This window comes from Cornus florida, unplaced genomic scaffold, assembly GCF_030987335.1.
Source record: "Cornus florida cultivar Cherokee Brave unplaced genomic scaffold, ASM3098733v1 CherokeeBrave_3.0.0_Hap2_Chr05, whole genome shotgun sequence".
Taxonomy (NCBI): domain Eukaryota; kingdom Viridiplantae; phylum Streptophyta; class Magnoliopsida; order Cornales; family Cornaceae; genus Cornus; species Cornus florida.
The window spans coordinates 92,660,148-92,804,326 of record NW_026775575.1 but is presented as its reverse complement, the minus strand read 5'-3'; the positions used below and the strand labels follow the sequence as shown (position 1 = coordinate 92,804,326).

Below are 144,179 nucleotides of genomic sequence, written 5' to 3'. Positions count from 1 at the left end.
GGAGCTTCTTCGAGTGCCCCCACTCAGCAGTCTGTTTATCAGGCAGGTGGTTCTCAGGGGCAGAGGAACCAGGGTCGCGTGTTTGTACTCACTCCAGCCGAGCCATTATCCAGTCCTTTAGTTGTCAGGGGTATGTTTCTTGTGTCCCATTTTTGGGCTTATGTACTGTTTGATTCTGGTGCTTCCTATTCATTCATTGCTTCATCATTTGCACGGGCATCAATCAGTTAGACAGACCGCTTTATGTTGACAAGCTTATCGGGGGTTCAGTTGCTCTTAGTAGAGTTTGTAAGAGTTATTCCATCACGATTGCCGAACGTGTTCTTAAGTTCGATCTCATCCTTCTTGAGATGACGAGATTTGACGTCATTCTTGGGATGGACTGGTTGTCATCTTTTAGAGCTGTCATTGATTGTTTCAGGGGTAGAGTTTCAGTGTGTACCCCAGATAGGGATTGTTTCTGTTTTGTGGGAGATCGGTATGATCCTCTCACTCATTCATTCTATGGTGTTAGGAGTTAGGAGAGGCAGACGTTCTTCTTGGCTAGCCTTTTTGCCGATGATGATGTGGAGTTTTGTGGGGTTGATTATCCAGCGGTTGTGCGCGATTTTCTGGATGTGTTTCCGGAGGACTTGATTGAGTTGCCTCCACACCGAGATGTGGAATTTGCTATTGATTTGATGCCTGGTACCGCGCCAATCTCTATGGCACAGTATCGTATGACACCAATTGAATTAGAAGAATTGAAGAAACAGCTTAACGAATTGAGGATGAAAGGTTTCATCCAACCGAGTGTGTCACCGTGGGGTGCACCGGTCTTGTTCGCTAAAAAGAAAGATGGTTCTTTGAGGTTGTGTATTGATTACCGAAAGTTGAATCATGCCACCATCCAAAACAAGTATCCTTTGCCAATGATAGATAATTTGTTTGATCAGTTGAGGGGAGCCAGTTATTTTTCGAAGATTGACTTGAGGTCAGGATATTCTAAAGACTGCTTTCCGTACGCGGTATGAATATTATGAGTTTCTTGTCATGCCTTTTGGTCTGACTAACGCACCAGCTGTATTCATGGAACTAATGAACCGCGTCGTCTACCATTATTTGGATCAATTTGTGGTAGTTTTTGTGGATGATATTCTTGTGTATTCACGGACCTGGGAGGAGCACGAGGTCCATTTGAGTATAGTGTTGCAGATTCTACGGGAGCATCGTTTGTACGCCAAGTATGAAAAGTGTGAGTTTTGGCTACAAGAGGTGAAATTTTTAGGACATGTTGTCTTGGAAGGTGGGGTTTCAGTTGATCCTTCAAAGATATAGGTAGTTTTAACTTGGGAGCAACCTAAGAATGTCTTTAAGATCCGGAGTTTCCTTGGCCTAGTGGGTTATTATTGGAGATTTGTGAAGGATTTTTCTTATTTGGCAGCTCCTATGACCAGATTAACCCGGAAAGGGATCAAGTTTGCATGGAATGAGGCCTGTGAGTCATCCTTTTAAGAGTTAAAAACAAGATTGACTACGGCTCCAGTGTTGGTGATACCCGAGCCTGGCTTGGGTTATGTGATCTATTGTGACGCCTCACGTGATGGTTTGGGTTGTGTACTGATGCAGGATGGTAGAGCAGTGGCTTATGGGTCTTGATAGTTGAAAACTCACGAGCTTAACTACCCTACTCATGACTTGGAGCTAGCGGCAGTCGTGTTTGCCTTGAAGTGTTGAAGACACTATTTGTATGGTGAAAGATTTGAGGTGTTCTTGGACCACAAGAGTCTTAAGTACCTTTTCTCCCAAAAGGACTTGAACAATAGATAGAGGCAATGGGTTGAATTCTTAGAAGACTATAACTTTGATTTGCAGTATAATCCTGGCAAGGCAAATGTGGTAGCTGATGCTTTAAGCTGAAAATCTCATGGGACTTTGGCTAGTTTAGCTATTCGAAAGTGGAAGATGCTTGAAGATTTGGCTGAAATGGGATTATACGCTTTGATGATGATGATAATGGAAGTGAGTCAGCATTCTTGTTTAGTCTCGTGGCTCAGCCTACTCTTGTCAGACGGGTGATTGAGTCACAGAGATAGGATTCGGATTTGGATGTCATTTACATTTTGATCTCCAGTGGTGAGACCGTGAATGATTGGACCTTACATGCAGATAGAGGTCTACGGTGTAACGACCCTAAATGATGCCAAAATTTTAAAAAAAATTTGGCATGACCTCCGCTAAAAATCGTCCTACAATAACCTGTTTAAATGCATTTTTAATCTGTCCTAACACAATAAACATATAATACATTCCATGGTGGTACAACCACATACTATATCATCCAAGTATCATAATTACAGTCTCAAAATACAAGATTAATATCGAATGTCCATGCTTTACAAGCCTATAGGTATAATTAAAATATTATAAGTTCATAAGTCATCGTACAAAATATATTATGCTTAGTCTTACAAAATAGTGAAACCCAAATACAAAAATAACCAAATAAGCTCCTAATCCATACTAAGTCTGTGGTAGAATGTCATCCGCCACTTCTTTCCCGTTTCTTGAAAAAAATGTTAAATAATAGGGTGAGCAAAATTGCTCAGTAGGTGGTGCCTAAGACACACCTCTTGTGTCCCAGTGAATCCAAACAAAGAATAAGACAATAGGAATTCGGGGTCATGCAAAGCCGGGAAAAACACAATATCACTTCTAAGTTCAAAGCAAATAAATCTCGTGCCATGAATGCAATGTTATGCATGTCACTCCCCATTTTCAGAAAAACATCATCACTTCACAAACTGTTAATATAACCTGCCTTTTGGTGACTCCGCAGCGACACGAGAGAAGGATTGACTACTGTCCCTGACCTTTGGTACCTCCGCAGTGTCATTTGGGGCCCAGATAGCTCAACCACGCTAGGGCAATCTCCCTAGTTCCCTCTAGGCTATATTAACACACCGGCCCTTTGGTGACTTTGCGGCGACTAGGTTTTTCTCAAAAACCATTTCATCAAATTCTCCCCAAAATCCCCTTTTAATTTCATTTCAAAAGACTTTCCCTTTTCTTTCATGCCCAATGCTTGTGTGCATATATGGAAATGGAGAGAATTTTTAACACACAATTAACATGCTTTCACATAAAATTTCTAACAAATTATTAAGCATTATTGGCATGGAAAACTAACACATTAAGCATGTTTTTATTTTATTTTATTTTATTTTACTTTATCATTATTTTAATTATTATTATTATTATTATTGTTATTATTATTATTATTATTATTATTATTATTATTTTTCATACAATTCACTTAACTACACATTATAATTCAATTAAATACACCTTCTCACATATTTCATATACAATCAAGGCACTTTAAGGAACAATTATCACAATTTAGCATGCTAGAATACTAATAGGATACTAATCAAGAGAAATTAATTCACAAAGGCATAATCATCACAATTTAGCATGCTAGGACACTAATAAAGAATAATTAATTCACAAAGGAACAAGATTGTAAGAATTAGAGACTCCTACCTCACTTTTAACCAAAACCCCCAATTTCTTCACCTCAAACCCTAGGATTTCGAATCTCATATAGTGCACAAATCAAGGAATTGCTCGTATCAACGTGTTGATCTCGTCATGGGCTTCGAATAGCCGTAAACGGCTCTTAAAAACACCAAGAAATGAGGAAGAAATCAAGAGTGGAAGCTTGTGTGATAAAAGAAAAGAAAAAGAAAAACAAAGAAGGAGAGGAAGCTGCGAGAGAAATGAGAGATAAGAAAAATGGGTCTGCATCCCATTAACCACATGTGCCTTAAAATAAGGTGGGCCCCACAGCTAACATAAAAAAAAATCTTTTAACATATATATATAAGATACAGACATTACATTCTTCCCAACTTTAAAAGATTTCGACCCTAAAATCAAGCCATACCTGAGGGAGAAAACAACTCTAGATACTTGGAGCGAACCTCCTGTTCAAGTTCCTAAGTAGCCTCCTCGACTCTGTGGTGTCTCCAAAGAACTTTTACCATTGGTATCGTCTTGTAACTCAACACCTTCTACTATGTGTCAAGGATCTGAACTGGTCCCTCTTCATAGGAAACATCCTCATCAATGTCCACATCAACCCAACTCAAAATATGAGATGGATCCGGCTCATACTTTTGTAGCATCGATACATGGAAAACATTGTGGACCCTGTCCAACTGTGATGGTAAAACAAGTCTGTAGGCAACCTCTCAAACACGGTCCAAAATCTCAAAAGGTCCTATAAATCGTGGCGACAACTTGCCAATCTTCTCGAATCTCATCAAACCCTTCTGTGGAGAAACCCGAAGAAAAACGTGGTTTCTCACCTTAAAGGATAACTGTTGTCTCCGCTTATCCGCATAACTCTTCTGTCGGCTCTGAGCTGTAAGGAACCTCTGTCTGATCAGCTTAATCTTCTCGGTAGTCTCGAGTACTATGTCAGGTCCTAAGGTAGCTGTCTCACTCACCTCAGTCCAACAAACAGGTGACCTACAAAGTTTACCATACAACACCTCAAATGGAGCCATCTGAATGCTCGCTTGATAACTGCTGTTGTAAGCAAACTTAATAAGCGGAAGGTGATCCTCCCAACTACCTCCCAGATCAAGCACATATGCCCGAAGCATATCTTCCAAGATCTGGATAATACTCTTCGACTTGCCATCTGTCTGTGGATAAAATACTGTATTAAGATGCAAAACTGAACCAAACGCTGCTTGAAGTCCTTCCTAGAACTTCGAAGTGAATTTGACATCCCTATCTGAGACAATGGTTACTGGAACTCCATGTAACCTTGTAATCTCTTTCACATAAAGTTAACCAAGCTTCTCTGTATCATCTGTTGCCTTAATAGGCAAAAAGTGAGCCGTCTTGGTCAACCTGTCAATGATGACCCATACGGCTTCATTGCCCCTCCGTGCTCTTGGAAGACCTGTCACAAAATCCATAGGAATATGTTCCCATTTCTACTGCGTTACAAGTAATGGTTGCAACAAACCAGCCGGTCTCTGACGCTCGGCCTTCACCTACTGACAGGTAAGGCACTTAGCCACAAACTGAGCAACATCTTTCTTCATCCCGTTGCAGCAATACTGACGTCTCAAATTGTGATACATTTTGGTACCACCTGGATGAACGGGAGGTGTGAAACTTCCGTAAGACGTCCTTACGACAAACCATGGGAACCACTAATAAACCTATGTACCGTAGACCCCCATCTGCATGCAAGGTCCAATCTTTCACTGTCTCACCACCAGAGATTAAGGCGTGAATGGCATCAAAATCAGGGTCCTGTCTCTGTGACTCAATCGCTCGTACAACAAGAGTAGGCTGAGCCACAAGACTAAACAAGAATACTGGCTCACTGTCAACATCGTCATCAAAATAATACAATCCCATCTCTGCCAAATCCTTAAGCATCTTCCACTTTCGAATAGCTAAACAGGCCAGAGTCCTACGAGATTTTCGGCTTAAGGCATCTGTTACCACATTTGCCATGCCCGGATGATACTGCAAGTCAAAATTGTAGTCCTCCAAGAACTCAACCCATCTTCTCTGTCTGTTGTTCAAATCCTTTTGGGACAAAAGGTACTTAAGACTTTTATGATCCGAGTACACCTCGAATCTCTCACCATACAAGTAATGTCTCCAACACTTCAAGGCAAATATAACTGTCGCTAACTCCAAATCATGAGTAGGGTAGTTAAGCTCGTGAGTCTTCAACTGTCGAGACCCATAATCCACTACTCTATCATCCTGCATCAGCACACATCCAAAACCATCATGTGAAGCATCACAATAAATCATATTACCCAAGCCACGCTCAGGTATCACCAACATTGGATTTGCAGTCAATTTTGTCTTCAACTCCTGAAACGATGACTCACAGGCTTCATTCCAGACAAACTTGATCCCTTTCTGGGTTAAACGGGTCATAGGGGCTGCCAAACGGGAGAAATCCTTCATAAATCTCCGATAGTAACCCGCTAGGCCAAGGAAACTCCGGATCTCAAAAACATTCTTGGGTTGCTCCCAATTCAAAACTGCTTCAACCTTTGATAGATCTACTAACACTCCACCTTCTGAATCAACATGCCCCAAAAATTTCACTTCCTGTAGCCAAAATTCACATTTCTCATATTTGGCATACAATTGGTGCTCCTGCAAAATCTGTAAAACAATACTCAAATGGGCCTCGTGCTCCTCCCGAGATCGTGAATACATGAGAATATCATCCACGAAAACTACCACAAACTGGTCCAAGTAATCGTGAAAGACACGGTTCATCAAGTCCATGAATGTCGCTGGCGCATTAGTCAAGCCAAAAGACATAACAAGGAACTCATAGTGTCCATACCGTGTACGGAACGCTGTCTTTGGGATATCCTCATCCCTAACTCGTAACTGATAGTAGCCTGACCTCAAGTCAATCTTTGAAAAACAACTGGCTCCTTTCAACTGATCAAACAAATCATCTATCCTTGGTAAATGATACTTATTCCTGATGGTGGCACGATTCAACTTTCGGTAATCAATGCACAACCTCAAAGAACCATCTTTCTTCTTAGCAAACAAGATCACTGTGCCCCACGGTGACACACTCGGTCGGATGAAACCTTTCATCCTCAAATCATCAAGTTGCTTCTTTAATTCTTCCAATTCAACTGGTGCCATATGATATGGTGCCATAGAAATCAGTGCGGTACTTGGCATTAACTCAATAGTAAACTTCACTTCTTGATATGGAGGCAACTCTGTCAAATCCTCTGGAAACACATCCAGAAAATCATGAACAACTACAGGATAATCTTCTTCCACAACATCATCTTCCACGGCTATAAGGCTAGCCAAGAAGTAATCACCACGACTCCGTCCACGAACTCCATAAAATGATGAAATGTGGAAATCACTCCGATCTCCCACGAAAAAGAAACAGTCTCCCTCGGGAGTGCAAACTGTAACCTTTCCTCTTTAACAGTTGATTGTAGCATGAAATGAAGCTAACCAATCCATCCTGAGAATGACATCAAAGCTAGTCATATCAAGGAGGATAAGGTCAAACACAAAAGTCCGCCCGGCTATCACAATGGAACAATCCCGCACAACTCGGCTCAGTGACACTGAAACCCTAACTAGTGTATCAACACACAATGCCCGATCTATGAAACTAACTTCTAATCCCGATGCAAGTGCAAATGATGATGAAATAAAAGAATGAGATGTATCAGAGTTAAACAAAACATGGGCCCAAGAACCAAACACTGGAAATACACCTCGGAGAACTGAAGATCCAGGAGAAGTATCAGTCGGTGCAAGTGCAAAAACACGTCCCTGTGGTACCTGAGAACTGCCAACCTGAACACCTGACTGATGCACTGACATAGTAGGAGTATCCCTCCTAGCTGGTCGTGAACCCTGAGAAGACATGGCAGGCTGTGGTGGTGGCAGTGGTCTAAAACCTGATTGAACCGTAGCCGACTGTGAGGGCCTCTGCTGTGACCCACTGCCACTAGTGGTACCTGCTCCCTGACCCGGATAGTCTCGAATCGAGTGGCCCTGCTGGCCACACTCATGACAAACCCTCGGAGCTGAAGAAACTGAAGACGATCTCATGGGACAATTGGACTTGTAATGTCCAGGCTGTTGGCACTGATAGCAAACAACTGCACTCCTATCAGATCTAGCTGGCATAGGAATGGTAGGAGCGGATTATGCAGACTGCTGCCCCTGAAACTAAAATGAACCACCCCTGTTCCTTTTCCCTGAAGGTCCCTCTGCAGTTGGTCCTACATTCCTCTTTTGTCTCCACTGTTCCCTTCTTGTATCTTTATCTTTGGCCTCAGCTTCTAGCATCAATGCTCTTTCCACTACCTCAGAATAAACCTTGATGCCCTATGCTATTAACAACGGCCTCATTTTATAGTCAAGTCCGAAGATAAATTTCCGAACCTTATTAATTTCATTACTCACCATCTCTGGAGCAAAGCGGGAAAGAGACGTGAACTTGTTCTCATATTCTGTCACTGACATATTGCCTTGGATAAGGCCAATAAACTGATTCTTTAACTCCCACCTATTGGAGACAGGGAAATACTTCTTATAGAACAACTCCTTGAATCTATCCCAACTCGTCTCTTTAATGTTATATTGATTTGTGATCAATTTCCACCAAAACTTGGCATCCTTTGTGAACTTGTAAGTGGCTAGGATGATTTTCAAGTGATCCTCTGTTACATCCATAGAAGTCAATTGAGTTTCAACTTGCTCCATGTAATCATCCGCTACTATAGGATTTGCACTACCTTCAAACATTACCGGCATCAACTGAGAAAACCCTTTAATAATCTTGAGATGCTTCTGTGCTGGCGTCTTCTCCACTTGCATTACAGGTTGTGGTATCATCTGTGGCTGAGTAGCAATGGTGGCCCTCAAGGCCTTCTGCAACAAGCGATTCAGTACTAGTTCTGCCAGACTTTCACTCTTTTTAACGGGTGCTTCCACATTATCCCTCCTTGTAAGAACAACTCTTGGGGCAATTAAATCCGGAAGAAGTGTGTCCTTATCAACTGGCTCCGCCGGATTGGAGCTCGAGCTCTCGCTAACATCACCCCTTGTTGGCCTAGGGCCAACTTTCCTTAGTTCTTCACGCCATGACATCGTTCTATAAAACAAAAAAAATGGTTCAATAACGATAACACTAAGGCCCAACCGTGAACAACTCAACATAAAAGGATGTTATACTAACACTTAGTATGCAAGACTATGCAATGAACACATTAATATAAACATATAAGCACGTAAGCATGTAAACAAGTAAACAGTTAAGCATACTTTTGCACATAGCAAAATACTTTAATAATTAATCACATAAACTATGCAAATGACTTCCCACGCAACCCCTATGTAGGCCTCTACTCGTCGTCCTAATGGTTTTCGAACCAAGGCTCTAATACCAAATTTGTAGCGACCTTAAATGATGCCAAAATTTAAAAAAAATTTCGGCATGACTTCCGCTAAAAATCGTCCTACAACAACCTGTTTAAATGTATTTTTAACCTGTCCCAACACAACTCGGGCGGGCCCAGCCCGAAATTTTGTGGGCTTGGGTAATGTGTTTTTAGTTTTGGTTTGGGCCTGGGCTGTATATTTTGAGCCCGAATTCAATTTTGTTTGGGCTTGGGTTGATATTGATGAAGCCCGAAGCCCAACCCGAGCCTAAAAATATTATATATATTTATAACAATAGTTAGATCACAAGATTATGGTAGCCAAATTGGTAGTGTTCTTAAGATTTATACTAAAAATTTCATGTTCAAGTCCTGGGTGTAGCATAAATTGATTTATTTTTTACACACAAATTCTTCTGAGGCGGGTTTGGTGCGGGCTCGGGCTAAACTAATTATGTATGGATTGGGCTTGGGCATTTCAGCTCGGGCTTAAGACGGGCTCGGGCTGGGCTTGGGCAGAAGATTTTCTATATGGGCCTAGCCCGAGATGAGTGCCAAGCCCACCCAACCCGCCCGAGTTGCAGCCCTACATATAATATATTCCATGGTGGTACAATCACATACTATATCATTCAGGTATCATAATTACAGTCCTAAAATACAAGATTAATATCGAATGTCCATGCTTTACAATCCCATAGGTATAATTAAAATATTAAAAGTCCATAAGTCATCGTACAAAATACATTATGCTTAGTCTTGCAAAATAGTGAGACCCAAATACAAAAGCAACCATATAAGCTCCTAATCCATACTAAGTGTAATACCCCGATATTTTAAAGGATTTATTAATTAGGATTAATTACTTTTATTTGATTTTGAAATGATTTATTTGATTCAATTGGAATTAATTGCTTTTATTTTATTTTTAAATGATTTGTTTTATTTAATGAAGTGTTATGGTCAATTGTCTTATTTTTATTAAATTATGTTTCGTGATTATATTTGATGAATTGATGTGTTGGTTGCTTTATGAGAATGTCATGATTGTGTTATTTTAAGTTGCTTATTTGACTACGTATGATTTTTTTTATGCTAGTGTGATTTTATTGTGAATTAATTGTAATTAGTTATTTTAATTTACGTGTTTATTTAATTATTTAAATTAATTGGATTTGGGCTTAAGGAAAGTTGGACCAAAGGATATGGTCTTGGGCTTGAAGGAGGCCTTATTGGGTTAATTAATAAAGGTCTATGGTTATTTAATTATTTAAATGATCATTGTTGTATTAATTATAAAAATATAATTAATTAATAATTGTTATGGAAAGATATATATAGAGATATATATTTATGGATATATATAGGTTTATATGATTTAATTAACTAATGATTAATTATGGAGGATAAATATATATATATATGTGTAATATAATATATGTTTATATATATTATATTATTTAAAGATTTTTATTTCAATTCATAGTCATAGTTGGAATAGGATTTATTTTTTAATATGTATAAAATATACACATAAGGTTTAGGGTTAAAGAGTTTACACATTAGAAAAATAAGAGAGACAGAGAGAAGAGAATGTTGATAAAGAGGAGTCTGGATCGGAGAAAGAGATGCCAGAATTGGAAGAGACAATCAAAGTTTGAAGCGTCGGTTTCGTTTCGAAACATTCAGACAAGTTCTTTTCTAACTCTCCTCTTAGGACCTATAAATTTATCACCTTGAGTATCAAGGTTTTAATTAAATTATAAATTTAAATCATGGTTAGAATGGATTAATAAAAAATATTAAGTTAATTGTATTTTATTAAATCAGGATTAAATCGTAGTATTAAAAGCATGTTTTATTATAATTATGATTATTTTAGAATTGTTGGTTTTTAATTATATATATAGGTTGTATATATTTATAAATTAATTATTATGCTTGATCTATGATCTAATAGGGTTATTTATAGTTTCTGGAATTTCTGGAATTTTTATGGAATTTTCTGCAAATTTTTTGGTATTTTTCTAAATTTTTAAGAATTTATTTGATTTGATTTTCCTTTATTTTGTTGGAAAATTTATATATACATATACTGGTTATATATATGCAATGGAGGTCTGTGTGCCGACGCATGAAACATGGGTTAATAATCAAGTGTGAGCGAGTATAGAAGACGGGGTGCACGCGGATTCTGGGCCACTGATGCATTGAGGTGATGATGAAAATACTCCAGTGTATCACGGGACACATTAATATGGTGCGCGAAAGATTTGGAGGCCTGAGATGCGCTGATGGGGAGCGGCTGATCCGGTGTAGGTGCACTCATGCAATAGTGAGGAGAGTAGCCAATCAAAGTGCGCCACATCAGCCAAAAAAAGGAACAGGTGTGTGGCAGCACGTGTAACGCGCGTGGTGGTGCATAATGAAACCTGCCAGATAGGTGTGGCGCGTGGAAGTGCGTGAGAGGTGTTTAGGAGCGTGTGGTGGCGCGTGGGGGTGCGTGAGGCACTATTTAGGGTCCTATTAAGGTCCTTTGAGGTCCGGTGAATTTCCAAAATTGGTTTTAAGCCAGTTAGGGTTGAAAACAATCACTAGAGGAGGTGTTCTTGGTATTCGGAAAGCCATAGAGTGTTACTACAATGATTAGTAGTATTTATTTTGCGTAAATATAATAATTTATTATATTGTTTTGAAATGTGGTGTGTATATATATATATATGTGTGTGCGTGTATACATGGATTTGATTAAATTATGATTAATATGGAAGGAATGATATATATATATATATATATATATATATATATATATATATATATATATATATGAATATATATGATTTAAATAATTAAGGATTATTAGGGAAATATTATACACATATATATTATATAATATGGGTGTATATATAGGTATGTTAATTAAGATTATTAGTATTATTATTCTTATTTAATATATCTGGATAGGTTAGTTTTTAAATTAATAATATGCGTATAATATACATGAGATGGCTATGTATGATTTAGCATATGGTTAAGTTTAAAGTTGATTCATGATTAAGGTGTAGGCATAGATGAATTGCCAAAGGGTTAAATATATTACCTAAATATTTGTATGATTAGAATACATACATGTGAAGTATAGATGAGTTGTTAATTAAAAGTATAAATCAATATACTTGTGGAGGCATGGTTGAATTGCCAATGTATAAATAAACATACTTAAGGAGGCATGGTTGAGTTGCCGATATATAAATAAATATATTTATAATGGCATGACTGATTTGCTAAAGTTTGATTATATTGTTGTGTTTTACATGATTAAAATATATCATCTATGATTACTGTTTGTGTAAGTTGGATTAGGATTAGATATTCTTAAATTAGAATAGTCTACTATTTACAGGTTAGTGTATTATTTTATACATATTAATAAAATAATACCGGTGGTGACATGGATGATTTGTCAAAGCATAGATATTTGGCTGTGTGATTTAAATACTTAAAATCATTATTGGTTTTGGAATTAAATATAATGTTCTTTTAATTATATTATATTGTTTAAATTATTAAATTGCTATCTAGGATGTTATTAAGGTTAGACGAGTTTCTTTAAAAAGAAATTGTGGATTGGACTAGGTATGATTATTAGTTAATCATTGATAATGGTTTTGGAATTAATGCACCTAGTTATAGTTGTTATTGTTATATGTATATATACATATATATTATAAAATGCTAAGGTTAAAAACTTTATTAGGTTTGGTTTTGATCAGAGATGATCTATTTATTGGTTTTCAGAGGTCTGGCAGAGAGAACTTGCTCGTAGGGTTTAACCCACGATTTATTTTTCAGGTTATTAGAGGTTCCAGTCTCGAGGTTGAGGGTTCGCAGCTGGGAGACTGTTATTCATCTATTCATCTTGTATATTTTTAAGTAGTATTTGATTATTGGATAATGTTTTAAGGGGTCCTTGAGTTATGGGATTCCCGAGTTGTAATTGTTGGAGAATCATTAATTAATTTTTATTTATTAGTTTTTCTTCAGCGTATTATTTATTCTTTTATTTCATTTTGTACTTTGTGCTTGTTGAAATATTTTAATTATTTTGATATCCCTTAATTTTGTGCGCGGACTTGATCAACCCGTATCTCGAAATTAGGGGGTATCACACTAAGTCTGTGGTAGAATGTCATCGGTCACTTCTTTCCCATTTCCTGAAAAAAAATGTTAAATAATAGGGTAAGCAAAATTGCTCAGTAGATGGTGCCTAAGACACATCTTTTGTGTCCCCGTGTATCTAAACAAAGAATAGGACAATAGGAATTTGGTCATGCAAAGCCGGGAAAAACACAATATCACTTCTTAGTTCAAAGCAAATAAATCTCGTGCCATGAATGCAATGTTATGCATGTCACTCCCATTTTCAGAAAAACATCATCACTTCACAAACTGTTAATATAACCCGCCCTTTTGTGACTCTGCAGCGACAAGAGAAAAGGATTGGCTACTGTCCCTGACCTTTGGTAATGGGAATTTAAATTTAATTTATATGCATTTTGTTTTATTAATGGGAATTTGACTTATGTGTGTAATTGCGTAATTGTTTAATTGTGGTTTTATGTAAATTAATTATTTATTTGTTTTGAATGATTTGTTGAATTTTAATTATTTATTTGTTTTGAATGATTTGTTGAATTCTAATTATTTATTTGTTTGACTTTATTTATTTGTTTTAATTGTAATTATTTATTTGCTTGACTTTATTTGTTTGTTTTAATGGTATTTATTTAAATTCTAATTACAGTTGTGCTGTAGGGTGGACGTCATTGTTTAGTCATTGGTTTAATGTATCGTTTAAGTTATAATTAAGTTTAGGGTTTATTTTATAATTAGGTTAGCCGACTTATACTTGGGATGAAGTTAGGATTAGGGTTTTTCTAAACTTAATTATAACCCTGGAACTGACGAACACCTGAAAGATAAGAGACTGGATCAAGCCCACATGCAAGTCCTATTCTACTACAATCCATATAGTAATTCGATACGCAGATACATCCTAGATAGCCCAACAATATCTAGAGTAGTCCATATGTATATATAGTACACACTATAGGACGCTCGTTAGTCTAATATGTCTGTCTCAGCCTGAGTAGAGATACCATGTAAATCGCACATAATGTGGTCATGTGTACCTAGATCTACCAAGGAACAACACCAATATCCAGTTATCCATCCTAGGCAATATACGTGCCCTAATCATGGTCCTGAGACTCAAGCTCCTACCATGGCACCATATAATAAATATATAAAGTCCGTACTCCTCCTAATACAAAATACCATCCATCTGTGTAGTGGTTTGATATATGTATAATCATCCGTCCTGAAACCACATTAAGTCATTCAACTATTTTGTTGACATAACACAAGTAGGTGATGGACTTAACCTATATGGTTAATTTATACTTTAATCCAAGTTAGGTAGGGCTTAGTGTTTGAACTAGTCTATACCTAGTATGTCACCATCCCATACCGGTACATACAATCCTCTGGTTAACAAAATTGACAAAACAGTAATAAATACTTATCAACCATACTCCAGAATTAGCATAAATATAGTCTTACTTGTGTATGACAAATTATGCATCCAATATAAGATTTAGAAATCCTGTTCCAGTCTTTTATATAAATGAAGTAAGTCTATATATTTAATTCCTCCAAATAGTACCATAATTGATGCAAACAAGCAGTAGAAATAAACATCAATTAATTCCATCTAAGCATACTTATATTTTCCAGATAAATAACTATATGTTTATAACACAACTGAGACATGTTTAATGATTTTAAATCATGCAAAGTACCCAAATTGTTTTGGAAAAACAGTAAGAACAGTAATCCAATTTCAATTCCTTCATCCAAAGTTCCACAAACAGGTTTATTATTGAACCTTATATTATTGCATGCTTCCTAAGAGTTTTTACAAGTCTGTAACAAGTATATATCCCATTCACAGCCACTAGAACCTTTTAAACCAACTTCCACTGTCCAACCCAAGCCCAGAACACGAAAAATCAAGAAAAATAGGTTAGAGCTGCCTCCTAAAACAAAGGAGCCGGCTCCCCCCTTGGTGGAGCCGCCTCCACTTCATGTGGAGCCAGCTCTACCCCTTGTAGAGCCGGCTCTACAAGCTCTAGAGCCGGCTCCCTCTTTTGGTGAGTCGGTTCTCCTCTTTTGAGAGCCGTATCCCCTAACCTGTTCGTCTTCTTCGCCTCAGGCGAAGTTCAGAGTCACTGTACAGTTTTTATAACTTATTTTAGGGTTCTATTAATGTCCTAGAATTAATTATAGGTTTACATCCAATCCCAAATACGCCAAGGTTAAGCAGGATTAAAAACCAATGGAAACAGATTCTTAAGCGAGAACAACTTTCAACACAAAAACAGATTTATGCAACGATTTAAAAGTTGATTCAAACATGCTTATAAGATTAATATTAACTTCATTTTAATCTGTTTTTAATACTTGATTAATCCCTGGAGTCTAACTAGGCATGTATAGAACACGAATTAAAGGGAAGGAATAGAACAGAGACTTGCCTTGAGTTTCAGTTTTGAAACTCTAAACCACCGTCTCTAAAGCTTTCGTCCACGTCCAAGACTCCTGTTTAACACCTCCGATGTCCTTGGTTCAACCCAGAAGCACTTCGTCCAGTTATCCTTGAACCTTTCTGGAAATCTCTCAAAGTTCTCTCTGTCTCACCGTAGTGAATAGGGTTTTGTGTGTAACCTTAAACCAACGTATAATACTGTATTTATAGGCTTTAGCACAACCCTAATTCTAATACAGAACCAACCCTAAGTCGGCTAAATCCCTCATATGATTAATTAAAACAAAAACAAAACCCTACATCTAATATACATAACAACCAAAACACGGAACAACAATTAATTTTAAAAAAACAATGTATTTAAATAACCACATAAGCACATAATTAAACCAGTCACAAATTAAACAAAATGCCAGTTAAATAAAATAAACAAAAAAAACAAATAAAAAAAACACACAATTCAATGAAAAATAAACAAATAAACAATTTAACAAATAATTTAAGAAAAACGCACTTAAATAATTAAATTAAATGTCAGGACTGTCCTTTTAAAATTAGGGGCATTACATTCTTCCCCCCTAACAAAAGGAATTCCGTTCTTGAAATTCGCTCTTACCTTCTTCCCATAATTCAGGAAACTGCGAGCGAATGACATCCTCCCATTCCTAAATGGACTCAGCCTCATTGTGATGACCGCACTGAACACGCACCAAAGGAATAACCTTATTACGAAGGATTTGATCCCTACGGTCAATGATACGATATGGTGGCACCAAATACGTTACACCCGGTAGCAACTCAATCTCCCCTACATCGATATGCTGATACCGATCCTCATCTCGCAGAAATTTTCGCAACATGGAAACATGAAAGACGTTGTGAACGCGATCCAAATTATCCGGAAGTGCCAACCGATAAGCGACAGCTCCAACGCGATCCGTAATCATGAATGGACCGACAAACTGTGGTGACAATTTCCCTTTCTTCCCAAAGCGCATTATACCCTTCATAGGCGACACTTTGAGTAGAACCTGATCCCCAACCTGAAACTCCAAAACACATGTGCGACGATCGGCATAACTCTTTTGCCTACTCTGGGCAGTGCGCATGCGATCCTTAATAAGAGCAATCTTCTCAGAAGTATCCTTGATGAACTTAAGACCCAAGAGTCTGCTCTCACCAACCTCCATCCAACAAAAAGGCGATCGACACGGTCAGCCGTATAACGCCTCAAATGGTGTCATCCCAATAGTCTTCTGAAAACTATTATTATAAGCAAACTCCATAAGCATTAAGTAATCCTCCTAGTGGCCATTGAAATCAAGCACACACGACCGAAACATATCCTCCATAATCTGATTAACCCTCTCAGTCTGTCCATTAGTCTGAGGATGATAAGTAGTGCTAAGATGTAATTCTGTACCAAAGCCTACTAAAATCTCTTCCAGAACCCTGACACAAAGTTCGAATCCCTGTCTGATATAATAGACAACGGAATTTCATGCAGCTTTACAATCTCTGAAATGTAAAGTCTCGCCAACTACTCCGAAGTGAAGTCAGTGCGATAGGCAATAAATGAGCTGATTTCGTCAATTTGTCCACGATGACCCAAATGGAATTGTGATCCTTGAAAGAAATGGGCAATCCCTCCACAAAATCCATAGAAATGCTCTCCCATTTCCACTCCGGTATTGGTAGTGGCTGTAGAGTCCCTGACGGCCTCTGATGATCAATCTTGAGCATCTGACAAGTACTACATCAAGAAACAAAAATAACAATGTCCCTCTTCATACCTACCCACCAAAATTGCCGCTTCATATCCTGAACATCTTGTCACCTCTTGGATGAACAGAAAACTCAGAATGATGAGTCTCAGTCATCACGTCCTTCCTCAAATCATCAGTAGAAGGTACCACTAACCGTCTTTTGTACCACAAACCTCCATCAGTCCCAACATGGAAGAATGGAACCTCTACGGAAGCTATCTCTATAATTTTGTCAATACACTGCTGATCTGTGAGTTGTGTTTGCAGAATCTTGCGAATGATGAAAGGTGTAACCATCGAGCAAGCCATAAGAGCATCCGACAACTCATCAACCTTCTTCAATGCATTCCACTCAGCAGTGAATAGAACGGAAAAACTACCTACAGGTCGGCGACTGAGTGCATCCGCCACCATATTCGCTTTCCCTGGATGGTACTGTATAGAAAAGTGATAGTCTTTTACAAACTCCAACCACCTGCGCTGTCTCATATTCAGCTCCCGCTAAGTGAACAAATATTGCAGACTCTTGTGATCGCTAAATAATCTGAAAGACTCACCCAACAGATAATGCCTCCAAATACGTAAAGCAAAGACCACAACTGCCAACTCCAAATTATGTGTTGGATAATTAAGCTCATGAGGTTTAAACTTCCAAGATCCATACGAAATCGGTCACTCCTCCTGCATCAAAACACATCTAAGACCCTACAATGAAGCATTTGTGTACACAAGATACTCTATCCCACTCTGTGGGGTAGACAAAACTAGTGCAAAAGTCAACTTAGTCTTCAGCTCATCAAAAGCTTTCTGACAATGTTTATCCCACACGAACCGTACACCCTTCTTAGTCAAATGAGTGAGTGGTCCCGCTAACTTAGAGAACCCCGAGATGAATCTTCGATAATAGACTGCCAAACCGAGCAAACTCCGAATCTCGATAGGTGAGGTAGGCTGTCCCGACTCGATCACTGCTGAAACTTTGGCTGAATCTACTGTTATTCCCCTTTTTGACACCACGTGACCCAAAAACTTCACTTCCTGCTGCCAAAATTCATATTTCTCGAACTTGGCATATAATTAGTGCTCACGAAGCGTCTGCATGACTATCCGAAGATGTCTAGCATGATCGTCTTCTGACCTAGAATAGATTAAGATATCATCAATGAAATAATGACAAACTGATCCAAATAAGCCCTGAAGACTCAGTTCATCAGGTCCATGAAAACTGCTGGTACGTCAGTAGTCCCAAACGGCATGACACGGAACTCATAAGATCCATATCTCGTAAGAAATGCTGTCTTAGGAACATCCTGCTCCCTAACCCTTAACTGATGATATCCAGAACGCAGATCAATCTTGGAGAAGTATGTGGCTCCTCTTAACTGATCAAACAAGTCATCAATCCTAGGTAAATCATACTTATTATGAATCATAACCTTGTTTAACTCCCTGTAATCTATACACAGTTGAAGTGAACCATCCTTCTTCTTCACAAACAAAACCGGTGCTCCCCAGGGTGAAGTACTTCTGCGAATAAAACCCCAGCTGAGTAGGTGCTGAATCTGATCCCTCAGCTCTCGCATCTCCACTGGTGCCATCTTATACGGTGCCCTAGCAATAGGCGTAGTGCCTAGAGCTAAGTCAATTACACAGTTGATCTCGTGATTAGGCGGCAACCCTAGAATCTCCTAAAAACATCCAGAAAATCTTATACAATTGGCATGTTATCCAATGATGCAGTAGTCCCCTCCTCCGTTTCCTCCTCCATATGAAACAAGTAAGTGCTACCGCCTCCCTTAGATCGAGGCATAGCTATAACGTACATATCCTGACCAGGTATGGTAAATATAATAGACCTATCAAAACAATTAATTTGGGCATGGTAGTGAGATAACCAATCTATCCCAAGTATTACGTCATAAGTGTGCATGTCCAGGACCAATAGATTGGCTAGAAATCTGAGTTTACCAATATCTAGTGTCACAGGCCCATCACTCTCATGTAGAATGGCTGTGTCGCCCAATGGTGTAGAAATACCCTGAGGTCTAGTGCATACCCTCGTTCTCATCCCATATAAAGTAACAAAAATTCTAGCTATAAATGAGTGCGTAGCACCCGTATCAAATAAAACACGTCCATGCAAACCATGAATAGGAAACTTACCCTCAATAGCCTAAGGTTCCTGAACATCATGTGGCATGGTGTTGTACACCCTGCCATAGTGCAAATGCTGCAGTGCCTGTCCCTGAGTCTGCGGCAGTATCGGTAAAGCTGGATATGTCTGTCCCTGAATCCGTGGAACCTATGGAGCTGGTAAAGGCATTGGCGCCCTCTACCCCTGCTACACATGATGTCCGTGTCCTTGTCCCTGCCCTGCCTTAGGACACTGCCTCGAGGTATGACCATACTCCCCACAAGTGTAGCAACTACCCTGGAAAGTTCCAAATGGCCTCCTCTCTCCGTTAGCCGGTGGCTGACCCTGTCTTGCCTGTGGTCCCCCATTCTGCTGCCTCTGAATAGGTGCCCCATTTCAGTGAGCATCTGAACCACCCTGTGCTTCTTCTAAGGCTGTTGTCCCTGGAACTTGCCCTTATCACTCTGTCGGTGTCCATTGTTGTCCCCTTTCTCAGCTGACTGATTAGCAGAGTTTCTATCACCCCACTTCTCACCCCAAGCTTGTCTGAAATCCACGGTCAATTGATACTATTGCAAAGTGGCGTCCACCACCTGTGTATAGGTAGTGTAGGCTGGACTCCCTGTGATAGCCCACTTAATAGACCACATCAATCCTTTGACAAAACTATTACGCTTCTTTTCCACTGTATCCACCTCCTATGGAGCAAAAAGAGACAAGCGTGTGAATTGCTTCTCATACTCTGCCACTGTCATGTTCCCTTGTTCCAGATTGAGGAACTCTGTCTTTATAGCTGCCCTAACTGCATAAGGGAAGTACTTCTCAACAAAGCGAGTACTGAACTGATCATAAGTTAATGTCATCCTTTCCTCTGTTTTGGTAACTGACTCCCACCACTGCACTGCATCCCCAACTAGTTTGAAGGTAGCAAGCATCTGCTTCTGAACCTCCGTGCACTGAACCAAGCGAAGATGATGCTCAATGTCCTGTTTTTACTGGTGAACTGCTTTTACATCGGTAGAGCCTGTGAACTTAAGTGGGCTCCCCTTTGTAAAAGAACTCCTAGCCTTCTCCCAAGTATCAGTCTGAACAACCGGTGCTGGTACAGGTGCCTGTTGAATCTATGGTTGATTCTGGAGTGCAACTGTTACCCCAGCTTCTATAGACTGAGCAACGAGGTCATTGATATGAGTAGGAAACTCTGGATCTCTGACCTGATCCGGAGTCTGCTGAACTTTTTCCCGCTCGTCATGAAACTGACCATCAACATCCTGAAACTTAGGTATTTGTTGCTCATCCTCCATTTGCTGACGTCGTAGGAACTCTTGCTGCCTACGTGCCTCCTCCTTTCGCCAATGATGGTTTCGTCTGGTTCTTGCGTTAACCATGCTGTTAACACATAAAATTAGACATCAGTACGATGTACTAGGACCGTAAATAATACAATGAATCCTACACTTAAACTCTAATCAAGAGATAACGCTACGCGGAAGTCTTAATACGAAACACCCTAAAGACACTTGAACCTGGAGTTCTCTGATACCAACTGTGATAACCCTCGGATCCGAGACACGGGTTGATCAGGCTAAGGCCCAAACCCGAGGGAATATCAAACAATCAATATGTAACCGAACACAGAATACAAAGTGAAATAAGAAATAAAAATAATAAACTGAAGGAATGCTAATTTAAAATCCTCAAAATATAATTATTAAAATCTGATATTCCAAAACACCATAAGTTTAACAACTCAGGAATCCATCCAGTGGACCCCTTATTAAAATTCGAATAGAAACCAAAACATCCGAAATAGAATCTAAAGCTAAACATAGAAAAGATTCCTACGTAGTCGGAGGAATGAATGTCTATATCTGCACTGCACGACCAAGCTCTAACCCTGGAACTGATGAACACCTGAAAAATAAAAGAGTGGGTCAGGCCCACATGCAAGTCCTATTCTACTATAATCCCTATAGTAATCCGATACGCAGATACATCCTAGATAGCCCAACAATATCTAGAGTAGTCCATATGTATATATAGTACACACTATAGGACGCTCGCTAGTCTAATAGGTCAGTCTCAGCCTAAGTAGAGATACCATGTACATCGCACATAATGTGGTCATGTGTACCTAGACCTACCAGGGAACAACGCCTATGTCCAGTTATCCATCCTAGGTGATATACGCGCCCTAACCATGGTCCTGAGACTCAAGCTCATATCATGGCACCATATAATAAATATATAAAGTCCGTATTCCTCTTAATACAAAATACCATCCATCTGTGTAGTGGTCTGATATATGTATAATCATCCGTCTTGAAACCACATTAAGTCATTCAACTATTTTGTTGACATAACACAAGTAGTTAATGGACTTAACCTATATGGTTAATCCATACCTTAATTCAAATTAGGTAGGACTTAGTATTTGAACTAGTCCATACCTAGTATGTCACCATCCCATACCGGTACATACAATCCTCCGGTTAACAAAATTGACAAAACAGTAATAGATACTTATCAACCATACTCCAGAATTAGCATAAATATAGTCTAACATGTGCATGACAAATTATGCATCCAATATAAGATTTAGAAATCCTGTTCCAGTCTTTTATATAAATGAAGTAAGTCTACACATTTAATTCCTTCAAATAGTACCATAATTGATGCAAACAAGCAGTAGAAATAAACATCAATTAGTTCCATCTAAGCATACTTAAATTTTCCAGATAAATAACTATATGCTTATAACACAACTGAGACATGTTTAATGATTTTAAATCATGCAAAGTATCCAAATTCTTTTTGAAAAACAGTAACAATAGTAATCCAATTTCAATTTCTTCATCTAAAGTTCCACAAACAGGTTTATTGTTGAACCTTATATTATTGCATGCTTCGACATAATAAATTCAACATACCTCCCAAGAGTTTTTACAAGTCTGTAACAAGTATATATCCTATTCACTGTCACCTTTTAAACCAACCTTCACTGTCCAACCAAAGCCCAGAACACGAAAATTCAAGAAAAATAGGGTAGAGCTGCCTCCTAAAACAAAGGAGCAGGCTCCCCCCTTGGTGGAGCCACCTCCACCTCATGTGGAGCCGGCTCTACCCCTTATAGAGACGGCTCTACAAGCCCTAGAGTCGGCTCCCTCTTTTGGTGAGCCGGCTCTCCTCTTTTGAGAGTTGTATCCCCTAACCTGTTCGTCTTCTTCGCCTCCGGCGAAGTTCTGAGTCACTGTACAGTTTTTATAACTTATTTCAGGGTTCTATTGATGTCCTAGAATTAATTATAGGTATAGATCCAATCCCAAATACACCAAGGTTAAACAGGATTAAAAACCAATGCAAACAGATTCTTAAGCGAGAACAACCTTCAACACAAAAACAGATTTATGAAACGATTTAAAAGTTAATTCAAACATGCTTACAAGATTAATATTAACTTCAATTTAATCTATTTTTAATACTTGATTAATCCCTGGAGTCTAACTAGGCATGCACAGAACACGAATTAAAGGGAAGGAATAGAACAGAGACTTGCCTTGAGTTTCAGTTTTGAAACTCTAAACCACCGTCTCCAAAGCTTTCGTCCACATCTGAGACTCCTGTTCTACACCTCTGGTGTCCTTGGTTTAACCTAGAAGCACTCCATCCAGTTATCCTTGAAGCTCTCTGGAAATCTCTCAAAGTTCTCTCTATCTCACCGTAGTGAATAGGGTTTTGTGTGTAACCCTAAACCAACGTATAATACTGTATTTATAGGCTTTAACACAACCCTAATTCTAATACAGAACCAACCCTAAGTCGGCTAAATCCCTCATATGATTAATTAAAACAAAAACAAAACCCTACATCTAAAATACATAGCAATCAAAACACGGAACAACAGTTAATTTTAAAAAACAATGTATTTAAATAACCACATAAGCACATAATTAAACCAGTCACAAATTAAACAAAATGCCAGTTAAATAAAATAAATAAATAAATAAAAACAAATAAATAAAACACACCATTCAATGAAAAATAAACAAATAAACAATTTAACAAATAATTTAAGAAAAATGCACTTAAATAATTAAATTAAATGCAAGGACTGTCCTTTTAAAATTAGGGGTATTACATATAATTAGTTGGGATGGTCTAGAACTTAAATCAGAGGGTTAGGAGTTTTAACAGTGGCAATCGGAAAGGCAGAAAGTGTTCGGAATTGGAGAAGACGAAGGCTGGGAAAGTAGAGAAGGCTCCACCTTTCAATGGAGAAGACTCCATTGAAGTGGAGCAGGTTCCACTTTCTTGTGGAGGTGGCTCTAGGTAGTTTAGAACCTACTCCAGTTTTTTTTAGAGCTGGCTCTGTGGTTTGATGTATTACAGAAGCTGGGTTACACCTTGTTTGGTTCAAACTGTGTTTTCTCCACTGTGTTTGGGTTAATGTGATGGTTTTAATCATTAATTCATGGAGTATTAAAGCCCTAGGATGCATTATTTTATTTATACGTTAATGTTTTAAACCATAGGAAAATCCAAAGCAAGTCACAAGCTGTTTACGGACTTAACGGACCGGGAGGATTTAATTGTGCAAACTGTGTTTAGCAATTAAAAAGAGTTGGAACATGGATTCCAAACATTATACCATGATATATTAGAGCCCCTTTAATAAATTAAGGTCTTAGTACTCGTGGATTTAACCGTAGGAAAGTGTACAACGGTGCAGGCGATTAACGGATGGAATGAGTTTAATTGCCTAATTTAATTTTAGCAATTTAACGGAATATGTTTATATTTCTAACTCTTGTTTTGGTTGCATGCTAGGATCATTTAATTAACAAGGTTGGTCTATGCATAATTGGATGTTAATGGTTGAAATACTAAATTCTTTTTTGCAATGCATGGATTTAAGCTTGAAATTTTAAATGCTGTAATATTAAGCATTACACTGCAATTATTTGGATTAGGGTTTGGATTTAAATTGCTGAACTAGTACTATTGGATGTGGCCTGGAATTAGTTGGAGAATTATATACATATTTTCTGTCAATTAACTGGATGGATGCTGGATTTTAGCTTGATAATTTATTAAATTTTGTCTCGTTAGTACATGGATGGATTCTGGATTTTTAGTTAATGAACTATTCAAATTCTGTATTTATCAACTATTTGGATTATGTGGATTTTATATGATGAACTGCTTAAAAATGTTGCATCATTTACGGATTATTTGCATAACATGCACCGGTATGGGACGGTGGCGTACGGGGGGACGGATTAGATTAAAACGCTAATCCCTACCCATTCATACATAAGGAATGGATTAACTAAAATAGTTAAATCCTATATGGATGCATGTCCTGTCAACTAAACGGTTGAACGACATAATGGATTTATGCTTTATCTTTTTGCATTAGGAAGGAATTTATATATATACTTATGGTACCATAATACGAGCTTGAGTCTCCTGATTACGGTTAGGGTGCGTATATCGCTTGGATGGATAACTGGACCTAATGACGTTCCCTGGTAGGTCGAGGTGTACATGACGACGCTACGGCATTTTGCTTGATACCTTCTACTCAGGTGTGATGACTATAGGTTAGTAAGTATCCTATAGTATGTATGTATATATATATATATATACTATTTTTAGATATTGCCGAGCTATCTAGGATGTATCTGCGTATTGGGTTTATGTACGGATTGTAGTAGATTGGAACTTGCATGTGAGCCTGACCCATTCCTATTTTTTCCAAGTGTTCGCCAGTACCACGCTTAGGGCTTCATTGTGTTGATGTAGATACAGAGACTCACTCTTCCGACTACATAGGATTTTCTTTCCTTTTTAGTTTTGGATTTAAATTCTGTAATTTTAATTATCGTTTGGGATTATTAGGGGTCCACTAGATGGATTCCCGAGTTGTACGGATTGGAAGGATTTAAATGATATTAATTTATTATTTAAAGTTTGAGGATTTTTATTTTAGATTTCTTTTAGCGTATTGTTATTTAATTCTTAATTCAGTTTTATTCTTGCTTGTTTACATATTGATTGTCTGGTATCCCTCGGATCTGTGCTCGGACTTGATCACCCGTGGCTCTAGAATCGAGGGGTATCACACCTCCGCAGCATCATTTGGGGCCCAGATAGCTCAACCACGCTAGGGCAATCTCCCTAGTTCCCTCTATGCTATATTAACACATCAGCCCTTTGGTGACTCCGCGGCGACCGAGTTTTTCTCAAAAACCATTTCATAAAATTCTCCCCAAAATCCCCTTTTAATTTCATTTCAAAATACTTTCCCTTTTCTTTTATGCCCAATGCTTGTGTGCATATATGGAAATGGAGAGAATTTTTAACACACAATTAACATGCTTTCACATAAAATTTCTAACAAATTATTAAGCATTATTGGCATGGAAAACTAACACATTAAGCATGTTTTTTATTTTATTTTATTTTATTATTATTATTATTATTATTATTATTTTTCATATAATTCACTTAGCTACACATTATAATGCAATTAAATACACTTTCTCACATATTTCATATATACAATCAAGGCACTTTAAGGAACAATTATCACGATTTAGCATGCTAGAATACTAATAGGATACTAATCAAGAGAAATTAATTCACAAAGGCACAATCATCACAATTTAGCATGCTAGGACACTAATCAAGAACAATTAATTCACAAAGGAACAAGATTGTAGGAATTAGAGACTCCTACCTCACTTTTAGGCAAAAGCCCTAATTTCTTCACCTCAAACCCTAGGATTTCAAATCTCCTATAGTGCACCAATCAAGGAATTGCTCCTATCAACGTGTTGATCTCGTCGTGGGCTTTGAATAGCCGCAAACGGCTCTTAAAAACACCAAGAAATGAGGAAGAAATCAAGAATGGAAGCTTGTGTGAAAAAGAAAAGAAAAAGGAAAACAGAGAAGGAGAGGAAGCTGCGAGAGAAATGAGAGATAAGAAAAACGAGTCTGCATCCCATTAACCACATGTGCCTTAAAATAAGGTCGGCCCCACAGCTAACATAAAAAAAATCTTTTAACTTGTATATATATATATATAAGATACAGACATTACATACGGTTCAGGGGTTTGTTGGTTGTTCCCACAGTTTGTCGTGAGGACGTCTTGCGGGAGTTTCACACTTCTCGCTTTGCAGTTCATCCGAATGGTACCAAAATGTATCACAATCTGAGACGTCAGTATTGGTGGAATGGAATGAAGAAGGACGTTGCACAATTTGTGGCCAAGTGCCTTACCTGTCAGCAGGTGAAGGCCGAGCACCAGAGACCAGCTGATTTATTACAGCCATTGTTGGTAGCGTAATGGAAATGGGAGGAGATTGCAATGGATTTTGTGACAGGTCTTCTTAGGTCACGGAGGGGAAATGAAGTCATATGGGCCATTATTGATAGATTGACCAAGACATCTCACTTCTTGTCTATTAAGACAACAGATAACGCAGAGGTACTTGGTGCACTTTATGTGAAAGAGATTATAAGATTGCACGAAGTTCTAGTGGCTATTGTTTCAAATAGGGATGCCAAGTTCACCTCGAAGTTCTGGGAAGGACTTCAAGCAGCGTTTGGCTCAGCGTTGTACCTTAGTACGACATTCCATCCATAGACGGACGGCCAGCCAAAGCGTACCATTCAGATCTTGGAGGATATGCTTCGGGCCTGTGTATTTGACTTGGGGTGGTAGTTGGAAGGATCACCTTCCACTTATTGAGTTTACCTACAACAACAGTTATCAGGCGAGTATTCAGATAGCTCTATTTGAGGCATTGTATGGCAGACCTTGTAGGTCTCCTATTTGTTGGACTGAGGTGGGCGAGACAACCGCTTTAGGATCGGACATTGTACTCGAGACTACCGAGAAGATTAAGCTGATCAGGCATTGATTGCTTACAGCTCAGAGCCGACAGAAGAGTTATGTAGATAGGCAGAGACGACCACTATCCTTTGAGGTGGGAGATCACGTTTTTCTTTGGGTTTCTCCACGGAAAGGGTTGATGAGGTTCGGGAAGAGTGGCAAGTTGTCACCACAATTCATTGGACCTTTTGAGATCTTGGACTGCGTATGAGAGATTGCCTACAGACTAGCATTGCCAACGCAGATGGATAGGGTCCATAATGTTTTCTATGTATCGATGCTATGGAAGTATGAGCCGGATCCGTCTCACATTTTGAGTTGGGTTGATATGGACATTAATGAGGATGTTTCCTATGAGGAGGGATCAGTTCAGATCCTTGACACACAACAGAAGGTGTTTAGGAAAAAGACGATACCATTGGTAAAGGTTCTTTGGAAGCATCACAGAGTTGAGGAGGCTACTTGGGAGCTCGAACAGGAGGTTCGCTCCAAGTATCTAGAGTTGTTTTCTCCCTCAGGTATGGCTTCATTTTGGGGATGAAATATTTTAAAGTTAGGGAGAGTGTAATAGTTATGATTATATATATATATATATATATATTAAAGTTGAAAGATTTTTTTTTTATAGTAAGTGGACTCCACCAACAAATTAAACATCCCAAAAGGCTATTACACAGACCCAATTATTTTCTCTCTCACTCTGCTGTGTCTATTATTCCCCTTGGCAGTTTTTCTTTTTTCTTTCTTTTTGCAATTTCAAGCTTTGATCTAGCTTTACTCCTTTGGATTTTGGTAGAACCTTGTGAAGTAAAGTCGGAGAGTGTGCTTGTCGAGGCCTTCAATTTGATAGGAGCCAAACATCATTTGGCCAAGCCTTGGGATTCTGAAATTAGGGCTTGGATTTGGGGATTTTGGGGGTTTTCACTTCCATTGAGGTAGGGGTGTTCTAATCTACAACTTCTTGGGGTTTTTTTTTTATTTTTTTATTTATTTATTTTTTTTAATGAATTTTCCCCTTAAATTTGATCATAAGCATGCTAATTTTGATTACCTAGTTTGTGGTTGTTGTAAGTATGATTACTTAAAATGATAAGTGTGTTCCATATGTTATTCATAAATTCATATATATGACTAAATTCATTACGGTGGATGAGCATGCCCAGTGTTGACATATTGTATGCCCCATGATTATTTATTTATTGCTTTGAAAAGAAAAAAAAAAAAAAAATTGATGCTATGGTTATAAATAAATAAATAAATGAAATAAATGAATGTTTAGAAATTCTTATTAAATTATGATGATGATGTAAATGGAATGTGTGAAAGCCTATAGTTGAATTGATGATTAGAAGCATGAAGCATTCATGCATCCATCGGGAAGAGAAAAGGGAAAAATGTTTTCAAAACAAAGGAAATAAATTTTTGGAAAAGTATTTCTAAAAGTGTTTGCGAAAACCGGACGCCTAGGAGGCACCTAGTGGTCCGTGATAATGGTGTAGTCTAAAAAGGAATGTAGTTGAGTTAAATAAGCCGGATGCGACACCTTGGAGGTGCCTTGTGGTCGTGAATAGTTAACCAACCTTCCTTTCGTGAAGCCATGGAGGTGCCTTGGGTCGGACTACACTAATGGTTTGGTTGTTGAAACGGAATTGTTTCGAAAATAGGGAGTGACATTTGTATAACATTGCACTTCATGACTTTGTGGTAAACTTGTGATTGGTTGATATTTGTTACATACTTGTTATTGTGGTTGAGAATGTGTGTTTCCCTATGGCATAATCCCGTTCACTTTTTTATCTATTCGTGGTATGGATTCACGGGGACATAAGAAGTGTGTCTTAGACACTTCTCACTGGGCTTATACTCACCCCATTATTTTTAACATTTTTCAGGATATGGAAAAGAGGTGGCGGACGAAGATCCACCACGAGTTTAAATGAGCTTGGGGATCTATTCTATTTTTGCTATCTTTTGTATTAGAACTCTAATATTTTGTAAATGTAATATTAACTATCCTGTGAAACTTTAGTTTAATTTGTATAATGTTTTAAGCTATGGACTATTAAATTTTAGCTACATTTTATGAGTGTAACTTGATGTAACTAAAGTGTACTCCTTGTTTGGATGAGGTGGAGGAATGGGACATTTTATATGTATGTAACCATCTTGGGAATGTAATATAATATCTGTATTGTGCGTTAGGACAGAATATGTTATTTTTAAGGCCCAGTGAGGTCATTGCATTTTTTTTTTCTTTTATTTTTATTTTATTTTTTCAATAGATTGTAGAGGGAATTTTTCTGCGGAGGACATGCCGAAATTTTTATAGATTTTATCATTATCATTTTGGTATCTTTTCGGGTCGTTACATATATATTATATAATTGTAAATTTGTAAAGCATGTAGGGATATTGTAGTCTTTTTATTTAATTCTTTAGGTTGTATTGCTTTTTAATAAAGTCAAAGGGTATATAAGTCAATTTATATAATGTCAGAGTTCTGCATATGACGGTTGGGGTGTGAGTGAAAGACGGAACAAACGTTTATAGGTTGAGTGATAGTTACTTTAATGTAATATTTGGCCAAACCTAAGGGGTGTCAGTGAAATTATCTCAAAAAAATATTATATATTTTTTTTTTATCGATTCTCCTACACATATTGTCATACAAAATGTCGCAGTTGTATTCAATCAGAAGAAAAATGAAAAGAATAAACTGCTGCTTTGTTTTAACTCTTATTTGTTTTCAAGTTTAGATTTTGTTAATACCTAAACATATGTTTTATGTCTCTATTAACCATTCTATTAGCTGTCAAAATATATATTATATTTCAAGTTTAGATGTAACGACCCTAACAAATGCCAAAATTTTAAAAAAAAAATTTGGCATGACTTCCGCTAAAAATCATCCTACAACAACCTGTGTAAAAGTATTTTTAACCTGTACCAACACAATAAACATCTAATACATTCCATGGTGGTACAACCACATACTATATCATCCAAGTATCATAATTACAGTCCCAAAATACAAGATTAAGATCAAATGTCTATGCTTTACAAGCCCATAGGTATAATTATAATATTCAAAGTCCATAAGTCATCGTACAAAATACATTATGCTTAGTCTTACAAAAATAGAGTGACCCAAGTACAAAAACAACAAAATAAGCTCCTAATCCATTCTAAGTCTGTGGTAGAATCTCATCCGCCACTTCTTTCCCGTTTCCTGTAAAATAATGTTAAATAAAAGGGGTGAGCAAAATTGCTCAGTAGGTGGTGCCTAAGACACACCTCTTGTGTCCCCGTGAATCCAAACAAGGAATAGGACAATAGGAATTTGGGGTCATGCAAAGCCAGGAAAACAAAATATCAATTCTAAGTTCAAAGCAAATAAATCTTGTGCCATGAATGCAATGTTACGCATGTCACTCCCCATTTTCAGAAAAATATCATCACTTCACAAACTGTTAATATAACCCGCCCTTTGGTGACTCTGCAGCGACACGAGATAAGGATTGGCTACTGTCCCTGACTATTGGTATCTCCGCAGCGTCATTTGGGGCCCAGATAACTCAACCACGCTAGGGCAATCTCCCTAGTTCCTTCTAGGCTATATTAACACACCGGCCTTTTGGTCACTCCGCGACGACCGGGTTTTTCTCAAAAAACCATTTTATCAAATTCTCCCCAAAATCCCCTTTCAATTTTATTTCAAAACACTTTTCCTTTTTTTCATACCTAATGCATATGTGCATATATGGAAATGGAGAGAATTTTTAACACACAATTAACAAGCTTTCATATAAATTTCTAACAAATTAATCGGCATGGAAAACTAACACATTAAGCATGTTTATTTTATTTTATTTTATTTTATTATTCTTATTATTTTTTTTCATACAATTCAATTAAATACACATTATAATTCAATTAAATACACCTTCTCACATATTTCATATATACAATCAAGTCACTTTAAGGAACAATTATCACAATATAGCATGCTAGAATACTAATAGGGTACTAATCAAGAAAAATTAATTCACAAAGGAACAATCATCACAATTTAGCATGCTAGGACACTAATCAAGAACAATTAATTCACAAAGGAACAAGATTGTAGGAATTAGAGACCCCTACCTCCATGTTATGCAAAAAACCCCCAATATGCACCACAAACCCTCAAAATGGGTCAAGATTTTCAGACTCTCTAGGTTGCTCAAACTAAAATTGCTGGTACACACGTGTAAAGCTCGCCGTGCTCTCCGTTTTGCCGCAAACGGCACTTAAAATTGTTAAGAAATGATGAATTAATCAGAGGTTGAAGTTGCAAAGGAAAAAGAAAAAGAAAAAGGCAGCGAGAGAGAGAACACTGGCCAAGAGAGAGAGAGAGAGAGAGAGAGAACGCTGATTGGAAAACAAAAAAAATGGGTCTGTATAACCCTTTGTCACATCTGGTAGTAAATAATAGGAGTGGGTCTCACCAATAAAATACATATATATATAAATCACTCAAACATTACATTCTCCCCAACTTTAAAAGATTTCGTCCCCGAAATCAAGACATACCTAAGGAGAAAACAACGCTGGGTACTTGGAGCGAACCTCCTGTTCAAGCCCCCAAGTAGCCTACTCGACTCTATGGTGTCTCTAAAGAACTTTTACCATTGGTATCGTCTTGTTCCTCAACATCTTCTGCTGTGTGTCAAGGATCTGAACTGGTCCCTCCTCGTAGGAAACATCCTCATCAATGTCTACATCAACCTAACTCAAAATGTGAGATGGATCCGGCTTGTACTTCCGTAACATCGATACATGGAAGACATTGTGAACCCTGTCCAACTGTGGTGGCAAAGCAAGTCTGTAGGCAACCTCTCCTACTCGGTCCAAAATCTCAAATGGTTCAATGAATCGTGGCAATAACTTGCCACTTTTCCCAAACCTCATCAATCCTTTCTGTGGAGAAACCTGTAGAAAAACATAATCTCCCACCTCAAAAGATAACGGTTGTCTCCGCTTATCTGCATAGCTCTTCTGTCGACTCTGAGCTATTAGTAACCTCTGTCTAATAAGCTTAATCTTCTTAGTAGTCTCGAGTACTATGTCGGGTCCTAAGGCGGCTGTCTCGCTTACCTCAGTCCAACAAACAGGAGCCTACAAGGTCTACCATACAACGCCTCAAATGGAGCCATCTGGATACTCGCTTGATAACTGTTGTTGTAAGCAAACTCAATAAGCGGAAGGTGATCCTCCCAACTACCTTCCAAATCAAGTACACATGCTCGAAGCATATCCTCCAAAATCTGGATAGTATGTTTCGACTTGCTATCTGTTTGTGGATGGAATGCCGTACTAGGATGCAACGTTGAACCAAACGCTACTTGAAGTCCTTCCCAAAACTTCAAAGTGAACTTGGTATCCCTATCTGAGACAATAGTTACTGGAACTCCATGTAACCTTACAATCTCCTTCACATAAAGTACACCAAGCTTCTCTGCATCGTCTATTGCCTTAATAGGCAAAAAGTGAGCCGTCTTAGTCAATCTGTCAACGATGACCCATACAGCTTCATTGCCCCTTCGTGACCTTGGAAGACCCGTCACAAATCCATAGTAATATGTTCCCATTTCCACTACCCTACAGGTAATGATTGCAACAAACCAGCTGGTCTCTGATGCTCGGCCTTTACCTACTGACAGGTAAGGCACTTAGCCACAAACTGAGCAACATCTTTCTTCATCCCATTCTACCAATACTGATGTCTCAAATTGTGATACATCTTGGTACCACTTGTGTGACGACCCTGGTTTTTAGGCCAGCGTGTCCTGTGATGAACCGTAAGGATGATCCGATAACGGATCCGAATGCGGAAACGAAAACAGAAAACAAGACTCTAAGAAGTCAAAGTGACCTTCCATGAGGTCGTGGAACTCAACAAGAACTGATGCGGAAGTAAAAGATCGAAAATATGACAAATAAGCCCCCAGGGGCAAAATAATCATTTCTGAAAACTGTAGATTCGGGTGCCACCGAGCACACCACTGGAAGGACAACGAAAAACTAATCAAGATGGACTCAAGAATCGCATGATTCGGAGTCCGGACGAAGGAGAAACGGCATGACGAAGAAAAACGAGCACTTAAGGCAAAAAGGGTAAACTGGTAATTATTCAGGAAGAACCGGGTGCAACCGAGCACACCGTTGGAAAGACAGCAAAAAATTTGTCAAGTTCAAAAAAAAATTTACTTGAATCGGAGTCCGGACGAAGGAGAAAAGCCCAAAAGAAGAATTGACGTCGCGGCGGCCCGACGAGGGGCCATGGCGCACACGGTGCCCATGCGCGAGCCCACCGGCGTGCATGCCGGCGCCCAAAGACATGGCATGGTGGCAGCCCTTGGCTGCTGCTACATTTTTTTTTATCTGCCCAGAACTGAGGCTTGAAACGGAGGTCAAGACGAGCTTTTCTGGAAAAACACGAAGAAGAAACCCCACCTAAAATTGAGTTTTCTACCCGACAGCGCGGAGGGAATCGAAAAAAACTCATTGTAAAATCTCGAAAATGCCCCTAGATCAGAACTGAACAAGAGGGTCATAAAGCTGCTAAATCAAAACTGGAAGCTGAAACTTCACGAGGGATTTCCGGTACCAAGACGACCTTTTCTGGAAAAACACAAAAAAGAAACCCCCCCTAAAATCATGTTTTCTAAGCGACCATGTCAAAAGATGAAAATAAAACTGAGGTGAAAGGTCCATAATGCCCCTAGATCAGAATATGCAAAAAAAATGCGAAATGAATTCACAAGAGGCTCAAAACACAAACGATAAGGTTTTGCCCGGAAACGACCATGCACGCAAACGTAACTTACCTATTTAGACGCGCTACAATGGTCCATGGCTTAAAAATATAGCCGATACAAAATCCGACCCCCCAACGGGCAAAAAGGCAAAAATGGAACTTGGAATGAAAACTTGGAATCCAAAAATGCGAAACGGGATCAAATGACCGTTTGGCCCTTGGCCACACTTCATACAAGATTAATAAGACCCTATAAAAGAATGAAAATGGAATTCCCACACCCGATGCAACCGTGGTGAAGGAATGACTTGCGATTTTTCAAGGTTTTCATAATATTTCATGAAGTTAAAAAGTTGTATAGAATACAATACACATGTCATTGGCCTCCGGCCTCATCTCATACATGTCAAATACATTGAAAGGAGTGCACTTATGTACACATTACATACATGGAATCAAATAAACATATTTTGACATATAAGTCTACAAAATGTCATTTCATGCTAACATTTGCATGAAATGGAAACTTGAAAGCTACTCGACATCCAAGGAATGCTAGGCTTCACGAACCAAGTCTTCGTACCTGAAATATGCCCCAGTATCGTAGGGGTGAGTAACATAAAGCTACTCGTAGGTGATGAGCATGCATCGACCTAGCATTTTACAAATTTATCTCCTTAAGGTGAAACATGTTAAAGGGGCTCATGCCACCTAACGTCTATGTCCAAGTGAGACTCGGGGAGCATCCTAAGCTACCTTAGAGTCTAAGCAACAAGAATCATGATATACATACGTGTATGAAACGAATCATGGTTGGGATAATCTAAGAACACGACAAGAAGAATGCTTGAGCATAGATTAACATGAATTGCATGTTCAATACAATTGAACTAGGTCTAGAGTAATCCATACAACATGACGAAAGTATATTTGAATACAAGTTAACAAGAATCACATTATCCATGCAATTCAATAACAGAAGAGCATGTTATACAATGCAACAAGGTTTAAGTTCTCAAAGCCATCAGCTTAGAATCTAAAGCACAAAATAACAGTAGTGGTTCATGCCACCTAACGTCTATGTTATAAATGAATCAATAGGATCAATCCTAAGTTTTATTAGAACGTCAAAACACAATTTTCAATATTGATGCAATTTAACCAACATTGGAACTTCCAATACAACGCATAAAGCATAATTTCGCAAAGTTAACATCCTGTAACTTAAAATGGAACGAAAAATAAGAAACAACAAGTTACAACATCATCTAGTTATCAACTTGAAAATGAAATGCAAAATCAACAAAGTGGATACTCGGACGTCACGCCGGATCAAACCGACAACATAGTTACTTTAGGGTTACTAGCCCATGGGTAAACTCCCTATGTGCGCACTAGACTAAATATAGAGGGACTATCCCCCGTACTAGAACCACGTCCTAGCCATAGCCAAACAACGACATCCCCAAGTTTCCAAAATCAACAAGTTGTGCAACAACGCATATATCAACAGGAATATGCAAGATAATCAACTATCTACCAAGCACAACCAAATTTAGAAACCTATACAATACATGCTCTAAGTCCACAACTAATATGATGTGATGAATGCCGAATCTTTAGTGTGCGATTCGTTACACGCTATGCATGAATGATGTTAAACACGAAGTGTGCAAATCATTACACAAGGCAACAATATATTCAATAAGGAAAACATATTCTCATAAATACAAACATAGCAACTATGTTATCCAATGTTCAAAACATAACCAAATGAATATACAACAAGTCTAAGTCCATGATTTAAATATAGAAACCAGTTCTAAAGCACAGCTAGATCATGGAGCAAATTGATAGAATTTAAATAGGTAAACACAATTAAATTCTCTAGATTCCGATTCAATTCCAAATAACCTCAATTTAGTACATGTTAAAGGACATGGCATGGTCATCACCTATATCCATTCTAAAACTCAATTAGGTTGTTGGAACAACAAAGGAGAACTTTAATTAAATCATGCTAATTTAATTACCAAGGTTCTAAAATAACTTCTAATAGTCCCAAATTAATATATACTAGTAAACAAGTCATGGCCAATACAAATATCAAGTTAAAACCTTAACTAAGCTAATGGGACCACAAAATAGATTTTAATTAATTCTTTTAATTAAAATCTCTTGATTTTCAAATTTAACCAAATGCTCTCAAATTAACCTATGTTGGAAAACATGCCAGTGACTAATGTAATATTACATTACAAGTTTATTTCATTCAATTTATGACCATGCGAATTAAACCTTCACTAAAGTTAAATATAAAACAAAAGTTGCAATTCTCATGCAATAAATCCCAATTTAATACATGTGAACAATCATACCAAAACTTAATTTTAATGCATGCTACAATACAATTCCAAGTTGTATATCACCATGAGGATGAAATCTTAAACATGAAATTTAATTAAATAAAAGGTTTCAAAACCTAACCGAATATTCTAAATCAAATCTATGTGAAACTATATGGCATGTAAATCAAGAATATCAAGTCAGAATTTAAATAGAGTGAATAGTGCACTCAGGGCAAATTAATTAATCAAATTAATTAATAATTACTAATTTTCAAAACACCTCCAATCACTTTCAAATTCAACTATGTTGAAGAGCATGCTAAGGCCTAATTTAATATGCTAACACATATTGATTTTAAGTTAGTTAAGGCCATGTGAATTAATCTTTCACCTAAGATAAATATTAAATAAAATCTTTAATACTTATTCAAATGTTCCAATTTTAATACACGACAATGAGCATATCAAGGGGCAATATAAAATCATGCTACATGTTTAAACCAAGTCATGAGCAACCGGGAAAATTAGATCCCGTACAAGAAAATAAAATAATAAAATCTCTAGATTTTATATTTAATCATGCAAACAAGTAGTATAAACATCACAAGCATGCTATATAACAAGAATTTAAACCTAAAACATCCCCTACCTTAATTTGAGATGAAAATCTCAAATGCCATCAAAATGGAACGGCTCCGAATCCGACGAAACTACTAGGTTTTGTCGGGGACAACGCCGTGAACATAACCCCCATGAAAGCCCCATCAAAATCATAACTTGACCTCAAAACCAAACTCAAGAAATGGTCAAAACTGAATTCTAATAAGGGGGAAAGGTAGAGCACGGCGAGGGGAACAACAAACGTTAAGACCGAAGACTTTCCATCAAGGAAAAGTGAACCAAAAGAGGAGAGAGAAGATGGCAACACCCCTTGGGCTGCCATGAGAGCTCCAGGTCATGCATGAAGAGGGGAGAAGATGAAAAATGAAATATCTCACCCCCCTTTTATAGAAATCTCAAAAAGTGCCCCGAACGGGCCCCGCCGAGTCCGAAAAAGTAAAATTTGAGCAGACGAGCTCAAATGGCAAAACTTTGTGAACAAAAAAGATTTAAAATGATAAAATATGAATAATGGAAGAAACGGCGTCAAAAACCGAGTCCCGACCAGAAAGTTATGTCTAAAACAAGTTTGGCGAAAACCGGGGCCAGAAACTGGAAAACATCGACCAGGAGGAAATTCCAAGAGTACACAACTCGACGAAATGTGAAAATGAATCCCGTACAAGAATTCAGGCTCAAAACAAGACATTTTGCAATAACTTTCATTAATTGCACAATGGCCCCTACAAAAAGTGACAACTGCACTTATGGCTGGCCCAGAATGAAAATATCTTCCAAAAATATTTTCTTAAAAACCCCTAAAATAAAATATCTTCAAAAGATATTTACGAAAAACACCCCAAGAAAAGAAAAAATTTTAAAGAACTTTGCATCCATGCCCCTATGGATACCGGGAGCAACCAGAGTACTTTCTTGCAAAAGTAAAGATACGTATTTCGAGGAAACCACTCAAGATGAAGGCACGTGAAGTCAAAAACCAACTCCGAGCATGAGAAGTGAGGTTGTGCCAACAATGTGACATATGGGGAAAAGACAGAATAGGGAAAAAGACGAAACAGGGAAAAGGACGAAAGGCGTATAGTGTCCGAAAAGTGAAAATGCAGAAATGACTCGGTCCTCAAAGGAAGTTGTCAATTCACATGAAAGAGTCTCAGAAACCAATTCTGAGCACTCGAGATGACACTAAGCGACACGAAACAGAGCTTAGAAAAGAAAATTAAACGAAAAAAATTCATTCGTAAAATTTCAAGAAAAATGAAAGGGAGGCAAATGACCGGATCATTACAACTTGGATGAACTGCAAAGCGAGAAGTGTGAAACTCCCGTAAGACGTCCATATGACAAACCGTGGGAACCACCAATAAATCCTTGAACCGTAGACCCCCATCTGCATGCAAGGTCCAATCTTTCATTGTCTCACCACCATAAATCAAGGTGTAAAGGGCATCCAAATCTGGATCCTGTCTCTGCAACTTAATCACTCGTCTGACAAGAGTAGGCTAAGCAACAAGACTAAACAAGAACGCCGATTCACAGCAAGCATCGTCATTAAAACACTGCAATCCCATTTTTACCAGATCTTCAAGCATCTTCCATTTTCGGATGGCCAAACTAGCCAAAGTTCCACGATATTTCTGGCTTAAGGCATCTACTATCGCATTTGCTTTGCTCGGATGATACTGTAAGTCAAAGTTGTAGTCCTCCAAGAATTTAACCCATCTTCTTTGTCTGTTGTTTAAGTCCTTTTGGGAGAAAAGGTATTTGAGACTTTTATGATCCGAGTACACCTCGAATCTCTCACCAAACAAGTAATGTCTCCAACACTTCAAGGCAAATACAATTGCCGCTAGCTCCAAATCATGAGTAGAGTAGTTAAGCTCGCGAGTCTTTAACTGTTGAGACCCATAAGCCACTACTCTACCATCCTGCATCAACGCACATCTTAAACCATCACGTGAAGTGTCACAATAAATCACATAACCTAAGCCACGCTCAGGTATCTCCAACACTGGAGATGTAGTCAATCTTGTCTTCAACTCCTAAAAAATGACTCACAGGCTTCATTCCACACAAACTTAATCCCTTTTCGAGTCAAACGGGTAATAGGAGCTGCCAAACAGGAGAAAACCTTCACAAATCTCCGATAGTAACCCGCTAGGCCAAGGAAACTCCAAATCTCAAAAACATTCTTGGGTTGCTCCTAATTCAAAACTACTTCAACCTTTGATGGATCTACTGACACTCCACCTTCTGAAACAACATGCCCCAAAAATTTCACTTTTTATAGCCAAAACTCACATTTCTCATATTTGGCATACAATCGGTGCTTCCATAAAATCTGTAAAACAATACTCAAATGGACCTCGTGCTCTTCCCGAGATCGTGAATACACGAGAATGTCATCAACGAAAACTACCATAAACTGGTCCAAGTAATCGTGAAAGACAAGGTTCATCAAGTCTGTGAATGCCGCTGGCTCATTAGTCAAGCCAAAAGGCATAACATGGAACTCATAGTGTCCAGACCGTGTACGGAACGCTATCTTTGGGATATCCTCATCCCTAACCCGTAACTGATAGTAGCCTGACCTCAAGTCAATCTTCGAAAAACAACTGACTCCTCTTAACTGATCAAACAAATCATCTATCCTTGGCAAAGGATACTTATTCTTGATGGTAGCATGATTCAACTTCCGGTAATCAATGTACAACCTCAAAAAACCATCTTTCTTCTTAGCAAACAAGACCGATGCGCCCCACGGTGACACACTCGGTTGGATGAAACCTTTCATCCTTAAATCATCAAGCTGCCTCTTTAATTCTTCCAATTCAACTGGTGCCATAGAAATCGGCGCGGTACCTGGCATCAAATCAATAGAGAACTCCATTTCTCGGTGTGGAGGCAACTCTGTCAAATCCTCCTGAAACATATCCAGAAAATCATGAGCAACCGCAGGATAATCCTCTTTCACAACATCATCTTCTTCGGCTATAAGGCTAGCCAAGAAATAATCATCATGACTCCGTCCACGAACTCCATAAAACGATGAAAAGTGGGAATCACTCCGATCTCCTACGAAAAAGAAACAGTCTCCCTCGGGAGTGCAAACTGTAACCCTTCCTCTGTAACAGTCGATTGTAGCATGAAATGAAGCTAACCAATCCATCCCGAGAATGACATCAAAGTTAGTCATCACTAGGAGGATAAGATCAAACACAAAAGTCCGCCCGGCTATCACAATGGAACAATCCTGCACAATTCGGCTAAATGACATTGAAACCCCAACTAGCGTATCAACATAAAACGCCCGATCCATGAAACTGACCTCTAACCCTGATACAAGTACAAATAATGATGAAATGAAAGAATGAGATGCACCAGAATCAAACAAAACACGGGCCTAAGAACCAAACACTGGAAATATACCTCAGAGAACTGACAATCCAGGAGATGCATCAGTCGGTGCAAGTGCAAAGACACGTCCCTACGGTGCCTGTGCCTATGAACTACTAATCTGAACACCAGACTGTTGTACCGACACAGTAGGAGTATCCCTCCTAGTTGGCCGTGAACCCTGAAAAGAAATGGCAGGCTGTGGTGGTGGCGGTGGCCGGTCTGAAACCTGACTGAACTGTAGCCAACTGTGATGACCTCTACCATGACCCTCTGCCACTAGTGGTGCCTGCTCCCTTACCCAGACTATCTCGAATCAAGTGGCCTTACTGGCCACATCCATAACAAACCCTTGGAGCTGAAGAAACTGAAGACGATCTCATGGGACAATTAGACTTGTAATGTCCAAGCTGCTGGCACTGAAAGCAAATAACTGCACTCCTATCAGATCCAGCTGGCATAGGAGTAGTAGGAGTGGATCGTACAGACTGCTACCCCTGAAACTGAAATGAACAACCCCTGTTCCTTTTCCCCGAAGGTCCCTCTATAGATGGTCCTACATTCCTCTTTTGTCTCCACTGTTCCCTTCTTGCATCTTTATCTTTGGCCTTCGCCTCTAGCATCAATACTCTTTCCACTGTACAGGATAAACCTTGATGGCCTGTGCTATTAACAACGGCCTCATTTTGTAGTGAAGTCCGGAGATAAACTTCTGAACCTTATCAATTTCGTTACTCACCATTTCTGAAGCAAAGCGGGAAAGAGACGTGAACTTGTTCTCGTATTGTCACTGACATATTGCCTTAGATAAGGCTAATAAACTGATTCTTTAACTCCCACCTATTGGAGGTAGGGAAGTACTTCTCATAGAACAGCTCTTTGAATCTATCCCAACTTATCTCTTCAATCTTATATTGATTTGTGATCGATTTCCACCAAAACTTGGCATCCTTTGTGAACTTGTAAGTGGCTAGGATGATTTTCAAGTGATCCTCCGTCACATCCATAGAAGTCAATTGAGTTTCAACTTGCTCCATGTAGTCATCCGCTACCATGGGATCTGCACCACCTTCAAACATTACTGGCATCAACTGTAACGACCCGAACCCGAAGGTCCGAGCCGTTTGCCGGGTCCTTACTCAAACTCGAGGTCACCTACATCAAACTCGGCTCTTCTAGTATCAAAACATCATCATTACACTAGAAACATACTTGTAGATTATTCCATAGATAATGAAATACTCAAGGTGACGGATTCCGGGACGAAAGATGAAGCTTGACCATACAGCTTCATTTCGGTCGATCGAAGTGGAGCTTCGGTCGTCCGAAATGAGCCCTTAACTTCGGTCGTCCGAACCTCTATTTTGGTCGACCAAAACCGAAGACCCCAAGAGTGTGAAGATGGTTTGGTCGACCGAACTCTATTTCGGTCGACCGAAATAAGAGATCCCGAGAGCAAAAAACTGGTTCGGTCGACCGATACACCATTTCAGTCAACCAAAATGGCTTCCCCGAGCCCAGAACCTAAAACTGACTTGCTGCACTTTGGAAATGAAAGGGAAACTAAAATAGAGACTTTACAATGATCCTAACTCGAAATAAGTCACCAAAAATGAGTTATTTAACGGCCACAGACTAGGGCACCAACACGTAATCACATAAAACATCATTGAAATTAATTACACGAGTTTTAAACATATGCTTTACATCATGGACAACTTACATCAAAATGGATTCAAGCCTCTAGTTACATTATCCTTTACATACCAAATGAACTTAATACATTTCACGTCATGTGCTTTACAAAATAAGTTCAAATTCTATAAAATACATTCAAAATGCTCTTCAAGTTCCCTTAGTTCTATAGTGGATTATCATCTGCCAACTCCTTGCCATGTCCTGAAAAATGTTAAATGTATTGGGGTGAGCGAATCACTCAGTAGGTGGCACTTAAGACATACCTCTTGTGTCCCCGTAAATCTAAACATAAAATAGAGCAATGGGAATGGGGATCATACAATGTCAGGACAATATAACATAACAATAAATCTCAAGTATACATGATATGATGTAATGGGAGTGCAATGCATGTCGATGTCGCTCCCCATTTTCACATTCAAAATCATCGTTTTCAAACTGTTAATATAACCCGCCCTTTGATGACCTCGCAGCGACATGAGAGAAGGATTGGCTAGTGTCCCTGACCCTTGGTACCCCCGCGGCGTCATTATGGGGCCCATCTAGCTCAACCACGCTAGGGAAATCTCTTAAGTTCCCTCTAGGCTATATTAACCTTCCAGCCCTTTGGTACCCCCGCGGTGACCGGGTTTTCATAAAACACTTTAATCAAAAACTTCTTCCCAAAATCCCCTTTTTCAATTCAAAAAAATTCCCTTCATGAAAACCCAATGATGTGCACATATATATGTCCCATGCTTTCAATGTCATGGAATTTAGAGAAATTACATTACACAATTACGCATATTCCATATTCATCATCTCGAGTAATTTATCAACATAATACACATAACAAAACAACATCTAAGCATGCTTTTCACACCACACAACCCATATACATAATCATACATTTTCTAAACAACATTTAGAAGATCTTTAATATAATTAACATTCAAATTAAATAAACTTACAACATTTTATGGGATATAATTCACCAAGGAGCAAGAAAAACATGCATTAAGAACCCCTACCTTGATTTGGTGCAAAACCCTCAAATGGGTCAAGAAATTTGAAATCCCTAGGGAGGCTCAAAGCCGAAATTGTTGGTACCCACGCATAGAGCTCATCGTGCTCTCCGTTTTGCCTCAAACGGCACTAAAAAATTCCAAAAAGTGAAGTTGGAATCAAGATTTGAAGTCTTGAAACCAAAAGAAAAGAAAAATGAAGAAGAAATGAAGGAGAAGAAGAAGTTACAGGGAGAGAGAGAGTGGGAATGGAAATGTGGTCTCTAGACCACTTATGTGACTAGTGGTGGGTCCCACCAGCTTTCTTTTCTTTTTTCCCTTTTTCTTTTTGTCTCAAAATCACACCACACATTTAAATACATGCACCACCAAGTAAATGCCACTTAATTCACATAAAATAAAATGTGTGAAATGCAAATGGACCAAACTAAAATCCCGTACGCAAAATGTGAAAAGACGAAAATGCCCTTACGGCGACAAAAGTCCGGAAAGAAATGAAAAATGCAGAAAATTGGAAATATCACATCAATTGAGAAAACCTTTAATAATCTTGAGACGCTTCTGTGTTGGCATCTCTTCTACTTGCACTACTAGTTGTGGTACCGGCTGTGGTATTGGCTATGGCTGAATAGCAATGGTGGCCCTCAAGGCCCTCTGCAACAAGCGATTCAATACTAGTTCCGCCGGAATTTCTCCCTCTTCAACAGGTGCTTCCACATTATCCCTCCTTGTAGGAACAACTCTTAGGGCAATTAAATCCCGAAGAAGTGTGTCCTCATCAACTGGCTCCGCCGGATTGGAGCTCGAGCTCTCGCCAACATCACCCCTTGTTGGCCTAAGGCTAACTTCCCTGGGTTCCTCACGCCGTGACATCGTTCTATAAAACAAATAAAACGATTCAATAACAATAACACTAAGGTCCAACCGTGAACAACTCAACATAAAAGGATGTTATACTAACACTTAGCATGCAAGACTATGCAATGAACACATTAATATAAGCATATAAACACATAAGCACGTAAGCAAGTAAATAGTTAAGCATGCTTTTGCATATAGCAAAACACTTTAACAATTAATCACATAAACTATGCAAATGACTTCCCATGCAACCCCTATGTAGGCCTCTACCCGTCATCCTAATGGTTTTCGAACCAAGGCTTTGATACCAAATTTGTAACAATCCTAACTGATGCTAAAATTTTAAAAAAAAAATTCGGCATGACCTCCGCTAAAAATCGTCCAACAACAGCCTGTTTAAAAGCATTTTTAACCTGTCCTAACACAACAAACATCTAATACATTCCATGGTGGTACAACCACATACTATATCATCCAAGTATCATAATTACAGTCCCAAAATATAAGATTAAGATCAAATGTCTATGCTTTACAAGCCCATAGGTATAATTATAATATTTTAAGTCCATAAGTCATCGTACAAAATACATTATGCTTAGTCTTACAAAAATAGAGTGACCCAAGTACAAAAACAATAAAATAAGCTCCTAATCCATACTAAGTCTGTGGTAGAATCTCATCCGCCACTTCTTTCCCGTTTCTTGTAAAAAAATGTTAAATAAAATAGGTGAGCAAAATTGCTTAATAGGTGGTGCCTAAGACACAACTTTTGTGTCCTCGTGAATCCAAACAAGGAATAGTTCAATAGGAATTTGGGGTCAGGCAAAGTCGGGAAAACACAATATCAATTCTAAGTTCAAAGCAAATAAATCTTGTGCCATGAATGCAATGTTATGCATGTCACTCCCCATTTTCAGAAAAATATCATCACTTCACAAACTGTTAATAAAACCCACCCTTTAGTGACTCCGCAATGACACGAGAGAAGGATTGGCTACTGTCCCTGACTGTTAGTACCTCCACAGCGTCATTTGGGGCCTAGATAGCTCAACCACGCTAGGATAACCTCCTTAGTTCCCTCTAGGCTATATTAACATACCGGTTTTTTGGTGACTCCGCGGCGACCGGGTTTGTAATGCCCCAAACCCGGAGGTCGGAACCGTTAGCCTGGTCCTTACTCGAACCCGAGGTCATCTATGTCAAACCCATCATTTCAAGCTTTAAAACATCACCCTTAGGATCATCCCTAGGTTGATGCATGGTTTCGGAATAGTTCCCAGAGGTTACAGGTGGAGTACCAAAGAGGGAAGACCAAACAGGTGCACTTCGGTCGGCCGAAGCAGGCCCTTCAAAACCGGTCGACTAAAATGACCCTTCGGTCGACCGAAGGTGAGATATTGAGAGCATGTAAATGGTTCGGTCGACCGAACCCTATTTCGGTCTACCGAAATGGAGATCCCGAGAGTCATCAAAGGGGTTCGGTCGACCGATGCACCATTTCGGTAGACCGAAGTGGCTTCTTCGAGCCCTGCATCTAAAACTGACCTGCTGCCTTATGGAGATGAGAGGGGAACTAAAGTGGAGACTTTGCAATGGTTTAATCTCGAGCTAAATCATCAGTTTTGAGTTACTCTATGGTCATAGAGAAGAAAACCAACACGAAATCAAATTAACACATTATTGAGATCAACTATATGGAGTTATGAACTCAAACTTTACATTATAATCAATTTACTTGAAAATGGATTTAAAGTTCGAGTCACATTATCATTTACAAGCTAAATGAACTTAATACATCTTGTTACATATGCTTTACAAAATAAGTTCATGCTCAACAAAAATACATCCAAAATACTCTCCAAGTGCCCTCAAGCCTGTGGTGGATTATCATCCGCCAACTCCTTGCCATGTCCTGAAAAATGTTAAGTGTAATGGGGTGAGCAACTTGCTCAGTAGATGGCACTTAAGACACGCCTTTTGTAAGAATAGAGCAATAAAAAATGGGGATCATACAATGTTGGGACAATATCACATACCAATCAATCCCAAGTATACACAATATGATGCAATGGGAGTGCAATGCATGTCAATGTTGCTTCCCATTTTCACATTCAAAATCATCACTTTCAAATTGTTAATATAACCCGCCCTTTGGTGACCCCGCAGCGACACGAGAGAAGGATTGGCTAGTGTCCCTGACCCTTGGTACCCCCGCGGCGTCATTATAGGGCCCATCTAGCTCAATCACGCTAGGGCAATCTCCCTAGTTCCCTCTAGGCTATATTAACCTTCCGGCCTTTTGGTACCCCCGCGGTGACCGGGTTTTCATAAAACACTTTAAGAAAAAAAAAAAACATTCTCCCAAATTCCCCATTTTCATTTCAAAACAATTTCCTTCATGCAAGCCCAATGTTATGCATATGAGTCTCATGCTTTCCTTTCAATAATACTAAGAGATTTCTCACAACACAATTAAACATGTCCTCATACATCATTTATAGAATGTTGACAACATAGTAGACTTAGGAACTCACATAAAAGCATGCTCATCATACAAATTAAATTAATACACTTCCTCATACATTCATACATGTTCAATCAAGTCAAAGTAACTATAATCACCACAATTAAGCATGCTAGTACACAAATCAAGTAAATTAACTCACTAAAGCACAAGACTTCGTGGATTAAGGACCCCTACCTCAAAAATGAGCAAAACCCTTGAAATGGGTCAAGAAATTCGAAATCCCTAGGGAGGCTCAAAGCTGAAATTGTTGGTACTCACGCGTAGAGCTCGTCGTGCTCTCCGTTTTACCTCAAACGGTACTCCAAAATTCTAAGTATTGAAGATGGAATCTTGATTTAAAGTTTGCTTCCAAAAGAAAAGAAAAATGAAGAGAAAATGGAGAGAGGAGAAGGAGTTACGGGAGAGAGAGCAAAATCAGGAAGCAAGGTGGTCTTTAGACCACTTAAACCATAGTGGTGGGTCCCACCACCAATTTTCTTTTCTTTTTCCATTTTTCTTTTTGTCTTAATATTACACCATATATTAAATACATGCACCACCAAGTAAATACCACTTAATTCACATAAAATAAAATGTGTGAAATGCAAATGGACCCAACTAAAATTCCATACGAAAGACGTGAAAGACAGAAATGCCCTTGAGGCAACATAATTCTAGAAAAATGGAAAATGTTGAAAATTGGAAAACTTCACAATCTCCCCAACTTAAAAGGATTTCATCCCCGAAATCAAACCATACCTGTGATACCCCCACATTTCCACGTGTAGGCTGGCCAGGCCCACACCCGAAAATGCGAGAATATCAAAACAATTTAGTACTTAAATGAACACAGAATATAAGAGGAATATAAAAAAATGAATAAATCGCTGAATGGAATTCTATTAATAAAATAAAAACTCTTTTACAAAAACATTTCATGAATTTACAAATTCTGAAAAAGAATACAACTCGGGAATCCCATAAGTCAAGGACCCCTAAACCATAATTTATATTCCACCAGTTTATAGAACATCTAACAATAAATAACTATACTATTTAAAGGTAAACAAAGTGAGTAGATGAATGACAGTCTCCCAGCTGCGGATCCTCAACCTCGAGACTGGAACTTCTAATAACCTGCAAAATAAATCGTGGGTTAGACCCACGAGCAAGTTCCCTCTACCAAGCCTCTGAAAACCAATAAATAAAGCATCTCTAACCAAAATCATCCTAATTAAAGTTTTAACCTTTAATATAAGACGTTACAAATATATATAAAAACTTTTATATAAAACAGTAATCCTATCAATTAATAGGTTCACTAATTTGATTAAACCATTCACCAACGATTAATTCTTAATCATCCCTAGACCAAAACCATCATTTATAAGTATTTAAATCACACAACTAGGCTTTGACAAATCATCCATGTCACCACCAGTATTATTTTGTTAACATGTATAAAATAATTTACTATCCTGAAAATATTAGACTATTCTAATTTAAGAATATCTAATTAATCATAATCCAACCTATCCATGCAATACTTATAGATGATATATTTTAATCATCTAACACATAGCAATAATTATACTTTGGCAAATCAACCATGCCATTATAAATATATTTATTTATATACTAGCAATTCAACCATGCCTCCTTAGAGTATATTTATTTATACATTTGGTAACTCAACCATGCCTCCTTTAAGTATATGTATTTATACTTTTGGCAACTCAATCATGCCTCCTTTAAATTTATTTATTTATACATGTGGCAATTCAACCATGCCTCCTCTAAGTATATATTTTTATTCATACAAATACCTAGGAAATATAACTACGCCTATGGCAACTCATCCATGTCTACATCTCAACTATGTCTAATTCATATATAGACATCCCATGCACATTGTAAGCATATTACAATTTAATAACTAGTCTATCCAAATATATTAAATAAGAAAGAATAATATAATAATCTTAATACACATACAAACATATACACATATTTTATATAATATATATATGTGTATAATCTTTCCCTAATAACCCTTGGTTATTTAAATCCTATGTATATATATATATATGTGTGTGTATGTATATATACATCCCTCCTTCCTTACTAATCATAATTTAAATAAAATCCCTGTATACACATATATGTAAATATATATATACTTATATATACATATATCTACATCCTTCCATAACAGTATAATAGATTATTATATTTACTCCAAATAATTACTACTAATCCTCGTAGTAACACTATATGGTTCTTAGAATATCAAGAACACCTCCTCAAGTGGTTATTTTCAACCCTAACAGGCTTAACATCAACTCTAAAAATTCACCGGACCCTACAGGACCTTTCTGGGACTCCAAACACCTCCTTACGCGCTCTCACGCGCCGCACATGCACCTGATTCTTCCTCTGGCTGATGTGGTGCTCTTTCATTCGCTGAATGTGTTCAGTTTTCATGCGCGTGCCACACTAGATTAAACAACCTTTGACCAAACCTCATCCATGGTCCTGATGCTTGCGTGCATTAGACTTCTATGTGCTGCGATGCACTGGATCCATCAACTTTAAGCTTAAATAAATCTAAGGATCCAGATCTTGGGCGCACCATATTGACTTGCACCATGATTCACTGGATCATCCGCCCCCTCATCATCCTAATCCAATGGCCAAGATCCGCTTACACACAATTACAATATGCTGCTCTACACTGGATTCAGTCCCTATTTAGGCGCCGATATACTCCAGTATGTACACAGTGTATATATATATATTTATATATATATATAATCATACACATAAATAAATAAATATAATTCCTAAAATATCATAACAATATAAAATAAATCCAGAAAAATACATAAAAAATTCCAGAAATTCTAGAAAAATTCCAGAAAAATAATTAACCCTTTTTGGGTCACACATTCCCCTATACAGTATTTAAAAAAAATATACATCACATATACACGCAATTAAAATCCTAAAAATTCATAAATCATATATAATAGTTTATATTTTTAATTATTCTGAGCTAACATGATTTAATTAATGAATTAAATTTAAAATTTCGGCACCCAAGGTGCTAAATTTATGGGTCCTAAGAGGAGAGTTAGAGACAACTTGCCTGAAGATTTCGAAACGAAATCGAAGCTTTAATCTTTGGTTGTCTCCTCCAATCCCGGCATCCTCTTCCTCAGATTCGGCCTACTCCTTCTCTGTTTTCTTTTCTTCTTCTCTCTCTATCTCTCTTAATTTTTCTAACGTGTAAACTTTTTAACCCTAATCCTTATGTGTATATTTATACACATTAAACCCTAAATCCTATTCCTAGTAGGACTACCAAATAAAATAATAAACTAATACTCTTTAAACAATATAATATATATAACCATGTATTATATTATATATATATATATATATATATATATATATATATATCTCCCATAATTAACCATCGATTAATTAAATCATAAATCCTATATATATATATATATATATATATCCATAAATATATATCTCTATATATATCTTTCTCTAACAATTATTAATTAATTAATTAGGATTAATTAATTAACCATGGGCCTTTATTAATTAACCCAATAAGGCCTCCTTCAAGCCCAAGACCATATCCTTTGGTCCAACATTCCTTAAGCCCAAACCACTTAATCTAAATAAATAAAATAATTAAATAAATACTTAAATTAAAATACTAATTACATAAAACACATAAACAAATAAGAATTTACAACTAAGTCACATCATATCAATACGCCAACAATTCAATCAATAATTAAATACACACACATCAATCATCATATCAATTCAATAAATATATAATCACAAAATAAAATCTAACTAAAATGAGACAATTAATTTAAACACTCAATTAAATAAAATAAATCATTTAAAAATAAAATAAAATTCATTAATCCCAATTAATAAATCCTTTAAATTATCGGGGTATTACAATACCTGGGGAAGAAAACAACCCTGGGTACTTGGAGCGAACCTGCTGTTCAAGCTCCCAAGTAGCCTCCTCGACTCTATGGTGCCTCCAAAAAACTTTCACTAATTGTACTGTCTTACCCCTCAACACCTTCTGCCGTGTGTCAAGGATCTGCATTGGTCCCTCTTCATAGGAGATATCCTCATTAATATCCACGTCAACCCAATCCAAAATATGAGATAGATCCGGTTCGTACTTCTGTAACATCGACACATGAAAAACATTGTGAACCTTGTCCATCTGCGGCGGCAAAGCAAGTCTATAGGCAACTTCTCTTACACGGTCCAAAATCTCAAACGGTCCAATAAATCGTGGCGACAACTTGCCATTCTTCTCGAACCTCATCAAACCCTTCCGTGGAGAAACCCGCAGAAAAATGTGGTCTCCCACCTCAGAAGATAGCGGTCGTCTCCGCCTATCTGCATAGCTCTTTTGTCGACTCTGAGCTATGAGCAATCTCTGTCTGATCAATTTAATCTTTTCGGTAGTCTCTAGTACAATGTCAGGTCCTAAGGCGGTTGTCTCGTCGACCTCAGTCCAACAAACTGGAGATCTGCATGGTCTGCCATACAATGCCTCAAAAGTAGCCATCTCAATGCTCGCCTGATAACTGTTGTTGTATGCAAACTCAATGAGTGGAAGGTGGTCCTCCCAACTGCCACCTATGATACCCCTCAGATCCGATACACGGGTTGATCAGGCCCAGGCCCAAACCTGAGGGAATATCAAACAATTAATACTTTAAACCGAACACAAAATACAAATTAAATTTACAAATAAAATTTAAGCTGAAAGAAACTAAATATAAATCCTTTGAAAATAAATACTTAAATCCCAAAAATCTAAAAACTCCAATAAAATAAACAACTCGGGAATCCATCTCTAGTGGACCCCTAATAAAACCAAACTGAATTAAAACAACTGAAAGAACATCCTGATATAAGCTATGGAGAGAAATCCTACATCGTCGGTAGAGTGAGTAGAAACCTCTGCTTAGCACGAACATGTCTAAGTCTAGAACTGTCGTGTACCTGAAAAATAGAGGTGGGTTAGGCCATGCGCAAGTTCTATACTACAACAATCCAAACAGAGGCCCGATACACATGTACACCATAAACAATTCAACAATAGCTAATAGTCCGTAAATATATATATAGTCACACTAAAGGACTCTCACTGGACTACAGGGCGGTCTCAACCTGACTAGAGGTAACATGCTAAAACGCACACGAAGTGGGCATGTGTACCTAAGCCTAAACAGGGTACACCTCCAACTATCGTATCCAGCTATGCATCCCAATGCATATACGCTCCCTAACCGTCGATCCTGAGACTCAAGCTCATATCGAGGTACCATAATAATATATTTAAAATCCATCATGTATCCTAGTAGTGCTGCTCAACTAGTTGTTGCCATGACACTACAATCAATAGGACTTAACTTTTAGTTAATCCAATTCTTAATCCAGAGTAGGTAGGTTTTGGTATTTTGAAACCAAACCGTCCCTAGTATACTACCGTCCCATACCGGTGTATACTATCCAATCATCCAGCAGTTGATAATATCAACAATTAAAGTAAGCATCAACTAAATCCATATCTTCATCACTGATACTAACAGGCATATGTAAGCATCAATAAACAAAATCAGCTATATACATAACCATGTTTAGTTTTATATCTATCACTGATACCAACAATCATAATGTAAGCATCAAGAAATATAGTCACAGTATAAATACAAACCTACTCAGTTTAGGTTGTTCTATAAAATCTGATATAATGATATGATTATTTCAAATTATCATTCCACACTCAGCAGTTGATATTACAGACATTTAGAGTAAACATCAACAAAGTCCATTCCTCCAACAGTTGATACTAACAGTAATCATGTTATCATTAAAAACAAAACCACAGTATATACATAAACATGCTTAGTTTAGGTTGTTTCACCAAAATCCAGTACACTGCTAAGTTTAAGTCTTTGTATCACTCAACACCAACACATCCTAAACAAGTATAAGTCAGATACATAATCACGATATATGGTGAAACATGTTTTAAATCTCATTATCCATATCAGAACATTACTCATGCAGAGAACAAAGTATTACAAGTCTTCCAACACTAAATACAGTGTGCTTATCTGATTAAGTTCTCTACTGTCCAAGCTATTCTAAGTGATTAGAATAATAAACACTCCTCCTGAATCCTTAAGACAGACATAAGCCTCATTTAAACCCTCCACATTCAGTCCTAAACTCATCTAAAAATTTCAGAAATCAATACACTACTTGAAAACTTACAGAAAACGAACTAAAAGGCAAAACTGGAGCAAGAGCCTGCTCCAAACAAGTGTGGAGCTGGCTCCCACATCCTTGGGAGTCGCCTCCCATTAAAGGGAGCCAGCTCTCTCCAAGGGAGAGCCGGCTCTCCCCTTCTCTGCCTCGTCTCTTCGCCTTTGTCTCCGTTTTACGCCTCTGCTACTTCACCGCCATGACTTCCAGAGGCTGTAACCCAATCCCAGTACGTTCCCAGTCTATGCTTAAGTCCATTTTACATTACATACATGGCTTTAAATAAAGATTCATGCAAGCAACCATTATGTTTTTAACAGTTTTATAAAGCATAAAAACATATTGATAAATTACAGTTTAAGCACGAACAGAGAATGTTTTAAATTAATTCCATTAATCCTAAAACTATTTAAGAATGCAAAGAACACGAAGCCTAAGGGAGAGAGTAAGGATAGAATTTGCCTTACACCGACGTCCGTCTATAATCTCCGGGGAATCCTCTGTTTCTTCACTTGGTTGTTTCCCCAGACGTCTCCAAACTTTCTGTGTCTTACTATGGCGTAATATACTTCTAAAACCCTAGGCAGATATCCTAGATGAGTATTTATAAGCCACACTAATCCTAGGCTCTCTCAACCCTAATTGGATTTACACGGCCCAAAGAGAAATTTAGGTTAATCAATGTCTGCTACTTATGAACTGTGTATACCTAATAGAACTATATAACAGTCATGTGAAAACTAACTAAATTTAATTAAACAAATGCATACCATTAATCAATAATTAAAACAACTAATTAAATCAAAAATAATTAAATAACAATTAAGTAATCAATAATCAATACAATTAAAGCAATAATTAAAACCATTAAATAAAAACAACTACAATTAAATCAATGAAACAAATATAAATACACTTAAACAATTTTTAAAAAAAATTTTAAAATTTAAACAATAAAATAAATACTAGGACTATCTTTTTGAAATTAGGGGTATTACACCACCCAAGTCAAGCACACATGCCCAAAGCATATTCTCCAAGATCTGGATAGTACGCTCCGACTGGCCGTCTGTCTGTGGATGAAATGTCGTATAAAGATGCGACGCTGAACCGAATGTTGCTTGAAGTCCTTTCCAGAACCTCGAAATGAACTTGGCATCCCTATTTGAGACAATGGTTACTGGGACTCCATGTAACCTTACAATCTCCTTCACATAAAGATTACCAAATGCCTCTGCATCATCTATTACCTTAATAGGCAAAAAGTGAACCGTCTTGGTCAGTCAATCGATGATGACCCATACAGCCTCGTTGCCTCTCGGTGACCTTGGAAGACCTGTCACAAAATTCATAGCAATATGTTCCCATTTCCATTGCGTTATAGGCAATGGTAGCAACAACCCAGCCGGTTTTTGATGCTCGGCCTTCACCTGTTGACAGGTAAGGCATCTAGCCATAAACTATGCAACATTCTTCTTCATCCCGTTCCACCAATACTGACGCCTCAAATTGTGATACATCTTAGTACCACCTGGATGAACTGCAAAACGGGAAGTGTGAAACTCCAGTAAGACGTTCTCACGAGAAACTGTGGGAACTACCAACAATCCCTTGAACCGTAGACCCCCATCTGCATGCAAGGTCCAACCTTTCATTGTCTCACCACTGGAGATTGAAGCGTGGATGGCATCTAAATCTGAGTCCTGTCTCTGTGACTCAATCACTCTTACAACAAGAGTAGGCTGAGCTACAAGACTAAACAAGAATGCCGATTCATCACAACCATCATCGTCAACACAATACAATCCCATCTCCGCTAAATCATTAAGCATCTTCTATTTTCGAATAGCTAATCCGGCCAAAGTTCCACGAGATTTCCGGCTTAAGGCATCTGCTACTACATTTGCCTTGCCCGGATGATATAGCAAATCAAAATTGTAATCTTCTAAGAATTCAACCCATTGTCTCTATCTATTATTCAAGTCCTTTTGCGAGAAAAGGTACTTGAGACTCTTGTGGTCTGAATACACTTTAAACTTTTCACCATTCAAGTAGTGTCTCTAATACTTCAGTGCAAACACGACTACCGCTAATTCCAGATTATGAGTAGGGTAGTTGTACTCATGAGTCTTTAACTGTCGAAACCTACTCTACCATCATGCATCAACACATATCCCAACCCATCACGTAAAGCGTCACAATAAATCACATAACCCAAGCCACGCTCAGGTATCACCAACACTGGAGCTGTAGTCAGTCTTGTCTTCAGCTCTTGAAAAAATGACTCACAGGCTTCATTCCACACAAACTTGATTCCTTTTCGGGTCAATCGGGTCATAGAAGCTGCCAAACGGGAGAAATTTTTCACAAATCTCCGATAGTAACCCGCTAGACCAAGGAAACTCCAGATCTGAAAAACATTCTTAGGTTACTCCCAATTCAAAACAGCCTCAATCTTTGATGGATCAACTGACACCCCTCCTTCCGAAACAACATGCCCTAAAAACTTCACCTCTTGTAGCCAAAACTCACACTTCTCATATTTGGCATACAATTGATATTCTCGCAAAATCTGTAGAATAGTACTCAAATGGACCTCGTGCTCCTCCCGAGTCCATGAGTACATAAGAATGTCGTCCATGAAAACTACCACAAACTGGTCTAAGTAATCGTGAAAGACGCGGTTCATCAAGTCCATGAATGTCGCTGGCGCATTAGTCAAGCCAAAAGGGATAACAAGGAACTCATAGTGTCCATACCGTGTACGGAACGCTGTCTTCGGGATATCCTCATCCCTAACCCGCAACTGATAATAGCCAGACCTCAAATTAATCTTCGAGAAACAATTGGCTCCCCTCAACTAGTCAAATAAATCGTCTATCCTTGGTAAAGGATACTTATTCTTGATGGTGGCATGATTCAACTTTCGGTAATCAATGCACAACCTCAAAGAACCATCTTTCTTCTTAGTGAACAAGACCGGTGTGCCCCACGGCGACACGCTCGGTTGGATGAAACCTTTCATCCTCAAATCATTAAGCTATTTCTTTAAGTCTTCCAATTCAACTGGTGCCATATGATATGGTGCCATAGAAATTGGCATGGTACCAGGCATTAAATCAATAGTAAACTCCACTTCTCGATGTGGAGGCAACCCCGTCAAATCTTCTGGAAACACATCCAGAAAATCACGAACTACCTCCGGATAGTCTTTTCTTACAACATCATCTTCTTTGGCTAGAAGACTAACTAAGAAATAATCTCCACGACTTCGTCCATGAATTCCATACAATGATGAAGGCTGGGAATTACTCCGATCTCCCATGAAAAAGAAACAATCTCCTTCAGGAATGCAAACCGTGACTCTTCCTCTGAAACAATCAATCGTGGCATGAAAGAAAGCCAACCAGTCCATTCTGAGGATGACATCAAAATTAGTCATCTCGAGAAGGATAAAGTCAAACACAAAAGTCCGCCCGACTATCACAATGGAACAATCCCGTACAACTCGGCTCAGAAACACTGAAACCCTAACTACCGTATCAATACACAACGCCTGATCCACGAAACTAACCTCTAACCCCGATGCAAGTGCAAATGATGATGAAATGAAAGAATGAGATGCACCAGAGTCAAAAAGAATGCGAGCCCAAGAACTAAACACTGGAAAGATACCTTGGAGAACTGACGGTCCAGAAGATGCATCAGCCGGTGCAAGTGCAAAGACACGGCCCTGTGATGCTTGTGCCCAAAAATTACGACCTTGAATACCGAACTGCTGCTCTGGCACAATAGGAGCATGTCTCCTAATGGATCGTGAACCTTGAGAAGACATAACAGGTTGTGGTGGCGGCGGCGGTCTGAACCCTGACTACATTGTAGCCGACTGTGACGGCCTCTGTCGTAACCCCCTGCCACTACCGGTGCTTGCTCCCTGACTAGGACAATCTCAAATCAAGTGGACCCTACTGGCCACACCCATAACAAGCCTTTGGAGCTGAAGAAACTGAAGACGATCTCATAGGGCAACTGGACTTATAATGCCCTGGCTGCTGACACTGAAAATATACAACTCCACTTTTGTCAGACCCAGCTGGCATAGGATTAGTAGGAGTAGATCGTGTAGACGGCTACCCCAGAAACTGAGATGAACCGCCCTTGTTCCTCTTTCCAGAAGGTCCCTCTGAAAATGACCCTGCATTCCTCTTTTGCTTCCACTATTCCCTTCTTGCATCTTTATCTTTGATATCTGCCTCAAGCATCAAAGCCCTTTCTACTGCCTTAAAGTAAACCTTGATAAACTGTGCCGTTATCAACGACCTCATTCTATCATTAAGACCAGAAATAAATTTTCGAGTCATGTCAATTTCATCTCTCACCATTTCTGGAGCAAAGCGAGAAAGTGAAGTAAACTTGTTCTGATATTCCGCCACTGACATGTTACCTTGGATAAGGCCAAGAAACTAATCTTTTACTCCCATCTTTTAGAAATTGAAAAATACTTCTCGTAAAATAGCTCATTGAACTTGTCCCAACTCATCTCTTCCACCTTATACCGATTTGTAACCAATGTCCACCAAAGCTTAGCATCCTTAGCAAACTTGTAAGTTGCTAGGATGATCTTCAAGTGATCCTCTGTCACATCCATTGAGGTCAACTGTGTTTCAACTTGATCCATGCAGTCGTTTGCTACCATTGGATCCGCACTGTACTCAAACATAACTGGCATCAGCTGGGAAAACTCCTTAATGATCTTAAGACGCTTCTGAGCTGGCGTCTCCTCAACTTAAACTGTAGGTTATGGTGCCAACTGCGACTGAGCAACAATTGCTGCCCTTACGGCACTTTGCAACAATCGATTCAACTCCAGTGCCGCAGAACCCTCACCCACTTCTACGGGTGCTTCCACGTTATCCCTCCTTGTGGGGACATTTCTCGGGGGAATCAAGTCCCTAAGATGTGTGTCCTCGTCATTTAGCTCCTCCGGATTGGAGCTGGAGCTCTCACCAACATCACCCCTAGTTGGCCTAGGGCTGGGTTCCTCATATCGTGACATCGTGCTATAAAACGAGAAAACGGTTCAAAACATGGCACTAAGGTTCACCTTGGATAACTCAACATGAAATGATGCCGTAATGACACTTAGTATGCAAAACTAGGCAAGAAGTATTCTAACATAAACATTTAAGCACGTAAGCACATAGACAGTTAAATATACTTCTTCAAGTAAAAAACAAGTAGCAAATAGTCACATAAACATTGCAATCAACATCCCATTCAATCCTATGTAGGCCTCTACCCGTCGTCCTAAAGGTTTTTGAACCTTGGCTCTGATTTCAATTTTGTAACGCCCCGAACCCGAAGGTCTGAACCGTTAGCCGGGTCCTTACTCGAACCCGAGGTCATCTATATCAAACCCATCATTTCAAGTTTCAAAACATCACCCTTAGGATCATCCCTAGGTTGACACATGGTTTCAAAATAATTCCCAGAAGTTACAGGTGGAGTACCAAAAAGGGAAGACCAAACAGGTGCACTTCGGTCGACCGAAGTGGAGCTTCTGTCGGCCGAAGCAGGCCCTTCAAAATCGGTCAACTGAAATGACCTTTCGGTCGACCGAAGGTGAGATACTGAAAGCATGTGAAAGGTTTGGTCGACCGAACCCTATTTCGGTCTACCAAAATGGAGATCCCGAGAGTCATCAAAGGGGTTCGGTTGACCGATGCACCATTTCGGTCGACCGAAGTGGCTTCTTTGAGCCCTGCATCTGAAACTGACCTGCTGTCTTATGGAGATGAAAGGGGAACTAAAGTGGAGACTTTGCAATGGTTTAATCTCGAGCTAAATCATCAGTCCTGAGTTACTCTATGGTCATAGACAAGAGAACCAACACGAAATCAAATTAACACATTATTGAGATCAATTATATGGAGTTATGAACTCAAACTTTACATTATAATCAATTTACTTCAAAATGGATTTAAGGTTTGAGTCACATTATCATTTATAAGCTAAATGAACTTAATACATCTTGTTACATAGGCTTTACAAAATAAGTTCATGCTCAACAAAAATACATCCAAAATGCTCTCCAAGTGCCCTCAAGCCTGTGGTGGATTATCATCCGCCAACTCCTTGCCATGCCCTGAAAAATGTTAAGTGTAATGGGGTGAGCAACTTGCTCAGTAGATGGCACTTAAGACACGCCTCTTGTGTCCCCTTGAATCCACACAAAGAATAGAGCAATAGAAAATAGGGATCATACAATGTCGGGACAATATCACATACCAATCAATCCCAAGTATACATAATATAATGCAATGGGAGTGTAATGCATGTCGATGTCGCTCCCCATTTTCACATTCAAAATCATCGCTTTCAAATTGTTAATATAACCCACCCTTTGGTGACCCCGCAATGACATGAGAAAAGGATTGGCTAGTGTCTCTGACCCTTGGTACCCCCGCGATGTCATTATGAGGCTCATCTAGCTCAACCACGCTAGGGCAATCTCCCTAGTTCCCTCTAGGCTATATTAACCTTCCGGCCCTTTGGTACCCCCGCGGCGACCGGGTTTTCATAAAACACTTTAATAAAATAAAATATAAAAAAAAAAAAAAACCATTCTCCCAAATTCCCCATTTTCATTTCAAAACAATTTCCTTCATGCAAACCCAATGTTATGCATATGAGTCTCATGCTTTTCTTGCAATAATACTAAGAGATTTTTCACAACACAATTAAACATGTCCTCATACATCATTTATAGCATGTTGACAACATAGTAGACTTAGGAACTCACATAAAAGCATGCTCATCATACAAATTAAATTAATACACATCTTCATACATTCATACATGTTCCATCAAGTTAAAGTAACTATAATCACCACAATTAAGCATGCTAGTACACAAATCAAGTAAATTAACTCACTAAAGCACAAGACTTCGTGGATTAAGGACCCCTACCTCAAAAATGAGCGAAACCCTTGAAATGGGTCAAGAAATTCGAAATCCCTATGGAGGCTCAAAGCTGAAATTGTTGGTACTCACGCTTAAAGCTCCTCGTGCTCTCCGTTTTGCCTCAAACGGTACTCCAAAATTCCAAGTATTGAAGATGGAATCTTGATTCAAAGTTTGCTTCCAAAAGAAAAGAAAAATGAAGAGAAAATGGAGAGAGAAGGAGTTATGGGAGAGAGAGAAAAATGAGGAATCAAGGTGGTCTCTAGACCACTTAAACCATAGTGGTGGGTCCCACCACCAATTTTCTTTTCTTTTTCCGTTTTTCTTTTTATCTTAATTGTGACATTTCCGATTTTCGCCGTTTTTCTTTTTTTATAAAAAAAAAAAATTGTCGCCGCAAGGGCATTTTCGTCATTTCATGTTTTGCGTACGGTATTGTGGTTGGGTCCAATTGCATATTGTACATTTTTATTTATGTGGATCAAGTGGTATTTGTATGCGATGCATTAATGTGTATGAGGTGTAGAATGGAGACATAAAGAAAAAGAGATAATAAAATAAAATTTTGTGGGGCTAGCCACTAATCCCACATGTAGCTAGAGACCATTTTTTTTAGTCACTCATTTCTCTCCTCCCGTCCATTTCTCTCTCTTCTCATTTCCTCTTCATTTTCTTCTCTTTTGGCTTCAAATTTTGATCTTTGATTTCTCACTCCACACTTAGTGATTTTGAGTGCCGTTTGAGGCGAAACGGAGAGCATGACGAGCTCTATGCATTGATATCAACAATTTCAGCTTTGAGCCTCCCCTTGGCCTTCGAAAATTTGAACCCATTTTAAGGTTTTGCTCTAAATCAAGGTAGGGGTTCTTAATCTACGAAGTTCTTGCGCTTTAGTAAATTGGTCTACTTGAATTGTGCCTTAGCATGCTTAATTGCTTTGATTTTAGTTTAAAAATGACTTAATTAAGAATATGTGAATTTATGTGAATTTGTGTTCATTGTGTTGCCAATATACTATAAATGATGTATGAAGGACATGCCTAAGTGTTGAATATATAATTCCATAATGCTATATTTTTATTATGCAAAAGCATGTTGTATACTCTTTGGAGAATTCTTGTGAATGTATGCCTTGATGACTAAATTTGAGCTAGTTGTGAGATAATGATTATGCACATGACATTAGTGCATTTATGCATACCATTGGGTTTGCATGAAATGGGAGAAATTGCTTTTAAAACGAAAATGGGAAGTTTTGGGAAAGAATGTATTGATACACGTGTTTTGATAAAACCCGGTTGCTGCGTAGTCACCAACGGGCCGGTAGGTTAATGTAACCTAAAGAGAACTAGAGAGATTGCCCTAGCGTGGTTGAGCTATCTAGGCCCCATAATGACGCTGCGGAGTCGCCGAAGGTCAGGGACAGTAGCCAATCCTTCTCTCGGTGCTGCGGAGTCACCAAAGGGGGTTACATTAACAGTTTGGAAAGTGATGGATGAACGGTTTTGAAAATGGGGAGTGGCATTGACATGCATTGCATTCCATTGCATTGTATTGTTAATGTTGAGCTCGGATACGATGTTGTATTTTCCTGACTTTGTATGACCCCGATTCCTATCGCTCTATTATTTGCTTGGATTCACGGGGACACAAGAGACGTGTCTTAAGTGTCACCTACTGAGCATATTGCTCACCCCATCATATTCTACATTTTTCAAATCATGGAAAAGAAGTAGCCGACGGTAATCCCACTCAGCCTTAGCTTGGAGTAGGAAATGTCTTTTTGCTAGCTTTTGTAGTTAGATTTAATTTTGTAAAGATGTAGACTCAAAATGCATCATTTTTGCAACATGTAAAATATTTGAATTTATTGTGTATATGACCATTGGGCAATGTAATTAAGTTTTACTCACTCAAAATCAGTTTGTGTATTTTTAAGTAACGTGGGGTAAATTACGTTATTTCGTGGTTGTTATTATTGTATTAGATGTTGGAAGGTATTGAAAACGACACGTAAGTGTAGTGGCGTGGGTAGTTGAATTACCAAAAGTTGGTGTTTATGGGTTACACAGGACAGTGGGAAGTGGAAGTGAAAATTTTCTAGAACCGGTCGACGTGTGGCTTCCCATGCGTCGACCGGTATCTTCACAATGAGTTGTTGTTGCACATAACCCAAACCAGTCGACGTATGGCTTCCCATACGTTTAACCGGCATCACGTCCCAAACTAGTCGACGTATGGCTCCCCATACGTCGACCGGTATCTCGGCAGTGGGTATTTCCACTGTTCATAACCCAAATCAGTCGACGTATAGTGTACATACGTCGACCGATTTCTGCCTTTTAATTAAACTCCCAAATTACACTTTGGCACCCAATAAATGTTACACGTACTTATTTTATAGCCCAATAAAGTGTAATAATTATATTTTAACCACCGAAAGGACTATATTGCCCCGAACTTTATTTTATTTATTATGTGATCCAAGTTAATGACCATTATACCCTTTGAGTCTCAAATTATTGAATTGTGGCAATTTACCATTTTGTCCTTTTTGGACCATGATATTTAAATTTAACGTGAAATTACCGTATTACCCTCGGATGATTTTGGGTTGGGAAAGGACCCGTTTAATGATCCGGATCCATGAGGAGCTGGGTCGTTACATTAATATTACACCATATATTAAATACATGCACCACCAAGTAAATACCACTTAATTCACATAAAATAAAATGTGTGAAATGCAAGTGGACCCAACTAAAATTCCGTACAAAAGAAGTGAAAAGACATAAATGCCCTTGCGGCAACAAAATTCCAGAAAAATTGAAAATGCTGAAAATTGGGAAACTTCATAGGGTTTTTCTCAAAAAACCATTTTATCAAATTCTCCCCAAAATCCCCTTTCAATTTCATTTCAAAACACTTTCCCTTTTTTTTTATGCCCAATGCTTATGTGCATATATGGAAATAGAGAGAATTTTTAACACACAATTAACAAGCTTTCACATAAATTTCTAACAAATTAATTGGCATGGAAAACTAACACATTAAGCATGTTTATTTTATTTTATTTCATTTTATTATTATTATTTTCATACAATTTAATTAAATACACATTATAATTCAATTAAATACACCTTCTCACATATTTCATATATACAATCAAGTCACTTTAAGGAACAATTATCACAATATAGCATGCTAGAATACTAATAGGATACTAATCAAGAAAAATTAATTCACAAAGGAACAATCATCACAATTTAGCATGCTAGGATACTAATCAAGAACAATTAATTCACAAAGGAACAAGATTGTAGGAATTAGAGACCCCTACCTCTATTTTATGCAAAAACCCCCCAATTTGCACCACAAACTATCAAAACGGGTCAAGATTTTCGGACTCCTTAAGTTGCTCAAAACTGAAATTGCTGGTACACACGTGTAGAGCTTGTCGTGCTCTCCATTTTGCCGCAAACGGCACTTAAAATTACTAAGAAATGATGAATTAATCAGAGGTTGAAGTTGCAAAGGAAAAAGAAAAAGAAAAAGACAGCGAGAGACAGAACACTGGCCGAGAGAGAGAGAGAGAGAGAACACTGATTGGAAAACAAAAAAATTGGGTCTGTATAACCCTTTGTCACGTGTCGTAGTAAATAATAGGAGTGGGTCCCACCAATAGTATACATATATATATAAAAATCACATTAACATTACATTAGATTTTGTTGATAATTATTGGGACTTATAAGGAAAAAGAGTAATACTAGCTTTGACACAACCTCCTTTATTCAACAACAAAAAATGTGAAACTTATGATCCTTTGTTCGCCGGAAAAAAACGAAAAAAAAGAAAAGAAAAAGAAATTGTAATTATTCAACATTTATTGAAAAGATTCCAGTTTAATGCAGTATATAATTGACAGACTAATAAACTGTAAAGTGAATTTTTGGATATTATTTGGTATATATGCTACATAATCACTTGGTCTACAAGGTTCAATCAGTGTGTCTCTTTTACCTAATTATGCTTAGACTACAGTAATTTTTACAAGAAGTTGCAAGATTTTAAGAGCCTCTCTTTCACAAGTCATTCACTTGAAGAGTTATTTGTAAAATCCATACAATTTCTAATCTCATCTATCATATCAGATTAATAAAGACATGGATGTATGTGGTTAATAACTATTTCCTTGAATTTCCAGACCTGTCCATGAGTTTCAAGTGTTTGGGGGATTTCTAGGGCACTCAATATCACTAACTCTTCTCGAGAATCGACTCTTCTGATGCCCCAACTGGATCTTTACAGCCAGTATTAACATCCTAATGGTTGTGTGTTTAAACATGATCTTGCCGGTTTCCCATTTGGCGCGAAGGACAAAAATGGCTAGAGCAACTGTTGATATGCTTCCTGTGAGGATGAAAAGTACCAAAAAGGTGCTGGGACTTAGGCTCACATTTTTGTTATCCCATTCTACTTCCACACACTTCTCTGCTGCAGTCAAGCTGTTCTCTAATTCTCTCAGCACGCCGCTTTCAGACACATTCAGCAGTGCCTCATCCATGTCAGGAAGCATAAGAGTCCCCTTGGGAAATGCCTGAAGCAAGAATCGTTTTGAACTTCATTAGTTGTTTTATGTACTATTTTCCTATGATGTTGTGTGCAATTCGATTCTAAAATAACCCTCAAACCCCATCCCCATTTTGAACTTTTATTCAAGGTACCTTTGAAGTCACATGAGTGGTTTAACGTATAAAGTCAGAAACTCTGAAAGAAAATGAGTTAAAAATGACCTTATTCATAATACATTGGAAGTCAAGAGAGTGTTTTAATGTATGAAGTTAGAAACTTTGAATGAAAAATTACCTTATTCAAGGTACCTTTGATAGTCTTTTATACTAAGCAGATAACTCCATATGGTATCATCTCCCCTCCCAAAAGTGGAGGTTGAGTGTTCAAGCCCTGTTAGGAGTAATATTGTGGGTATGTACACGTTTACTTGAAATTCCGGAGAAACTTAGGCATGACCTAACTAGTTTAGGTCTTTATCCGTTTAAACTAGCTATTTCTATATGTTTATAGAAATTATAATGCAGATAACTTAATTGAACGAAGAAAGGGGAGAAAAAAAATTACAAATCCATATCCTCCGACTCTGAAAGTTGGTCCTGCCATGATGAAGCTCTTGCAATATTTGGCCATGAATAACTTGGCCGCAGGGACTTCAAGAAAAGCTGCTGCAATTTCTCCAGTTCTGAGGGCTTGGGCATATCCTTCCGTGGTTGAATAATTCTTGACATCATTGCGGTTGAAATGTAAGACATCCACCAAGTAGTTCACCACTAAAGATTTTGTGGAGTACCCAATCTTTGCATTGCTATTCTTTAGTGTTTCGATATCTGCTACCTTTGGTTGAAGCCCTTGGACAGTGAGCATGCTGGTCAGACTAGCTGTGTAGCTCTGTGAGATGATTAGTATCACAAAAAGCCACACCAGCGTCGTCATTCTTGATAAATTACTATGTAGCATTTCCCCTATGCACAAATCCCAAACAAATTAGCTAGTGATATCTCCTTTACCTTCTAAAGTGAAAAGGCGAGATGTTTGATGTGTTACCTTGTAAAGAGAAGGATGTGGCAAAAGCAAACCAGAGCAAGATTCCTAGTTGATTCAGTGTTGAGCCTTTGAGCTCAGGGCAGTGATTCCGCTCTATCATCCATATGACGAAGCCATTGTAGAGATTTATGACTGCTGTAAGAACCCACATGGATTTTGTGAATGGCTTTGTGAATAGCCAAGTCTTATTGCTCGATTGTGACTGAACCGGGACTACCATCACCAATCCTGATTCTGTATGAGGATGTGTGAATTCAACATATTTGTATCTGCTGTAAATAATTGCTATGTCTCCAACGGCTGCATCAAAGTTCTGATTTCATGAACAAAAAAATTCAAGTCAAATGATCAAATCTAAAATAAAAATGAGCAGGGACAAAACACAAGATGAATGAATGATCTCACCTTTAGATGAACTTGTTCCACCAAAGAAGTGTGATTGCCGTCCCATGGAATGAACTCATATGGCAAATAGTATGGTAATCGTTTCACGGTTTTCTTGAACACTTCGATTGAAAATCCATTGAAGGAGTAATTATTTGTAGAAGGATCATATTGAACATTCACAAAGTGGTTGGTTAAGGATCCGTTTGGCACGCCTATTCTTAATGGCTTGGCCATGGTTGGAAGAGTCCACCCTTTTGGAGTATACCAAGGTCCCCCAGGCCACATCACTAGCCCCAATTTTTCCATGGAAGGACTGTAGGTAGCCTTTTCATCAATAGTCTCCGAGAAGCCTTTTTCGTCGGTCCAGAACCCATGTTCTCTATGACTCCTTCCAATCACATTGACAATCTGAAACACTTGTGCTGGGGCTAATTTTCTCTCAACAAATTTCACATTACCAGTTAAGCCTTTGAAGTCACTTGATGAAAATTTTTCTAACAAATGTTGGCCTTCTCTGTCTCCTTCCTCAATTGCTGAAGCCACTGCTTTAGTGGCATCATAAGCCTGCAGCGCGAAAATCCCGGGTTCATGATTTTCTTCTTCTGGATGCTCCAAAGCAAACTTTTTACGAAATTTCAGGTAGAAATCATGTAAATGTGTCCGGGGATCTGGGAAATAGCTCCTGATGCCTACAACCCCTAGCATGGAATAAATGGAAGAATGGTTAATGTAATGGACAAGACTTGTTGTGGAGTCTGTAGTGATCCACACATAATCTTTTTCCATCATCTTCATCTCCTTCGCGGCCTCAAATAAACGAAGAGCCAAGGGCAAGGAAGAATGGACCACAAAGACTCGACATTGCCCTTTTTTAAGCTTCTCAAGATCATCAGACAGCGCGTTGAAAGGTGAGAGTGCTACGAAATGGCTTATTTCTGCACCATTTTCGCGGAGGGCATCAGAGAGATGAATTAATCCATTGGCAGTAGAATCAGTGTCCTCAAATATAACAATGACCTTATGCCATCCCCATGACTGAACAACAGCAGCCACAGCTTTCATTTGCGCGTGATGGCTCGGTGAGGCTTGAATTAGGAAGGGCCAACGCCTCGTTGCACATGGTGGAGTAGCATCAGCTAGAGAAAGAATGGGAATTGTATGAGAATTTAGGCTACAACTCTCTGCAACTGTTGATGCTTCTTCCCATGTCTGTGGCCCCAAAATGGCTTGCACTACCTCCTTGTTGATAAGATCATTAGCTGTAGGTCAATGTTGTTGCGAAATTAGAATGCATTTTTATTCTACAAGGCTAAATTTATAATCAAATAGTAATTGCATGTTCATGTAAAACATCAACTGAAGAAATTAATTATTAGGTATGCTATAACATCATTTGGACTATTAGCCACTTTTCATTATCAAATGTGACTATCAACTTGTCCAATTGTTAGTCACAGAGATTCTATACATCGATCCAAATTATAAACAAGGTCTAGATATTAATAGTTCGGATAGTGTGTGTATATATATTACAAAATAAAAAATCAAGTTCATAAGATATTTTGTTTGGACGTAAAATATTTTTTTTGGAAAAATATTTTTATTTTTCAGGTAAAATATTTTTTTATGTTTACTTTGTCGGTATTTGGCAAAGGTACGTTGAGATTGAGGTCGAGTCTATCGAGCGGGACATGTAAAATAACTTGTCGAAAATTTACGAATAAATTATTTTTGTTAAATTTTAATATTTTTTTCCTTCGCAAATATTTTACGACAACCAAACACCAGAAAATAAAAAAATATTTTCTGAAAAATATTTTACGTCCAAACAAACGGAGCCGTTAATTTGTATTAGTTGAACTCACTCAAATAAAAAAGATAATTTAAAGGAGAAGAGTTGATATGTGTGCGCGCGCGCGCGGGCATAATTAATTACCAGCAAAAGCTGCCCGGATGGTTTCTCCATGAGAGTTCATTACATGCAAAATCAATTTTTGATTGGTGTGGTGGTTGAAATCATCTATTGCCATATCTATGGCCACTTTTGCTTCTTGACCCTTGCGAGAACTCAAATCAACAATGGCTCCTATAATGCCCTTGACATGGTTTTTCGCTGTCGAATTCATGCTAACTGCTTTATCTGGAAATAAGAACAAGGATGCCAAGGCCATGATAGAGAATAAGAGATGACAAAATGTTTTCATCATTTTTTTTAAACACCTAACTAACAAGAGCCGCCACCTTCCCTTTTTATAGATATAAGATGCTGTACTGGTGCTGATGGCAGTGTTTGGATTGCAAGAAATTAACTACACACAGATTTGTTTTTTCTTGCAATTCACGCGGTGAGTCATGAGGGAATGCTCTAGTTGTGGAAAATTCAGTTGAAGTTGATTCGTTGGAATGACTTTGATTGGAGGATGTTAGTACTCATTTTCTTTCTTGACAAACCACGTTGTGTGATAGAAACTCTTGTATCATAGACCACATATATATATATATATATATATAGCAATTGTGATCAAGCTGGCAAAGAAACTATCCATATAAGAGTTTCGGGGAACGTTGATGCAGCTTTCTTGCAACCTACAGCAAATAAAGACTAAACTAGTTTTCTTAGGACAAAACCGTAATTAAAAAGTACGACACAAAAGTACACACACTATATAAATAAGTAGAGTAAATATGGCTCAGCCCAAATAAACTAGTCAAGGAATCAAATTGGGACCTAATATGGCTTCAATGGAACGACCCTAAAATAATACTAGTCATAAAAAATAAAAATAAAAATAAAAAATAAAAATCGGCGTGACCTTTACTAAAAAAAGTCCTACCGCAACCTATCGAAATGCACAAAAAAAAAATGTAATAGCCTCACTTAGCCTTAACTAATCTATCATGTCCCAACGCACAACGCAAATAATATAAAACGTTTCTAAAACAACAATATACATATAAAAAGAATCCCTTTCCTCCAATTCATTCAATAAAATAAATAAATAAAATGAAAGTGTCAGTCCCCTACCTAGTTCCATATTCCTTTACAAGAAATATAATCTAATTACATCAATTTACAGTCCATGAAATACGGCTGAAATCGAAAGTCCATAATTTACAATATTATACAAATTATACCAAAATTTTACAGAATAGTCAAGATTTACATTTACAAAATATTAAAATTCTAAAACAAAAATAACAAAATATAAATCTCCAATCCCGTCTAAACTTGTGATGGATGATCGTTCGCCACCTTCTTTCCATGTCCTGAAAAATATTAATAATAAGGAGTGAGCAAAATTGCTCAGTAGGTGGTGCGTAAGACATACCTCTTGTAACTCCGTGAATCCAAACAATGAATAGAAAAATAGAGAAGCGGGATCATGCCATACCGGGGTAAACATAGCAACAAAATTGACAGTCCAAATCATAACTAAATTATGTCGTGCAATGGGATGTGATGTCATGCATATCATTCCCCATTTTTCCAAAAACCATTTCTGCCATCATTCCCAAACTGTTAATGTAACAACCCAAATCCTCATGGATCCGGATCATTAAACGGGTCTTTACCCAACCCAAAATCATCCGAGGGTAAAAACGGTCCTTTCACATTAAATTTAAATATCAAAGCCCAAAAAGGGCAAAATGGTAATTTATCACAATTCAATAAATTGAGACTCAATGGTACAATGGTCATTAACTTGTATCACATAGTAAATAAAATAAGGTTCGGGGTAATATAGTCCTTTCGGGGGTTAAAATATAATTATGACATTTTATTGGGTCATAAAATAATTACGTGCAACTTCAAATGGATGCCAAAGTGTAATTTGAGAATTTAAAATAATAATACCGGTCGACGTATATACACTATACGTCGACTGGTTTGGGCTATGAATAATGGGAAAACCCACTGCCAAGATACCGGTCGACGTATGGGAAGTCATACATCGACTGGTTTGGAACATGATACCGGTCGACGTATGGGATGCCATACGTCGACTAGTTTCGACTAGTTTGGGTCATTCACGTTCAAATGCTTACTGTCAGGGTACCAATCGACGTATAGGAAGCTACACGTCAACTGGTTTGGGTTATCCTCACCCACTGTCCAAACACTGTGCCACTGCACTCATGTACATAAACTAAGATACATTTCAACATTTAATTACAATAATAACCACCACGTTGATAACCTAATTTACAACACATTATATAATATACGGGAATTAATATGATACGAATTTAATTACATTACCCAAATGGCCATATACATGATAAATTCAAATGTTTTACATAGGGCAAAAATAATACATTTTGTGTTATGCACTTTACAAGAATAGTTTAAGTCCCACAAATTACATTCAAAAATGCTTTCACATTCCCTTAGCCCTGTGGTGGATTATCATCCGCCAAATCCTTACCGTAACCTCACTACAAGAAATATGGGTTTTAGTAACAGTCCTTTAGGGACAGTCCTAAAAACTGTCCCTAAAACCCTATGTTTTAGGGACAGTTTTTTAGGACTGTCCCTAAAACCTTATTTTTTGGCACAGCCTCAAGGACTGTCCCTAAAACCTAACTTGCCCGTCCCTAAAACCTTATTTTTTGGCACAATCTCATAAACTGTCCCTAAAACCTTAACTAGCCCGTCCCTAAAACTTTATTTTTTGGCACACTCTAAAGACTGTCCCTAAAACCTAAACTAGCCCGTCCCCAATTCCACAAAAAATAGCGCGGTAACATTTGGCACTTCATTTTTTGTTTGGCGCTACAAAAATATAATATATAAAATAATTTTATTTTATAAAATACTGAAAAGGGGCATAAACTACGTCGTTTAATCATATATCTCATTACATTTGTATACCTAGTCTTCAGTTCTGAACGCTCAAGCCATTACGCCTCTTCCACCGTCTTCTATCCTCTTCCACCGTCTTCCATCCTCTTCCACCCTTTTCCATCGTTGCAGAAGACGGAGGCTCTTCCACCCTCTTCCACCGTTGCAGAAGACAGAGGTTCTTAATCAAACATTCTTTGGGCTTCAATCTTCACCGAATCACAAGATTCAATCTTCACCAAATCTGGAGTCGGCTTGTGGTCTGAGGCTGAATCGCTGTGGGAAATACAGGTTTGCAGAAGCGATTCATTGTTGTTTCGAAGAGAATCTCGGGCTTGGTGGAGACTATCAAAATCAGGAGGTACTATTGTGATGGAACTTTATAAACCCTTATATATTCTGTTATGTGTTCCTTATATATTCTGTTATGTATTCCTTATATATTTCTTGAGATATAGTTGAAATAGATTTTCTGTTTGTTCTTATGTTTTATTGTTACATACTTTTTGAATGGTGTGATCTGGTTGATTTGGCTGCAAATTTTCATGATAATTTAGGTCTTTATTTAGATTCAGTTGTTTAGGAAGCTGCAATTTCATTTTTCCAACAGTTTAAATAAGTTTATTGTTAATTTCTTCAAAGTTACTGTCAAGGTATTTAATCAGATCTAGACTATCTCCAATGATGTTCCATCCACCTTGTCTCCTAAATCTTACTAAGAAAGATGCTCCGAGTTCAATGGGGGAACCTTTTTTATTCCCTTTAATACTTAGTCATGATGCTCCTATGTTGACCTAGACACCATACCTTATTAACCCCCCATCTAATACCAATTTTCATACTTTAACTCCTAAGGTTGACCTCAATCTCTTCACCTATCTTTCATTGTTAGTTAAAATGAAAATGTTTTGTTTACCTAAACCATGAACAGAATAAAAGCTTAAATACATTAAGGTTGAGTTCACGAGTCAGACACTTGAATATTTTTGAGGATCGATAAAGTCTCCATCTTCATTTTAGGTTCAACCTGTAGGTGAATCTAGCTAGCTAGCACCATTTAATTTTTTATTTTTATTTTATAAAAATAAAAATAAAAATAACTCACAATAATGTCAAACTATTTTATGGTAATGTAACCATATAGTAGTTTGAAATTTTTATTTCTGTCTTCAGCCAATATAGTGCCCAAATGTATTAATCTTAATAGCCATTGATTTTAATTTGTTCTCCTGAAATCTTCCAAACCTTTAGACTGGTAAGGAGTAGCTAAAACTGATAAATGTCTGCCAAACCTTCAAATTGGTAGGAATTAGCTGATGCTTATAAATATGTTGGTCCCAACTCTACATGCCATTAATGAACTTTTCACATCAAACTTCTTTAAAATTAATATATATATATATATATATATATATATATATATATATATATATGTCTCAATGGTACTTCCAAACTCCATTAAAAAAAAAAAAAAATTATATGGCTGAAATCAAATATATTGATATCAGATTGGATTACAAAGTATATTTCAAGTTTGCAAAACTACCAATGCATACTAATCAAATATATTGATATCAAATTGGTGTGTCAATTCTTTTTGGAGTATCTAATCAAATAATATATATAATGTATATATACCAAATTACCAATGCATTTATTTATTTTTTGGGGAAGTTTTTTATTAATTTAGATGTATGTGGCCTGCAAATCCATAGAAAATGGATTATACTCTTCGCACTTTGGATTAAAATTATGGACCTAGCCATTGGATTCTTCCCAACAACTTTCCTCATTACTTTTCTTAATAATTTCCATTATGATTTCAAGCTATTTGGCATCGGAGAAGATGACATACTAATCATATCTACTACAAACTGAGAGCTGGATTGTCCTAATTAAATTTACAAACTACTAGGCAAAAACTTAAGTATGCAAAACTTTCTATTGCACTGTTTTTGGGCTAAACCAGTTAATAATTATTTACCTTTTCATGACAATGATTGTAAGTTAGGTTACAGCAGCCCATAATTCTATCCCTTGGTGGTTATTCTTTCTATTTCTAAAACAAAGACACAATTATACACACACACCCTTTAATTTCACCTTTAATAATTAATTGCTAATTTCCCTTTGCTTTATACTACTCCACTATAACAATTAATTTTTTTAAAAAAACATTTATTTATAGCTTTGAAGAAAATGTCTTTTGTTGGCTTTTCTCGTTGATGATTGAAATGATACTGTTTTGATGCACTGTACGTGCTAAATACTCTCTAAATAAGAGGTTCGTATATATAACAAAATAAATCATGTGTATATATATAAACAAGTGTTCATAAGACACAATCCTCAGTCAAAAAAAGGTCAACAGAGACATTGAAGATGCCAAATACATTGACTTAAATTAATACAAAGGTAATCAAAGTGTAATTTTCATGTCTTTAGCTATTGTTGGTTGGTCCATCGAAACTACTTATTAGCAACTGGCTGGAATAGCAACTGAGTGGAATGCAAGCTGTAGGTGCTTGGAAGTATATGGTAGAGAATTTAGACCTAACCTTTACTTAGTACTTCAATTAATTGACCTAATTATTGAAAGTTTTGATAATGATGAGTATTCTCTTTGAAATTTATGGTAATACATCATTTCTAACCATGTAGATGCATATATCATTGTCTTGAGTTTGAGGTTTGAGCACCTTTGGAATTATGTGATTGTATTATTCAAAATTTGAAACATATAAAAAAAAAATAAAAAAATAAAAACAAAAAAAAAAAAAAACCAAATTTCCATTTCAGATGTCAAAACTGAAACACCTAATCCTGCTTCTTGAATGACAATGTTAAACAAGTGTGTCTCACCATCTAAGGTCACACCCAACTGCCTTAGTTTCTCACCCAAGCATTCTATTCTCTATCTGTTTTTGTTAATTTTTTTTTTTTACTCTTTTATGATTATGCTTGTTGGTGGGACCATCTAGCTGATTTTTACTTTTAACTCTTGTTTTCCTGGTTTAGATTGCATTATGTTTTGATTGACAACAGACCAATAAGTAGACTTCTTCAAATTCATCTGTTTATACCAAGCCATGCACAATCTATCCTTTGAAAGTAAAAATTCCCAAGCTAAAACACATTTAGCAGCTTTGTCAATGTCAATCAACTTTCGTATGCCCAAACCACCTTCAGATTTTGGAGTAGATAGCTTTTTCTAACATAAACCATGGAGCTTATAAGATTGAGAACTATAACCCCAAACAAAATTTTGCATTCTTCTCTCTATAATGTTAACAACAGCAGCTGGAAGAGAATAAACAGAGGTCCAATACAATACCATAGGAGTAATAACAGCTCTAATCAATTCAACTCTCCCAGCTATAGATAAATTCATACTAGCCCATCTTATGGTAGCTGCTTCAACCTTTTCAATCAAAGGTTTACAATCCAATCTTTTTAGGCCTTTATTAGAAATCGAAACACCTAAATAAGTGAAAGAAAGATTTCCTTGTTTGCATCCAAGAATTCGAAGTATCATGGACTTTTTTCTCATCGATCTAGTAAAAAAAATCTTAGACTTATCTCCATTAATAGCCAAACCAGAAACTGAATCAAAGTGTCTCATCATTCTCCTTAAAGTCAAAACTGAGGCCATGTTGCCCTCCCTACTACAAGAAGGTCATCTGCAAAAAACTAGTGAGTAACCCCAACCTGTGCCCTTCGAGTTGCTTCAGAAACCACCAGATGTCCTGCATCACATTCATTTTGGAACATACCTGAAAGGTAATCTGTCACCAAGGTAAATAAGAGGGGAGATAGGGGGCAGCCTTGCCTAATTCCTCTAGATGATTTGAAAAAACCATAAAGACTACCATTAATTAACAATGAAAACCAAGCTGTGGTAATACATCCCTGAATCCAACCTATCCATTTGCTGCCAAACCTAAATAATTGAAGAATGTGAAACAAAAAGTTCCATTGAATAGAGTCATAAGCCTTTCAGTGGTCCACCTTCCAGACTAAAATAGGCTTAGTAGACTTGGCTCCAAAACCTCTCAATAATTCATTTGCAATGATAATATTATCTTGAATTTTCCTTCCACTTATAAAAGCATTATGTTCTTTCCCTACCAACTGATCCAAAAATTAATCTTAAGGCAAGAATTTTAGTAATCACCTTGTACAAAGAATTGCAAAGTGAGATTGGTCTGAACTCCCCTACCTTGACAACATCTTTACCTTTTGGAATCAAAGTAATAAAAGTATTATTAAGCCCCTTATCCAAAGAAGAATGAACAAAAAAATGCAACACTGCATTAGTAACATCCTCCCCAACAATATCCCAATAAACCTTAAAGAATTTCATAGGAAAGCCATCAGGGCCAAGAGTTTTATCAGCTCCCATTGAAAATATAGTGGTCTTGATTTCCTCCCCTGTAATAGGTCTCTCAAGATACCCTGCTTCCTCAGGAGTAAGAACATTCCTAACATACTCTGCCGCTGGAATACTATACTGGCCTTTAGATGAGAACATTTTAGTATAGTAATTTAAAAGCTTATTTCGAATACCAATATCATTATGAATCAAATTACCAACATCATCCTGAAGTTTAGTAATGTTATTTTTCACTCTCCGAGCCTTAATCTTCTGATAAAAAAACTTTGAACATTGATCTTGGTCTTTAATCCAACTTACTCTAGCCTTCTAAAAAAGCAAAAGCTCCTCATTGGACTGAGCAATTTCATATTCTCTTCAAGCGTCATCCTTTTTCTAAATAAGATTATCATTAGAAGGAAACTGAAATAAATCTCTCTGACAATCCTCAAGATCCTTCTTAGCAGTAATTAACCTCTCAAAAACTGAACCAAACTTGGTTATATTCCAAATCTTAATAGCTTGTTTCACCCCCTTTCAGCTTTTTAATAACCCTAGCAAGAGTTTTTATTTTGCTTGAGATTAATTTATGTTATTAGAAAGAAAATAAAAACCAACTAACAATAATAATGGAAATTACAATGAAAGTTATGAATTTTGTTTAGCATAAAAGAACTTCAAAGAAAAAATAAAAATTATTGACAACCCAAACCCAAACACACAAACACAAACACAAACACACACAAGAATTAGAAAACAATAGAAACTTGAGAGATGAAATGAAAATGAAAAGGAAAAACATGAATCTAAAAACTACCTGGGAGGTCCCAAGGCTCGCACTTATTAAGATCAACATCTGCAATAGCTTTGGACGTGAAAGTAAAATCAGAAACCTTATGAGTTAGATAATAGGTGACGAGTTCTTCATCCGTTGGGTGAAATCTGAACCCTGGAGGAAGACTCTCCTCCATCTCTACCACGACGCGATCGATAAAAAAAACCAAACAAGATTCTGGTGATTTCTTGAAGCTAGCAGAAGAGCCAAAGTACGGGTGCACTGAGTTCACCTATAAATGGTGCCCCTATTTGTCTTCTATACAGACCTCAACCTTCAAGAAGAAGCAGCCATAGCTAGTCTTTCTTTATTCCATTAATTACAGCTAACACTTTGACAAAGATGGTGCATGAAGATTTAGATTTTTCTTTCGTCAAGAGAGATTTGCAACTATGCCACACTATTCAACATGAGCTAGGAAATTGGATTTCCTTAATTGCCATTTGGGATTTGGTGTTATTACTAGGAAACCATGATAGTTTCAAAGAAGTAGACTTGAAATTGTGTTTAATAATTAATTAGGAGTAGTTTTAAAAAAAATTGTACTAAAAGGAATGGCAATTATAGTTTTGGCACAAGGGTTTGAGTCTGATTTACACCTCATAGAAGAAAATTGTTGTTTTAGTGGCATTGCCCAACCACCTTCACCCATTTCTACCCACCAAACCAAGTAGACTGACTGCTGCCCAATCGGAACATAAGCATCAATTTTTTTATTCACACTTGTAAGCTATCGTCAGCATCATATATATCATTACTAGGGTGGTGTGAATTGATATATTCATTAGGCTTGTTTATGTTTTATAAAAAATTTGTAGCTACTTTAATGAGAATTTAAGATGATACATATATATATATATATATATATATATATATATATATATATATATATATATCATTTCAATATATATATATCATTTCAAATTTCTATTGGAAGTGTGATGATATGTTATTTGCTATCGATCATAAACAACCCAAAACCAAGACCACAATTAAGAAATAAAGTACTGAGAGATGCATGTCTCTTGAGAGAAAGTCATGAATTCTTCTTATTTAACTATTGGAGAAATAATCTTTTTGAAATGTGTAAAAGAAATTAGAAGTCGAGCCTATGGATCTTCTCATGAGAGGAACTTCTCAGGAGCATTACTGTTATATTTAATTATATGGAATTGGAGTTTTAAAATTGAAATTGGTGGAATTAGAGAAAAGAAATTGAACTAAATTTTTTTTCCAATTCCACCGGTTCTAATTTTAAGTCTCTAATTCTATGCAGCTGAACATAGAAACAACACAATATATAAACTATACACCACACAATATATAAAGATTTATGTAATTTAGTATATGTCTACGTCTATGTGAAAATCGGCAAAGAAATTTTATTAAGATAAAAAAAGCAGAAATTATAAATTCTCAACCCTAATTCCGTTTTTAGTATTGTCTCGTATTCATAACAAACTCTAATACCCATATATACTAATTCATGATTAGACTTATTAAACAAAATTGATAAAAAAAAAAAAAACAATATATATATATATATATATATATATTAAATAAAACCATTTACATCTCAGACGAAATAAAATTCGGACAACTTCACATTATTTAGGTTGATAATAAAATTAAGCTTGTCTGCATGGTATGATTTGCCGAATTCATCTGTTAGGCCAATAAGGTTAATCCTGTCAATTGGTCTTCTTATATCGGATGATTAAGATCATTTGATTTGACGTTCAAAACTAGGGTATATATTATGCATGTGGGGACTATGTGATAGTATATATATATATATATATATATATGGTGAGTGCTCATGGTTTATTAATTATGGGCAGATCGAGATTTACCAGGAGTGGTTAAAATGTTGACCAACCCACGCGACTGTCTTTAGAAGCTCTGATTTTGTATCTCTTTTAGTCATTACACCCTCCATTTTTTTCCCAATCCTAACAAGAACTTCCATGCATGATGCACCTAATACCTTACACTCTAGGTTTCTAGAATGTCGATTCTTATTTAATCTTGTCAGCTGTGGGAGCATCTCACGAGGTGATTTACAATTCGATTAAAAACTTAAATTATTAGATATATTTATGATTCATTGTATCGGTCGATGTATCGTTATATATTTTTATAAGTCGGTCTATTTATATTGATATTTGTCCGAATCTATAATACTGTAATTACAATTATTAATGTAACTGATATTGCAATTGCAAATTATAATAGTATTAACACCCAATTTTATATGTTCAAAATCATTTCATTTGAATTCAATAAGAAATTAAAATGTATGACAATCCACATGATAACATTTTATTAATATGTTGCTATTATTCTTGAATTTTGAGTCCAGTAGGTTTTTTTTTTGTAAATGGCTTATATGACCCATTCCACTTATTGCTCAATTTTATACTAGTACTAGTTTAGGATAAGGATTAGATAAAGGGCTCGGAGGAATATAGGATTAAGATATGTGAAATTGGAAAACCATGATATTATCTATTTTAATTCTTCTTTGATTGTCAAATTTCTTCTTTGATTTTACATACTTTCACTGAGAGAGTAAGCTGAATGACGGCACATATCTATTTTTTTTTTTTCTCTCTTTTTCTTAGTTGATGATTTCGTTTTTTTCTTTTTCTTTTTAAGTATTTAGAATTTGAACTTAATGTTGGCTGTGGTTGGAAGTATGAAATTGATAAAATTGAAAAAAAATATTTGATTAAATTTTTTTATTACTTTTCTCTAATTTTATTAATTTTAATTCCAAAACTTCAATCTTATACTCCCAAACACATCAAAAATATATATTTAAGCGTAAGGATACACAGTGGTGTGTCGGCAGTTGGCAATTGCATGTGTTATATACATGAATATAATAATAAAATTATTTGGGATGTGAACATCCAGCTGTAATGGGTTTGAGCCTTTTTAGTCCTAGTGGTTTTGACCAATACTCACCCAAGTTTCCTCATCTAACCCAACCCCCCCAAGGAAATGTGGCATCGTCAACACAATGGAAGTCATTAAATGGTTGTATAGTAGTTCCCATCTTTTTAATTCAATTCTATTTACCTTGCCCCAAAAAAAAAAAAAAAAAAAAAAAAAAAAATTACCCTGTATTAGATTGTGAACACCATTGAATATTCTGTTATATAACATTTATTTTATTGAGAAGAAAAATACACTTACACATCAATGTGTCCATTTGGGGACTTTAATCTAGACCGTGAAGATAAATAGGTGTGTAATCTTTTTGTCAAATTAAAAAATAAATATTTACTATAACATTGTAATAGTGTTTGTCTGAAGTCTTAGCATTTAAAGTTGTTAATGTCATGCAAATGTGGTAGACTAGTGTTAAGTGTTCCATATTATATTAATGGGTATAAATGAGTTATGTATTATTAGCACCACCTAATGACTCAAATTTTTGAGTCAGACTGCGAAACACCAGACTCGTTATAATTGGCATCAAAATCAGATTCTGTCCTTAATCTGGTATCACACTAAGTGTCTGACCCAAAGGTATTCGGGTGTACTATCCCCCATAGGTATGGTGAACTGGGATAAATGAATTGAGTATTGTTAACACCATTAATTAACTTAAGCTTTTGAGTTAGACCGCGAAGACTTCCCATCCTGTTACATCTATTTAGTTTATAACATCCATTTTTTATCGTGAAAAAGAAGAAGAAGAGATTAGGTTGAAGCAGACTTGATGTAGTATAGTTATCTTTCTAGGTTAGGTCTGTGCTCGTTTGTTTTGCATATTTATTAGTGTAACTTCTAAAATTAAGCAAGCAAGGATGGAAGATGAAGATAGTATTCGGTCCTTCAAGGACTCAGAATGACTCTGTAATGCTAGGTGGTATGACTTTAAGCAGAATAAAATTTTCGCATGCTGTATTGTCATTGCTTGTCATACTAGTTCTCCCCACATTTTTACAACTGTGAGTTCAGGTAGGAAGAAAATCTTTTTTGAACTATGTTGGCCAGAAACAATCAAGCATCCTTAGTTTTCATGAACATCCAAATGCCACATTAATTAGTTGCAGCATGTTGCTTCTATCCTTGCTCTATCTTTTGTTTGATGACTTCTTTCCTTGTGATGATCAGGTTTGCAGAAGTGATTCTTAGGTGTTTCGAAGAGAATCTCGGGCTTGGAGGAGGCCAGCTATCAGAATCAGGAGGTAATCTAAACCCTTATATATTCTGTGATGTGTTCCTTATATATTTTGTTATGTGTTCCTTATATATTTCTTGAGATATAGTTGAAATAGGCTTTCTGTTTGTTCTTACATTGAGATTGGGAAAGTAAAAACAGAGAAAGTGATTGAGCTGAAAAGTTTTATTGCTCATGCCCCCACAGTTTGAAAATGAGAAATTGAAATAAAGGAAAAACAAATGATTTTATCTTCAAGTTTGTTTTCGTGGCTGGCAGAATTGGATTTTTATTTTGAAAATTTCGTTATATGGTTGATTGTTTAATTACAATTCGCAGAAAGATAATTTATTTTTTCGTTGCAATGATTAATAACATTATGTAGATTACCCGTCACAAAGGGTTTTATTTTGGAATTCAAAAGCCAATTTTATCTTTGGCTTAAATTAGTCATTCACATTTGGACCAAATTTGAAAACTGAATTTTTAAAAACTTGGGCCAGCTTTGATCAACCCAAGAGCTTTTAAGTTTCAGATTTCTTGGTCATGTTTCACCAAATTTTAACTGAGCTATTAATTTTTTTTTCTTTCTTTCTGATTTTATGGTTGGATTAATGGAGTTTAAATAGGATTTATCACTACAAATTTTCAACAAACTCTGTTTCAACAACCATATTTTCTGATTTTGACGATGTGCCTAGTTCAAGAGATTGAGCAGGGAGATAGGAAGAAAAACATAGCTTAAACAGGGAGAGATAAAACTAAATTGGACCGGGCTAGCGTTTGCAGAAGAATAAGAAGTTGCTGTCCTTTATATTATTATTATTATTATTATTATTTTGCTTCTGCTCTTCTCCTATTTACTCCAGATTTTGGTTAAAATAACAGCACTAGTCATTAAAATTGCTTCTCTTAGTTTTTAGCTGTTGGTGTTCTCCTATTTACTGGACAATTTTTTTCCATTGTTTGAATTGTAATCTTGCAATGTTGTAGAAGCTTTTAAGTCAGTTTGTAGTGCAATGGTAGAAGTCTTTTTCGCCCCTTGTTTAACAAGTTTTGAATTAAACAAATTAGACTGACTACAGTAAACCAAAACCGTATTTGTCTACAGTATACCATAAACAAATTAGAAATTAATTATCTTAAGACTTACCCAAAGCCATGGTGAGAAGGCTATAAACAATTTGCTAACTACTGCCCCAAATTTGAATATTTGGAGCTGATGAATCCCTTCTCAAGCCTCCAAAAAAGATACAATATAAATAAGACTAAATATTTAATGGGGAATAAGTAGAATCAAAATTTACAAGTTTGGCATGCCGACAAGGAAAGGAAGGAAACATTTCTGTGATGGAGTTACTCGACCTTCTTTTCATCCCAAGCCTTCAAATGACCATTAATTTCTCAGAAATATTAGGAGAGGTTGCCAGAGAAGATGTCATTGAAACTGAAGAAGTAAAAACAAAACAAAAAATGACATGATTACTCTTTTCCACTGTTATACAACCTAGAATAGAATCAATCATATATTCATATTGAATAAAGATTTAAATCTCCATTCCATCACTCATTTTATATCCATCTAATGTTATCCAATACCATCATTACATGAACTCAAATTAATAATGAAACAGTTAACCAAATAAAAATAAAAATACAGCGAAAAAATACTTTAACAAATTTCAATTACCAAAAAAACCAATAGAATTGCAGGGAAATTCTATTATGTGCGCTCCCATTCTGGAAACCCTTATCATCTACACAACTTCCAAGATCTACACCTCCATTTCTTTAACACCCTCATCTCTAATTAGAGTTAAGGGTTCCCCAATTTCATGAACATCCAGAAAGACATCTATGTCTATACAACCTGCATACACCTGAAACATCTAAAGTGCATCTAAATCTTCCTCTATCATCCTCTTTTCATTGGGTCAGAAGATAGATCTAGGAAATTATACCTACCAGTGTCTATAATACTAATGCCATGTGACCATGGCAGTGAACCAACAGAGTATGAAGAAACTCCATTTCTTAATTACTATGTCTTTCAATTTTCTTTAACTGTATTTCACTCTTTTTTTTTTTTTTTTTTTGGTTCTTTTTTAAAGAAATGATAAGACGGTTCTTACACTCATTCATTGTTCCTTCCATGATGGGCTCCACACACTTATATACATACACACACACACACACACACACATATATATATATATATATCCTTTATTAACTCTTGATGGATATATGTTCTTTTTTTTCTATTTTTTTTATTTTTTTTTATTTTTTTTGTGTACATTTAAGCAGTTACATGGATAAGTCTTGGATTCATCATCACACTAGGGGAAGTGTAAAGTATTTTGATGGCATACATGACTTCATTGATGTGGCTAGGCGTCATGCAGAAGTAGACGATAGGTCCCGATGTCCATGTCGTCGTTGCAAAAATAGGACTTATCATCAAATTGAAGAAGTTAAGCAGCATCTCTTGAGAAATGGGATGGACAAGGGGTATACCAATTGGATATATCACGGGGAGGCTCGTCAAAGCAACAATAATGTTAATATTGATGCTAATGTCAGTAGGGAAAATGTCCACGATGAAGATGGAAATGTAGATAATGTGTTTGAATTGTTGGATAACATACAAATGGGAAACTTCACTAATGCACCACAACAAGAAGATTCGCCTGAAGTTGATGTTGGAGGAGGAAGCTTTGATAGATTGTTAAATGATGCACAATGTGAATTGTGGCCAGGTTGTGAAAAATACTCTAAGTTGTCAGCGATATTAAAGTTGTTCCATGTGAAGGTTACAAGCCGAATGAGCAACAAATCATTTGACATGATGCTTGATGCATTTAAGGATATGCTTCCCGATAATAATGTGTTACCAAAGTCTCATTACGAGACTAAAAGCTTGTTACGAGACTTGGGTCTCGGATATGATTGTATACATGCATGTAAACATGATTGTGTTCTATTTTGGAGGGAAAACGCAAGTAAAGAAAATTGTCCACAATGTGGTGAATCGAGGTATAAACCTCACGAAGGTAAGGGTAAGAAAATCCCTCAAAAGGTTCTCTGGCACTTCCCATTGAAATCAAGACTTCAACGGTTGTTTATGTCAAAGGATACAGCCTTAGATATGCGGTGGCATAAGGAGAAACGTGTGAAGGAGACAAATGAGTTAAGACATCCAGCTGATTCAAAAGCTTGGGAAGATTTTGATAGTAAGCATAGTTGGTTTGCTGCTGATCCTCGTAATGTTCGTGTTGGATTAGCAACTGATGGATTCAATCCATTTGGAAATATGAGCAATGCGTATAGTATGTGGCCTGTGATAATTGTGCCTTACAATTTGCCACCTTGGATATGTATGAAGGAGCCATATATATTTATGTCGTTGCTTATTCCTGGTCCAACATCGCCTGGTAATGATATTGATGTGTACATGCAACCTTTGGTTGAAGAGTTAAAAGAATTGTGGCGGGATGGTGTGATGACATATGACGCGTACAGTAAATGTAACTTTAAAATGCATGCGGCAATGATTTGGACCATTAGTGATTTTCCCGCCTATGCGATGGTATCTGGATGGATGACAAAGGGTTATCTAGCATGTCCGATTTGTAACAAAGAAACATGTTCTTGTTTTTTGAAACACGGACGTAAGATATGCTACTTGGGAAGTCGTATGTTTTTATCGTTAGATCACATTTTCAGAAACCATCACAAGCAATTTAATGGCAAAAGTGAAGACAAAAGGCCACCAAAGCAGTTGACGGGTGATGATATTCTAGAACAACTTAACCTCATACCCGAGGTTAGTTTCGGAAAGGGGCCAAATAAAAAGAAGCGAACTCGTGAGGAATTTGAACTTAACTGGACGAAGAAGAGTATTTTCTTTGAACTACCTTACTGGAAGACCATTTTGTTGCGGCACAACCTGGATGTTATGCATATAGAGAAAAATATATGCGATAGTGTGTTGGGGACATTATTGGACATTGAAGGGAAAACTAAGGACACATTCAAAAGTCGGTTGGATTTAGAAGCAATGGGGATTAGAAAAGAACTCCACCTGAGACGTAATGGTGAAAAATTTGAGATGCCACAAGCGCGCTACACATTGTCAAAGAATAATAAAAGACAACTATGTGAATGGCTAAAATCAGTTAAGTTTCCAGATGGCTATGCATCGAACATAAGTCGGTGTGTGAATGTTAATAATTGTAAGATATCTGGATTGAAAAGTCATGATTCACACGTTCTCTTACAACGTCTCCTCCCTATTGCTATACGAGGATTCTTAAATTCAGATATTTGTAACACAATAGCTGAGCTTGGTTTATTCTTCAAGGAATTGTGTTGTCGAACTGTCAAAGTGGATGTCTTAGAGGCAATGGAAAGGGACATTGTTGTTATACTAAGTAAGTTAGAGATGATATTTCCTCCGTCATTTTTTGACATTATGGTGCACTTGGCTCTGCATTTGCCGCGTGAAGCCATCATCGCAGGCCCTGCACAATATCGATGGATGTACCCGATTGAAAGGTGCTGTATATTTTTAGTAAACCAACATTTTTTTTTAACAAGTTTTATTAGTTTGTTATTAAATATTATTGGTTTGATTAACGGTTATGTAGATTTTTGCATACTCTCAAATTGTACGTCCGCAACAAAGCACGTCCGGAAGGGTCCATTGCGGAAGCTTACGTGGACGATGAGTGCCTCACATTTTGTTCAAAATTTCTTGGAGGGATTGAGACAAGGTTCAATAGAGAAGAAAGAAATAGTGAGGGGAACTACAACAATAATTGGTCCACATTTTATGATCTAAAGCAAGTAGTTCGACCGATAGGAGCACAAAGTTTGGACATATTGCCCCGTGCGGACATAGAGATGGCTCGATTGTACGTTTTACAGAATTGTGAAGATGTTTTGTCATATGAAGAGTAAGTAACTCATTGCATGTCATATCTTGTCAGTTTCTATGAATATATAGTGTATTTCTTAATACATGTATACAATTGTATCATTAACATAATGTAATTGTTTAGAAAACACAAGGTAGAACTTGAGAGAGAAAATCCGCGCAATGTTTCTCAAAGACATGCTAAAGAATATTCGAGGTGGTTCGAAACAAAAGTAAGTCCATTATGCACCTATTGTACTTAATTAAATAAAATTCGTTAATTTAATTAAAATGAACTGTCATTCATTTATTTAACACTACACTTCTTTTAATAGATAAAGGAAATGCGTCATCATCAAAAGGAAACAACTTGTGATGATCTGTATTCATTAGCGTGTGGACCTCAATGTCTAGTAAGTCGATATTCCGCGTGTATTGTAAATGGGATTAGGTTCCATACTAAGGAAAGGGAGCAAAATCGACGAACATAGAATAGTGGCGTGTTAGTGAAAGGAGAAGACCAAGATTACTATGGTGCCCTAACAGATATCATTGAGTTAAGATATCCTCTGGGTAGAAAAATTTTTCTTTTCAAATGTGATTGGTTCGATGTTAGGATTGGTACCGGTGTACATAAAGATACCTATTTCACAAGTGTAAATGTAGCCAGTAGAGCGTACAAAAATCAGCCGTTTGTGTTAGCAAATCAAGCATTGCAATGCTTCTATGTCAAAGACAATAAATTACAAGGGACGTGGGAGGTAGTTCAAGATATAACAAGTAGAAGCTCGTTTGATGTACCTGAAAAAGAGGGTGAAACAGGAGTATATGATGAAATGCTCAACACTACAGCATACCAAGAGAGCGAACCAAGCATCGTGGATGGAGTTGTTGAAGCGGACTTGGACATGGATCCATTCCCTTTGAACAGGGACGATTTGGAGGGTGAAACTCTTGATGCTGAAATGATTCAAAAATGTAGGGGTGAAGCAGCCATTAATGATGACTTTTGGGATGTTGAGAATGATGAAGCTCTTGACATTCAATATAGTTCAGATGAGGAACCAGAATTAATGTCTGAAGATGATACTGATATGGATGACATGTGAAGCTTTTTATTCTTGAGCATGTACCTCATTTTATTGTTTTATGATTAATATTTTAAGTGACCAGCTGAATTATATTACCGAGCTTTATCTTTTGAGTTACTTTTTGTTTAAATTTCTCTTTAAGTATTGTTTCTGTGCTTCATTAATTTGCAGCTTTGATTTGGTTGACTAAATTAATTGTTATATTTGAGCATTTACTTTTTTTTTTTGGGTTTATGATTATATTTAATGTGATCTATTCAGTTATATTGCCTCTAATTATTGAATTTTTTATTCAATGGAATTATGTAAATATGAAATGATGACTCAGAATATATTTTGCATATGCTTGTTTATTTTGATTTAATTTCACTTGATTCTTCATATCAGCTTGTAAACTAAATTATGGACACCTCCGAGGAACCGATGCGTAGAGTTTTAAGGTCCCGCAGGGCTGAAACTGAGCAACCATCTACAAGTTCACCTCCTACACAACCAAGTGGATTAGGTGAAGATAGGAATTCAACAAATGAAAGAATGGAAGGTGATGGTAGTAATGAGCAGACAGGGCCACAACCAAGTGGAGGTAATTATGCTTCATCATTGATTAACCATAAGTTCTTTTGTAAAATGCCTACGCTTTAATTAAGATGATAAATTTTTTTTTCAGGTCCGATACGAAAAGGGCGTGGAAGAGCAAAAAATGAAGCCTTGCACAAAATTAATGAAAACAATTGGCCAGTTCCAGTTGAGTTTGGAGAGGGTTATATTAAACCTGTTGGTTTAAATAACAAATTATGGACGGCTGAGGTTGGCATTAATACACGAGATACCGAAGCCCTTCTAAAGTATAAAACGTGGAGGGATGTTCCAGATTTTGAGAAAGAGGTCTGCTATGACCATTTGAAGGTAATGATAACCATCATTTAATGCTTGTTTTGGTTAAAAAAAAATCAGAGATTACTGGTCCAATTGGTTACAAATTATAGCTTACTTTAATTTTACATTATAAAGGAGGTCTTTGGAGTGGATGCATACGCAAATGACATTGATTTTAAGCGAGTAAATATGGGAATTTCCAGCGCGTTGAGGAAATATAGATATAAATTGAAGTGTCATTTTGAAGAGCATCTTCCGATTGAGAATGCACGCTGCCATCCTTACAATGGTATTGGTAATGCTGTTTGGGAAAAATTGTGTGATACGTGGATGTCACCTAAATTTCAGGTTCAATTTCTTAACTACTTGTTTTTACTATTTAATATAATAACTTCATTCACTAGTTATTTAGGTTTCCTAACTTGTAATATTGTTTGAATTACTACTTAGGAAATAAGTGCAAAAAACAAAGAAAATCGTTCCAAGAATGAGGTTCCACATTATTCTGGATCAATGTCCTTCGTCAGACGTTACGATGATTATGTGCGTAATATACGAAACAATAATTATAAATTTTTTATTTTATATTCTACGTTCTAAACCATATATTTGTCTAATAGTCACTATTACTTTGTACTATAGGTCAAACTCAAAGAAAGGCAGAGCCAAGAAAATGGGGACGGTGAAAGGGAAGAGGATCCTGCTATTCGTTTGTACAAGGACACACATTTTAAGGAACAAGGTGGATGGGCACATGAGAAAGCTAAGAGGAATTTTGTAAGTTAACTATAAGCTACCATGTTAGATTATGAAATTTGGATCTTATAATATTGTCCACATTGATTGATTGTGTTGGATTTGTAATTTATCTGTTTTGCATAGTTCAAATATGTGTCTTATATCTAGGGTATAAATCTGGAGATTTAATAACAACTCATGCCAAATAAATGTTCTATCCCCTTACATTCCATAACTCCAAGATACTTCAAGTCTAGAAACCCCTCACCATCTCTGTCTTGACTCACATTCTTTAAAATTTCCACTTCTACTAAATACATACATGAGATCTTTGGATGTATCATGAAAATTAATGAATCAGTCCATTAATTGGGGTTTCTTGAATTAAAACTTGTTTAGAGTAAAGATTAATTTTAATTAGGGTTTCGTCAATCTTGGTTGTGACTGAAAATTATACCTATAGCAGGAGAGAGAAGAGAGAGAATGGAATAGCTTGTAAATGGAAGCCTCACTTTGCTCTAACAAGTAGTGACCCATTTATATATATATATGAATATATCTGTCTGTCTGTCTGTTTGTGTATGGGGGTGTGGAGAAAGTGAGGTGATTTTCCATGAAGCAACCCTTTTATGCATAAGGTTTATGTGTGGTTGTTACATATATATATATATACACACTTTTATGTTTTATGATTATCTAAATATATATGTAGAGAAAGTGAGAAGTGATTTTCCATGAAGCAAGCACTTTACTGTCATAAGCTTTATGTGAGGTTGCACATATATATAATATATAATTATCCGTACTCTTTTATTATGTTTGGGTGGCTGTAACTTTGAAAATCCACCAAAAACATAAAATCCCATTTGTAGGAATGTTAAAGAAAAGATGAATTATTTTGGTGACTCTTGGAGCTTATAGGTCGTATGTCTCCAACCATATTGTGTTTGCATGATTGACTTTATTATCATTAATAGTGATAGGAGATTCTAAGTTTATTATTCAATTAACGTGTATATATATATATATATATATATATATATATATATATATATATATATATATATGACGAGCTAAAAGCTTTTTTTAGCTTTTATATATATATTCATATGACGAGCTAAAAGCTTTTTTTAGCTTATTAGAAATATATATATAGGTTGATGTTCATCTTTTTCAGATTTATAAGGTCAATACATGGACTCCCAAATGCACTCATTCAAATACCTTCTTTTTTTTTTTTTTTTTTGGTTATGCTAATATAAAACATTATGCTTATTCTTTTATTTTACCAAACAACTCCAGAGCACAAAAAGACTGGAAAAACAAAATTGGAACTTCACTGTGGCCCCAGAGCCCACCATTAGGATTTTGGAGAGATAGTTGGTTTCTACTAAATGTCAAAATGCATCACTCCTTTTTCATATCAAATTTGGCTATGTGGGTGATGGAATCGCACAACTTGCAACGGGGACAACATGGGCAGCCATTTACCATGTTTGAGAAAGTGCCTTAGAGTTGCAAGTTACAGAAAGTGCCTTGCGTTTTGGCTCCATTCTAATCTATTAAAATACCAGAACCTTAATGATTTGATCAACCATTTTGCAGTGATGGATACTTTTTGTGTGTTAAACTCGTATCAGACCACATTATAATGATAATGGAGAGTTTTTGTGAAAAAATTAGCTCTGTCAAACCCATGGTTTGTTTGCTAATATTTTTCTGGTGCACCAACTACCCACAAAGTTTCTAACAATAATTTCGACAGTAGTGAGCCTTAAATTTATTTAAATGTACAAATTTTTTTTCTATTTGTTGAGAAACAGCATGTCATACAAGAAATGGCATACAAGAAATGCCATTGTTTACTGTATGTGCGCATGTTATAAACCGAATCACTTTAATCTCTCTATTTTTATGTGCTGGTGCATGTGTGATTACATTTTCTGTTATTACTTGATTTATTCCTATGCCATATTTTTTTAATTTGATAGCGAACTTAAATATTTTGCAGGATGCAATGAAAGAAAAGGCTGCACAAAATTCTCAAAATTCTGATGGTACGAGTCCATCCATAAATGATGTTGAGATAGTACAAAACCAACTAGGCATAAGGAAGGGATATTGCCGTGGATTCGGACATGGTTTCGTGGCTCCAAAGCGTCAGCGTGCCTCTTCATCATATGATGAGGCTTCTAGGAAAAGGGCCGAAATTGCTGAAGAAAGAAGTGTACAAATGGCGGAAAAAATAGAAAAACTTGAGAAGATGCTTGAGCAGTACCAACAACAGCCGCCACCATGGTTCCTCCAATATCAGCAGCAGCAGCAGCAGCCGCCACCATGGTTCCTCCAATTCCAACAGCAGCAGCAGTCGCCACCATGGTTCCACCAGCAACAGTCTCCATCAGATTCCCAACAGCAGCAAACCGCACCAAATTGGCATCAACAACCACCGCCACCTCCAGCAGACTCGTATTTTCAGCAGCCGCCACCAACAACAAGATGGCAATATCAGCTGCCGCCACCAACATGGTCTCACCAGCAAGCACCACCACAACCACCAACAGAATGAATAATGGATCTTGAAGAGGATGGAATAATTTTTTGTGCTACCACATGGTTTTAGTTTTTGTTTAGAAAACTAGAGATTTTATATTTTATGGATCTTGAATATATATATTGTGGATTGATTTTATTCTATGGATAGTAATATTTTTTTGAATGTTATTGTGGATCTATTTTGTATATGTTTTGTATGTATGTATCCGGAATGGTTAAATTCACAAATTAAGCATACAATATATATATATATAGACGGTTTAATATAATAATTATAATTAAAAATAATGTATTAGGGACGGTCCTGACCGTCCCTAATACAATAATATATTAAAATATATAATTAAAATTAATGTATTAGGGACGGTCCTGACCGTCCCTAATACATTAATATATTAAAATATATAATTCAAATAATGTATTAGGGACGGTCCTGACTGTCCCTAATACAATAATATATTAAAATATACAATTAAATTAATGTATTAGGGACGGTCTGACCGTCCCTAATACATTAATATATTAAAATATATAATTTAATTAATGTATTAGGGACGGTCTGACCGTCCCTAATACATTAATATATTAAAATATATAATTAAAATAATGTATTAGGGACGGTCCTGACCGTCCCTAATACAATAATATATTAAAATATATAATTAAATTAATCTATTAGGGACGGTCTGACCGTCCCTAATACAATATATGAAAATATATAATTAAAAATAATGTATTAGGGACGGTCCTGACCGTCCCTAATACAATATATATTAAAATATATAATTAAAATAATATATTAGGGACGGTGTGGCCGTCCCTAATACAATATATATTAAAATATATAATTAAAAATAATGTATTAAGGACGGTCTGATCGTCCCTAATACAATAATATATTAAAATATATAATTAAAATAATCTATTAGGGACGGTCTGTCCGTCCCTAATACAATAATTATAATTGAAAAATTATGTATTAGGGATGGTCTGTCTGTCCCTAATACTCTAGTTTTTGGGGACAGTCATTTAAACTGTCCCTAATTCGTACCTTATTAGTGACAGTCTTGGCCGTCCCTAAAAAGTTTTAGGGACGGTGTTATTTGGGACAGGTTGGACTGTCCCTAAAGGTCAAAAGTATTAGGGACGGTCAACTTTGACCGTCCCTAAAGCTCTTTTGGCACGCAACTTTTAGTGACGGTCCAAACTGACTTTTAGGGACGGATTTGGTACTTTTAGGGACAGTTTCGACTGTCCCTAAAACCCGAATTGTGGAAGTGAAAATTTTCTAGAACCGGTCGACGTGTGGCTTCCCATGCGTCGACCGGTATCTTCACAATGAGTTGTTGTTGCACATAACCCAAACCAGTCGACGTATGGCTTCCCATACGTTTAACCGGCATCACGTCCCAAACTAGTCGACGTATGGCTCCCCATACGTCGACCGGTATCTCGGCAGTGGGTATTTCCACTGTTCATAACCCAAATCAGTCGACGTATAGTGTACATACGTCGACCGATTTCTGCCTTTTAATTAAACTCCCAAATTACACTTTGGCACCCAATAAATGTTACACGTACTTATTTTATAGCCCAATAAAGTGTAATAATTATATTTTAACCACCGAAAGGACTATATTGCCCCGAACTTTATTTTATTTATTATGTGATCCAAGTTAATGACCATTATACCCTTTGAGTCTCAAATTATTGAATTGTGGCAATTTACCATTTTGTCCTTTTTGGACCATGATATTTAAATTTAACGTGAAATTACCGTATTACCCTCGGATGATTTTGGGTTGGGAAAGGACCCGTTTAATGATCCGGATCCATGAGGAGCTGGGTCGTTACATTAATATTACACCATATATTAAATACATGCACCACCAAGTAAATACCACTTAATTCACATAAAATAAAATGTGTGAAATGCAAGTGGACCCAACTAAAATTCCGTACAAAAGAAGTGAAAAGACATAAATGCCCTTGCGGCAACAAAATTCCAGAAAAATTGAAAATGCTGAAAATTGGGAAACTTCATAGGGTTTTTCTCAAAAAACCATTTTATCAAATTCTCCCCAAAATCCCCTTTCAATTTCATTTCAAAACACTTTCCCTTTTTTTTTATGCCCAATGCTTATGTGCATATATGGAAATAGAGAGAATTTTTAACACACAATTAACAAGCTTTCACATAAATTTCTAACAAATTAATTGGCATGAAAAACTAACACATTAAGCATGTTTATTTTATTTTATTTCATTTTATTATTATTATTTTCATACAATTTAATTAAATACACATTATAATTCAATTAAATACACCTTCTCACATATTTCATATATACAATCAAGTCACTTTAAGGAACAATTATCACAATATAGCATGCTAGAATACTAATAGGATACTAATCAAGAAAAATTAATTCACAAAGGAACAATCATCACAATTTAGCATGCTAGGATACTAATCAAGAACAATTAATTCACAAAGGAACAAGATTGTAGGAATTAGAGACCCCTACCTCTATTTTATGCAAAAACCCCCCAATTTGCACCACAAACTATCAAAATGGGTCAAGATTTTCGGACTCCTTAAGTTGCTCAAAACTGAAATTGCTGGTACACACGTGTAGAGCTTGTCGTGCTCTCCATTTTGCCGCAAACGGCACTTAAAATTACTAAGAAATGATGAATTAATCAGAGGTTGAAGTTGCAAAGGAAAAAGAAAAAGAAAAAGACAGCGAGAGACAGAACACTGGCCGAGAGAGAGAGAGAGAGAGAACGCTGATTGGAAAACAAAAAAATTGGGTCTGTATAACCCTTTGTCACGTGTCGTAGTAAATAATAGGAGTGGGTCCCACCAATAGTATACATATATATATAAAAATCACATTAACATTACATTAGATTTTGTTGATAATTATTGGGACTTATAAGGAAAAAGAGTAATACTAGCTTTGACACAACCTCCTTTATTCAACAACAAAAAATGTGAAACTTATGATCCTTTGTTCGCCGGAAAAAAACGAAAAAAAAGAAAAGAAAAAGAAATTGTAATTATTCAACATTTATTGAAAAGATTCCAGTTTAATGCAGTATATAATTGACAGACTAATAAACTGTAAAGTGAATTTTTGGATATTATTTGGTATATATGCTACATAATCACTTGGTCTACAAGGTTCAATCAGTGTGTCTCTTTTACCTAATTATGCTTAGACTACAGTAATTTTTACAAGAAGTTGCAAGATTTTAAGAGCCTCTCTTTCACAAGTCATTCACTTGAAGAGTTATTTGTAAAATCCATACAATTTCTAATCTCATCTATCATATCAGATTAATAAAGACATGGATGTATGTGGTTAATAACTATTTCCTTGAATTTCCAGACCTGTCCATGAGTTTCAAGTGTTTGGGGGATTTCTAGGGCACTCAATATCACTAACTCTTCTCGAGAATCGACTCTTCTGATGCCCCAACTGGATCTTTACAGCCAGTATTAACATCCTAATGGTTGTGTGTTTAAACATGATCTTGCCGGTTTCCCATTTGGCGCGAAGGACAAAAATGGCTAGAGCAACTGTTGATATGCTTCCTGTGAGGATGAAAAGTACCAAAAAGGTGCTGGGACTTAGGCTCACATTTTTGTTATCCCATTCTACTTCCACACACTTCTCTGCTGCAGTCAAGCTGTTCTCTAATTCTCTCAGCACGCCGCTTTCAGACACATTCAGCAGTGCCTCATCCATGTCAGGAAGCATAAGAGTCCCCTTGGGAAATGCCTGAAGCAAGAATCGTTTTGAACTTCATTAGTTGTTTTATGTACTATTTTCCTATGATGTTGTGTGCAATTCGATTCTAAAATAACCCTCAAACCCCATCCCCATTTTGAACTTTTATTCAAGGTACCTTTGAAGTCACATGAGTGGTTTAACGTATAAAGTCAGAAACTCTGAAAGAAAATGAGTTAAAAATGACCTTATTCATAATACATTGGAAGTCAAGAGAGTGTTTTAATGTATGAAGTTAGAAACTTTGAATGAAAAATTACCTTATTCAAGGTACCTTTGATAGTCTTTTATACTAAGCAGATAACTCCATATGGTATCATCTCCCCTCCCAAAAGTGGAGGTTGAGTGTTCAAGCCCTGTTAGGAGTAATATTGTGGGTATGTACACGTTTACTTGAAATTCCGGAGAAACTTAGGCATGACCTAACTAGTTTAGGTCTTTATCCGTTTAAACTAGCTATTTCTATATGTTTATAGAAATTATAATGCAGATAACTTAATTGAACGAAGAAAGGGGAGAAAAAAAATTACAAATCCATATCCTCCGACTCTGAAAGTTGGTCCTGCCATGATGAAGCTCTTGCAATATTTGGCCATGAATAACTTGGCCGCAGGGACTTCAAGAAAAGCTGCTGCAATTTCTCCAGTTCTGAGGGCTTGGGCATATCCTTCCGTGGTTGAATAATTCTTGACATCATTGCGGTTGAAATGTAAGACATCCACCAAGTAGTTCACCACTAAAGATTTTGTGGAGTACCCAATCTTTGCATTGCTATTCTTTAGTGTTTCGATATCTGCTACCTTTGGTTGAAGCCCTTGGACAGTGAGCATGCTGGTCAGACTAGCTGTGTAGCTCTGTGAGATGATTAGTATCACAAAAAGCCACACCAGCGTCGTCATTCTTGATAAATTGCTATGTAGCATTTCCCCTATGCACAAATCCCAAACAAATTAGCTAGTGATATCTCCTTTACCTTCTAAAGTGAAAAGGCGAGATGTTTGATGTGTTACCTTGTAAAGAGAAGGATGTGGCAAAAGCAAACCAGAGCAAGATTCCTAGTTGATTCAGTGTTGAGCCTTTGAGCTCAGGGCAGTGATTCCGCTCTATCATCCATATGACGAAGCCATTGTAGAGATTTATGACTGCTGTAAGAACCCACATGGATTTTGTGAATGGCTTTGTGAATAGCCAAGTCTTATTGCTCGATTGTGACTGAACCGGGACTACCATCACCAATCCTGATTCTGTATGAGGATGTGTGAATTCAACATATTTGTATCTGCTGTAAATAATTGCTATGTCTCCAACGGCTGCATCAAAGTTCTGATTTCATGAACAAAAAAATTCAAGTCAAATGATCAAATCTAAAATAAAAATGAGCAGGGACAAAACACAAGATGAATGAATGATCTCACCTTTAGATGAACTTGTTCCACCAAAGAAGTGTGATTGCCGTCCCATGGAATGAACTCATATGGCAAATAGTATGGTAATCGTTTCACGGTTTTCTTGAACACTTCGATTGAAAATCCATTGAAGGAGTAATTATTTGTAGAAGGATCATATTGAACATTCACAAAGTGGTTGGTTAAGGATCCGTTTGGCACGCCTATTCTTAATGGCTTGGCCATGGTTGGAAGAGTCCACCCTTTTGGAGTATACCAAGGTCCCCCAGGCCACATCACTAGCCCCAATTTTTCCATGGAAGGACTGTAGGTAGCCTTTTCATCAATAGTCTCCGAGAAGCCTTTTTCGTCGGTCCAGAACCCATGTTCTCTATGACTCCTTCCAATCACATTGACAATCTGAAACACTTGTGCTGGGGCTAATTTTCTCTCAACAAATTTCACATTACCAGTTAAGCCTTTGAAGTCACTTGATGAAAATTTTTCTAACAAATGTTGGCCTTCTCTGTCTCCTTCCTCAATTGCTGAAGCCACTGCTTTAGTGGCATCATAAGCCTGCAGCGCGAAAATCCCGGGTTCATGATTTTCTTCTTCTGGATGCTCCAAAGCAAACTTTTTACGAAATCTCAGGTAGAAATCATGTAAATGTGTCCGGGGATCTGGGAAATAGCTCCTGATGCCTACAACCCCTAGCATGGAATAAATGGAAGAATGGTTAATGTAATGGACAAGACTTGTTGTGGAGTCTGTAGTGATCCACACATAATCTTTTTCCATCATCTTCATCTCCTTCGCGGTCTCAAATAAACGAAGAGCCAAGGGCAAGGAAGAATGGACCACAAAGACTCGACATTGCCCTTTTTTAAGCTTCTCAAGATCATCAGACAGCGCGTTGAAAGGTGAGAGCGCTACGAAATGGCTTATTTCTGCACCATTTTCGCGGAGGGCATCAGAGAGATGAATTAATCCATTGGCAGTAGAATCAGTGTCCTCAAATATAACAATGACCCTATGCCATCCCCATGACTGAACAACAGCAGCCACAGCTTTCATTTGCGCGTGATGGCTCGGTGAGGCTTGAATTAGGAAGGGCCAACGCCTCGTTGCACATGGTGGAGTAGCATCAGCTAGAGAAAGAATGGGAATTGTATGAGAATTTAGGCTACAACTCTCTGCAACTGTTGATGCTTCTTCCCATGTCTGTGGCCCCAAAATGGCTTGCACTACCTCCTTGTTGATAAGATCATTAGCTGTAGGTCAATGTTGTTGCGAAATTAGAATGCATTTTTATTCTACAAGGCTAAATTTATAATCAAATAGTAATTGCATGTTCATGTAAAACATCAACTGAAGAAATTAATTATTAGGTATGCTATAACATCATTTGGACTATTAGCCACTTTTCATTATCAAATGTGACTATCAACTTGTCCAATTGTTAGTCACAGAGATTCTATACATCGATCCAAATTATAAACAAGGTCTAGATATTAATAGTTCGGATAGTGTGTGTATATATATTACAAAATAAAAAATCAAGTTCATAAGATATTTTGTTTGGATGTAAAATATTTTTTTTGGAAAAATATTTTTATTTTTCAGGTAAAATATTTTTTTATGTTTATTTTGTCGGTATTTGGCAAAGGTACGTTGAGATTGAGGTCGAGTCTATCGAGCGGGACATGTAAAATAACTTGTCGAAAATTTACGAATAAATTATTTTTGTTAAATTTTAATATTTTTTTCCTTCGCAAATATTTTACGACAACCAAACACCAGAAAATAAAAAAATATTTTTTGAAAAATATTTTACGTCCAAACAAACGGAGCCGTTAATTTGTATTAGTTGAACTCACTCAAATAAAAAAGATAATTTAAAGGAGAAGAGTTGATATGTGTGTGTGCGCGCGCGCGGGGGCATAATTAATTACCAGCAAAAGCTGCCCGGATGGTTTCTCCATGAGAGTTCATTACATGCAAAATCAATTTTTGATTGGTGTGGTGGTTGAAATCATCTATTGCCATATCCATGGCCACTTTTGCTTCTTGACCCTTGCGAGAACTCAAATCAACAATGGCTCCTATAATGCCCTTGACATGGTTTTTCGCTGTCGAATTCATGCTAACTGCTTTATCTGGAAATAAGAACAAGGATGCCAAGGCCATGATAGAGAATAAGAGATGACAAAATGTTTTCATCATTTTTTTTAAACACCTAACTAACAAGAGCCGCCACCTTCCCTTTTTATAGATATAAGATGCTGTACTGGTGCTGATGGCAGTGTTTGGATTGCAAGAAATTAACTACACACAGATTTGTTTTTTCTTGCAATTCACGCGGTGAGTCATGAGGGAATGCTCTAGTTGTGGAAAATTCAGTTGAAGTTGATTCGTTGGAATGACTTTGATTGGAGGATGTTAGTACTCATTTTCTTTCTTGACAAACCACGTTGTGTGATAGAAACTCTTGTATCATAGACCACATATATATATATATATATATAGCAATTGTGATCAAGCTGGCAAAGAAACTATCCATATAAGAGTTTCGGGGAACGTTGATGCAGCTTTCTTGCAACCTACAGCAAATAAAGACTAAACTAGTTTTCTTAGGACAAAACCGTAATTAAAAAGTACGACACAAAAGTACACACACTATATAAATAAGTAGAGTAAATATGGCTCAGCCCAAATAAACTAGTCAAGGAATCAAATTGGGACCTAATATGGCTTCAATGGAACGACCCTAAAATAATACTAGTCATAAAAATTAAAAATAAAAAATAAAAATCGGCGTGACCTTTACTAAAAAAAGTCCTACCGCAACCTATCGAAATGCACAAAAAAAAAATGTAATAGCCTCACTTAGCCTTAACTAATCTATCATGTCCCAACGCACAACGCAAATAATATAAAACGTTTCTAAAACAACAATATACATATAAAAAGAATCCCTTTCCTCCAATTCATTCAATAAAATAAATAAATAAAATGGAAGTGTCAGTCCCCTACCTAGTTCCATATTCCTTTACAAGAAATATAATCTAATTACATCAATTTACAGTCCATGAAATACGGCTGAAATCGAAAGTCCATAATTTACAATATTATACAAATTATACCAAAATTTTACAGAATAGTCAAGATTTACATTTACAAAATATTAAAATTCTAAAACAAAAATAACAAAATATAAATCTCCAATCCCGTCTAAACTTGTGATGGATGATCGTTCGCCACCTTCTTTCCATGTCCTGAAAAATATTAATAATAAGGAGTGAGCAAAATTGCTCAGTAGGTGGTGCGTAAGACATACCTCTTGTAACTCCGTGAATCCAAACAATGAATAGAAAAATAGAGAAGCGGGATCATGCCATACCGGGGTAAACATAGCAACAAAATTGACAGTCCAAATCATAACTAAATTATGTCGTGCAATGGGATGTGATGTCATGCATATCATTCCCCATTTTTCCAAAAACCATTTCTGCCATCATTCCCAAACTGTTAATGTAACAACCCAAATCCTCATGGATCCGGATCATTAAATGGGTCTTTACCCAACCCAAAATCATCCGAGGGTAAAACGGTCATTTCACATTAAATTTAAATATCAAAGCCCAAAAAGGGCAAAATGGTAATTTATCACAATTCAATAAATTGAGACTCAATGGTACAATGGTCATTAACTTGTATCACATAGTAAATAAAATAAGGTTCGGGGTAATATAGTCCTTTCGGGGGTTAAAATATAATTATGACATTTTATTGGGTCATAAAATAATTACGTGCAACTTCAAATGGATGCCAAAGTGTAATTTGAGAATTTAAAATAATAATACCGGTCGACGTATATACACTATACGTCGACTGGTTTGGGCTATGAATAATGGGAAAACCCACTGCCAAGATACCGGTCGACGTATGGGAAGTCATACATCGACTGGTTTGGAACATGATACCGGTCGACGTATGGGATGCCATACGTCGACTAGTTTCGACTGGTTTGGGTCATTCACGTTCAAATGCTTACTGTCAGGGTACCAATCGACGTATAGGAAGCTACACGTCAACTGGTTTGGGTTATCCTCACCCACTGTCCAAACACTGTGCCACTGCACTCATGTACATAAACTAAGATACATTTCAACATTTAATTACAATAATAACCACCACGTTGATAACCTAATTTACAACACATTATATAATATACGGGAATTAATATGATACGAATTTAATTACATTACCCAAATGGCCATATACATGATAAATTCAAATGTTTTACATAGGGCAAAAATAATACATTTTGTGTTATGCACTTTACAAGAATAGTTTAAGTCCCACAAATTACATTCAAAAATGCTTTCACATTCCCTTAGCCCTGTGGTGGATTATCATCCGCCAAATCCTTACCGTAACCTGAAAAATATTAATTATGTGGGGTGAGCAAATTGCTCAGTAGGTGACACTTAAGACACGTCTCTTGTGTCCCCGTGAATCTAACCAAAGAATAAGACAATAGGGATGGGGATCATATAGTGTCGGAATAACACAACGTAACAACAAGTCTCATTATAAACAATAGAATGCTATGGGATGCAATGCATGCCGATGTCGCTCCCCATTTTCAAACCATCACTTCCAAACCGTTAATGTAACCCCCTTTGGTGACTCCGCAGCGCCGAGAGAAGGATTGGCTACTGTCCCTGACCTTTGGTGACTCCGCAGCGTCATTATGGGGCCCAGATAGCTCAACCACGCTAGGGCAATCTCCCTAGTTCCCTCTAGGTTACATTAACCTATGGCCTGTTGGTGACTCCTCAGCGACCGGGTTTTATCAAAACACTTTCATCAATACATTCTTTCCCAAAACTTCCCATTTTCATTTCAAAATCAATTCTTCCCATTTCATGCCCAATGTAAATGCATAGATGCATTTATGTCATGCCAATGTTCATCATCTCACAATTAGCTCAAATTTAATTAGCTAACATGATTCATAAGAACTTTGAAGGAAGTTACAACATGCTTTTACACAATTGAAACAGCATAATGGAATTATAAATTCAACATTTAGGCATGTCCTTCATACATCATTTATAGTATATTAGCAACACAATGAACACATAGCTCAACATATAGCATGCTTCTATATACAATCAAGTTAACACATATTCATTCAAATTCACATATTCTCAATTAAGTAATGTTAAACTAAAATCAAAGCAATTAAGCATGCTAAGGCACAATTCAAGTAGATTAATTCACTAAAGCGCAAGAACTTCGTGGATTAAGAGCCCCTACCTCAAATTGACACAAAACCCTTGAAATGGGTCAAGGAATTCGAAAATCAAGGAGGGCACCAAATCTGAAATTGCTCATATGAATGCGTAGAGCTCTTCGTGCTCTTCATTTTGCCGCAAACGGCTCTCAATTTCTCCAAGTATTGAGTGAGTTATCTTGTTTCTAAGATTGGAAACCAAAATGAAAAAGAAAAACAAGGATCAAGATGGAGAGAGAGAGACGCACGGGAAAGAGAAAAGTAAGAGACCAAAAATATGGTCTCTAACTCAAATTTGGGATGGTGGTGGGTCCCGTACACTATTTCTTTTCTTTTTCCTTTTTCTTTTTGCTTCAATTTTACACCACATACACGCACGAGTGCACCACATGCAAAAAAAAAAAAAAAAACAAAAACAAAAACTACTCAATCCACATAATTTAAAATGTACACAATGCAAATGGACCCAACCACAATCCCATACTCATAACGTGAAAAGACGAAAATGCCCTTACGGCGACAAAATTGCTAAAAAATTAAAATGGTGAAAATCGGAAACGTCACAGTTAATGTAACATGTCCCATGGCAGCTCTATGGCGGCACGAGGGAAGGATTGACTAACTGTCCCTGACCACAAGGCAAGCTCCAGGGCATCATTTGGGGCCCAATTAACTCAACCACGCTAAGGTAGTCTTCCTAATTCTCTCTAGGGCACATTAACGCCACGGACCCATAGGCAATCTCCTAGGCGACCGGGTTTTCGCAAACTTTCCATCAAAAACCTTTCCCAAAATATTTTCTTTTGTTTCTTTCAAAAATAATTTTCCATTTCCAATCAAATTTTTCCCCTTTTTATGTCCAATGTCATACATAAACATCACATACTTTTCCAATGTAATGACAATAAAATATTTTATATTACACAATTCAACATACTTTCACATAACAATTTCTAGCAAATTAATAAGCACCAAAGGTATGGAATTTAAACATTAGGCATGTTTTTCTCACACAACAACAACAATACACATAATTATAATTTTCATATACAACAAATGAATCATAATGAAGAAAATTCATCATAATTATAGCATGCTAGACAACAACACATGAAAAATAATTCACTAAAATCCAAGAAGTTATGGATTAAATACCCCTACCCCAATTTTGTAAAAAACCCTCAAATGGGTCCAAATTTTTGGAATTCTTAGAATGGCCAAAAGCTTAAATTGCTTACATAGACTTGAAAATCTCACCGAGCTCTTCAAATTGCCGCAAACGACACTCAAAAATTTCAAGTAATGAGAAAGAAATCAAGGATTTAAGATGATGAAAGAAAAAAGAAAAAGAAGAAAGAAAAGAAAGATAGCCGTGAGATTGAGAGAGAAAAGTGAGGCCAGTAATGGTCTCTTGACCATTTAAAAGAAAAAAAAAAAATAGTGGGCCTTGTAACGACCCGAACCCGGAGGTCCGAACCGTTAGCCGGGTCCTTACTCGAACCCGAGGTCATCTATGTCAAACCCATCATTTCAAATGTCACAACATCACCCTTAGGATCATCCCTAGGTCGTCATTAGGCTTCAACATAATACCCAAAGGTTTCAATTGGGATATCGAAGAGGAAAGAGCAAAGAACCCAAAGCAGGCGCACTTCGGTCAACAGAAGTGGAGCTTCAGTCGGTCGAAGCAGGCCTTCAAGAACCGGTCGACCGAAATGACCCTTCGGTCGATCGAAGGTGAGATACTGAGAGCATATGAAAGGTTCGGTCAACCGAACCCTATTTCGGTCAACCAAAATGGAGATCCAGAGAGCATGCAAGAGAATCAGTCGACCGATGCACCATTTTGGTCGACCGAAATGGCTCTGCCAAGCCTGAAACCTGCTTCTGAGAAGCTACACTTGTGGGACTAAAGAGAAACTGAAATGGGGACTTTGCAATGGTTCATACTTGAACTAAACCATCAAAATTAGACATTCTACTATCATGAACATGAGTACTATCATACAGTCATCTTACAAGATCATTTATTACAATTACATGACATTAAACATAATGCTTACATTAGTTCCATTTACATTAAATAAATGCTAAGTCTCACACTTGAGTTACAAGGCCATGAATAATAACATTTGTTACATTTCCAAAACAATAGACATACAAAAGAATGGCTTAAGTACAAAATAGCAAAATGGTCTACTAACAACTTTCAAGTATGTGGTGGATTATCATCCGCCAATTCCTTTCCATGTCCTGAAAAAAAAATGATAAATATAATAGGGTGAGCAAAAGCTCAGCAGGTAGCACTTAAGACACGCTTCTTGTGCCCTCGTGAATCCATACAAAGTTCCACGAGATTTCCGACTTAAGGCATTTGCTACTACAATTGTTTTGCCCGGATGATACTGCAAATCAAAATTGTAATCTTCCAAGAATTCAACCCATCGTCTCTTTCTGTTATTCAAGTCCTTTTGGGAGAAAAGGTACTTGAGACTCTTGTGGTCTGAAAACACTTCAAACCTTTCACCATACAAGTAGTGTCTCCAACACTTTAGTGCAAATACGACTGCCGCCAACTCTAGATCATGAGTAAGGTAGTTGTACTCATGAGTCTTTAACTGTCGAGACCCATAAGCCACTATTCTACCCTCCTGCATCAATACACATCCCAACCCATCACGTAAAGCATCACAATAGATCACATAATCTAAGCCACGCTCAGGTATCACCAACACTGGAGCTGTAGTCAACCTTGTCTTCAATTCCTGAAAAGATAACTCACAAGCTTCATTCCACACAAACTTAATCCCTTTCTGGGTCAAACAGGTCATAGACGCTACCAAGCGGGAAAATCCTTCACAAATCTCCGATAGTAACCCGCTAAACCAAGAAAACTGCGGATCTCAAAAACATTCTTGGGTTGCTCCAAATTCAAAACAGCTTCAACCTTCGATGGATCAACTGACACTCCTCCTTTCGAAACAACGTGCCCCAAAAACTTCACCTCTTGTAGCCAAAACTCACACTTCTTATATTTGGCATACAATCGGTGCTCTCTCAAAATCTGTAGAACAGTACTCAAATGGACCTCGTGCTCCTCCCGAGTCCGTGAGTACACAAGAATGTCATCCACGAAAACTACCACAAACTGGTCCAAGTAATCGTGAAAGACGCAGTTCATTAAGTCTATGAATGCCGCTGGTGCATTTGTCAAGCCAAATGGCATAACATGGAACTCATAGTGTCCATATCGTGTACGGAATGCTGTCTTCGGGATATCCTCATCCCGAACCCGCAACTGATAATAGCCAAACCTCAAATCAATCTTCGAGAAACAACTGGCTCCCCTCAACTGGTCAAATAAATCATTTATCCTTGGCAAAGGATATTTGTTCTTGATGGTGGCATGATTCATCTTCCGATAATCAATGCACAACTCAAAGAACCATCTTTCTTCTTAGCGAACAAGACCGGTGCACCCCACGGCGACACACTCGGTCGGATGAAACCTTTCATCCTCAAATCATCAAGCTGTTTCTTCAACTCTTCCAATTCAACTGGTGCCATACGATACGGTGCCATAGAAATCAGCGCGGTACCGGGCATCAAGTCAATAGTGAACTCTACTTCTCGGTGTGGAGGCAACTCTATCAAATCTTCTGTAAACACGTCTAGAAAATCATGAACTACCTCCGGATAGTCTTCTCCCACAACATCATCTTCTTCGGCTAGAAGACTAGCCAAGAAATAATCTCCACGACTTCGTCCATGAATTCCATACAATGATGAAGGCTGGGAATCACTCCGATCTCCCATGAAAAAGAAACAATCTTCTTTTGGAGTGCAAACTTTAACTCTCCTTCTAAAACAATCAATCGTGGCATGAAAGAAGGCTAACCAATCCATCCCGAGAATGACATCAAAACTAGTCATGTCCAGGAGGATAAGGTCAAACACAAAAGTTCATCCGACTATCACAATGGAATAATCCCGCACAACTCGATTCAAGGACATTGAAACCCCAGCTGGCGTATCAACACACAACCCCCGATCCATGAAACTGACCTCTAACCCCGATGTGAGTGCAAATGATGATGAAATGAAGGAATGAGATGCACCAAAGTCAAAAAGAATACGAGCCCAAGAACCAAACACTAGAAAGATACCTTAAAGAACTGACGGTTCAGAAGATGCATCAGCCGGTGCAAGTGCAAAGACACGGCCCTGCGGTGCTTGTGCCTGAGAACTGCCACCCTGAATACTGGACTGCTGCGCTGGCACAGTAGGGGCATCCCTCCTAACGGATCGTGAGCCTTGAGAAGACATAGCAGGTTGTGGTGGTGGCGGCGGTCTGAACCCTGACAGCACTGTAGCCGACTGTGACGGCCTCTGTCGTGACCCCCTGCCACTACCGGTGCCTGCTCCCTGACTAGGACAATCTCTAATCAAGTGACCCTACTAGCCACACCCATAATAAGTCTTTAAAGCTGAAGAAACTGAAGACGATCTCATGGGACAACTAGACTTGTAATGCCTTGGCTGCTGACACTGAAAACATACAAGTCCACTCTTATCAAACCCAGCTGGCATAGGAGTGGTAGGAGCATATCATGTGGATTGCTGCCTTGAAACTGAAACAAACCACTCTTATTCTTCTTCCAAGAAGATCCTTCCGAAGATGGCCTTGCACCTCTCTTTTACTTCCACTGTTCCCTTCTTGCATCCTTATCTTTGATGTCAGCCTCAAGCATCAAAGCCCTCTCTACTGCCTCAGAGTAAACCTTGATAAACTGTGCCATTATCAACGGCCTCATTCTATCATTAAGACCGGAAACAATTTTCTGAGTCTTGTCAACTTCATCTTTCACCATTTCTAGAGCAAAGCGAGAAAGTGAGGTAAACTTGTTTTCATACTCTGCCACTGACATATTGCCTTGGATAAGACCAAAAAATTGGTCCATCTTTTGGAAATTGGGAAATACTTCCCGTAAAACAATTCTTTGAACTTTTCCCAACTCATCTCTTCCACCTTATACCGACTTGTAACAAATTTCCACCAAAGCTTAGCATCCTTAGCAAACTTGTAAGTAACTAGGATGATCTTTAAGTGATCCTCTATCACATCCATTGAGGTCAACTGAGTTCTAACTTGATCCATGTAGTCGTCTACTACCATTGGATCCGTACTGCCCTCAAATATAACCAGCATCAACTGAGAAAATCCCTTAATGATCTTAAGACGCTTCTGAGCTGTAGTCTCCTCAACTTGAACTGTAGGTTGTGGTGCCAGCTGCGGCTGAGCAGCAATTGCTGCCCTCACGGTACTTTGCAGCAATCGATTCAACTCTAGTGCCGCATAACCCTCACCCACTGCTACGGGTGTTTCCACATTATCCCTCCTTATGGGGACATTTCTCAGGGGAATCAAGTCCCTAAGAAGTGTGTCCTCATCATTTAGCTCCTCCGGATTGGAGCTAGAGCCCTCACCAACATCACCCCTAGTCGGCCTAGGGCCAACTTCTCTGGGATCCTCACACCGTGACATCGTGCTATAAAACGAGAAAACGGTTCAATAACAAGACACTAAGGTCCACTACGGTTGACTCAACATGAAATGATGCCGTAATAACACTTAGTATGCAAAACTAGGCAAGAAACATTCTAACATAAACATTTAAGCACGTAAGCACGTACACAGTTAAGCATACTTGTTCAAGTAAGAAGCAAGTAACAAATAGTCACATAAACAATGCAATCAACATCCCATGCATTCCTATGCATACCTCTACCCGTCATCCTATAGGTTTTCGAACCTTAGCTCTGATACCATTCTTGTAACGACCCAAACCCGGAGGTCCGAACCGTTAGCCGGGTCCTTACTCGAACCTGAGGTCATCTATGTCAAACCCATCATTTCAAGTGTCACAACATCACCCTTAGGATCATCCCTAGGTCATCATTAGGCTTCAACGCAATACCCAGAGGTTTCAAGTGGGATATTGAAGAGGAAAGAGCAAAGAACCCAAAACAGGCGCACTTCGGTCGACCGAAGTGGAGTTTTGGTCGGCCGAAGCAGGCCTTCAAGAACCAGTCGACCGAAATGACCCTTTGGCCGACCGAAGGTGAGATACTGAGAGCATGTGAAAGGTTCGGTCGACCGAAATAGAGATCTAGAGAGCATGCAGGAGAATCGGTCAACCGATGCACCATTTCGGTCGACCGAAATGGCTCTGCTAAGCCTGAAACCTGCTTTTGAGAAGCCGTACTTGTGGGACTGAAGAGAAACTGAAATGGGAACTTTGCAATGGTTCATACTTGAACTAAACCATCAAAATGAGACATTTTACTATCATGAACATGAGTACTATCACACAATCATCTTACAAGATCATTTATTACAATTACATGACGTTAAACATAATGCTTACATTAGTTCCATTTACATCAAATAAATGCTAAGTCTCACGCTTGAGTTACAAGGCCATGAATAATAACATTTGTTACATTTCCAAAACAATAGACATACAAAAGAATGGCCTAAGTACAAAATAGCAAAATGGTCTTCTAACAACTTTCAAGTATGTGGTGAACTATCATCCGCCAATTTCTTTCCATGTCCTAAAAAAAATGATAAATATAATGGGGTGAGCAAAAGCTCAGCAGGTGGCACTTAAGACACGCTTCTTGTGCCCCCGTGAATCCATACAAAGAATAGAGCAATAGGAAATGGGGATCATACGATATCGGGACAATATCACATAACAATCAATCTCAAATATATACAATATGATGCAATGGGAGTGCAATGCAGGTCGATGTCGCTCCCCATTTTTTTTCACATTTAAAACCATCACTTTCAAACGGTTAATATAACTCGCCCTTTAGTGACCCCACAGTGACACGAGAGAAGGAATGGCTAGTGTCCCTGACCTTTGGTACCCTCGCGGCGTCATTTTGGGCCCAGCTAGCTCAACCACGCTAGGACAATCTCCCTAGTTCTCTCTAGGCTATATTAACCCTCCGGCCCTTTGGTACTCCCGCGGCGACCGGGTTTTCATAAAAAATTTTAATCAAACTTCTTCCCCAAAATCCCCATTTTTCATATCAAAACAATATTTCCCTTTTTCATGCCCAATGTTGACACATGAATGCATCAATGCCATGTCTATGTCCATCATTCTACAACTAACTCAAATTTAATTAACAAAGCATGGTTCATAAGGACTTCCAAGGAATTTACAACATGTGGTCATACAATAAAAATCTAGCATGATAGGCATTTGAAAAATCAACACTTAAGCATGTTCTTCACATAGATCATTCAACACACATAATTACACAATTGACCAATATACACAACAACTAAGCAATTGACTAGATACTATACAAATTAAGCATGCTAAACAACCATTTATGAGAAGATAACTCACAAAAGTACAAGATTGCATGGATTAAGGGCCCCTACCTCAAGTTTGTGCAAAACCCTCAAAATGAGTCTCCAAAATCGAAATCCCTACGGAGGCTCAAAGCTGAAATTGTTGGTACTCACATGTAGAGCTCGTCGTGCTCTCCATTTTGCCTCAAACGGCACTCCAAAATTTCAAATAATGAGAGAGTTATCAAGCTTTAAAGATTGAAATAAAAGAAGAAGAAAAAATAAAAATAAAAAATAAAAAATTGGAGTTTGAGAAAGTGAGAGAGAAACTAGCGAAGAGAGAGAATGTGAGGCCATGTGTGATCTCTTGACCACTAAAAACATGAGTGGTGAGTCCCACCACCAACCTTTTCTTTTCTCTTTTTCTTTATTTTTATTCCTACACCACAAACATATATGTAATACACCACCAAGCTAATGCCACATAAAGCTCATAAAACAAAACGTATGAAATGCAAGTGAACTCAACTAAAATATCCGTACGCGAAACGTGAAAAGACGAAAATGCCCTTGCGTCAACAAAATTCTGGAAAAATGAAAAATCTTGAAAATCGGGAACATCACAGGCCTCACCAAAAATTAAAACATTTTCCTTTTTTTTTTTTTCTTTTATTCTCACCACAATTATATATACACAACTACATAAAACTCACATAAAGCACATTAAATAAAATGTATGGAATATAAATGGACCCAACTAAAATCCCTGTATGCAACAATTCTGGTAGCGGGTACCACACGAGACCGTCCGGCCCAAAAAACGAAAAAATGCAAAAATGACAACCATTGTATTTCTAGGAGTCCTAAACTCAAATAAATGCCCCAATCAACTCTCGAACACACCCGGCATACCCCACGGTGTCCAACACGCGAAATGAGGAAAGACGAAAATACCCTCGAAAAATTAGAAAAATCCAAAAATTGGAAGATGGTAAAATTTGGAAACATTACATCATCCAATAAAAAAAAATATTTGATTTGGTTAGATCCGATGTAATGACCGGACAAACTATCTATCATTAAATCAATTTCTGACAATTCGATCCACTAAGAAGTTTGTTTTTTTTGTTAATATATTCAAAATAAATTAAAAAGAAAGAAAGAGTGAAGGGCCAAAAAAATATGAACAAAAATAGAGAAGAAATTAGATATTTGATTCTTATGTAGATTATAAAAAAACAATAAATACTACATATATAAAATAAAAAAAAAATCAATGGGAGAAAGAAAAGAATTCAAAAAATGAAAAAAAAAATGGAATAATGAAGAGTTTCAATATTGTACATTGTAAAATACTGTGTAAACAATATTTTTGATTAATTTTTTCATCAACTATATACCGATTATATATTATATTTAGCTGGATCGAATTATTAACGGATCAGATTGACCAAAATTCATACAGATTGAAATCTAATCCATTGACCAATCCAGGTGTAAAGTTTATGTTTGTGGTGAAGATCTAACTAAAAATTTCATTCTCTAAAAAATCACGGTGAAAATCCGACAAAATTTTTCACTATGTTAAAAATAGGAAATTACAAGGTTTAACTTCCAAAACCCCCCTTTCTCACTTTCTAATATGCAGCTTTCAAGTGCTCTCTCACACCAATTTCAAAGATCCTAAGTGCCCTTATATATTAAACTATAAGAATATTAAAAATTCGGTCAAAACCAAATTACAACACGATTACACCTAAAACAAAATTTTAGTCACAACATCATAAATGTACATCTGAGAAAGACAGTTTGGAAGGTATGTTTGGTAGGGGTGGATCCAAAAACATTCTCTTGCGGGGCTGAGCTTATAGTGTAAAGACTTGTGTTTCAAATTATAAATTATAGGGTGGACTGCATTAATACCTCTTTTTTATTTGCATTTTGCAGTAAACCTCTCTTTTTTATTTTTATCAAAAGTTAAACTCCTCTCAACTATTCAAGAGGATAAGTTAACAGACGGTAGTTGAAATGAGTCATTTGGACATTGAGTTTTTTTTATATATTTTTGAGATAAAAATGTCATTGAGTTTTTTCATATATTTTTGAGATAAAAATATACAGATTTTATATATACTCCATGTATATATATACTCTGTTATCATTCTTAACTACATATGCTCCACCATTGCAGCAACACATACTCATTTCTTACTCTTCTTCTTTTGTTTACCCATTATATACTCCGTATTATATATTTATATATTATATACACCATTATAATGTTATACATAATATTTTATTTACACTATATTTGTATTCCAACCTTCCTTCACACCCACATGAATCTGGGTCTTTTCTTGATACTAATCTACTGTCTATCTATCTATCTATCTTTTTTTTTTTTTTTTTTTGGAATTATATTTTGTTTTTATTTATTTGGTTTTGATTAATTTTCATTTTATATAGATTTATTAAATAAAGTCATCTTCTACCACTACGGAAAATAATTCCTAAATGTTTTTCCTTATTTATTTTTTCTTTTTTATGCCTACATGTTTTTAATTTTATTTTTTTATTTCAAAATATTTTTTTCGTGTAAGAAATTCATTCCTTCCATGTGACTAATGTGAACTTGAGCATCATGACATTATTATAGAATTGTTTAGTCCATGATTTTATAGACAAAAAGTGAACTGATTGTTTAGTCCATGTAAATTAAATGAATTTTGTAATTCATTAAATACTTATAAAAACATGTCTAATTAATTAGGTCGTTGATATGCAGAAAGTTGGATAAAAAATTATTTGTTAAGAGTGAGGCAGTTGAATTAATATTGGTGTGAAATATAAGCCATGACTCCAAGAATTTATAACAACCAACTTCAATTTTTCCGTGTGAACTGATTGGAATTTCCTCCTTGTAAAAACCAAAGAAGGACTTGACTGGTTCAAATTTTTACATATATGGAATATACGAATTAATAAGAAATTCAAAACCTAGATATAAATATCGTCGTTGATGTCGTCGACATCACTGAAATTGAAAGTCCAATTTCCATTTGGATTGTTGAATTGCTAGGCAGCTCAAGATGTATAGATATATATGGTGTTCTTGACAATGGACTCGTTGTTTGGTACAACTTAAATTTATTTTCTATGGGTCCTGGTCTGAGCTTGGAATTCTATTCAACACATTTAATTTTGTAACTTAGTTGTTGACGTGACTTAGATCTCAATTCATCATGTGGTGGTCCATGCTGACTCGATCATGTGTGGTTAGCCAGAAAAATACAAAATGAGGAACAATTATATGCAGGATTATTCGTCTACGTCTTGGTTATTTATTTATTATTATTATTTTCAAAGACAGCATTGGTCTTCCTAAAGAAATTGGCCACCTAATTTATCTCCGTCGAGTAGTGGGATTCGTCAACTTCAATTCCAAATTAAAATAATAAGTGTTTTGTTTTTAATATTTTTGAGAAGTATTTTTAAAAAGTTGAACGAAACAAAATGTTACTAAATTTCTTGATTGTCTTCTATAACTAAAGTCTATGGCATTGGAATTCCACATCTAATATTTTTCCAAATTGGCCATAATTAATGGATATATCGTGGTAACTTTATATAAGTTCATGCAACGTCCAAAAGTGGACTATTAAACTGAATTACCCAACATATGAGTTAGAAATAAACATATAAAGTGACCACTGTGGGACTTTTCGTGATCTTTAAGCGAAAAATTAATCTAGACCGTTGAAATTACAAGCCAGTCTTCAGTCTCAGTCATTGCATGGAGACACAATCCAGATTTCACACATAAAAATTTTATTTATTGCCAGGAATCATTAATTTTTTCGTAGAAGGGATATAAAAATTTTGAGATTATCTCTTTAGGTCGAAGTCTACAAAACGGTGCATCAATATATAAGTGGCAAATTTTTAAGGTTTAAATTTTTCATGAATTTTTTTTTTTTTTTTTTTTTCTATTGAAATTAAATTCAAATTTAGCACAACCATGTCTTGTCCAACACTCAAAGTTCTAAAGACAAAAAACTCAACACGAGTTGCATGCCACAATATATATATTTTTTTTTATGAGACTCGAACTCTCTTACATTACATTTGACTCCGTTTGCTTAGACGTAAAATATTTTTTTATTTTTCGATATTTGGTTGTCGTAAAATATTTACGAAGAAAAAAAATATTAAAATTTTACAAAAATAATTTCTTCATAAATTTTCGATAAGTTATTTTACATGTCACACCAAATGGACTCGACCTCAACTTCAACATAGGCCTTTGTTAAATACCAACAAAGTAAAAATAAAAGAATATTTTACTTAAGAAAAAAAAAAATTTAAAAACTATTTTACGTCGAAACAAACGAAGCCAATATTAAAAAGAGAGAAGATACTACTTAAACAACAAGTCTCCCCCAATTATTTCTTTTGAAAATCATGGGTTGCAAATCCGAATTCTGACCATCCTCAAATGAAAAATAAATTGCCCAACTTTGAAGGGCTAGGTCTGGCCCCATTGGGTTCCAATCAGGCCAAGTCGGCCCAAAATCAGGATCAAGCAAGCCATGGTGCATACAAGGTTTGGGCCGACAAACATGATTCATGCAAGCACCCGAACGACGTCACTGCAATTATTAGGTTTCATGCATATTCACTTGATAAAATTATTAATTTATAGGGCAAATTACATCTAAGGCTCACGTGATTTACATATTGTGCAATTAAATAAAAATATGGACAATATTACAATAATGTCTAAATTGACTAATAGATTTTTGAATATAAAAGTAAATTTACATATATGACCTTAAGGCACTTAACTATTATTTAAAAGAAAAATCTGGAAGAAAGGTGACGAGATAATTTACGTTTTTACCGCTCCTCGTACGCAACTCAATTTGGCGGTAAACAACAGAATAGTTTGGAAGATGAATGCTTGTTGGCACTGGTACTTGAGAACTTATGTGACTTTTTTTTTTTTTCGAAAGATAATATTTATGACTTGTTGATTTGTATGTGTTGATGAATTAGTAAGGATAATATAATAGATTCTACCACACTTCAAAAAAATATCTAAAAATACCTTTGAATTGTTTTCTATACTTTTCTTGCTTGGTCTGATTTGGTTGTTTTCAAGAAACAACCAAATATATTGATAGAATATAATTTTTTGAACTGTGGTAGAATATATTATATTATCTTTACTAATTCACCAACATATATAAAAAATAAAAAAAAAAGTCATAAATATTCATCATATAAGTTCTCAAGTACCAGTACCAACAAGCATTCATCTTCCAAACTACTATGTTGTTTACCGCCAAATTGAGTTGCATACGAGGAGGGGTAAAAACGTAAGCTACCTCATCAACTTCCTTCCAAATTTTTCTTTTAAATAATGGTTGAGTGCCTTAAGGTCATATATGTAAATTTACTTTCATATTCAAAAGTCAATTAGTCAATTTGGACCTTATTGAAATATTGTTCATACTTTTATTTAAGTGCATAATATGTAAACCACGTGGATTCTAGATGTCATTTGCCCTACTTTATACACCTTAACACGTTTTAATAATTTTTAACATTTATTTTCGAAATGAAATGCAATATTTATCCACTCCCAACCATTTCAAATAAATAGGCAAACCTTAAACTCAACATTTCATACTATGATTACTAACCCCCTCACTTATGCCTTAAGGAAGAGTTTGTCACCGGCTTCACACGATGGCTTAGCTCATCTTACACTCACACTCATAACTCAACAAAATCTCAAGATGATATCAATCAAGTAAGTAATTAAATTCATAATTAACATCAATAGTTCAATACTGTTACTAATTGTGATCATATATGAAAATTTGAAATGATTATGCAGAAAAAGGGGAATGAAACGGAGATGTTGATGGATGAGCGGAGTGTTGATAGGTCTCCATGGGCATGGACAAAAGCTACAATGCTTGTGGTGGTCGGAATTGTTATATTGGCAGTTCTAGCAGAACCACTTGTGCATAGTGTTCAGGATTTCTCTAAAAGACCAAATCTGCCATCTTTCTTCATCTCCTTTATCTTAGTTCCGCTGGCTACTAGTTCTAGGGTTGCAATTTCAGCAATCAAACCCGTAAGTCGGAAGAAGCCAAGAACAACTTCTCTAACATTTTCTGAGGTTTGTTTCTCCCTTTCTATATTCACGACTTGGAGTACACTAGACATATATAATAAAAAGAACAATTTAATGGGAAATTTTTTATTAGTGTTTTGAGTAATGTTATGCAAAACACACAATACTAACCAGAATTTACATACAGAATGGTGACAACTGACTACATTCTGCATAAGAATTCCAATTGATCGTATATTCATTTTGCTAATTGAAAAAAAAAAATCCAGCTTCTTTTGATCAAGCCAAGGATAATGGGCAAAATCATTGCCATAATATGTTTGTACTGATACAGATCTATGGTGGAGTATTCATGAACAATGTTGTTGGTTTTTCGGTACTATTAGTGTTGGTTTATTTTCGGGGATTGTCGTGGGATTTCTCAGGAGAAGTAGTGATGGTTCTACTGGATTATGGTGTGATGGGTGTTACTGCAAGTTTGGTGTCCATCATCCCAGTTTGCATATCAATGGTGGCATACCTGCTGTACCCGCTGTCTTTCTCATTGTCTACCTTCTTTATTACTCTTTCTGCGGCTGAATGCACCAAAATTGCCTAAATTAAAGCATATTCAAACCAAAATTGATATGTAACATGACTCCCAACTTTGATTTTGATTTTGTTCTTTTATTTTGTTTTAGTTAATGTATTACAAATTAGTGTGTTTTTTCTTAAGGCATTAATAAATAAATAAATAAATCCGTGTAAAACAATTATATATATTTGAGTGTAATATTTGCAATTCTTTTAAAGGGAGGTGAGGGTACCTAATCGAGAAATATATTTACAGGCGGACTGTGCACATAATTTGATTGGGCTTTAGCTGGACAGGCCCAACCCAATCAAACAAAAACAAAAGCTGTACATATAATATGGTTCCTGTTGAAAACAAATACTACGTATATAAAAAAGTTGAAGCCCAAGCTAAGCAAATAAAATGCCCTGAATATAAATAAATAAATAAAAGACCCAACCCATATGTATCGAACGACCGCTAACACAAAATGTTTTGTTTTTTTTTGTAATTCAATGTATTAAAAAGCAAAGTTACTGTACAAAAAAGGCAAAAGGGCCAAAAAAAGCCCATAGGCACAATCCCACAAAAAGCACCCAAACAAAGCCCATTCAAAAGTTGGCCTAGCCTGGTTGATATGCCAAAATATATCAAAAAATAGAAGTCTGAAAGAATACAAAAACCGAACTTGATTACGATCTTGGTTTAGCGAGGTTTGTGGTGACAAAAGCTCTGTTGACTTTGTAGACTTAAATTGCTTCGCAATCTCCAAGTTCATCGAAATTTCTGCAATTTCTTGGTTCCGAGTGCTTGTCAAGCAAAAAAACCTTATGCTATTTCCACATACATTCCAACTTAGTGGAGCCAAGATTTGCTCAAGACTATTCAATAAATGGACCAAAAATATCATTATTACGCAAACGTGTTTATTAAGTCAAGCAGCCAGAAGACCAGATTATATATCATGACCAAGGAAATTACTTACTTGCAAGAAACCTTATACTTGATCTTCATCTACACTCCTTAACTGCACAAATTTTTTTTTTAGTTCTCTCATTTTCTTACAACATGAAATGCAATTTAACTATGCATCATCCAATTCCCATTCAATTAAATTAGCAAAACTTTCCTCTATGAAAACATTTCAAATTAGTCCACATTCTATAATTTTCTATAAATGAACCTCAATTCATTGTCTTGTCTCACCAAAATTGCCTTCTGGGCATTTCCATTATCTTCATTTCTCTCCATCACCCACCATTAAAAATGGGAAATTTTTCGAAAACTGCATACTGTGCTCTTCTTCTTCTTCTCGTGCTACCTTTTCTCAGGGTGACTGCAGGCCGGTCTCTACGATACAGCTCTACTCAATTGGTTTCAGATGGTGTTGATGATGTTCGAGAAACACAACCACCTTCCTCCATACTACGTCGCAAAGGAATTGATTCTGCCGAAGAATGTGAGCAAATGTATGGTTTTTTGCCATGCTCAAACAGTATGATAGGCCATCTCTTCCTAATTGTGGTGTATGAGTTCCTGCTGTTTCATGGAGAGTCCTACGTCGCCTCTGGGGGCGAAAGGATATTCAAGATTCTTGGTCCCGGTGTCTTTGGTGCTAGTGCATTCCATGTCCTCGGCGCCCTCCCAGAGTCCTTGATACTTCTCGGTATGCTCTTCTTCTTCTTCTTTACTTAAATGGATATGTGGTACCAAATTTCATCAAGTTTCTCTGGTTTTTTTTAATTCTATTTCAGCTTTTAAGTTCATCTACGCGAAGTAAATTTGATATGTTTGATATTTAGTAGACGAAGAGTTCAATGAATGCTTATTATGAACACAATATTAAAAATGGCTTGATTAATTGCAGACAAGAAGTCAGGCTGTTATGTGATGTTCAGGGTGACTTTTAGTAGCGTGTACTTTTCTTCTAGGAGACTTGTAGACTTTCGGTGCTCCATATTTAAGTCATGGCTATATTAAACAAATCAAATTGACAGTAAATTTATAGGTTAATTCATGATGAGTTGCCAACTAATGGCATTAATATATAAGGTAGACCAAAATTCTAATGTAATAACATGAGAATAATCTCCCTTTTTTTAGTCAATGTTGTACAGTTTGATTTTATCAACATCCAGCTTTGTATATGTAGTCTCACGCAACTGACTAGGCATAACAGGTCATCTAATCTGATAATCTAGGCGATCAAATCTTGTGACCTCTCTCCAAAATGTGGTTATAATTTTATCTAATCACATCTCTATTATAGTCAACTAGACATTTCAACACAACTCTTTCTGTTCTAACACATTATCAAGAACATTCAAAAAAAAAAAAAAAAAAAAAAAAAAAAGAAGAAGAAGAAAGAAAACAATGTAGTATGAATATGACAGAACGCCCTTTTAAATTTTAAATATTGAAGGGCGCTTTCTCCTATGTTGTGTCAAATTCACATCGAAAAAAAAAAAGAAGAAAGAAAACAATGTAGTTCAGAGAATTGCATAATAGAAATCAACATTTGAATTAAATTTTATAAAATGGGGATAATCAATTGGTTATCTTGATATTGATGGTGGTATACTCTGAATGTCCTACACAATGCTTCAAAAATTGCCTTGGATTTAGATATTGCCTTTAACTGTATTTTGTGTTTTTATTTTTTAATATTATTGGTATGAAAATCTATTCTCAGCATCTGGACTATTGAACAATAAAGAGACTGCCCAAGAGTTTGTCTTAACCGGGGTCGGTTTGCTGGCCGGATCAACAATATTTCTTCTCACAGTACTTTGGGGGACCTGCCTTATTGTTGGCAGTCAAGACTTCCCTAATACTTCTGGGCCTTATACTTTAGTTGGTTCAAATCCCACACAAAACTCCTTTCAGAAATTGTTATCATCATTGACTGGTTAGCTCTTTTTCTCTAGATTTTCCTTTTTTTTTTTTTATTTTAATAACTATTTCTGTTAATTGACGATATGTTGACATAAATTTTATGTAAAGAAGTGCCAGAGTAATGTGGCATCCTTCAAATGCCTATAGATTTACCAATGGCTCTTAACTTGCTTTCTTCTTGTGCATTTTATAGGTTATGGTATAAGTACAGATTCGGAGACTACTTACATGGCAAGGATAATGGTTTTGTCAGTGATACCATTTATAATCATCCAGATCCCACTAGTCTTCGGTTTATCTTCTTCTGCTGAACGCGTCGTGATTATTACCTCTCTTGTTGTCTCTGTTGTGTTCTTGCTATTGTACTTCTTCTATCAGGTAATGACGCCTCAATACTTGCTGTCCAACAATTTTCCTATATTTCTGCAAAGTAGCATTTCATAGTAATACTTTTGTCTCTGTAAATCTTGCAGTTTTTCCAACCTTGGATCCAAAAGCGAAGATTAGAATATGTTAAGCACGAGCATTTCGTACTAGACATACTAAAACATTTGCAGAAACGAACAATACAAAAGCTCATCACTGATAATGGCTCGCCAAATGTATCTGCAATAAGAAGGTTACTAAGATTGTTTGCAACTCTTTTTTTTCAGTTATAAGCATTCCAAAGTTGTTGTCCCTCACTGTTAATTTATTACACTGCAGGCTATTTGAGGAAATTGATCAAGATGACGATGATCTTATATCGTTTGCTGAACTAAAAGAACTTCTCCTCGAAATCAGATTTAGAAAATCAGATTTGGACAAGGATAAAGCAATAGAAAAGGTGATGGAAGAGTTCGATCTTGATGGTGACAAGAAAATTACCGAGGATGAGTTTGTTACTGGATTCACAAAATGGCTTGACGAAACAAAGCATGCATTGGACAAAAGGTTTCTCTCGCGAAAATCATTGCAAGATGTATATCAGGTAAACTCATCTTGTGTCATAAAAAGTACAGACCATTAGTCCAATTGCAATTCAGTACCATGTTCAGAAAGAAGTTGAATTACAAGTATGAAGTTGCTGAAGATATATTAACTTTTATTTTAAAATTTTGACAGATTTTCCAACCTTGGATTCAAAAGAAAAGGAAAGAACACGAAATGAAGAAGACCCTAATAGCAGGAATTCTTGCTCATGTCCAAAGCTATGCACTTGGGAGCCTCTTCACAGAAGATGGAACACCGGATATACCTGCTATAAAAAGGTTAGGTGGCATTTGCTTTTCGCTAGCTAGTAGCTAATTGATTGAATTTTTTTTTTCTCGGTACACTGCAACCATTTAGATTAGTTTAAGTAATGCATTAGGCATATGACATACATGAATTGTTTACACATTTCTCTGAAGGCACTGTCGTAGAAAATGCACATTATATATGCTTCTCATAGTGATCAATCGTCTATTGAATTTCAGATTGTTTGTGACCTTTGATCGCGATGGAGATAACTCCATATCTCAACCTGAATTAAAGGAATTGATTGCGGATATCAAGTTTGGTAAGGTATCTTTGGATGCAGATGAAGCAGTTGCAAAAATAATGGAAGAACTTGATGTAAATCAAGATCAAATGATTAATGAGGAAGAATTTGTAAATGGCTTTTCAAAATGGCTTAGTTCATCTAACATTCATACTCCTAAATCAGCGGAGTCTGAAGATGATATCTATCAAGTAAGTTCATAATAATATGGCTTGCTCTATTCAATACTATAACTACTTTGATATATATATATATAATGTTTGTGAAATGACTATATGCAGAGAACATGGGAAGAAACCGACATGTTGATGGACGAGAGAAGTGTAGACAAGTCTCCATGGGCATGGATAAAGGCTATAATGCTTTTGGTGGTTGGAATTGTTATATTAGCAGTTCTCGCGGAACCTCTTATAGAAAGTGTTGAGAATTTCTCCAATGCAGCAAGTTTACCATCTTTCTTCATCTCATTCATCCTAGTCCCGTTGGCTACTAATGCTAGAGTTGCAACTTCAGCGATCAAAGCTTCAAGCCGTAAGAAGCCAAGAACTACCTCTTTAACATTTTCTGAGGTTTGTCCCTCTTTTTCTCTTTTCATTTGGCGCAGACAAGATAAAGCACAAGAACTACTTCGTAGCAAAACATGATTAATCTGTTGAGTATAGTATATGAACAAAAATTCTAGACATAAATTCACATACAGAACAACGTGGCGATTTAATTAATCTCATATCATTTCAAAAATGCTTCTGTCACGTCATTTTATAGGAAAATTCATTATAGCCAGTGTAGCTGTCTCTATATGTACTTACATAGCACTAACATGTCTGGACAAGTAAGTTCGGTTAAAATGCCAGTTATGTGAACCATATACTAAGCTATAAAACAGTATAATTGCTGCAATGGTCAGAAGTATTGACATATTATTTTTACTGATCAATGCAGATCTATGGTGGAGTGTTCATGAACAACATTCTTGGATTTTCTGTTCTTTTGTCCATAATTTATTTTCGCGGATTGTCATGGGATTTCTCAGCTGAGTTACTGGTTGTGCTAATAGTATCTGCTACAATGGGTCTTGCTTCAAGTTTTATCTCCAGCTTCCCTCTTTGCACGTCGGTCGGGGCATACCTGCTATACCCATTGTCTTTGCTCCTGGTTTACCTTTTATGATAGTTTTCTGGTGGCATTACAAATGATGTTTTACAAGTTGTGTTATGTTGTGTTCTTTGATTTGTTATATTTGATGGAAGGCATTCTTTTGGCAATTTATATAGTTGGTTGTTATGTATATGTTTTACACTTTTGCTCTGTAATCTGTATATAACAAACATCCCACTCTTCAAATTCTCGTCTACCACGAGTCTTCTTAATCTTTGATGAGATATTAGATAATGTTTGGTGATACAGTATTTAGAACACTCCACAAAGAAATATTTTCCATCAAGAATACGCTCCTACTTATATATGGTTCGCAGTTGCGATCGCGATGCAACGGACTCGAACGAATATCGATGTAAATGTACCAGTCAAAGCGGCCGGTAGAAAATGTTATGAATTGTATATGGCAAACCATACCTACCATAAACTACATTTATCATACTCTCAGATAGGCCAAAACTTGTACGGTCAAAAAATACTTTTTTATACCATCCAAAAATAGTTTTTATTGAAAAAAAAAAAAAAAAAAAAAAAAAAAAAAAAAAAATGAAAAGGCCAGAGGACTTCCAAATTTAGATAGGATTCTTCAAATCACTCCAGTTTGAACTCCCTATTAAACTTAAAGCCATATAAAACAGATATTAATCTTGTTTATAAGTTCTTTTTTCCTTTATAATAAGAATTATTAAACCTTGTTGGTTAGTAAGTGTAAGTAGTGTTTATTATCAAAATCAAAATAAAGAAAAAGAAAGAGACACTGTTCAATTCTCTTCATAAGCAGTTTTTGCCTTAAGTTCAAAACCACTATGGATGACAATTCGGGTGACAAACGTCCAATAAATATGGGTTGTTCAATCCAAAGTTTTGATAGGTGGATGGATTTTTGGCCAATCTCCACTGTGCTTTCCTTTTAATCCAGGTATTTGGTTGGTTTTCTTGGCTTCTCTGTTAGTTCTACTTTTTTTTGGCCAATTGCTTGTAAGTGTCGGGTTTTCGTTTGTGGCCATGTTTTTTGGGTTACGGTTGGTTGTTGTAAGGGATTCCCTATTGTCGGGTTTGATATTTGAGAAGGATTTTTTCAGTTCTTGTGGTGCGTTGTTTTCTTGGTCTTGCGTGCCGGAGTTTCTCTCATGTTTAGGGTTGTTGCGCGTTGGACGTGTTCTTGCAACAGGTTGGCTGCTCCTTTCTCTTGGTCTTGTAACGACCCAAATCCTCATGGATCCGGATCATTAAACGGGTCCTTACCCGACCCAAAATCATCCAAGGGTAAAATGGTCTTTTCACATTAAATTTAAATAACAAGGTCCAAAAGGGCAAACTAGTAATTTGTTACAATTCAATAAATTGAGACTCAAGGGTACAACGGTCATTAACTTGTATCACATAACAAATAAAATAAGGTTTGGGGTAATATAGTCCTTTCGAGGGTTAAAATATAATTATGGCATTTTATTGGGTCATAAAATAATTACGTGCAACTTCAAATGGATGCCAAGGTGTAATTTTGGGAAACTAAACACATACTACATAAGTGATGGAAACCAGTCGACGTATCCACACCATAAGTCCACTAGTTTGGATATGAACAGTGGGAAAACCCACTGCCAAGATACCAGTCGACGTATGGAAAGCCACGTTGACTGGTTTGGCACATGATACCGGGATGCCATACGTCGACTGGTTTGGACTGTAAGATACCGGTCGACGTATAGGAAGCTACACGTGGACTGGTTTGGGTTATCCTTACCCACTGTCTAAACACTGTGCCACTACACTCACGTACATAAACTAAAATACATTTCAACATTTAATTGCAATAATAACCACCCCGTTGATAAAGTAATTTACAACACGTTATATGATATACGGGGATTAACATGATACGAATTTAATTACATTACCCAAATGGCCATATACATGATAAATCCACATGTTTTACATATTGCAAAAATAATACATTTTGTGTCATGCACTTTACAAGAATAGTTTAAGTCCCACAAAATACATTCAAAAATGTCTTAAGTTCCCTTAGCTCTGTGGTGGATTATCATCCGCCAATTCCTTGCCATGACCTAAAAAATATTAATTATGTGGGGTGAGCAAATTGCTCATTAGGTAACACTTAAGACACATCTCTTGTGTCCCTATGAATCCAACCAAAGAATAGGACAATAGGAATGGGGATCATACATTGTCGGAATAACACAACATAACAACAAGTCTCATTATAAACAATAGAATGCTATGGGATGCAATGCATGCCAATGTCGCTCCCCATTTTCGAAACCATCACTTTCAAACCGTTAATGTAACCCCCTTTGGTAACTCCGCAGCGCCGAGAGAAGGATTGGCTACTGTCCCTGACCTTTGGTGACTTCGCAACGTCATTATAGGGCCCAGATAGCTCAACTATGCTAGGGCAATCTCCCTAGTTCCCTCTAGGTTACATTAACCTACCGGCCCGTTGGTGACTCCGCAGCGACCGGATTTTATCAAAACACTTTCATCAATACATTCTTTCTCAAAACTCCCCTTTTTCATTTCAAAGTCAATTTTTCCTATTTCTTGCCCAATGTAAATGCATAGATGCATTTATGTCATGCTAATACTCATCATTCCACAACCAACTCAATTTAAGTAAGCAATGCATAATTTCGCAAGAATTTCCCAAGAAATTTCAACATACTCTCATACAACAATACATCTAGCATAACAAACATATACAAATCATCACGTAGGCACATTTTTCACATAAAACATTTAATACAAGCTCTCACATATACATGTTTTAACTATTTTTAAACTACAACTAGCACAACTAAGCATGTCTTGCAACAATTTAGAAGATGTAATTCACATAGGAGCAAAAAAATTGTGGATTAAGAGCCCCTACCTCAAATTGGAGCAAAACCCTTAAAATGGTCAAGAAATTCGAAGGCCAAAAGAAGCACCAAATCTGAAATTGTTGGCATCAATGCGTAGAGCTCGTCGTGCTCTCCGTTTTGCCTCAAACGGCACTCAAAGTTTCCAAGGATTGAGAGAGTTATCAAAGATTAAAGTTAGCTTCCCAAAGAAAAAGAAAAACGCAAGTAAGAGAGGGAAGAAGGAGAACCAGCGGGAGAGGAAAGATAGAGACCAAAATGTGGTCTCAAGACCTTTAAGTTGGTGGTGGTGGGTCCCAAGTATTTTATTTTCTTATACCTTTTTCTTTTGCTTTTATTTGTACCACAAACACATTTAAATACACTACCACATAAATACTATATTACTCATATGAATTAGCATGCACAAAATGCAAACGGACCCAACTAAGAGAAAAGACAAGAATGCCCTTACGGCGACAAAATTTCAGAAAAATTAAAAATGGTAAAAATCGGAAACGTCACAGCTCTGATCAAAGTTGCCTCTCCTCCGGCCGCCATTGACTATGGGTCATGGCTAGTTGTTGCCGGAAAATCTGTGAAGCTGGATATCATTCGGTGCTTCGATTTTTTGCTGATTTCTGTTCTTGGTGGTGTTTTGTTATTTCCAACGACGCTTTCCATGATGATGGTTCGCCGACGATTGGTCAACTCCCTTGGTTTGGTGATTGTGACACCCTTTGTCCCCCTTGTTTCTCACGTCGTATCCTGTGGCGTCTGCTTTTGGATTCCGAGTCAAGAAAGGTCTGCACTTTGTGTCAAACGGGTTGTGAAGGGTATCTACATAATTTTTTTTTTTTTTTAAAATTACTTTAAGTGGCTTGTTTTAAGAATCGTGACAGTAATTCATATATTTACGGTTTTAAAACAGGAGGGAAAAGTAATTTGTTATACATACATAAATGGCTACTCATTCTTTCACCTGTTTTTTTGGTTGTAACAACTTGTGCTTTGTCGCATTGACTTTTTAGAGAAATGGAGAGAAGAGTTGATACAGAGAGCACGGGGTTGTTTGTAACAACTTGTGTTTTGTCGTATTGTATGACCTGCTCAGCTCAACATAATTTTTAGACCTGAGCCGAAAATTTTAAAAGTGATTTTTTGAATGTTTTGTATATTATTATTGGTAATAGTTAATAATTTTTATTTGAAATATTCTTTTAAGAAAAAAAAAAACTTAAAAACACACTACTAACAAAATAAAAAGTCCAAAGATACTCAAAGACGTGAGAGAGTAGAAAAAAAGAAAAGGAAAAAGAAGATATGAGATGAGATAGTGAGAGATTGAGAGAAGGAAAAGAATATATAAAAAAAAATAAAAAATAAAAAGAAGAGAAAAAAAGTAGGACTTCTAATAGAAAAGGTAGGAAATTGGAGAAAAACTAGGAGTATCAATTTATAAAACTAGCCATCCGTTGAATAGAAATGAATATGATATTGATTAAATTGTACCAATCTACCCAACATGTATCAATTTATATGACGAATTAAATTTTTAGGGGCCACCATTAATACATCCTATTGACTGAGACCTTAAAGGATCACCTAAGGTTCCAACTGCGTGATTTACATTGAGATTGCACGCACTGAAAATAATGAATTTTATTAGTCCAAAGCAAGATTGCATTATAAATGATTGGAGTTATGGTTTCGGATCAAGTTACAGTGGGAACGGATTCGAGAGTGGAAGTGTGAGAGCGACATAATTAAATTATAATCATTAAGAATTTGAGCAAGAGTTTGCGCATAGCGTGAGAGCGGAAAAGCGCTCAGAGCATGGGAACGACACCTATTGAGAAGTATTGTGTAACTTAGGTTTCGGATGTTATTAAATAGTTTGTTTGTGCACCTAATGACACTAAGATTCCGTTTATTTTGACGTAAATATTTTTAATTTTTTTTTTCACGTACAATATATTTTTTTTATTTTTGTTTTTTCGGTGTTTGGCAAATGTATATATCGAGATTGAAGTCGAGGAAGGAGTATGTAAAATAACTTACCAAAAATTGATGGATAATTTTTTTTTTTATGTTAGATTGTAATATATATATTTTTTTCGTAATTTTTTTATGTCTTTACGAAGCCATTAGTAAGTGAACATTTTCAACGTCTTCTTTACAAGTTCGGCATGATTGATATTCATGTTCCAACTTGAGGGGGAGTATTGCGCCCTAATTTTCTCTGAGTCCTATGAAAGAATTTCCACCAAGAAATTTTGTTTCCTTTTCTAATTATTGTACCATATTATATCTTTCTAGAATTATCTTACAGATTTTAGGAGTTTTCTTTCTTTTTCTATTTAGGGAACTCTGTATTTATTGACGTCTCTTGTATAAAATTGTAAATGAATGAATATTTTTTCTTCCCCAATTTTCTAATACAACCTAAGCCAAACGGCACTAACAACACAAACAACTGATACAAAAAGATACGTAGATACCCTTCACAACCCGTTTGACACAAAGCGCAGACCTTTCTTGACCCAGAATCCAAAAGCAGACGCCACAGGATACGACGAGAAACGGGGGGGACCAAGGGTGCTCCATATAATGTTTTCTGGTGGTGGTTTAAGTCGTAGTGCAATAATGTCTTCACACGTTTTAAAGTTTAGAGGATGGCTAACAGCCAACATTGGACCCAATCTTGATATAGGAATCAAACTGCTCAACATCTACGTGGGCCTACTTTTTAATTTTCCTAATTGGTGGAGGCCCAAACTTGGAACAAATCTCCATGCAAAGCAATTTTAAACTAAAAGCTTGTCTTCTACTTATTTTATTTTATTTTTTATTGACAACAGAAACCCTACGACATCTACAAGAAATATGACCACGAAATACAACCTAAGCTAAACGGCACTGACAACACAAAACAACTGATCACTTAAAGTAGAACTGACAACACAAAACAACTGATCACTTAAAGTAGAACGAAGGGAGTATGTTCTAACATCACACATCACCAACCAAAATTTGAATTGTCTTCCCACCATAATTCACTTCCATACGCGGGTTAGTGGTCGCAAACACACACAGTAACATTAAGACACAGATTAACTCTAGAAATATATGTATATATAGTATATACAGATACAGATATGCATATCCATCTCTGACACACACATCAAGAAGTTTAAGCTCCAAACATGGCTCAGAGACGATCCCTCACCTTGCTCTCAACTATTCTCCTCTTTCTCATCCTCTGCACCCTCTCTACCGGCCGTCCATCCTCAGATCTTATCTCCGACAGTGTCCAAGATGGTTTGCGGGGTCCGCAATTTCTCCAGCTCAATCGGTTCTTTGCGGACGAGTCTTGCGATCAGACGTACGGCTTCCTGCCCTGCACCACCACCGTACTCGGCAATCTCTTCCTCATAATCGTCTACGGTTACCTGATGTTCCTCGCTGCTACGTACCTATACAGTGGAAGCGAGCTCTTGTTGGAGCTTCTTGGACCTGGTCTTGTTGGAGGCCTCTTGCTTCCCACGCTCGGCGCTCTACCAGATGCTATGCTCATTCTCGGTACGTATGTCATCTGATTACCATCTCAGTTTGCTTAGTTTTGATTTGAATTTTGCTTCTCTTTGTTTACTTAGAAAGTTTACAAAAGGAAATGTTAGAGAAAATGATAAAGAAATTTGAAATATTTTCTTTCACTTTTCATGGGAATAGCATAGCTTGATGATTTTTACTCACCTTTGTTTTTTTTTTTTGTCCTTTTTCCTTTTACAGTATATTCTCCGTGTGTTTCAGTAGAGTTTGTAAATTACCATGTGTTTCAGCTATCTAAGTTAACACAATCACCTCATGATAATCTGTTTCTTTAGATTGGACTGATATTTATTTTAATAATTACACGAACGCCTAAGATAAAAATATATATGACGTTTTATGCGTTTGCTCATAAATAAATAAATAAAAATAAAAATAAGAATGGCTTTTCTTTTAAACTTGTAAAATATAATATATATATATATATATATATATATATATTCTTTTTTCTTTTTTCTTTTTGTCTGCAAATAATACCAAGAGAACCCAAATAAATAAGAAAAATGATGAGATTCCCAGTGTTTTGGTTGGAAAAATGAATTTTTGAAAGTTGAAACTATTAAATTTAAGATGCAAAAATATAAGAAGTAAAATAAGAAGATGAAAGAGAGAAAGATAGAGAACACAGTATATAAATGGGTCGGCACTAAAACTTACATCCATGGTTCAAGAGTCACTGAGTCTACATTTCTCTTGTTACTTGTAGTAATTGATTTCTTTACATTGTATTGATACACAATATATAGGAATAAAGTTGTAGAAAAAAGGAATAAATAAAGGAGTAAATCAATGAGGAAAGAAGGGAAAAGCAATAAATAATGGAGGAAAGAAGGGAAAAATGAAATAGAATATAATATATATATATATATATATATATTAATATTCTCCCGCAAACTCAAGATGGGTTTCTCGAAGCCAACTTGAGTTTGGAGAAGGAATTTTGAAAACGGTAGTGGAGCGAAAAGCATGACCGGAACAAAACCGGGAAATGGGTTGGAACAAAGTCGATAAAATGGGTCGGAACCAAGCCGATAAAATGGGCTTTTTTTTTTTGCCTTTTTTTTTTCAACAAATCACAAACTCAAAAACAAACCCCACCAAAAACAAACCTAGTAAAATAAGGCAAACACTACCCCCAAATTTTTCAAGTGGTGGAAACCAACCAAGGAAAGAAAAAATAGTCGTTGTGGTGAAAGAATGAGGTTGCCAGCATGAGAGATGTTGACGACTGTAAGTAAAGCAAAGGAAGCCTCTATAACCAAAGGCGAATTCGGAGATGACGTCGGATATTCGCCAAACTAAGCATAGTAACGAAAGCAGCGAAGCGCGTAAATACGTGGAAAGTGGTATTGAAGGACTTGGCTGGAGATAACACACCTCGCAACGGCTAGAACATAAATAGCCTCTCTTTGACCAGGAACTTAAACGATTGTGAGTCGATCACCGCTTCGGAGGGTTGACTACCGTCGGTAAAGGAGGAGCGCGCGGGAGGGTGTAGCGCGAGTAAGATCTACTCACAGGAGCGTATAGCGCGAGTCAGATCCATGGGCAGTGATGCGCGAGTCAGATCTACTTCGCAGGAGTGTCAGCGCGTGACGACGCAAGACGTCGCTTAGAAGTGCGTGGTTAATCGAAAAAGGAAAACAAAGAGAGATCTGAACCAGAAACGGATTAGATTTTACTGTCTTCTCCTTCACTGCTCTCTGCAATCAATGAAGGAAGGAAAAAAAATATGGCAGAGCTCACAGAGAAGGCAAGTAAACTTTGGTGCAAACGATCTAGGATCGTTGCTCTGATACCATGTTAAATTTAAGATACGAAAATATAAGATGTAAAATAGAAAGATAGAAAAGAGAAAGATAAAGAATACAGTATATACATGTTTCGACACTAAAGCCTACATTCATGGATCAAGAGTCATTAAGGCTACATTCCTCTTATTGCTTTTAGTAGTAGATTTGTTTATATTGTATTGTTACACAGTATAGGAATAAAGTTGCAAACAAAAGGAATAAATGAAGAAGTAAATCAAGGAGGAAAAAAGGAAAAAGAAATAAATCAAGGAGTAAATCAAGGAGTAAAGAAGAGAAAAATAAAACAGAATATAATACATATATATAATATATATTTCAATAGAAACACCAATTTGGTGCTTTTGGTTTTAGCCTATTATGTATAGTTTTGAATATTTTCGGTTAATTCTCAAAAAATTATGAATGATAATGTGTATTAATTGCATCTAATTCCTCTTTCTTTTAATAACAGTATCAGGTATCTCTGGAAGTACAGAAACTGCCGAGAGTCAGATATCTGTTGGCATGGGGTTGCTAGCTGGGTCAACAGTGATGCTGCTTACTGTAGTATGGGGAACATGTGTTGTTGTTGGCAAGTGTGACCTTGATCAAGATTCAATTGCAAGAGATGGAAAAGATACTAAGGGATTTAGCTTAACTGGTATATCATAGGCTTGTCTTATACATGTCATCTTTTGATTCTTTTCTTGTACGCTGAGTTTTAGCCAATTCGTTAATGAATAATACATAATCCAAAAGTTGCTCCATTTATATATGCAGAATCTGGTGTCTCTACTGATATCTGGACCAGCTATACTGCAAGGATTATGGCCATATCTGTAGTGCCCTTTTTAGTTGTCCAATTACCACAACTTCTCAATTCTACTTCAGGAAGACATTTTGCAGTCTTGATTGGACTTATTATCTCTTTCTCGCTACTGGTTTCTTATTGCGTTTATCAGGTGATCATTTTATATTCTATGCAGTAAATATGCATTTTATTGTGCATATAATTTTGTCCCAACTATTTTCAACTTTTCTGTAAACTGTAGAAATGTACAGGATAATTGTACCACTCGGATCACTGCCTAAAGAAATCTCGAAATCACGTTACCAGTATCACAATTAAATAAAAACGTGTGATGCCGAACTTTTCTATCATTTGGGCTATATCCTTGTTTAGTATTGGATAGAAAATAAAGTATCTCTTTATTCTTGGTTAGTGAGTGTTTTCACTGGGAAAAAGTTGAGGTCGTAGATAGTTCCTGTAGCAGTTAGTTCCCCCTGGCACTGGTATATCAAGATTGACTGTGTTTTACAAAATTTATATCAAGATTTTCTTGTTTGTTTGTGCACTTACTTCTATTTTATTTGCAATTATAGAATACTTGTAATATGTCTGAAAAGTATAATAAAAAAATTCCATTTATAATGAATGGGCGTAAAAACTAACCGACGGCTAGGAGACATCAACTACATTGGCAGGGATGGAGCCAATGAAGGCCAAGGGGGGCACGTGCCTGCCTGAGCTGGCCGCAATCTATAATATATGTAATAATTTTTTTAATTTTTTCTATATATATGAAAAAAATTATATAGTGCCCCTAAATTTTGTTGTTTCTAAATCATCTCTTTATTTTCTTTTTACTTTTCAAATTCCTTAAAATAAAAAGTCAAAATTTCCTTCCTCAATTGAAACACATAACTTTTTTATTTTAAAGTTCTCTCATTTTTCTTTTTCTACTTCTTATTCTTAAAATTCTTCTTTTTAGCGTGCAAATTAGAATAATTTTCTTCTTCTTCTTCTTCTTATTTTGAAATTTATATTTGTTATGTTATATATATATATATAGTCCCTGTGCACTTGCATATTTATTTTTCTCTGATGTGTAAATTCTAATCGGCACTAATAAATGCTGATGTGTAGGAAGTCCTATTTATCGTGTTGATGCCTGACAGTGAGTTTTGTTCTTAGCCATATAGTTCGGCTGGTTATCAGAGTTGAATATTGATGTCTGTGCTTTAGTTTGAATTCCCTTTTAAAATTTTATGCAGGTTTTTCAACCCTGGATCCAGAGCAGACGACTTGATTTTGCAAAGCATAAGCATGTAAAAGCCGGAATTTTGAAACATTTGGGTTCCTTTGAAAAGTTCCACAATGATGATGGCACGGTTAATCAGGATATTGTAGAAAAGTTAGTTTTATTAATACATTTATGAATCCCTCCTGCTGCAGCCTTTATTGCAATAGTAAGGCTGTCAAGGTGGCGCTCTCACGTTGAGCTTCCCCTTGCAGCCATTAGCCTGAGATACTTCTCTCAATCCAGTTGCTGCAGTGGGAAGCTCCAGTGAGAATGCTCCCTTGATAGCTTTTTCCTTACTGAAAACTTGGGTGATTTCTTGTTTTATTTCAGGCTATTTAAGATGATTGACGGGGATAATGATGGATTTATTTCATATGCTGAATTGAGAGCACTAATTGTAGGAATTCAGTTTGATAATGTAAACTTGGATCAGGAAGATGCCGTGGATAAAGTGATGAAAGATTTTGACATTTTAACTCGTGATTCTAAAGTTGATAAGCGAGAGTTCAAAGAGGGAATCGAAAGATGGTTTGAGGAGGCCAAGTGTTCTGGGGATTCTTCTCATGAGGGTGGTCCTGGCGCAAAAAATTACCTGGATGATTATCACAAGGTATGTTTTGTCACGATGAATCCCGTAACAGTTCTTGAATGAGGTATTCAACTCCAGGGATGAACTGAAAAAGAAATATATATATATATATATATATATATATATATATATATATATTTTATGGAAGGATCAGAAGGGTTGAAATAGAAATCTTTATTGGTTCTACCTCCTATTTTTTATGAAGAGAATATATTTTTTTTTTTGTGGAAGGATCAGAAAAAGGGTCCTGATTTCCTGCCGGAATGATTTGGAAGATCCAGAAAATAAAAATACTGGTATTTGCATGCTTAATATTTTTAGTGTCATCCGTATCTGTCTTAATCCTGCCCTTTATTGGAGTAGTTTTTCCTTTGCCAAATTGTTCGAGGCCTAACTTTTTTTAATCCAATCGTGAACGTTATGCCAGTCAAACCTGTTGTGCACTTAGTACCACTGGGATAGTAATATTATGGAAATGCATTTGCAGCAAACAAAGAGAGAACATTATCTTTTGGGGGGTCAAAGTGATGAAGCCACTGAGGGTGCTGGAAATCCTAGGTGGACAATATTTAAAGCAGTATTGTTATTGTTGCTGGGAATTGTAATTGCTGCTGCATTTGCTAATCCTTTGGTAGATGCGGTTGGTAATTTCTCCGACGCCACCAGCATTCCTTCTTTTTTTATCTCATTCATTGTGCTGCCTATGGCAACCTCCAGTGACGCAGTGACTGAAATCATCTTTGCCAGCCAGAAAAAGGAGAGATCTGCCTCATTAGCATTTTCGGAGGTTTGTTTTCCCTCTGTTTTTCTTTCTTGTGTCTAATCTGCATGTATATTTAGTGATTATGAGATATTAAACTCTTGTGCAAAGTGCTATATATTGAAACAGTATCTAATCTCTAGGAATTTTCTGCTGCAGTTATACGGTGCTGTAACCATGACCAACACGCTTTCCCTATCAGTGTTTTTGGGGCTTGTTTATGTTAGGGGATTGAGCTGGGACTTCTCGTCTGAAGTGCTGGTTATTTTGATTGTTTGCCTTGTGATGGGTGCCTTTGCCAGCTTCCACACCACCTTCCCTCTTTGGTCCTCTGCAATGGCTTTCGTGCTTTACCCATTCTCCCTGGCACTCGTATACGTTCTTGACACCTATTTGGGCTGGACATAGATTCAATGGTGTTGGCGGTGCTCTCCTCCGGTAACTGTTGTTAATTTACCAGAAAATGTGGGGTTGACTATGCTTTACAGAATTTTGATGTAGGATAATAAAAGGTTTAAGAAATATATATATAAATCTATGTAATAATTCAGGTGAGACATGTGGTCTACTCCATAAGTGTGAAAAAAAGAAAAAATATATATATAACATATTTTTCGCGTATGTAGTGGATATATATAACATTATATGTGTATCCTGTGCAGGTGTTGTAAAAAAAAAAAAGTGTAAATAGTGAAGGGGTGTGATAATGAATAGTTCAAAATAATTTGTCTGGATGAAAGAAAGTCTGCAACACGAGTAAATAAACAATGATCTGTCTGGTATTGTAAGTAGTGAAACGGTAAATATATATATATATATATATATATATAGCAAAAAATGGTTTGTTTTGTACAACCATTTAAATAAGTGGTTAAAAGTTAAAATATCAATTTAGAATTTTTATATGTTTTCACGCTAGAGCAACCGGCACCGTTGCTGTAACGACCCTAGCTGATGCCAAAATTTTAAAAAAAATTCGGCATAACCTCCCCTAAAAATGGGCCTTCAACAACCTGTCCCAATACACAAAACACATAATATCATCCAGCATCCCATTCATCCGTTCATTATACCTCAACATAGTTCCTCTCATGGTGGAACATCCACACACCAATTAATCTAAATTATCATAATTACAGTCCCAAAATACATGGTAAAGATTTAAAGTCTCTGTCTTACAACGTTACATGATACAATTGCATGGAAACATATACCATAATTGCATTAGTTTCATTTATATCAAACAAAAGATAAGTTCGTTCTTAAGTTACAAGGCCATGAATACTAACTTAGTTACATTTCCACAACTACGAATATACATAGAACGGTCAAAATACAAAATAGCAAACAACCTTCTAACAACTTTCAAGCTTGAGGTGGATTGTCGTCCACCAGTTCATTTCCAAGACCTGAAAAAAATAATATAAATAGTAGGGTGAGCATAAAGCTCAGCAGGTGACACTTAAGACACACATCTTGTGTCCTTGTGAATCCAAACAAAGCATAGGCCAATGGGAAATGGGGATCATACAATGTCGGGAAATAATACAGCATAACGATTCAATCTCAAGTATATCCAATGCAATGGTATGAGATGCAATGCATGCTAGTGTCGCTCCTCATTTTTATAATCCAAAATATCGTTTCCAAACTGTTAATATAGCCCGCCCTTTGGTAGCCCCGCCGCGACACGAGAGGAGGATTGGCTAGTGTCTCTGACCCTTGGTAACCCCGCGGCGTCATTATGGGGCCCAGCTAGCTCAACCACGCTAGGGCGACTCCTTAGTCCCCTCTAGGCTATATTAACCTCCGGCCCGTTGGTAACCCCGCAGCGACCGGGTTTCACATAAAACTATTTCATCAAAAACACTTCCCTGAAATTCCCCATATTTATTTCAAGAACAATTTCTCCCATTTCATGCAAACCCAATGGTATGTGCATGTATATATGTTCCATACATTCAATGCCAGGGCATTTAAAATTCTACACCATAAAATTAAACATTCAACATGTTCAACATCTCCTAAGTAATTATTAACACATTAAGATACAACAAAATACATTTAAGTATGCTTTACACATAAAACAATTCACATTCATACACATGAATTTCTCTAGACAACATTCATTTAAAATAATCGTTGATACAATTAACTTCTAATTAAGCATGCTTGGCACAACAAAGGAGTATAACTCACAATGGGACAAGAAAGTAGTGGATTAAGGTGTCCCTACCTCAAAAGTGAGCCAAAACCCTTAAAATGGGTCTCTAAATTCAAAGTCCCAAGGAAGACCAAATCTGAAATTGCTTACACTAGCGCGTAGAGCTCGTTGTGGGCTTCGTTTTGCCTCAAACGGCTCTCAAATCTACCAAGGATTAAGGAAGAAATCAAGAGTGGAAGTTGTAAAAGAAAAAGAAAAAAAGAAATACAGAGGGGAAGAAAGAGAACGGGGAGAGAAAAGAGGAACAGAAACAATGGGTCTCTAATCCCATTTGGCACATGATAACATAAAATGAAGTGGGTCCCACAGCTAAATAAAAAATTTCTTTTAACCTAAATATATATATATAGATAAAGTCAAAAACTTTATATTCTCCCCAACTTTAAAAAGATTTCGTCCTCGAAATCAAGACATACCTGGAGAAGAAAACAACTCTGGATACTTGGAGCAAACCTCCTGTTCGAGCTCTCAAGTAGCCTCTTCGACTCCATGGCGTCTCCAAAGGACTTTCACCATTGGTATCGTCTTGTTCCTCAACACCTTCTGTTGTGTGTCAAGAATCTTAACTGGTCCTTCCTCGTAGGAAACATCCTCATCAATGTCTACATCAACCCAACTCAAAATGTGAGATGGATCTGGCTCGTACTTCCATAACATCGATACATAGAAAACAATGTGGACCCTATCCAACTGTGGTGGCAAAGCAAGTCTGTAGGCAACCTCTCCTACACGGTCCAAAATCTCAAACGGTCCGATGAATCATGGCAACAACTTGCCACTTTTCCCGAATCCCATCAATCCTTTCCGTGGAGAAACCCGTAAAAAAACATGATCTCCCACCTCAAAGGATAACGACCGTCTCAGCTTATCCGCATAACTCTTCTGTCGGCTCTGAGCTGTAAGTAACCTCTGTCTTACCAACTTAATCTTCTCAGTAGTCTCGAGTACAATGTCAGGTCCTAAGGCGGCTATCTCGCCTACCTCAGTCTAACAAACAGGAGACCTACAAGGTCTACCATACAACGCCTCAAATGGAGCCATCTGAATGCTCGCCTGATAACTGTTGTTGTAGGCAAATTCAATAAGTGGAAGGTGATCCTCCCAACTACCACCCAAGTCAAGCACACATGCTCGAAGCATATCCTCCAAAATCTGGATAGTACGCTCCGACTGACCTTCAGTCTGTGGATGGAATGTCGTACTCAGATGCAACGCTGAGTCAAACGCTGCTTGAAGTCCTTCCCAGAACTTCGAAGTGAACTTGGCATCCCTATCTGAAACAATGGTTACTGGAACTCCATGCAACCATACAATCTCCTTCACATAAAGAACACCAAGCTTCTCTGCATCATCTGTTGCCTTAACAGGCAAAAAGTGAGCCGTTTTGGTCAATCTGTCAATGATGACCCATACAAACTCATTGCCCCTTCGTGACCTTGGAAGACCTGTCACAAAATCCATAGCAATATGCTCCCATTTCCATTGCGCTACAGGTAATGGTTGCAACAAACCGGCTGGTCTCTGATGGTCGGCCTTCACCTGCTGACAAGTAAGGCATCTAGCCACAAACTGTGCAATATCTTTCTTTATCCCAATCCACCAATACTAACGTCCCAAATTGTGATACATCTTGGTACCACCTGGATGAACTGCAAAGCGGGAAGTGTGAAACTCCCGTAGGACGTTCTCACGACAAACCGTAGGAACCACCAACAAACCCCTGAACCGTAGACCCCCATCTGCATATAAGGCCCAATCTTTCACTGTCTCACCACTGGAGATCAAAGCGTGAAAGACATCTAAATTCGGGTCCTGTCTCTGTGACTCAATCACTCGTACAACAAGAGTAGGCTGAGCCACAAGACTAAACAAGAATGCTGGCTCACTGTCAATATCATCATCAAAACAATACAATCCCATCTCTGCCAAATCCTTAAGCATCTTCCACTTCCGAATAGCCAGACAGGCCAAAGTTCCATGAGATTTTCGGCTTAAGGCATCTGCTACCACATTTGCCTTGCCCGGATGATACTGCAAATCAAAATTATAATCTTCCAAGAATTCAACCCATCTTCTCTGTCTATTGTTCAAGTCCTTTTGGGAGAAAATGTACTTGAGACTTTTATGATATGAGTACACCTCGAATCTTTCACCATATAAGTAGTGTCTCCAACACTTCAAAGCAAACACAACTGCCGCCAACTCCAAATCACGAGTAGGGTAGTTATACTCGTGAGTCTTCAACTGCCGAGACCCATAAGCCACTACTCTATCATCCTGCATCAACACACACCCTAAACCATCACGTGAAGCATCACAATAGATCACATAACCCAAGCCACACTCAGGTATCACCAACACTGGAGCAGTAGTCAATCTTGTCTTCAATTCCTGGAAAGATGACTCCCATGCTTCATTCCATGCAAACTTAATCCCTTTCCGGGTTAAACGGGTCATAGATGCTGCTAAATGGGAGAAATCTTTCACAAATCTCCGGTAGTAACCCGCTAGACCAAGAAAACAACGGATCTCAAACACATTCTTGGGTTGCTCCCAATTCAAAACAGCTTCAATCTTTGATGGATCAACTGACACTCCGCCTTCTGAAACAACATGTCCCAAAAACTTCACCTCTTGTAGCCAAAACTCACATTTCTCATATTTGGCATACAACCGGTGCTCCAGCAAAATCTGTAAAACAATACTTAAATAGATCTCGTGCTCCACCCGAGATCGTGAATACACAAGAATGTCATCCACGAAAACTACCACAAACTGGTCCAAGTAATCGTGAAAGACGCGGTTCATTAAGTCCATGAATGCCGCTGGAGCATTAGTCAAGCCAAAAGGCATAACAAGGAACTCATAGTGTCTATACCGTGTACGGAATGCTGTCTTCGGGATATCCTCATCCCTAACCCGCAACTGATAATAGCCAGACCTCAAGTCAATCTTAAAGAAACAACTGGCTCCCCTCAACTGATCAAATAAATCATCTATCCTTGGCAAAGGATACTTGTTCTTGATGGTGGCACGATTCAACTTCCGATAATCGATGCAAAACCTCAAAAAACCATCTTTCTTCTTAGCAAATAAGACTGGTGCGCCCCATGGTGACACACTCGGTCAAATGAAACCTTTCATCCTCAAACCATCAAGCTGTCTTTTTAATTTCTCTAATTCAACTGGTGCCATACGATACGGTGCCATAGAAATCGGCGCAGTACCGAGCATCAAGTCAATAGTAAACTTCACTTCTCGGTGTGGAGGCAACTCTGTCAAATCCTCCGAAAACACATCCAGAAAATCACGAACAACTACAGGATAATATTCTTCCACAACATCATCCTCTTCGGCTATAAGGCTAACCAAAAAGTAATCACCACGACTCTGTTTACGAATTCCATAAAACGATGAAATGTGGGAATCACTCCAATCTCCCACAAAAAAGAAACAGTCTCCCTCGGAAGTACAAACTGTAACCCTTCCTCTGTAACAGTCAATCGTGGCATGAAAGGAAACTAACCAATCTATCCCGAGAATGACATCAAAGCTAGTCATCTCCAGGAGGATAAAGTCAAACACAAAAGTCCGCCCGGCTATTACAATGGAACAGTCCCTCACGACTCGGCTCAAAGACACTGAAACTCCAACTGGCGTATCAACACACAACGCCCGATCCATAAAACTGACCTCTAACCCCGATACAAGTGCAAATGATGATGAAATGAAAGAATGAGATGCACCAGAGTCAAACAAAACACGGGCCCAAGAACCAAACATTGGAAATATAACTCGGAAAACTGAAGATCCAGGAGATGCATCAGTCGGTGCAAGGGCAAAAACACGCCCCTGCGGTGCCTGTGCCTGTGAACTACTAATCTGAACACCAGACTGTTGTGCCGACACAGTAGGAGTATCCCTCCTAGCTGGTCGTGAACCCTGAGAAGACAAGGCAGGCTGTGGTGGTGGCGGCGGTGGTCTGAAACCTGATTGAACCGTAGCCGACTGTAACAGCCTCTGCCGTGACCCTCTGCCACTAGTGGTGCCTGCTCCCTGACTCAGACAGTCCCGAATCAAATGGCCTTGCTGGCCACACCCATAACAAGCCTTCGGAGCTGAAGAAACTGAAGATGATCTCATAAGACAATTGGACTTGTAATGCCCAGGCTGTTGACACTGAAAGCAAACAACTGCATTCCTATCAGACCCAGCTGGCAACGGAGTGGTAGGAGCAGATCTTGCAGACTGCTGTCCTTGAAACTGAGATGGATCGCCCCTGTTTCTTTTCCAAAAGGATCCTTCTGAAGATGGCCCTGCACCCCTCTTTTACTTCAACTGCTCTCTTCTTGCATCCTTCTCTTTATTATTAGCCTCCAACATCAAAGCCCTTTCCACTGCTTCAGAATATACCTTGATGAACTGTGTCGTGATCAACGGCCTCATCCGATCATTAAGACCAGAAACAAACTTCCGAGTCTTGTTAACTTCATCTCTCACCATTTCTAGAACAAAGCGAGAAAGTAAAGTGAACTTGTTTTCATATTCTGCCACTGACATGCTCCCTTGGATAAGGTTATAAAACTGGTCTTGTAACTCCCATCTTTTGGAAAGTGGAAAGTACTTTTCATAAAACAATTCCTTAAACTTGTCCCAACTCATCTCTTCTACCTTGTACCGGCTCGTAACCGACTTCCACCATAATTTGGCATCCTTAGCAAACTTATAAGTAGCTAGGATGATCTTCAAATGATCCTCTGTCACATCCATAGAAGTCAATTGAGTTTCAACTTGCTCCATGTAGTCATCTGCTATCATTTGATCCGCACCGCCCTCAAACATAACCGGCATCAGCTGAGAAAACCCCTTAATAATCTTGAGACGCTTCTGAGCTGGCGTCTCCTCAACTTGAACTGTGGGTTGTGGTGCCGACTGCGACTGAGCAGCAATCGTTGCCCTCACGACATTTTGCAACAAAGGATTCAACTCCAGTGCCACAGAACCTTCACCCACTTCGACGGGTGCTTCACCATTATCCCTCCTTGTGGGGACAACTCTCGGGGGAATCAAGTCCCTAAGAAGTGTGTCCTCATCATTTAGCTCCTCCGGATTGGAGCTGGAGCTCTCGCTAACATCACCCCTAGTCGGTCTAGGGCCAACTTCCCTGATTTCCTCACGCCGTGACATCGTTCTATAAAACAAAGGAAACAATTCAATAACAATAACACTAAGGTCCAACCGTGAATAACCCAACGCAAAAAGATTCTGTACAAACATTTAGCATGTAATACTATGCAATGAACACATTAATATAGGCATATAAGCACATAAGCACGTAAGCAAGTAAGTAGTTAAGCATGCTTTTTCACATAGCAAAACACTTTTCCAAACAAGGAAATAACAATACAAATGACTTCCCAGACAACCCTAGGTAAGCCTCTACCCGTCGTCCTAATGGTATTCGAACCATCGCTCTGATACTAAATTTGTAACGACCCTAACTGATGCCAAAATTTTAAAAAAAATTCAGCATAACCTCCCCTAAAAATGGGCCTTCAACAACCTGTTCCAATACACAAAACACATAATATCATCCAGCATCCCATTCATCCGTTCATTATACCTCAACATAGTTCCTTTCATAGTGGAACATCCACACACCAATTAATCTAAATTATCATAATTACAGTCCCAAAATACATGGTTAAGATTTAAAGTCTCTGTCTTACAACGTTACATGATACAATTGCATGGAAACATATACCATAATTCCATTAGTTTCATTTACATCAAACAAAAGATAAGTTCGTTCTTAAGTTATAAGGCCATGAATACTAACTTAGTTACATTTCCACAACTACGAATATACATAGAACGATCAAAATACAAAATAGCAAACAACCTTCTAACAACTTTCAAGCTTGAAGTGGATTGTCGTCCACCAGTTCATTTCCAAGACCTGAAAAAAATAATATAAATAGTAGGGTGAGCATAAAGCTCAGCAGGTGATCGGTTGATCAACTATACATCAACCTTCGCAATAGCACGAATCATTGTAAAATAGGGCTATTGGTCGGGTAAGTCGAACCAGTGGGACTGCGCTAGTCTAATACAACCTAAATGTCTAGAATCATTCTTAGAATGATGAAGGGTTTATAGAGGTTTTATTGGATGTCACTTAAGCTAGGAAATTAAAAGTGCATAAAATTCAAGGGAGTGAAGTACAAGTAAAGAAGGCTAGGGAAATGAATCCACCTCCATCCCTATACACATGCTAGGTTAAGATTAATTTAAGGGAAAAACAACATATATGATAGTCATGATACATAACAATACTAGGTTGCTATAATATCCTCAAGAAGTTCATTTAAATAGAAAGGCAAGAATAAACCATCAAAGGTTCACATGGTCAACTACCTAAACTAAAATGTAGCTTAGAACATGCTTACTAAGTCAAGGATTATCAAGCCCTAATTTAAATGGTGAATGCACATAAAGCTAAGAATCAAGTATAGACCATCAAAGAAAAACCCTAAGCCATGAACTATCTAGGTTCTCCAACTCCTTGCCATTAAAACCATTCCATGATCTAACTTCCATTGTCACCATGGAAGTGCAAGTAATATGATTAAGAAAAGTAACCATCCAAGACAAGATGAATAACTCACAATAATCATTTATAAACATTCAACATTCATTACAACAAAAATGAGGCTCTTGATCATGGAAAGACTATCAAAAATACATTGTAATCCCCAAAAATAAACTATACTAACACATGCTTACAAGGGAGGGGTTTCATCACCTCCCTAGATGAGGTTTAGTTGCCCATTGGTGAGCTAGAAGAAGGAAGAAGCATCATCCTCATCTCCATTTTCGTGCACCCTCTTTGGAGCTTGAAGAACACCCTCTTTGCTCTCTTCTCTCTCCTCTAATCTTGTAAGAAAATGAAGGATAATGTCAATGTGTAGCCTCCTTCCCTTTATTAGATATCTTATCCACTCCAAGAGGCCACCAACCAACATCTCCAACCACTTCATTAAAGAGGAAAACAAAATGAAGAAACCAAGGTGTAAGTGGGCTGAAATGAGCCATTTCCGAAGGGCATTCTACCAAAAATTCGAGCACTCGAAGCAAGGCCTCGAGCACTCGAATTTAGTGTAAAAAGCTCTATGCTTCACTTGCTCCGCCAAGACCTACTTTGATGAAATGGCTATAACTTTGCGTTCTGAACTCTGAATCATGAACCGTTTGAATATTTGGAGAGCTAATTCAGAGATTTAAATACTTCATGTTTTGGTGGAGATCCAATTCTCAAGGATGGTTGGTCGAAAATGAAAATCAAGACAGAATTTCATTTCTGCCAGGCAGTTCTGCGCACCTCTGGTCACAAGGCCATAAATCTCTGCTCCGAGCTCCGAATGACAAACTGTTAGAAGATTTAGAAAGCTAATTCAGAGCTCTAAATCTTTCATGTTATGATGGAAGTCCAGTTCTCAAGTTTTCAAGGTCAAAAGGGCGACCAAAGTTCAGAATCCACTACTGCCAGAAATTCAGCCTTGTGCCTTTTGATGGCCAAAACTCCACAAAGCCTTGATTTTGCTCCTTTTTTGGCAAATGGACCTGAAAATATATACATACACACAAATGAAGATAATCTACTTAAATAATCAAACGATGGACTTAACTAATGCAATTTAGGGCGCTTGAATATACAATATTCGGCGCTTATCACACCCCCAAACTTACATTTTGCTAGTCCCTTAGCAAAACCAAAATGAAAAACTTGATGGAATGAAAAACATGGGAATGCTAAAACAAAAATATCAACCATAGCAAAAATAAATATATACATAACTCAAATACAACTTGAAACAGACAAAGAGCTGGAGACGGGGTCATTGGGACAACTACCATGCATATATGAAGCTTTGATACAAAAATTTACAAAAACCATTTCAACATGCATGCATCAACATCATCGTCCATATAAATAACTCAATTGTCATCTCTTAAATGGAAATCAACTCTACTTCAGTGAAAGTGAATTGGATTCTCAACATGCGGCTTTTACTTTCTTTTCCAATTCCAAGGCACAAGTTTTCAAATCATTGAATTCTCCTTTAAATGAGGTCCCTAAGGCATGATTTTATTTACAAGACAACTTTTGTTGCTTGTTGACATTTTATTGTAACTCATAAGGGAAACATAGAATGGTTGTGCAATGCTGAAGTCCCTTAAGCTTTCTAACCAACCTATGTAGCAAGCGTTAGGCCAATAGCTCCCAAACCAGATGGCTTTAGGGTGTTAAGTGAAGAAACACTCCAAAGGGCTTAATAGCTCAAGTTGGAAAGGCTCCAAACTCCAGCGAACCATGCTTATTACAATTTTTTTTGAATGACCGTGCAATGTTTAAGTCCTTTAAGCTTTCTAACCAACCCCTGTAGCAAGCGTTAAGCCAACAGCTCCCAAACCAGATGGCTTTAGGGTGTTAAGTGTAGAGACACTCCAAAGGCTTAATAGCTCGAGTTGGAAAGGTTACGGACGTCAACTGGTCATTATTTTATTTCCTTCTCAAATTTTTTTTTTTTTTTTTAGACAACTTAAATCATGCCAAAAGATATTCATCTATTAGGTTCATCAAATCAGATTGACTAGGCCAAGGTCAAGGTCGATCAAGTTGCATGCCTCACAGTTAAGTTTTCAATGTGCATCTGTGCATTGTGAAGCTTAAAAGAGTGTCAAATCCAGCGAGAATTTAATTGAGACATTTATACATACTAATTTGAATCTACATGATCATTTCAACTCAAATTTTCTTTATTTTCAAAAATATCAGTTACTTCTATACACAAAGTTTTAAACATATGCTTCATCTCCGACAAGTGTCAAGTTATACTATCATTGTTTAGCAAAATTATGAAACCAAAAATGCATAAATGCACCCCTAAACTTGAATGTCACATTGTCCTCAATGTGAGAAGACAAGTAAATCAAAATAAGCGCAGAGAGGGTTAAAGAACAATAATACCAAGTAGAGTGACAAAGGCGAAGATGTTCAGCTATGTGAGTGCGCAAAAGCGTCCCCCCAAACTTGGACATGAAGACCTATAAAAATACAACTAATGTACACAGGTAAAAATCAAAACATAAATAATAAGAAAAACAGGACTTATTTATTTATTTATATATATATATATATAGTAATAAGATTATCTTTTGTATTTTTTTTCTTTTTCTTTCACCCCCTTTTTTTTTGTTTTTTTTTTTTGTTTTTTTTTTTGTTTTTTTGTAACTCAAAATATTATGCATGAGAGGTTGGTTTGGGGTGGAATGTTGGTTAAAGGAGAAGGGTGAGGGTTGGTTTGGTGAGATGCCGAGAGGGATGAGGTTTGTTGTGTGGGGTTGAGGATGGTGGGGTTGCATGGAAGTTGGATAAGAGGTGGCCGAGTGAGAGGGAGTTGGTTTGCTACATGGAATGCCGAGATGGTGGGTGTGGGTTGCAGGTGGTTACATGGTTGATGAGGAGGATAGTTTGGGAGGTGGTGAGAGATGAGAGAGAAGTGTCGTGAGGTGAAGGCTTGAGGGTGTTGCGAGTGCTCGGTTTGTGTTGTTGGTTGAGGGAGGTGGGTTGTTTGGTTGGATGTGGGTGCATGGTGTTGCAGCAGGTTGGTGTGTGTGGGTTTGTAGAGAGAGAAGTAAAGGTGGCCGAGAGAGTTGGTTGGCATGGGTGGGTTTGTGGTGTGTTTGTTAGTTTTTGGTTGTCGATGAGGGTGTAATGGCTTATGCCGAGAGGTGATGGTTTAGAGTTGA

General features: G+C 37.0%; 7 protein-coding genes across 7 annotated transcripts; 4 read left to right on the top strand and 3 right to left on the bottom strand.

The window, feature by feature from the left end:
* Nucleotides 1-63,873: 63,873 nt before the first annotated feature.
* LOC132310357 (glutamate receptor 2.6-like) lies at nucleotides 63,874-65,419 on the bottom strand. Its single transcript, XM_059808541.1, has 2 exons — nucleotides 65,045-65,419; nucleotides 63,874-64,505 (listed from the first exon to the last, which is right to left on the bottom strand). Exons 1-2 carry the CDS (start codon nucleotides 65,411-65,413, stop codon nucleotides 64,128-64,130), a joined length of 747 nt encoding a protein of 248 aa, XP_059664524.1. The 5' UTR covers nucleotides 65,414-65,419; the 3' UTR covers nucleotides 63,874-64,127.
* A 64-nt stretch (nucleotides 65,420-65,483) lies between these two features.
* Nucleotides 65,484-68,082, bottom strand: LOC132309724 (glutamate receptor 2.8-like). Its single transcript, XM_059808008.1, has 3 exons — nucleotides 67,848-68,082; nucleotides 65,930-67,170; nucleotides 65,484-65,837 (listed from the first exon to the last, which is right to left on the bottom strand). The coding sequence occupies exons 1-3, from the start codon at nucleotides 68,080-68,082 to the stop codon at nucleotides 65,484-65,486; spliced, it is 1,830 nt and encodes a 609-aa protein (XP_059663991.1).
* Nucleotides 68,083-82,443: 14,361 nt separating this feature from the next.
* Nucleotides 82,444-86,159, top strand: LOC132309723 (uncharacterized). Its single transcript, XM_059808007.1, has 3 exons — nucleotides 82,444-84,689; nucleotides 84,782-85,090; nucleotides 85,667-86,159. The coding sequence occupies exons 1-3, from the start codon at nucleotides 82,444-82,446 to the stop codon at nucleotides 86,157-86,159; spliced, it is 3,048 nt and encodes a 1,015-aa protein (XP_059663990.1).
* A 7,055-nt stretch (nucleotides 86,160-93,214) lies between these two features.
* LOC132309721 (glutamate receptor 2.8-like) lies at nucleotides 93,215-97,680 on the bottom strand. Its single transcript, XM_059808006.1, has 5 exons — nucleotides 97,446-97,680; nucleotides 95,524-96,764; nucleotides 95,119-95,431; nucleotides 94,639-95,036; nucleotides 93,215-94,099 (listed from the first exon to the last, which is right to left on the bottom strand). The coding sequence occupies exons 1-5, from the start codon at nucleotides 97,678-97,680 to the stop codon at nucleotides 93,722-93,724; spliced, it is 2,565 nt and encodes an 854-aa protein (XP_059663989.1). The 3' UTR covers nucleotides 93,215-93,721.
* Nucleotides 97,681-112,665: 14,985 nt separating this feature from the next.
* On the top strand, nucleotides 112,666-114,913 carry LOC132309720 (sodium/calcium exchanger NCL1-like). The gene is made up of 4 exons (XM_059808005.1): nucleotides 112,666-112,773; nucleotides 113,896-113,985; nucleotides 114,073-114,360; nucleotides 114,650-114,913. Exons 1-4 carry the CDS (start codon nucleotides 112,666-112,668, stop codon nucleotides 114,911-114,913), a joined length of 750 nt encoding a protein of 249 aa, XP_059663988.1.
* Nucleotides 114,914-115,672: 759 nt separating this feature from the next.
* On the top strand, nucleotides 115,673-120,629 carry LOC132307657 (sodium/calcium exchanger NCL2-like). Its single transcript, XM_059805480.1, has 9 exons — nucleotides 115,673-116,534; nucleotides 117,561-117,776; nucleotides 117,957-118,141; nucleotides 118,237-118,382; nucleotides 118,469-118,733; nucleotides 118,868-119,013; nucleotides 119,221-119,476; nucleotides 119,567-119,854; nucleotides 120,228-120,629. Exons 1-9 carry the CDS (start codon nucleotides 116,135-116,137, stop codon nucleotides 120,453-120,455), a joined length of 2,130 nt encoding a protein of 709 aa, XP_059661463.1. The 5' UTR covers nucleotides 115,673-116,134; the 3' UTR covers nucleotides 120,456-120,629.
* Nucleotides 120,630-126,344: 5,715 nt separating this feature from the next.
* LOC132307655 (sodium/calcium exchanger NCL-like) lies at nucleotides 126,345-132,763 on the top strand. Its single transcript, XM_059805478.1, has 7 exons — nucleotides 126,345-126,886; nucleotides 129,182-129,370; nucleotides 129,490-129,671; nucleotides 130,765-130,904; nucleotides 131,124-131,403; nucleotides 131,870-132,169; nucleotides 132,302-132,763. Exons 1-7 carry the CDS (start codon nucleotides 126,511-126,513, stop codon nucleotides 132,548-132,550), a joined length of 1,716 nt encoding a protein of 571 aa, XP_059661461.1. The 5' UTR covers nucleotides 126,345-126,510; the 3' UTR covers nucleotides 132,551-132,763.
* Nucleotides 132,764-144,179: the final 11,416 nt, after the last annotated feature.

Bases quoted from the DNA above. Each gene is read 5' to 3' on its own strand.
- LOC132310357 (XM_059808541.1), bottom strand. From the start codon at position 65,413: ATGACGACGCTGGTGTGGCTTTTTGTGATACTAATCATCTCACAGAGC. The intron at 64,506-65,044 runs GTAATTTTTTTT...TTCTTGCTTCAG, and splicing joins GAGTCGGAGGATATGGATTT to GCATTTCCCAAGGGGACTCT.
- LOC132309724 (XM_059808008.1), bottom strand. From the start codon at position 68,082: ATGGCCTTGGCATCCTTGTTCTTATTTCCAGATAAAGCAGTTAGCATG. The intron at 67,171-67,847 runs GTAATTAATTAT...ATTGACCTACAG, and splicing joins CATCCGGGCAGCTTTTGCTG to CTAATGATCTTATCAACAAG. The intron at 65,838-65,929 runs GTGAGATCATTC...TCATGAAATCAG, and splicing joins TGGAACAAGTTCATCTAAAG to AACTTTGATGCAGCCGTTGG.
- LOC132309723 (XM_059808007.1), top strand. From the start codon at position 82,444: ATGGATAAGTCTTGGATTCATCATCACACTAGGGGAAGTGTAAAGTAT. The intron at 84,690-84,781 runs GTGCTGTATATT...ACGGTTATGTAG, and splicing joins TGGATGTACCCGATTGAAAG to ATTTTTGCATACTCTCAAAT. The intron at 85,091-85,666 runs GTAAGTAACTCA...GTTCGATGTTAG, and splicing joins GATGTTTTGTCATATGAAGA to GATTGGTACCGGTGTACATA.
- LOC132309721 (XM_059808006.1), bottom strand. From the start codon at position 97,680: ATGGCCTTGGCATCCTTGTTCTTATTTCCAGATAAAGCAGTTAGCATG. The intron at 95,037-95,118 runs GTAACACATCAA...ATTTGTGCATAG, and splicing joins CACATCCTTCTCTTTACAAG to GGGAAATGCTACATAGCAAT. The intron at 94,100-94,638 runs GTAATTTTTTTT...TTCTTGCTTCAG, and splicing joins GAGTCGGAGGATATGGATTT to GCATTTCCCAAGGGGACTCT.
- LOC132309720 (XM_059808005.1), top strand. From the start codon at position 112,666: ATGAAAAATAAATTGCCCAACTTTGAAGGGCTAGGTCTGGCCCCATTG. The intron at 113,986-114,072 runs GTAAGTAATTAA...ATGATTATGCAG, and splicing joins CTCAAGATGATATCAATCAA to AAAAAGGGGAATGAAACGGA. The intron at 114,361-114,649 runs GTTTGTTTCTCC...GTACTGATACAG, and splicing joins CTTCTCTAACATTTTCTGAG to ATCTATGGTGGAGTATTCAT.
- LOC132307657 (XM_059805480.1), top strand. From the start codon at position 116,135: ATGGGAAATTTTTCGAAAACTGCATACTGTGCTCTTCTTCTTCTTCTC. The intron at 119,477-119,566 runs GTAAGTTCATAA...GACTATATGCAG, and splicing joins CTGAAGATGATATCTATCAA to AGAACATGGGAAGAAACCGA. The intron at 119,855-120,227 runs GTTTGTCCCTCT...TGATCAATGCAG, and splicing joins CCTCTTTAACATTTTCTGAG to ATCTATGGTGGAGTGTTCAT.
- LOC132307655 (XM_059805478.1), top strand. From the start codon at position 126,511: ATGGCTCAGAGACGATCCCTCACCTTGCTCTCAACTATTCTCCTCTTT. The intron at 130,905-131,123 runs GTTAGTTTTATT...GTTTTATTTCAG, and splicing joins AATCAGGATATTGTAGAAAA to GCTATTTAAGATGATTGACG. The intron at 131,404-131,869 runs GTATGTTTTGTC...ATGCATTTGCAG, and splicing joins ACCTGGATGATTATCACAAG to CAAACAAAGAGAGAACATTA.